The sequence below is a fragment of the Tasmannia lanceolata genome, unplaced genomic scaffold, assembly GCF_043159265.1.
Source record: "Tasmannia lanceolata isolate RefF3 unplaced genomic scaffold, GAP_Taslan_0.1 ptg000023l, whole genome shotgun sequence".
Taxonomy (NCBI): domain Eukaryota; kingdom Viridiplantae; phylum Streptophyta; class Magnoliopsida; order Canellales; family Winteraceae; genus Tasmannia; species Tasmannia lanceolata.
In genome coordinates, this window is record NW_027518700.1 from 2,807,749 (window position 1) to 2,951,030 (window position 143,282).

The 143,282-nt window shown below is 38.2% G+C and overlaps 7 protein-coding genes, 1 long non-coding RNA gene and 1 pseudogene across 10 annotated transcripts; 4 read left to right on the top strand and 5 right to left on the bottom strand.

The window, feature by feature from the left end:
* The first annotated feature begins 10,970 nt into the window (after positions 1-10,970).
* On the top strand, positions 10,971-14,133 carry LOC143856444 (putative alpha,alpha-trehalose-phosphate synthase [UDP-forming] 9). The gene is made up of 3 exons (XM_077366659.1): positions 10,971-12,943; positions 13,051-13,324; positions 13,810-14,133. Exons 1-3 carry the CDS (start codon positions 10,971-10,973, stop codon positions 14,131-14,133), a joined length of 2,571 nt encoding a protein of 856 aa, XP_077222774.1.
* Positions 14,134-22,575: 8,442 nt separating this feature from the next.
* LOC143856238 (NHL domain-containing protein) lies at positions 22,576-27,672 on the top strand. The gene is made up of 7 exons (XM_077366396.1): positions 22,576-22,843; positions 22,954-23,034; positions 23,133-23,309; positions 24,355-24,525; positions 25,910-26,122; positions 26,406-26,494; positions 26,829-27,672. Exons 1-7 carry the CDS (start codon positions 22,759-22,761, stop codon positions 27,468-27,470), a joined length of 1,458 nt encoding a protein of 485 aa, XP_077222511.1. The 5' UTR covers positions 22,576-22,758; the 3' UTR covers positions 27,471-27,672.
* Positions 27,673-28,182: 510 nt separating this feature from the next.
* Positions 28,183-34,942, bottom strand: LOC143856152 (uncharacterized). Of its 3 annotated transcripts, none has more exons than XM_077366248.1 (6): positions 34,795-34,942; positions 34,624-34,689; positions 34,244-34,405; positions 32,776-32,973; positions 28,903-28,997; positions 28,183-28,822 (listed from the first exon to the last, which is right to left on the bottom strand). In XM_077366248.1, the coding sequence occupies exons 1-6, from the start codon at positions 34,925-34,927 to the stop codon at positions 28,280-28,282; spliced, it is 1,197 nt and encodes a 398-aa protein (XP_077222363.1). In that variant the 5' UTR covers positions 34,928-34,942; the 3' UTR covers positions 28,183-28,279. The 3 variants fall into 3 exon arrangements, with proteins under 3 accessions (XP_077222363.1, XP_077222362.1, XP_077222364.1); XM_077366247.1 differs by having other exon boundaries at positions 34,513-34,689; XM_077366249.1 differs by having other exon boundaries at positions 28,490-28,826; positions 34,513-34,689.
* An 8,312-nt stretch (positions 34,943-43,254) lies between these two features.
* On the top strand, positions 43,255-84,932 carry LOC143856099 (AP-1 complex subunit gamma-2-like). The gene is made up of 18 exons (XM_077366154.1): positions 43,255-43,610; positions 47,728-48,030; positions 48,550-48,691; positions 54,280-54,453; positions 55,025-55,201; positions 59,655-59,809; positions 60,487-60,577; positions 64,981-65,144; positions 71,506-71,560; positions 73,723-73,845; positions 73,940-74,035; positions 76,165-76,292; positions 76,946-77,050; positions 77,170-77,450; positions 80,417-80,719; positions 80,822-80,997; positions 82,628-82,732; positions 84,445-84,932. Exons 1-18 carry the CDS (start codon positions 43,579-43,581, stop codon positions 84,538-84,540), a joined length of 2,706 nt encoding a protein of 901 aa, XP_077222269.1. The 5' UTR covers positions 43,255-43,578; the 3' UTR covers positions 84,541-84,932.
* Positions 84,933-86,434: 1,502 nt separating this feature from the next.
* On the top strand, positions 86,435-88,448 carry LOC143856696 (protein NUCLEAR FUSION DEFECTIVE 2-like). Its single transcript, XM_077366963.1, has 3 exons — positions 86,435-86,589; positions 86,690-86,772; positions 87,932-88,448. Exons 1-3 carry the CDS (start codon positions 86,527-86,529, stop codon positions 88,329-88,331), a joined length of 546 nt encoding a protein of 181 aa, XP_077223078.1. The 5' UTR covers positions 86,435-86,526; the 3' UTR covers positions 88,332-88,448.
* A 4,485-nt stretch (positions 88,449-92,933) lies between these two features.
* On the bottom strand, positions 92,934-94,745 carry LOC143856659 (RING-H2 finger protein ATL46 pseudogene; annotated as a pseudogene).
* Positions 94,746-101,535: 6,790 nt separating this feature from the next.
* LOC143856158 (uncharacterized) lies at positions 101,536-104,338 on the bottom strand. Its single transcript, XR_013238121.1, has 3 exons — positions 104,109-104,338; positions 103,894-103,983; positions 101,536-101,699 (listed from the first exon to the last, which is right to left on the bottom strand). It is a non-coding gene; the product is annotated as an uncharacterized LOC143856158 (long non-coding RNA).
* Positions 104,339-110,773: 6,435 nt separating this feature from the next.
* LOC143856517 (putative inactive receptor kinase At2g26730) lies at positions 110,774-113,578 on the bottom strand. Its single transcript, XM_077366759.1, has 2 exons — positions 112,106-113,578; positions 110,774-111,627 (listed from the first exon to the last, which is right to left on the bottom strand). The coding sequence occupies exons 1-2, from the start codon at positions 113,394-113,396 to the stop codon at positions 111,053-111,055; spliced, it is 1,866 nt and encodes a 621-aa protein (XP_077222874.1). The 5' UTR covers positions 113,397-113,578; the 3' UTR covers positions 110,774-111,052.
* Positions 113,579-114,407: 829 nt separating this feature from the next.
* Positions 114,408-119,583, bottom strand: LOC143856518 (ubiquitin-conjugating enzyme E2 4-like). Its single transcript, XM_077366760.1, has 4 exons — positions 118,835-119,583; positions 117,045-117,159; positions 116,784-116,836; positions 114,408-116,637 (listed from the first exon to the last, which is right to left on the bottom strand). Exons 1-4 carry the CDS (start codon positions 118,911-118,913, stop codon positions 116,471-116,473), a joined length of 414 nt encoding a protein of 137 aa, XP_077222875.1. The 5' UTR covers positions 118,914-119,583; the 3' UTR covers positions 114,408-116,470.
* Positions 119,584-143,282: the final 23,699 nt, after the last annotated feature.

The window sequence follows — 143,282 nt, forward strand, 5'->3', positions numbered from 1 at the left end:
TAGCTATTATAGTCTCCCAACAGTCTCCACCGACGACCCACGGACGGCTGTGGTAGTCGACTGTCCAGTGGACGGTCGTCTGCCTTATGCAGTTAACTTCGAAAAATCATCTCCCTCGTTTCTTATCGGATTTTGATGTTTTTGTGTATTCTAGAAAACTTAGAAAGTCTGTTCTCAGTTAAAAATTATTTCAAAATTATTTGAAACTTTCCTTATGCCATTTTTCATAAGTTACTATAAGGGATTAGTTTCACTCTAAGACTTGACACAATTCTTCAATTTTTTCAAGTCTTCAATCATCAAAGCTTGAGCATATCTTTTTTTTTTTCAATACTCTTTCAACTTTGGCTCCAAGCTCCCAAGCTCTTTGCTTTGATCCATGCGTCAAATGATCTTCAATTTCACCTTTAAAGTAACATTGGAGCATTGCTAAAACAATTAAAATACAATGTCATATTTATCTTTAGCAATTTCCTAATTTATTTAATCTTTATCTTTAGCTATTTCAATTTATTTAATCTTTATCTTTAGCTATTGGTTGGTTATAATTAGAGAATTTAGGTTATCTTAAGTAGTGCTGCTTTTATTAGGAGTCTTTTGTTAGTAGGTCGTTTGGCATGTAAACTTTTATGTAGACGATTGAGAATCGGAGGGCACGTTTAGGCCGTTTTTCAATAATTTTACTATTTCTCTTTCTTTGTGTTACAGGTTTTGCAAAAAACATAAATCAAAGTGGTGAATGTTATTTGGGTTTTGCAATTTCTTATTCTTCCGCCCCACTAATTTGGTATCAAAGCACGAGGTTAATCCTTGGCGTTGGTTGTGAAGGGGTGACTACCATGGCAAACAATAATCGTGGGCACGGTCGAGGTGTTCGTGTGGAAGCTCCTCATCCGGATTGTCTAATCGATGACGTCAAAGAATTAAGGATGCAAGTCCAATAACTTACGGAACATGTAGCGCGTTTCGAAAGGATTAACCCTTTTTTAGCATCGTGGTCCGTGGGGTTAGCTGGGTGAAAGGGATGTTCATGATCGGATGGGTCCTGATCAGCAGTACCATAATATTAATATGCACTTTAAGTATTTGGGTTTCGATTATGTAGTGGCAGAATGCCCAAACCAAAGGTACACAAATTTAGTCGAAGAATTTGAGGAGTTGGTCGAATTGAAGGTTCTAGTTGAGCAACCATATTTAAATTTGGTCGAAGAGATTGATAAGTTGGTTGAATCGAAGGTTCCAAATGAACAACTGCATTTTGAGAACTCCAATGATGATGAGGGTGACGAGATCACTTGGAATGATCGTGGAGAGGTGTTGGTTACTAGGCGTACTATGAATACAACCAAAGTGGACGAAAAGCGTGATGGGTTGCGGTATAATATTTTCCATACAGTATGTACGTCAAATAAAAATATTTACAATCTTATCATTGATAGTGGGGGTTGCGAGGATGTGGTGGCACATGAGATGGGTGACATGGGCTGTGAAATCATAAATAAAGAACCAAAAGAAATTAGCTTTAACAATAACAATAAATTAGATGAATCAATGGAGATTGGAAAGACAGGTGGGTGGAGATATATTACATCGATTTCTTCATCCATTTACATCGATCCATTTTTATTTGATCCTCCACTGAAGCCTATAGCAGATATTTTGGAGATTATATAGTGTGGTTTAATCCACAACAGTTTCAGTTGATGATCGTTCGTCTATCTTCAAAACTTGAGGACGAGTTTTTTTTTAACCAGGGGACAATTATGCTATTTATATTTAGCTGTTTACTAATTTATTTAATCTTTACGTTTAGCTAGTGGTTGGTTATAATTAGAGGTTTAGGTTATCTTCAGTAGTTTTATTTTTATTTGGAGTCTTTTGTTAGTAGGTATTTTGGCATGCAAACTTTTATATGGAGGATTGAGAATTAGAAGAGGGCACTATTACATATTTTTTCAATAATTTTACTATTTCTCTTTCTTTGTGTTACGAGTTTTGTAAAAACCGTAAATCAAAGTGGTGAATGTTATTTGGGTTTTGGTTTTGCAATTTCTTCTTCTTCCTCTCAACTAATTAATTAGTGGAGAATAAGAAATCGCAAAGCCAAACACAAACTTACAAAAAAGAACATATTCAAGAAGAAGCAACAAGCTTCTTGCACAAAAATGTAAGAAATTCTTTATTCCATCAGAAAGCTCCTTTCCAAAGTAAGATACAATTACTTAAAACACCAACCTAAGAGTCGTGAAACTTTCTAAAACTGTTATTCCTAAGAAATAAAAATATACTTCTTTTGGATTTCTAATAAAAGTAAGCTTTTCAGCTTTCTAAACCTCTAAATAGTAGTATCCTACTTTCTAAAGTAAAGCAAAGAGAGAAAATTTAGGAAACATAATATCCCAAATAGGTAGACTTTATAAGATCCATTTGTGGCTTAATTTTAGCAGGTACGGCTGCATCAGACTCCCCTGGTTGAGAAGGACTCGTCCTCAGTCCGAATGATCATCACCGCCATCTTCTTGATACACCCTGAAATCAGCTACATTAAAAGTTGCAGAAACTCATGTGTCGCCAGATTGATCAATCATATAAGCATTCTCATCAATACACTTGATCAAACAAAGTAGTCCATTAGCTCAGGCTTGCAACTTGCCATGTTTACCCCTTGAAAACCTATCTTTCTCCTTTAAATATCACATGCTTCCTAATCTTGTCGGCTGATCCTTTGTAATTTTTATTGCTCTCTTCAAGTTTCTTTCGAACCCTACCCATTCATGCAATTTTTGGATATATTCGGTTATATTATTAGCATCTCCACTTAAACGATCCAAAATAGGTAAAATAACTAAATCCAATGGACTATTTGGATTCCGATCATACACCACTTCACACCATTGATCATTTTGATATTGTTTACCACCAAAAAAGGAAACTAAACAATGTTGATTCATAAGTATCTCGTCTCCTTGCTCAAACCATGCAAGCTTGTAAGCCGTAGGCCTCCTCTCGATGTTGAGGTCGAGTTTGTCGACCATCTCTTAAGCCACCAGGGGTAGAGCCAAGAATTTACACTTGGGGAGGGGGGGGGGGGGGGACACACTAATTTACACTTTGCCAACACTGGTCATTGGGGGCCTTGGCCATCACTTGGAATTTACACTTGAATTTCTGCACATTGCGGAGCCAGGAATTTGCTCCAGGGGGCAAAAAAAATTATTTTTACGAGGGTTGTTCTGGCTGTAAGTTCACTAAATCATATAACGCATGTTTTGCTTCATTTTCTCACAATTTCAATGTTCTTGTTTATGGACATTTTACATTTTTCAAAAGCGCACTTCTATCGGCTAAGTATTGGACCCTTGTCATCAAACAACAATTGATAAAGGAACAATGATGAGATAATAATTGATAAAGAAACAAAGATGAGTTGGACATCCTGGTGGCTTAGTCCTAGCTTGATATTTAATGAATAGTGTCCATTCTATTGATTACTAGAAGTATTCACATTCACAAATAGAAATATTACTGATTCTAGAGTCCATTTGTAGGACACAAGTCACTGGTCATTAGCAATTGGGACTCATAAATTCACAACCGGTTCTGAGCACAAAACAAACTATCACTTATGCTCTGTTTGGTTGCTTGTTTTGCGCGGATTGTAGGAGTTTCAAATGCATGAGATCTCCCCAAAGCATGTTTGGTTGTCATTTACACCTTTGACCACTAGACAACTTCTAGACATCATTATTGGTTTTTATCCTAGGTGGCGCCTACGTGGCGGAGATGCCCCCCCCCCCATAATCTTCTCCCTTTTTTCACCAAAATGGAAAAATTTGTTGGGGGAATTAGGAGAAATTCTTGTCTAATTCTTTTTCTCTCTTTCTCTCTCTTTGTCTCTCTTCCACCTATATTTTGATAATGACACCCTACATCTTCTGCTAATTTCCTCGCGCAACCAAACACTACTCGCAAATCTCCCTCCTAATATTCTCCCCATCTTCCATTCTCTTCCATTCTTGTCTAATTCTCTTTGACTTATTTTTCTCCTATTCTCCCAGCCATCTACAAGCAACCAAACAGAGCATTACGCATTGGCACAAAGAAAAGGCACTACTCGTTTTGTATTTTGAGAACCGAATGAATCACAAACAAAATCGGTTCTCAAAATCACAAAGGACTTCTACTTTAAATAGGTTTTCAAAACTCAAAATAAACAAGGATGAAAGAGACAGAGAGAAAGTGAGAGAGCATGCCTAGAATGAAAGAAATCGCCCAGGGAAACTTCCATGAAAGTGGGCGATCGAGGTTGAGAGAGGAGGAGGAACACATAGAGATAGAGATGGAGATGGAGATGGAGATGGAGAGAGATGAATACCAGGAGACCTAAACCGTGAAAATAGAAAATTTTGGAAAATAAACCCTAAAAAATAGCATCATATCCTGCTTTGAAATGCAAGATTTTGTTTCGGAAACAAAAGGGTACAGCTATTTAAAGAAAGACCTTTGTCCCCCTTCATGGAAAATGGAGAAAATAAAAGAGGGAAAACGACAATTTTGGAAAAGTGGTAGCTTAGTAAAAAAATCTTGAGACTTTTCCCCTCCCTCCGTCTACTTATAAAAGGGATTTTGCAAATCCTTGGGGGGGGGGGGGGGGGGGGCGCTCCATGCTATACGTGCCTCCGCCCCTGTAAGCTACCACAATCAATGATGATATTCATACAACGCCGAATAACCACTGCCTCGCCTTGATCATTCCAAGTGATCTCGTCACCCTCATCATCACTGTAGTCTTCAAAACGCGTTTGCTATTCAGGACTTTCAATTCGACCAACTCATCAAACTCTTCAACCAAATTTAAATCTGGTTATTCATATAGAACATTCGATTCGACCAACCCGTCAAATTCTTCGACACTGTTTAAGTACCTTCGGTTTGGACACTCTGTCGCAATATGATCGAAACCCAAGCACTTGAAGCACATACCAAAATCACGGTAGGGCTTATTCGGACTTGTCCGATCATGAACTTCCCTTTCACCTGACTCATCCCGCGAAGCACGATGATAATAAAAGTTAACATCTTTTGAGACAAGATGATTGTCATGACCTTTCCGAATTTTGAAATGCACTATACGTTCAGTAAGTTGCTGGACTTGCCTCCTTAAATCTTCGACTTCACTGATTTGATGATCTTGATGAGAAGTCGCCATATGAACACTTCGATCACGCCCACGATTGCTAGCCGTGGTAGTTGTCTCTTCATGATAAAAGCCAGGCAACTACAGCTCTAATACCAAATTAATGGAGCGGAAGAAGAAGAAATCGCAATGCCAAACAGAAACTTACAAAAAGAAAATCCCCAAGAAGAAGCTCTTAGCCTCTTACACAAAAACATAAGAAATTTACTCCATCAAAAACTCCTTCCCAAAGGTTACTTAAATAACCAAACTAAGAGTCATGAAACTTTCTAAAATTACTCTTCCTTAAAAAAAATAGAACTATACTTCTTTTGGACTTCTGATAAAAGTAAGCTTTCCGACTTTATAAACCTCTAGATAGTAGTATCCTACTTGCTAAAGTAAAGCAAAGAAAGAAAATTTAGGGAACATAATATCCGAACTAGGTAGACTTTCTAAGAGCCATTTGTGGCTTAATTTTAGATGGTATGACTGCATCATATATTTGTTCCTTTATTTTAACTTGGGACAACCCCCCCAGTGTATTTGTGACTACTCTTTTATACTAGAGAGCATATCCCAAGTAAAAAAGGGGGTGAACATTAGGGGTGTTCATTATTCAGTTTTAACCGAATAACCGAACCGAATTGATTCGGTCGGTTTAGTTCGGTTTTTTCCTAATTCGGTTCGGTTTCGGTTTTTATTTTTGGTTAATTCGGTTATTCAGTTTCGGTTACCTCGGGGAAAAAATTCGGTTAACCGAATAACTGAAATTAACCAAAGATAAACATTATTTTTTCAAAATATGGTGTATGGACACTCCGTAGGATGATCCAAACCGTCCATTTGATTGATCACAACTTCAATAAATTGTGCCTAAAAAACCGTTTCGATAGATTGATTATAGCCCTCCGATCAAACCGTCCAAATAGATTTTTTTTGTCTTTTTCTATCACCATTCGGTTATTCGGTTATAGGTTAGGTTTTTGTGAAATTCGGTATCGGTTTCGGTTTCTGAAATTTGATAACCGAAATTATTTCGGTTATCAAATTTCGGTTATTTCGGTTCGGTTATAACCGATTGAACACCCTAGTGAACATACATTTCCCTTTAAATAAATTCCATTTCAACTAAAATTGTCATAAAGTGCCTCATGAGACAAACACGGGCCTTAGGGTGCAACTCAAGTCAGGTTCAATTCAAACATGTCGAGTTCAACCCGAATTGGGGTTAGGCTTGTTAGAAACGAAAGCAAGTTTGGAAAAACAAAACACGAACTGAGTTTTAGGCTAGAGTTGAGATTTTGAGCAACCCGACCTGGACAAAACTTTTATTTTTCAGTTTTTTGGCTAGATTTCATAATCACATTACAACCGAGGTTTTAAATTTCGGTTTCGGGCGTAATTTCAGCCGAAATTCGGTAGAAGCGCTTGAAATGTTGTTTTCTTGGGCTGAAATTTCGGCCGAAATTTTGTAAAGGAATAAAAAATATTAATATTTTATCAAGAATTTAGCCGAAATTTTCTAAATTTCCAAAATTTCGAGCGAAATATGGTAAATTTCGACAATTTTAGTTTCGGTCCTCACTGAAATCCGAAATTTCAGATTTCGGCTGAAATTTAAAACCTTGATTACAACATTTAATCAGTTCGGGTTAGGCTAGAGTTGAGACCTCGAGCAACCCGACCTGGACAAAACTTTTCTTTTTTCGGTTTTTTTACTAGATTTCATAATTACATTACAACTTTTAGTAAAAGATTTAGTGTACGCAATAAAAGCATGTAAATAATACTATCGATAAGAGCAAAAAAGGCAAATAAAGGTTAAGAACAGAAAATCATAATCTCTCTGTCATGATTCTCTGAATGTAACGCCCGAATCTCTTCCTTCCTATCCTCTCCCGTCCTATAATTACTCTCTTGACAACTTAACTACGAACAGCGATTCTCTCCCTGGTTCATTTACCCTCTCGACGTCAACCATCGACCTCTCATTCGAAGATCTTCGGACTCTTATAGCCCAAAACACACCAGAAGAGGAAAGTAAGGGCCACATTTTTCTTTCTATTTTTATGCCTGATTTATGTGTTTTTTATGCATGATTTATGTGTTTTTTATGCATGATTTACTCCCGATTTATATGGAGGTTCGAACTCTTATCGCCATTATTTACAAATGATATTATTTCTTTGTGGAACACTAGGGTCTCTACAACGATATATGTTCTTGGGGCCGTTTGTATACAAGGATTTTATAATCTAAGATTGTTAAATCATGGATTTTATAAGCTAAAACCTAGATTGTATATTTTCAGGATTGTAAAATCTAGGTTTTAGATTACAAAATCCAGATGAGTCCGTATGTCCACTATCATCGGTTTGCTGATAGACCTCCTAAACATTAGTGGTATCAAGTTCACTCAAGCTATCTGCCAAGATTGGCATTTCCATGCTAACTATAGCCATGTGGAAAAGGGGCGTAGCTAGCTCCTTTGGATCCAAAGACAATCCAATGGGCTTGAAATCAGTTACTTTGCCATCGATTTGCTCATTGGTCACTAGTATTTTTGGATCATTTGAGCCCTTTGTTTTTCCTTATCTAGTGATGGTTATAATACCTAAATATATCATCTTTCTTTTCATTTATAAACCGGTAGGGGTCCTCGCCAAACACCAGCTTACGTACCGAAAAAAATCAATTTTAGCTTATAAAATCCAGATTTTAACTTCTAAAAGTCGGGATTTAATAATCCTGGATTGTAAAATTTAGGAGAGTTTTACCATGTATTACAAAAAAGTCAGGGATTTTATGGCATTCTTGTTTGATTGTGAGCCATGGCTATTGTTGAGTTTTGAGAAATCGGGTTTTGAAAAATCAGGTTGAGAGCTAGGTTAGGGTTGAACAATTACTCCCTCGGATTGAGTTAGGTTTAGCCTTGATCCCACCCAACCCGCCCGAGTTCCACCCATAAGCGGACCAAGTCTCTTTGCTTCAAAGAATCCCTAATTTTAAAAAGGGAAGTGATATATCCACCCCTTTTGATTAGTTGGGACACCCAGCATCAGTATACGTGGCAATCATTCACATTGAATCCATCTGACGTGAAGTGCATCAGACCCTCTGCAGTCATTGATACGCTGCTGGTGGGTGTCCTAAGTAATCAAAAGGGGCGGATACATCACTTCCCTTTTAAAAATAGTATTTCACAGCATCCATCCCAAAAGGCATTTCACAGATGGTCTGTCGCACGTCAGACCAGCCACACAGGCTCACTTTTCAGCATATTTTGTCTTCATTCATGAGCTGGCTGCTCTGACATGCGACAGGCAATCTGGGAAATGCATTTTTGCATGGACTCTATCAAATCCCTTTAAAAATATCTAAATTCATCATTTACCATGTCGTCTTCAATGTCACTTGGCAATAGTAAACAAATTTTTGGAGGAGCATTTTAATTCCGCACATGGGGTGGGCCACACTCTATGGGCACATGCAAATATTAAAGTGGATGGCCCCACCATACAAGTTGGCATTGTTGATCTAGCACACTAAGACCGTTGATCTAGATCGCCACAATGAGATTGCAGATGATCCTAACCATCCAATCATGGGTATAAGTGTAAATAAATCTTTTTTACCTACTCACCATCTCCACTAGCGCTAGAAAAATGTGTCACACGGGTGCCTTCCCCAAACGCTCACTCATAGTTGGGTACTTTCGTAATAATCGACAAGGTGGAGGGCATTGAGTTAGGTTCCGGGCCCACATAATAAGGTCTGTAACAACCGTCCGATTAAAATTTAATTTCATCGAAACGGTAATATAAAAAATAAGAGATGATGAATTCAGTTAAGGATCGGATGGATGGATCAGGTATCAGAGAATTTTGAATAATTTAGAATGATATTTGCACTACCATGTTTTTGATAATAAGACGAACTCAACTTGTCTTTTATACTTTAATCAATTGTCAAAGGCTATTATTATACTCCTATTTGCACTACCATGTTTTGATAATAAGACGAAATCACCTTGTCTTTTATAATTTAATCAGCTGTTGAAAGACCACTACCATGTTTTGATATCAAGACGAACTCAACAGATTTTGGAAAATTAGGACAAAAATCCATGAGGATTTTTCTGTTTCTTTGAATGAGAATTTTATCGAAGATAGCAATCCCATGTTTGCATGATAACCCTTGATCACGTCGCGAATCTCCTCTATATCATCAGAAAATCTACAAGGATTTTTCAACAGATTTAAAACTCTAGAAAGATTTTTATCCATTAGCCTATTGAATGTTTCAGATAAACCCATTAGATTTTGGTGGGATTTATTCAAGCAAAATGATAAGGGGACACGCAGGGAGTCGAAGGACGTCCTCTATCTATTCTTTGCTCTTTACATTGAGAGAATTCTGGAATTCTCAAAGGTGATTTTTTATGCAAACTGATTAACATCCACACAACCTGTTATTAACAGGCATGGAAACTGGTGAAGCACGAGTTGACTGAAACTGAGTGAGTATTTGTAGCTCAGATCAAGTTTGAGTTTGGAAAATTTTATGATCTATTTTTTCTTCAGAGTTCTTCGAGTAGCAAAATCGACTTATCCTTTTTTCTTACATATAAATAATATGACTGTGGTCTTCATTATTCAGTTGGTTCAGCTACTTTTCTAAGTAACCATTCGAATTCTTAAACACTGGCAAAGACATCTACACGCAAAAAGTCATGTATTTGTATTTGTTGGAACTAGGTGGTCTTAGATCAACCCGGTGAGTATTGTATAAATGTGTGTGTGTGTGTGTGTGTGTGTGTGTGTGTGTGTGTGTGTGTGTGTGTGTGTGTGTGTGTTTCTGATAGGTAAGCTGGGGTTTGGCGGGGACCCCTACCGGTTTATTATAATGTGAATGGTATGTTACAATCAGCATACAAAATTCTAACCCTATCACAATAATAGGAGTACAGACCATGCGAACCAGGATAAGACCTATCCTTAGAGGCAATATCTAAGGAAAAGTGGAAGCACCAAGTATCTATAGCACCAATAGTAATTAAGGGCGTCTATTATCCTCTGACTCAACCTCCTAGCTATCTAGCTTTTCCGCAAATTCTGGTGGTTCTTTCTACTCACCTCCTGCCACACACTTCAATTTCATTGTCTTCAGTGGGAGATTTAGTCTTTTTGGGAGACTGGATCTCTTGGTTTCTGGTTCCTTTCAGTTGTACAGCCTCTGTATAAATGTGTTATTTATATTTAGTGTAATACTTTCCTATTAAGATTTGCAATCGTTATTGAAACATGGTTTTCGCTTTACAATATATTTATAGCTTTAGTGAGTCACATTTTAAGATACCTATTTTGCCATGTATTCTTATAAATAAGACCTGAAATCAAAAGAAAACAACAAAATTTTTTCCTAATATTATTGATGTGTAGCAATACATAGACTTGCATTCTAATAGATATTCATATTCGTATGGAAGTCTATCTGTACAAACATTCTTTTACATGCATATCTGTGTATACATATCTAACAGTTGCAAAGTGCATATATGATAATGTGCTAGAGAACATTCAGGGTGATACAGTGCTGAGTAATTTATCGATTGAAAGTTTTTTACAGGTTTAGAAGACATTGATACTCTGCAACAGGAAATTTGATTATTATTTGACTATTTTTTTTTATTGAACCTAAGAGGTTCAAATTTATCAAAATTAGACTAGCTGGTTGTTGATCATATCCAGTTTCATTTGATAAAAGATAGCGAAGCTATTGTGCGACATCCATGGCGTCAAGGTCAAGTGCAAACCTATTGGATTTGGCTTCTCTAGACATATCGGATATTCCAGAGATTAAAACAAGAACTCTTCAGATGGTATATGCTCCTGGAATTATCCCTGACTCAGATAATTGTAGCAGTAACAATGGGGATTCAGCTGCTCTTTCTCCTGTATATCAGGAACGAGTAATAATAGTGGCCAATCAGCTCCCTGTGCATGCTCAAAGAGAGCCTGTGAGTGGAGATTGGTGCTTTAACTTGGATAAGGATTCACTTTCGTTGCAACTTAAGGATGGTTTATCTTCTGATACAGAAGTTATTTATGTGGGTTGTCTGAATGTCGATATAGACACAAATGAGCAGGAACAAGTTGCTAAAAAACTGCTGGACGATTACAATTGTGTACCCACATTTTTTTCACCTGAACTTCAGAAAAATTTTTATCATGGGTTTTGTAAGAAGCACCTCTGGCCACTTTTTCATTACATGCTTCCCATTTCTCCCGATCATGGTGATCGATTCGACCGGTCTCTTTGGCAAGCCTATGTCTCCGCCAATAAGATATTTGCGGATAAGGTCATGGAGGTGATTAATTCTTACACTGATTATGTCTGGGTTCATGATTATCACCTTATGGTTCTTCCCACTTTTTTAAGAAAAAGATTCAATCAAATTAAGCTTGGTTTCTTCCTTCACAGCCCATTCCCCTCCTCAGAAATTTATAGGACTCTGCCCGTTAGAGATGAAATCCTGAAGTCATTGCTGAATTCTGATCTAATTGGTTTTCATACATTCGATTATGCTCGACATTTCCTGTCATGTTGCAGCAGAATGTTGGGCTTAGACTATGAGTCTAAGAGGGGTTACATTGGACTTGAATACTATGGTCGCACTGTAAGCATTAAGATTCTTCCTGTGGGTGTTCATATGGGTTGGCTCGAATCTGTATTAAATCTTCACTCTACATCCACCAAAGTTAGAGAGATACAGGAAAAATTCAAGGGGAAAAAATTGATTGTAGGTGTTGACGATATGGACATATTTAAAGGCATCACCCTAAAGTTACTCGCCATGGAGCATCTTTTGGAGGAGCACCCTGACTTGCAGGGCAAATTAGTCCTAGTTCAGATCACCAAACCTGCAAGGAGCATGGGGAAGGAGATCGAGGAAGCACAGAAGGAGGCATATTCAACTGTCGAAAGGATCAATCGGACTTATGGGAATCCAGGCTATGAGCCCGTGATCCTAATTGATCACCCTGTTCCACTTTATGAAAAAGTTGCCTTTTATGTGGTAGCAGAATGTTGTATTGTAAATGCTGTGAGGGATGGGATGAACTTAATTCCATATAAGTACATTGTCTGCAGGCAAGGAACTCAGCAGATGGATATTGGTGAGTCCCCTCGCACGAGCACGCTCATTGTGTCTGAATTCATAGGTTGCTCACCATCTTTAAGTGGAGCTATCAGGGTCAACCCTTGGAATATCGCTGATGTAGCTGGTGCTCTAAATTTGGCCATTAACATGCCCGATACTGAGAAGAAATTGCGCCATGAAAAGCATTATCGGTATGTTACTTCTCATGACATTGCTTATTGGGCTCGCAGCTTTGAGCAGGATCTGAAGAGATCGTGCAGAGATCAAGACAGTAGACAGTGCTGGAGCTTTGGGTTTGGTTTTAATTTTAGAGTAGTTTCCCTTTCCCCATGCTTCAGAAAGTTGCAGCTTGAGCACATTGTTACTCCCTATAAGGGAGCCAATAGAAGGGCGATATTTTTGGACTATGATGGTACTGTCATGCCTCAAACATCTATCAGTAAAACCCCCAGTGAAGAAGTCATTGCTGTTCTGAACAACTTGTGTGGTGACGCTAAGAACACTGTGTTTATTGTTAGTGGTAGAGGGCGGAGTTCTCTTAGCGAGTGGTTTGCCCGTAGTGAGATGCTGGGTATCGCCGCTGAGCACGGCTACTTCATAAGGTATTTTGATCTTACCTTTCAATCAATTTAGCCTGCCATTTCAAACTTGCACTACCTAAAGTGAGGAATTATGCTCTTGTTTTATACCTTTTTGTTTTCTTTTCTAGGTGGGATAAAACCTCTGAGTGGGAAACATGTTCCTTTGATGCTGACTTTGACTGGAAGAGAATTGTAGAACCTGTTATGAGATTATATACAGAGACAACTGATGGGTCTTTCATAGAATCAAAGGAGAGTGCACTGGTATGGCATCATCAAGAGGCGGATCCCGACTTTGGATCCTGCCAAGCCAAGGAACTATTAAATCATCTGGAGAGCGTGCTTGCAAATGAGCCAGTTGTAGTCAAAAGGGGTCAGCATATTGTTGAAGTTAAGCCTCAGGTATGATCATTCTGTTTTATATGTTTGTGAAACAACCAATTAGTCCAAAAGCTTAAGGCCCTGTTCGTTTAAGATTATGACAACCGATTGTGAGTGCCAAACCGATTATTGGACTCAAAATTAAGTTTCAATTTGAGTCCAATAATCGGTTTGGACTCACAATTGGTTTTCATAATCTTAAACAAACAAGGCCTAGACTATTAGAGTTGGTGTTATTTAATAATCATTCATACTGCTCCCCCCCCCAACACACACACACGAGTGGTCTCTCTTTTGGGATACCAAGGAGTTGTTGGGTTTTGAACCCAGGACCTGCCATGTGGCAATTGCTCTGATACCATGTGAAACAACCAATCACTCCAAAAGCTTAAGCTGTTAGATTTGGTGTTATTTAATCATTTATAATTCAACATATGTTATTTCCTTTCTTTTTTTATTTATGCATTTAATAATTGTCCCAACTTTGTTTGGATAATAATGCACAGGGAGTGACTAAAGGGTTGGTTGCTGAGAAGCTTCTTTCAACAATGGCTAATAGTGGGAAGCCACCAGATTTTGTGTTGTGCATTGGAGATGACAAATCTGATGAGGACATGTTTGAAACCATTTCCAACATAGTCTCCACTCCATCTGTCCCTATAGTTCCTGAAATTTATGCATGCACAATTGGGCAGAAGCCAAGCAAGGCTATGTATTATCTGGACGATACCGATGATGTCATAAAATTGCTTCAAGGCCTTTCTGCTTCTTCGGATCAGCAGCCAACACACACCAGTCATATTCAAGTTTCCTTTGAAAGTTCAGCTTGAGCTGAAAGAACATTTTGCTATTGGTTTGTGAAGCCTCTCTTTATATTTTGATTTGGTTTTCTAACCGATCTTCGTATAGTATGATTTTAAAAGATCCATCGAAGAAAGGGATAAATTTTGGCTATTATTATTGATTTTAATACATTTGCTTTTGTACTTACTGTTTTCTCTGAACTCTTGTGGAAGGAGATAATGTTGTTTTGTGTGGCCATTTTTATTTTTTATGTGTGGAAAGAGGTGCTGTTTTGTGGCCATTTTGATGTGGTAAAATTCATTTTCAGAGCAGATCATTTGAGAAATCTGTAGTTAGCAATGCTCAGAGTATGTTTGATTGATATTTAAGTAATTTGTACAGACTCTGGTATTAGCAGATGATTCAGTTGTACATCTGACATTCCTCATAGAATGAAAATGTTTTGCTGAACTTGAAATAAGCAGTTCTCCAGCTTCATTTGGTTCTTGTTTATGCATTTGTTTTGCAGATTGTACTTGATGCCTTCTGTTCTTCAACACTGATAACAGTCTTTGATTCAATTTGCAGATGATTGAATCAAATTGTGAAAAATATATATAATGCCATAAGGAGAGGGAGGACATGCTGTAATCCAGTATGAAATATCAGGACTTTCAAAAGATATCGAAAGTTCGAAACAGTTTCAGATTTCATCCACCCTGTTCATTTGATAGGACTAAAAATGAAAAGGTTGCCCAAAAAAAATCACATCCTTTCAACAATATTTCTCCATACATGGACTTTTGCTCATTTAGTGGAGATTATTGGCCATTTTCTTTCCAATGGGATGAATAATCAGTATCATCCGGGTGTGATTTTAGTAACGTGGGTCATCCATGTAGGGCCAGTGTCTCACTGAAATTATTCAATGTGGACTATTGGCCTTTCTAGTTCCAACTGTCCATTTCTAAGGCCATGAATGTAACAGCTAGAGTTACCTGATCCATGAGATTTTTAATGATTGGTGACTTATAGTGGGACCCATTCATTGATGGTGTCCCACCTGAACCAACATCAGTCATGTGTCCCATGGAAGGGCACTTTGCTTTGCATTTCTATTGGATATTAGTTTAGATTGAGTGGGCTAATTTTTCATGACAAAGTAAGAACTTGCATTTAGGGGTGCAATTTGGGTCAGGCTCAACCCGATTTCGGCTCAACTTAGGTTGGCATTTCCTCGGGGTGGGTTGGGAAAATCCAACCCTATTTAATTTTGGGTTGGGTTAGGATTGAGGCCTTGGGCAACTCAGCCCGAACCCTACTTCCATCTAATTTTATGGTGATTTTAAAAATCTTAAGATTATGCTTTTTTTTGTATTGTTTTTTCCACAGGGTAACTCGAACCCAACCCGACGCAATCTGCCTTGATTTGGAAAAAATTGGATTAGATGGATCTGGTTAGGGTAGTGAGAGGCAGGTTGGGTTGGGTTAGGGTTAAGGTAATGCTATGCTGGTTGGGCAAGGGTTGCCTCAACCCGACCCAACCTAGCCCGATTTGCACCTTGGATTTGAATGTCTATAAAAAATTTCCTGATTAAATAGATGTCTACTAAAACATTTTACTCACTTGATTAACCGATTTTTATGAAAAATGATTTGAGGGTGTAAGATACTTTATCAATTTTTAAGGGTAAGAGGATTCTACTTGTGAGTCTTGTTGGGACCCCGGTAGAATTCACCCTTAAAAGCTAGCCATGAAGGGGAGGGTGCCCAAGTCCTTAGAACTAATAAGCCCTTCTACTTTTCCATTCACTTTTCCTATGTGGAGCCCACAACAACTCTAAATTCGGCATCAGTGGAAATCTAATTTTAAAATACTCCCTTTTGGTGTATTTATTCTATCAGTCTTTAAAGGAAACTTGTGAGAGACTCTCACTATTAAAGTACTTTGAAAGTAGCTAATGGCAGTCTCTAAGTTGCCTCTTACTAATAAAATACTTTGAAAGGATCTTCATGTGCCTTTATTGAAGATAGTAAAGCATGGCTGAAAAGCCAAAGAAATAACACTAGTGCCAAATCTAGTGGTCAATTATTCTATCAGATATAAGCCTTTTTTTTAGGCATAGAGATCCAATCTAGAAATAAAAGGTACATATCCGTCAGGTCAATAATCACATGATAACTCCATGTGCACCAATTTCATTCTCTTAAACCTGTCTTTGAATTCAAAATCAGGGTTTGTTTTGTCTTAAACTGATCACTAAAGTAACAAATCTTCTTTAGACCCAGAGGGAAGAACAAGTTCCAAGGGACCCAAATTAAAATGCCATGACAACCTGGAAGAATCTCCCTTTTGGGTGGATAAAAACAAATAGAATAGTATGAATCTCATTAATCACCAACAACATTCTCTCAGTTTTCTACCTCCCATCCATTGCAGCCATATTTGTGTGGGAATCCATTCAAAGCATATTATGAGAGAAGTTGCACAATCCATAGAAAGCAAATGAAACACAGAGTAAACAGGAAATAGAAACCAAAAAAGGGCAAAAAGCAATAAAAACACCACCTTGAAATTTGTGAACAGATCGAGAGAATCCCCAACTTTTTTCTTTTTTTGGAACAAAATCAGCAATATCTGCTCATAAGGTGCTATTTTTAAGATTGTGAAAAGGACCTAGACAATGCGTTTTATTTTTTATAAGACCCTCCCCCCTGGGGGTAAATTTTTTATAAGACCCTCCCCAACTGTAAATGGCCTTTAAGGCAAATTTACCCTTTTCTTCCTCATTTCTCACATTAGGCTTACCGCTATGTGGGGTCGTCATAGTAAAAAGTGAGGTCAACTAAGTATAATGTGTTAGTGATTTTTCCTCCAAAATCAAAATATGGCGTGCCTGATTTCTGTTAAAAACAGAGAATAGATGAGCTAAATAAACTTTTTCGATGAGGCGAGATGAGGCCCGGACTATGTCGCTCTCTTTAAGGTGAATATGCGCTTCTGCGGAAACTGATTCCAATGCAGCAAATTACTGGCCACAATCACCCTCAGGATATAACAGCCGATGCACCGTCGATCTTTAAGAAATGCACAATCCAGGAGATTCGAACCACATGAACATTCCGATTGCCCAACAAAATACGTAAAATAGAAGAAGAAGAAGAAAAATAACCTTGTTTACAGTAAGATAACGAAGAACAAGAAAGAACAGAAAAACATCTGTGATTGTTTTTCGTAGTTATCAAAAATACATAGATCTTTCTCTTTTTTTTATAACCCAAACATGTCTGTTCAACATGCCCTTTAATGTAGATGCGAAGAGTCACATCCCGGTCACAGCACCTAGGAGCGGCAAAGTTATCCGCAGAATAATGGTGGCATTATCTACCCGGTAACAGCGGCGTTATTTACCCAGTAATTACGGGATACCAGTAAGCCGGCTTATCTAATAACGTTGATGTTCCAGTAAGCCGGCTTACCTAATAATGTCGGTGTTATTCTTTAAGAACGACAAGGTAGGGGTAATGTTTGACGGACAATATCAAAAGACAAAAAAATAAAATTTAGGGGAAGGGAAAACACTTCGGGTCACACGAGTCGGTCGCGCGTGTGTGTGGTATAACCAAAAGGCCACCGGGTCCACTTGGTGGCTTATGGTAGGCTCCCTTTCTTCTCTTCTCATTCACAAAGAGATAGAAGTGGAAAGCTACATAAGCCCTTGAACCTTTCATCAACTTTCCAATACGGGACTATTTGCTTTTGTGAAGAAAGTAGGTAAACTCATTTTCTAAACCAATGTGGCTTCTTTTTGTAAACAAAACAAACCTAGTAAAATACAGACAAAAGCCACTTTTGTTGTATTAAAATACCAACATAATATGAGGTCAGCTCGATCAAAAGTGACGTCACCTCACTAAAATGTGGGTGTGTCACCTTGGTAAAAGTGCATGTTGGGTGTGTCACTTCTTCCACTTCTTTTCCATTTTTTCCACCGTCTTCCATTTTTTCCGTCATCGTATTCTTCTTTTTTCCTTCTTTTTTTTTTTGGTTTTTCCGTCGTCTTCCTTTTTTTTTCTAGAATCGATTCTTCTTTTTTCCTTCTTCTTTTTTTTTCCAACGTCTTTCATTTTTTCGACGTCAATTCTTCTTCTTCTTCTTTTTCCTTATCTTTTCGTTCTCTTCCTCTCCCTCTCTTCTTCTTCTTCCTCTTCCTTCTTGTTGAGAAAATAACAAGAAAATCCGTCGGGAAAATCCAATCCGATTGTGCACAAGTAAACAGTAAAGTAAAAAATAAAAGCAAGCCACAAGATAAACACTGAGATTTACTTCGTTTAGCCAATATGCCTACGTTCACAGGTGAGAACATGATCTTCCACCATGAGAAAAATAATATACAAGGATTACAATGAATTAACCCAAGTCCACAACCCATTCCTTGTCCTCTCATCCAAGACCGTATCCAAGAGAAGACCCGAGAAAAACCCACAAGAAAAGCCTAACAGGAAAACACCGAGAAGAACACCTTTCTCTCTCCCATTTCCTCTCTCTTTCTCTCACTTGTTCTCACGATCTCACACCCAAGGCCAAGAGAGAAAACCCTTCCCTCTTATTTCCATTAAACCCCCACTTAGCATGCCAACTTGGCAACTTTCCCAAGTAAAAGAATAATGAGAAACAAGGCAGCTTTCAAAACACTTAAATTTATTTTATTCCAAGTTTCAAGTTTCAACTATGGTCACCGGCGGAGGTAGAGATGAAAAACACTTCAAAAAATTAAACAAGAGGAGGAACAAAGGGTATATTTGTCTTTTTCTCGTATGGCACAATTTCAACGTGAATTCAAAATAAGCACCAGTCTAGTGTCATATCATAAATAAAATGCATTTTCTATGTCATTCACCTATTAAGATCAAACATAAATTTTTTAGGGACAATTACCAATGGGGGACAAAAGTTTGGTGGAATTATCAACAGGACCCATGCTTTTCAGAAATTACCAACGAGGGACAAAAGTGGTCTTCTCAGTAAAAGCTGGACGAAAATGCCCTTTGGCATTTACAACACATTTTCATCTTGTTTTTTCCTTCTTCCCTCTTCTTTTACTTTTCCATTTTCACTTTTTGATTTTTTTACCCTACTAGTCATCTTCCTCCTTGCTCAGCCACATTGTTGCTGGCAAGTCTTGAAAACTTGAATGTTGAGTTCTTACCATCTATCACTCTGTATCTAGGGTTTGTTTTTCTTATTTTTAGAGTTTTGCACTATTTTTCATTCCTCTGTTTCTAATTTATCTTGTTTAGGGTTTAAGTGGTTTATCTTTTAGGGTGTGTTCTGGAGATAATGCATGGATGGCTTCACTCACTTTTTGGAAGACAAGTGGTTGTATAAGAAAATTTTGATGTAATACATGAATGGATGGCTACACATTTTTTGATATACCTAAATTTTTTTGTAATACACAAATTGGGATTTAATACACGAAGCACATTTAATGAAAACAACATTCATTTCTTTTGTTTTTTCTATCATGAGCAAAATTGTAATGCCATTAGAAGAGTTGCTATAGGCAGGGGGTTTTGTAGCAGAAGGGGTTTATCAATTCTCTGGAAGGGGGTTAGCAACTCTCAAAAGTAGGGTTACCAATTTTTGAATGGGCTTATCAAGTGCCTGAAAATTGGCCGAGGGAACTGGAGTTTTGGAAAGGGATTTTCAAGTCTCTGGGATTGGGGTTATCTAGTATAAAAATGGGGTTATCACCTTCCGAATTGGGTTATCAAGTCCCTGAAAATTGACCGAGGGTACTGGAGTTTTGGAAGGGGGTATTCAAGTCTCTGGGATTGGGGTTATCTAGTATAAAAAATGGGGTTACCAATTTCCGAATGGGCTTATCAAGTCCCTGAAAATTGGCCGAAGGTAGTGGAGTTTTGGAAGGGGATCTCAAGTCTCTGGGATTAGGGTTATCTAGTATCAAAATGGGGTTACCAATTTCCTAATGGGCTTATCAAGTCCCTGAAAATTGGCCAGGGTGCTGGAGTTTCTGAAGGGGGTTTTCAAGTCTTTGGGATTGGGGTTATCTAGTATCAAAATGGGGTTACCCATTTACGAATGGGCTTATCAAGTCCCTTAAAATTGGCCGAGGATACTGGAGTTTTGGAAGAGAGTTTTCAAGTCTCTGGGATTGTAGTTATCTAGTATCAAAATGGGGTTACCAATTTCTGAGTGGGCTTATCAAGTCCCTTATGAACACGTTTTTACTTTCTGTTTTTTTTTCACTCGCTCATTTTCATCGTTTTTTTTCTTTCTACCCTACGATTCATCTTCCTCATCCGCCATTGAAAGGGAGAAGGAGAAATGCAAAACCCTAAAACAAATGAAAAAGAAAACCTAGATACAGAGAGATAAATGGGAATGAACTCACGTTTCAAGTTTTCGAGCTTTCCCTCCTCCAATAGTGGCTAAACGATGAAGAAGATGACTGGTAGGGGAAAAAATAAAGTTCAAATGGAAAAGTGAAAAAAAAAAGAGAAAGAAGAGAGAAGAGGGAAAAGTGGAAGGAAAAATTACAAATGGTGGACAAAAATATGACGTAATTGTCAACATGACCCATGCTTTTCAGAAATTACCAACGAGGGACAAAAGATGTCTTGTCATTAAAAGCTGGACGAAAATACCCTTTTCTTAAGCAACAGTTTTTACTTTTCCACTTTTCCCTCCTCTCTCTCTTCTTTCCCTCTTTTTTTTACATTTTCATTTTCAACTTTGTTTTTTTACCCTACCAGTTATCTTCCTCATTGTTCAGCCACCATTGTCACTGGGAAGTCTCAAAAACTTGAAACGTGAGTTCATTACCATCTACCTCTTTGTATCTAGGTTTTGTTTTTAATTTGTTTTAGGGTTTTGCATTTCTCATTCTCCCTTTCAATGGCGGATGAGGAAGATGAATCGTAGGTAAAAAGAAAAAAACGGTGAAAATGAACTAGTGAAAAAAATAAGAAGTAAAAACATGCTCATAACGGACTTGATAAGCCCATTCGAAATTGGCAACCCCATTTTTTATACTGGATAACCCCAATCCCAGAGACTTGAAAATCCCTTCCAAAACTCCAGTACCCTCGGCCAATTTTCAAGGACTTGATAAGCCCATTTGGAAATTGGTAACCCTTTTTTTATACTAGGTAACCTCAATCCCAGAGACTTGAAAATCATCTTCCAAACTCCAATACCTTCGGCCAATTTTCAAGGACTTGATAAGCCCATTCGAAAATTGGTAACCACATTTTTTATACTAGATATCCCCAATTCCAAGGACTTGAAAACCCCCTTCCAAAACTCCATTACCCTCGTCCAATTTGCAGGGACTTGATAAGCCCATTCGGAAATTGGTAACCCCATTTTTGATACTAGATAACCCCAATCCTAGATACTTGAAAACCCCTTTACAAAACTCCAATACCCTCGGCCAATTTTCAGGGACTTGCCATTCGGAAATTGGTAACCTTACTTTTGAGAGTTTCTAACTCCCTTCCTGAGAGTTGATAAACCCCCTTTGCTACAAAAACCCCTGCCTATAGCAACTATTCTAATGGCATTACAAATTTTCTCATGATAGAAATAACAAAAGAAATGGATGTTGTATTCATTAAATGTGTTTCATGTATTACATCTCAATTTGTGTATTACAAAAAAAAAAATTAAGTACATCAAAAAATGTTGTAGTCATTAAATGTGCCTCATGTATTACATCCATTCATATATTACATCAAAATTTTCTTATACAACCACTTGTCTTCCAAAAAGTGAGTGAAGCCATCCATGCATTATCTCCAGAACACACCCTAAAATACAAACCGCTTAAACTCTACACAAGATAAATCATAAATAGAGAAATGAAAAATAGCACAAAATCCTAAAAAAAAGGCCAAAACCTAAATACAAATAGATAGATGGTAAGAACTCAACTTTCAAGTTTTCAAAACTTGCCTACAACAATGGTGGCTGAATGAGGAGGAAGATGACTAGTAGGGTAAAAAACCAAAAGAGTGAAAATGGAAAAGTAAAAGAAGAGGAAAGAAGAAAAAAACAAGGTATAAACGTGCTCTAAATGCCAAAGAGCATTTTCGTCCAGCTTTTTCTGACAAGACTTCTCTTGTCCCTCATTGATAATTTCATAAAAGCATGGTCCTCTTGACAATTACGTCATTTTTACGTCCCCCATTGGTAATTGTTCCAAAGTGGAAAAGCAAAACTTGTTGCTTAAGAATATGGCATTTTCGTCCAACTTTTACTGACGAGACCTCTTATGTCGCTCGGTGATCATTTCAGAAAAGCATGGGTCCTCTTGATAATTCCGCCTAATTTGTCTTCCCATTGGTAATTTGTTCCTTAATTTTAAAACCAATCAGACAAAGACTGTAAGAGCATGTGATTCCTTTCCGGTGTCTGTCTGACTGTCTTTTGTCCCTTTGCTTTCGCCCATATAAGCTATAACTGTATTACATAAAACACACTCTAACGAGACACTCTCCTTGTCTCTTTTTCCTCTCCCTTTGAAAAGGGCCAGCAGAAAATTGAGATGGGGTTTTTCTTATTTTTCAGCATCTGATGTTCAAATGGGCTCATGAGATTTGAGAGAAGAGAGAGAGATTGAAGTATTTGTTTTTCAGTTTCAGAAATGGGGAAGAAAGGATATACTTTTCTTTTCATTTTCATGATTTTGCTTGGAGGCTTTTCATCAGTTTCAGCTACTAGTCCAGCGAGTGAGTATTGAAAAATGAAAACCCACTATCTTTTATACCTTTTTGCCCCCTTCAATTTCAGGGTTTCTATTCTTATGCATTTTTAGCTGAAATCTCACATTTTTTTACAGGATTTCTTGATGGGTTTTTCTCAAATGCATTCTCTGCCCTTTTGAAGTGGCTCTGGTCATTAACAGCCACTACAAAAACAGGTAAAAATTTCCCATCAGAATGCCTTTTTTTGTGTCATTTTGTTTTAGCTATTGCTTATTCTTCTATACAATGGAGGGTTTGATGGGGTTTTTTTCAGCTATTTCTGGCCGTCCGATTATGAATTTTGAGATTGGATACAATGTGGAGACAATGTTTGACGGTAGCAAGCTTGGAATTGAGCCTTTTGCTGTTGAGATCTTGCCGGGCGGTGAGCTTTTGGTTTTGGACTCGGTTAATAGTAACATTTACAAGATCTCTCCACCACTGTCTCGTTGTAAGTGTGTTTTCTCTTCATCTCTTGGATTTTTTTTACTTATTTGTTGGTTATGTGTAAAACCCAACTGTATTTTGCTGGAATATATGTGAAACAACCAATTGCTCCAAAAGCTTAAGCTGTTAGAGTTGGTGTTATTTAATCATTTATACTTCAACACCTTGTTTGTTGTTTTGTTTCTGTGTAGGCCAGTGTTTATTTTTCTGCAATTTGTGGTTTTGATTTGTTGTTTTTCAGTTTCATCAAGCACCCAACCCCATTTATCTTCTGAAATTTGGGTTTTTGGTTAAGTGATTGGAAAACTGTAGCCCAACTCCATTTTCTTGAGACTTTTTTCCCTTATTAGTAACACACACCCATTGAAGAACCCAACTTCCATTTAGCTCAGAATTTTTTTTATGATTTTTAATTTATTTTTATTTATTTATTTACTTTAAGTTTCTGCAAAACCCCAGATCCAACTTTTTGGATTTGGGGGGTTGGGTTTAGTGAGCGCAAAACCCAACTCTAATTTTCTGATTTGGCCTTGTTTTGTCTGGATTTGCCTCTTCAATTTACCTCAGAATTTTTTTTTATTATTGTAATGTTTGGACATATCTAAAAGAAATATCTGGTTTTCTAACTATGTCTTTTGTTCCTAGTATGCAATGACTTAATTATATTTTATGCAAAAACTCTCAATTATGAGACTTTGGGGTTGTTAATTATTTTCAAGAATCCTACTCTATTCCTCTAGAATTCATTGCCTTTGGTTGAATTTCTGCAAAATCCTAAACCATTATGAAAAATTGGTTTGTATTATTGATTTGTTTCTGTCTAGCCCCAGTTCTATTTTATTCGAAGTTTATTGCCCTTGTCCCTTGCTAATTCAATTTACAAAGCATAACTTAGTTCTTTATCTTTCTGAAATTATGCTTTTCATTAATTTTAGTAAACACCCAACACTTTGATTTTAAAATTTGCTCTGATTTAACTTTTCTCTGTCTTTGTTTTGGGTCTCTCCTAAACCCAACTCGTTACACTGAAATGCATTGCAAAAATGCAGATAGCAGGCCGAAGCTGGTTGCTGGATCAATAGAAGGATACTCAGGCCATGTAGATGGGAAACCAAGAGAAGCAAGGATGAATCGCCCAAAGAGCTTTACAGTGGATGACAGAGGAAATATTTATGTTGCAGACACGATGAACATGGCAATCAGGAAGATTAGTGATGCAGGTAAAAGCGATGGCTAACTTAAACATCAAATGATAGATATGTTCACAGATTTCCGTTTGGTTGCCGGAATTTTTTTGGTTCTTGGGATTTCTGTTGAACAAAAAACTCCCTGGGAGATTGGTGGAAAAAAAAGCTCCCTGGAAGTATCCCGGTAAAATAAAAATCCCATGTTTGGTTGACTGGACTATGGTAGGGAAAAAATTCCTTGTTTGGTTGCTTGAACTGTTGGGAAGAAAAAAAATTCTTCTGCAAGCTTGTTTTTGGTTCCTGGGATTATTTTGGTTCCTAGGAGTATTTTTTATTTTTTTTTCAGGGTAGGGTTTCGTGCGGGGTCATTTTGGTTCCTGGGATTATTTTGGGCCCAGCAACCAAATGTGGGTTTCATGCGGAAATTCCACAAAAGTCCCAAGAACCAAAAAAATTCCGGCAACCAAACGGAGCAGGGATCACTGATTTTCATTTTTTGTTTGTTTGGTACTTTTTAGTTACAGAGAGGTATTATGAATATGAAAAAAATGGTTTTGCGTAAGGACTGACATGGGTGTACATAATGGTTCTTATTTGTACATAATGTGCTTATTTTCTATATCTTTTTCTTCCTTATTAATGTGTTCAGAGTATTTAATTGAGCTTGATTTTAGAAATGCTGAATGTGAAAAGGTTAACCTTCAATTTGATTTTCATGGAGTTATTTCAAATATTTGCTGGAAGACAATCATGTATGGAACTTCTAGCTGCGCTTTGAGGTCCATGTGATAGATTAATAACCCTTTTTCACATTTTGGTTAGTTCGGCTGCTTCATTCACTATGGTCATTGGAGGATTTCAAATTTGGAAACAAATTCCACCAAAGCTTTCCAAAGTTCACCCAATTGTAGTAAATTTCATTTCTAGCTGCTACATTTTTATCTTTAGTTTCCTCAACATATTAACTCCTACATCAAGTCGAGCTCACTGAACATTCCTGTTCAACTTTTACTGAAATATCATGTAAAGATTTGTGAGTTGGAAAAGTTTGATTTAGTCTCACATATGAAACTATGAATTTCTTATTTTCTTAACTTGTTGGTAGGTATAAATTTTCCAATTGTCACTTTGAAATACATCAGTTTGTACAAAGGAGTAAGAATTGAATTTCTAGACTATTAGTAGCATAGGAAGTTGACCTGTTCCCTTCTGTACAAATGCAAATGATTTTCAGGAGGTGGTCTGCTTTTTATTATTGTGATGTCTACATTGTTGCTGGACCATGCCATAGAAATTTATATTAATTGGGCAATGCCTTCAGCTTTGAAATTCTAACCAGAAGAACCAAATATAAACCATGAAGTAATATAAAGCAAGACAAATCTCAATCTTGGCATGGGTTGAAATTTTTCTGTAGGAGTTACAACAATTGCTGGAGGGAAGTGGAGCCGAGGAGGAGGGCATGTCGATGGACCAAGTGAAGATGCAAAGTTCTCTAATGATTTTGAGGTGGTTTACATTGGAAGCAGCTGTTCTCTTCTAGTTGTTGACAGAGGGAACCAGGCGATCCGAGAGATTCAGCTCCACTTTGATGACTGTGCCTACAACTATGGAACTGGATTTCCTCTAGGTTAATCATGATCCATTATTCTTATTAAAGGAATGCTAAACTAAAGGGAGCCCTTGCAAAAATCAGATGAAAGGGCACCCCATTGTGGTGCACGTCACCAAAGTTCATTTATAAAGTGTAAAAGTCAAACACCAATAAATGCACTTTGGTGACGTGCAACCAATGGGGGCACCCTTTCATCTGATTTTTGCAAGGGCGCCCTTGAGTTTAGCATTAGTTTCGTTTCATCTAATATGCTAAGATCTTGAGATAGCTAAATGGCAAATCTGAATCGCGGTTGCAGGGATTGCAGTGCTTGTCGCAGCTGGCTTCTTCGGTTACATGTTGGCTTTGCTGCAACGTAGAGTGGGCGCAATGGTTTCCTCCAAAAGTGTGAGTAGACTACTTTTCTTTCCATATCTTCTTTGTTCAAATTTATGTCTTTGTATCTTTTCCTTTAAAAAAGAAATGAAAGATGAAAAAAGAAACAAGCTTCTCTGAATCTTCCCAGTGACCACTGAAATTCCCTCTCTATTGTTGTCAATACCTATGTTCTTCATGTGACATAAATGGTCTTTTCTTTAAGGAACAGATTTCAGAATATGGCATAACATTTTATGTTATTCCTACTTGACTGAATCTTGAAGAAACCCTCCAGAAGGAATCAACAAAATATACAATTTTTGAATAATAGGATACATGAACTGTTTTTTTCTTTTTCTTCCAGGATTCTAAAACTCCTAGAGAAGCAAACTTCACATCAAGTCCATACCAGAAGTCTTGGAAATCATCGGCCAGACCACCATTAATTCCAGTGGATGATGAATTAGATAAGCAAGAAGGTCTGTTTGCATCTCTTGGGAAGCTTTTCGTCAATGCCGGTACATCTCTAACCGAAATCATGGGTGGATTATTTACAAGAAAGTCGCAGAACCATCAAAATCAGCACCAGTATCAGCAGCAGAGAAGACCAAATGCGTGGCCAATGCAAGAAAGCTTTGTAATCCCTGATGAAGATGAGCCACCTACTTTGGAAACAAGAACTCCAACCCCGCGAAAAACCTATGCATTCATGTCCAAGGACCCCACGAAAATCAACCAGTTCCGACTCGCCCAACCTTATTACAATGGGTGGGATACTGATTTGCAACAACAACAGTATCCACACCGCCATTATTCGTCGGGGCCACAAACTTACTATGAGCAGAGCTCTGAAACAACCAATGAGATTGTGTTTGGGGCAGTTCAAGAACAGGGTGATCGACGTGGAGCAATGGAGATAAAGCCAGTGGATTATGGAGATCCCATGCATGATCATCACAATATTCGCCCTCGAATCAATCATATGGGTTACACCCGCAACTATTGATTATTACATGGAAAAAAATTATGAAGTATTGTAGTTCATGATTAAAAAAAAGAGTATCAGAATTGTTTTGTAGGTGAAAAATGTGGCTTTGATGATGAAAATATATGTGGCAGGGAAGCAGCTACTAGCTGGTTTTTGTGGGAGGAACGCTAGCTCTCTGAGCTATGCTGTTCTGCTGGTTCAAAGGATGCTTCATTCCCTTCCTCACTCTTTTTTTTCTCTTGTACTAAATAAATTAGGCACTTAACACAAAAAATAGAGAACTAGAAATTATGGTCCTATAGATCGGATAGTTAGGATTATGGTACGGAGCTGGTTTGTTAGGTACACCCTATCTATGTGAGGTAGTATAAAATGAATAGGTTGGATGAGTCAAACTACTATTGGAGATGGTGTATTTTAAGCTCTAGCTCAGTTTGAGCTAAAGCTCAGAAACCACGCCCTCTATCGACATTCATCTCCGCATTTTAAAGTTCTCTTGTTGGGTGTTTACAGCTTCTTGGCAATCACAGTGAGAGAAGTTGAAAGTAGAGGGGCGTCAGTATCAATATCAATAATCAAGTTTTAGGACATGGGACTAGGTGGAACCTATCCTGGTGTGAGACAGATTTAAGAAGAAAAAAATTAAATTTTCTCTCTCTCATTCCTCTGAGATAGGGAGAGAAAAACGCAAAGCATTTCACCTAAAAAAATTAAATTGAGGTAAGGAAGATTAAGCTGTCACCCATTTGAAGATAATAGATTAATAGCATTTCAGTGTAAGATTCTAACATGAAAATGACCGTTTGAAATAAACATTTCAATAACCATCAACTATTCTTGACCTTCTCTTGAACTAAACCTGACTTATCAAGCGAAAACCCTGGTAATGAGCCTTCCCGTTTAGCCTGGTTATCAAATGCAGAAATGCTAGCTTGTATCATATCATCCACCTTTCCATGACTGTAAGTTGAAACATCATGCTTCTCTTCTCCCTGATCGATAGATTTGTTAACATCTAGAGCATTGAAACCCGCACCTAAACTCATCAAATCCTTCAAGGGGTCAGCAAAAATCTGCGACTTTGATGTACATTGGTTACTTGTAGAATCCAAATCAAGTAAAGAAATGGGTTCCCTCTTCAAACAATGGTAAATGGGTTCCCTCCTCAAACTATGGTTTTCTGGTCTATGAACTCTGAACATAAGGGAGAGATTGGATAGACTCAAGCAGACCAGCCTCCCCATGAGCATATAAGGAGTTGAGATAGCAATTGCGCTTTTGATGTCGGAGCAGATTGTCAGTAGTCGTTTCCCCAGAATGATTTGGCAATGCTTCCATATCTTGTCGAAAGAGTGTCTGTCCAAGGTGTCCTGTCTACAAAATTTGGTCAGAAAAGGAGTAAATTTTTTAGATTTTATCATATAATATCAGATAGAATAAGAGTACTTACATGAGATACGAGAAATGGACGAGCTACAAACCCAGCAAGTAAGCCAATGAGCAAATATAGGACTCCTATCACAGAAACCATGGGCATTCCTAGCTCTGAAAAATAAATAATATGCAAATAACATGTATTCATGAGTACAGTTCACAAAAATGAGATTAATAAAGATGGGGATTTGAGCACTCTTTTCTCTCTCTAAAACCAAGTGTGTACTTAACCATGCAAGCAATTAAGTGCTTGTAATGGAATCGGGCATGACTTTACGTAATTGCAACTAAATCCATATGAGGCAGAGCAAAAACATACAAAGGAGGATAACTTTATTTTTCAAGCTTGAGAAATCAGCCAATATCCTCAGTGTTCAAGTGGTAGAGGAATGCCCTCTTCATGACAGAAGTCACAGGCTTTTGCCTGGTTTCAATCTACCTGAACCGACTGATGTACCAAAAAGTTTGAGAAATCATAACCACCACTAATCAAAATTATAACCACTCAATATCTTTCCATCATTGTAAACACCTTCATTAAAATAGACTTTGGTGAGGCACATAAAATATTAGATCAATTTCACCACTCAGCTGAAGAAAATAAAGCTCTGAAAACAAGAAAGAGCAGATGTTTCATCAAGAATGATAGCAGCATTTCAAAGATGATGATCCATTATCATTTATGATGATTTTTAGTAATTTTTATCTAATTGTCGGATAAAGCTTTAAGTAGGTTTTAGTGGCCATGTGAAAAGAAAAAAAACAAATAGTATTTTTAGGTCATAACCTGGATTCTTTCCACTTTGGAAAGTTCTCTATTTGAAAAAGCAACATATTTGGGACGAGATAGTAACACGTAAAAGGGAAGGGTCCTAATTGAGCTTATTAAGTAGAAAGCCTACTTTTAGAAGTTTTATATTTTTAAAAGTTAGTGTTAGAGGTTTTCTTGGACAGCAACATGTAAACAACTAATATTTATATCTTGGGCTGCTAGAAATAGAAATTAAGATTTGTTTAGGTTGATCTAAGGGCTGAAATTGATCCTATACCAGCGGTTAGGATTAACCTAGGATTTTAAGGTGTTTTTGAGAAGGACTTTTAAGGGGTGGTGATTAATAGTTAAGAGTTTTCATTATTAGGTTTTGGATTTACACTACTTTGATCATGTTTTGCTCAGATCTTCATTTTTCTAAATATAACGATTAAATTTTAAAAAAAAATAGCCAACATAACATAGGGGGGCATAAGGTTGCCCCTCAAAAAACAACTCTCTGGCTCTCTGCGCACTCCCAATTTGGCCAAGCCATCTGCTAAATCATTAACGCTTCTAGGGATACAAAAAAAGAAGTAATGGAGATATATCTAACTTCTTCAATGTGTTTCGCTAGCCTCCAAGGCCCCGTGCTGTTCCTGTTTGCCAAAGAAATGGGCATTGGATGAATCTCCTTCAACGATAAGAAACCCTAGCATTTCCTAGGTGAAAATCTTTTAACCCAAGACAAGCAATCTAATCTGTGATTCATCCGAATCCGTTCTCCCTATCAGACCCAAAAAGGATCACAGCACGTTACCTTGATAGCCTCCAAAAATTCCCCAATTTTTCTTCTGAAATTTGGGTGTTTGGTTAAGTGATTAGAAAACTGTAGGCGCCCAACTTGTGTTCGCTACAATAGCCCAACTCTGAGACTGAAAAAAAAAAACCCTCCTGCTTTTTTCAAATTTGAGGTGATGGGTTCTTTTTGTTTATTTTTCTCAGAGCCAAAGTAATTTAAGTCATCTATGACTCTTCTTCAATTTTTCTGCAAAATCAAATTATTTGTTTTTGAAATATACGTGCCATAGAAGATAAGCATGACATCAGAGAACAAGATGAGATATAGAATCAATTCCAGCCATCCTCCCACCTTTTATGAGCTCTCATTCTCCCATCTTCAACACCATTATGTTGAAATCCACTCCGACCACTGTAAAGAGAAAGGGGGACAAAGGGTCTCCTTGCCTCAAACCCACTGAGCTCTCAAAGAACACTTTAGGATACCTATTCATAATAATGGAAAAAGAGGAGGAAGAAATACACCCATGACCTCCTTTACGATAAAAAAAACCCATCCTTCGAAGCAAAAAAATCTTCGAACTCCCATTCGACATGGGCGTAAGCCTTCTCCATATTGATCTTACAAACCACACATTTCTTCCCTTTTCTACATAAACCAATATACTCATTAGCAATCAAAACACCGTCTAAGATTTGTCTTCCTTCAACAAATGCACCCTGAAATGAAAAAATAACCCTCACATTACCTTCTTAGACCTTCCAGCCAAGGCTTTACACTTTTACCAATAATTTTATACAAACTGCTTACCATGCTATAGCTCCAATTTCTTTCTCCCCTCTTCTTATAATACCTTCTTTTTTGGTATCTATGCTTTCTGGATCTTTGTTTTGCTCAACCTTCTTCCCCGTGTGTTTGCTTCAAGGGATTATCCTCCCCTGTTCTTATGCTACAAGCGCCTTGCACACCTCCTTTTGAGTCTGGCCCTCTAAATGCAACCGCACCAATGATAAAACTTTCACCAATGAAAATTCAGGAAGCCACATTCCCGCATTCCCAATCACTAGTTCTTCTCTCGCTAGCTCTATTCTCGTCATCTTCGCTCTTGCCTGCTCTCACCAACTAAAATGCACACGCACTCCATTAGAGTTTTTTGAGAAATTGTTCTGCTCAAATATATTGTCATTTGATCTCTCTAGCATTGTTTGTGAAGATCAATTGGATTGTTTGTGCAATTATTCAATACTCTAGCTAGTTTTTACTTTTTCTTAGATTCCTAGTAGTTTAATGGCATCAATTGTCAGAGAGCGGTGCATGTTTTTCCTTCTACTATTTTGATATTTGCACACAATTAAATTACGAACACATTATGATGAAAGATTTATAATAAGTTGCAAATGTGAGTGTGCTATAGCTTTAAATCTTATCAGTGAAACCCGGGACTGACTAGCTAGCATCAGCAAAACATTAGGATGTTCATAGGGCCATTGCAAAACCAAAAATTGTGATTTGATGAACATTCTTCTTTCTTAGTCAATTTCAACAAATCATTATTATGGTTTTAGAAACAACACTCCTTGATCAGTGCCTTAAAGGGGTTTCCCTTGCTCAAACAATGAGCTAAATGGATATTTGTGGACACTTCACTCTTGTTGTTAGGTTGAGGACATTTGGAATGGGCAAATTTGCAAGTGATTAAATCCCAATTTGACAACAACAACAACAACTAGGGCAATCCAAAAGAAGATGAGATTGGGTGGATGTATTGTTTTTATTTTTATGTGGGATGGCTGGAATGGCAAACACTATCAGGATAGAGGTTTTGGTACAGGCGATAACAATCTTCATGTGGAAGTCGCGGGATGGACAATGGGTCAAACAAGATGCCATTAATCAGTGCAAACCAATGGCTAGCAAAATCCCCCTCGCCGTAATGCTTGGCACCCAAATTTCAGGACATTGAATAACTTCTCGTGCCAATTTTAAGGTCACAATCAACATATTAATAGAGAGGGAAATTCAGAGGACAAACTTGCAAAGTTTACAGAGTGAGGGACCATATACAAACTTTGTAATGTTGGTTATTGAGGACTCGTTAGAGATATTTCTTTTACTTCTTCCTTACCTATTAAAAATTGTCTCCCAACTAATAAAAGAAGAACAAGTTCTATGAATAATTAAATTGATCCCATTAATCGATACAAGAATAACAAAAATCTCGAGTGATGCAACACATCAATAAATGCCATTTTCAAGGAAAATAGATGTGCAACATTTGCTAATTGTTGATAGAACATTTTAAGTCAAAATTATTCAAGAAACATGTGGTTGCTTACCTAATTGCGACTCATGTGCACAATCCTCTGGTTTCAGATTCATTTGGCGAACCATTCTATTACCTCGGTCGGAAATTAACAAGGCACATGTTTTAGGTACAAATACCAGATCAAAATCATCCGAGAAAGATGCGTTCTGAGCAGGCCCATCAATACGTCCTGGCTTCTTGGAGTAGCCTCCAGCAATTGTGGTCACACCTAGATGCCATCAAGGAAAAGAAGAAATTGGTGCTTAAACCGAATCTCAACCAAATAAAGTGGTATAATCTCAACAGTAAAAAGACAGCTATTGTTTCTCAACCAAATAAAATCCCTCTCCATCTCCATATCTCACTTGTGGAAGGAACATGATTTTGGACCTCTTTCTTTAATGGAAAACACTTCCAAAACGGGATTTCGTTTGGAAAATAAAGACGAAAGTGGAATTGACCTACAATTTGATCAATTCTACAGCTTTTTTTGCATTTTGTGGGGATGCACGCTCACTTCCTTGTCTTTTGCGCATGTGTCATAACATGGGATTTCATCATTATCTTCCAAACGAAATCCTGTTTTGCTAGCAGCCCTCTTCTTTAATTTCTGGTTTGTATCCATGATTGTTTGTGCAGTGAACTCATAAATTTAAGCTATCACTTCTTAGTCTCTATTTTACCTCCTAAAAAAATTTATTCACACAACTTTTTTATTAATCATGGGTGCTTGCTTTCTTGTTTTTCGAAAAGCAAACAAGATAAAAGAAACATCTTCAGGTTAGCTATTGCAAGATAAAACAAACTGAAAACAGAGGAGCTTAGGTGTGAAGCCAATCAAAATTCTGTGCCTGAGCAAGTAGCGGCCCAACTTATCACCATCACTTGACGAGCGCATGCCCCTAACAACCGTTGTATGTTTTTACACGGATCATTCCCCTCGAGAAGAGTGTGTGTGTGTGTGTGTGTGTGTTTAGGAAGGGCGAGGGGGGTTGTTTGCTAGGGACCATCCCAGAAGGCATTTCACGGAACGGTTGTTGCATTAGAGTGAAGCCACGTAGGCTTAGATTTTGTCTTATTCATTAAAACATCATCTATATAAACAATAAAAAAATTTAGATGGTGCATTTTTTAAGTTGAAGCTCTGATAAGCTACAACTTAAAGAGGAGGACATGCCGCCTTGCCTCTAAACCCCATACTAACTACTAAAGAAACCACACCGCAGTAGGGATTTGCTAGGGACCATCACAGAAGGCATTTCGTGGAAACGACTGTTGCGTGAGAGTGCAGCCACATATGCTCAGATTTTGTCTTATTCCTTTAATTCATATGAAATGGCTGCACTCATGCAAAATCCGTTCCACGAAATGCCTTCTGCAATGGTCCCTAGCAAATCCCATAAACAGAGACCGTTACCAAAACTCTACTAACTATACAACAATGAAACATTCATCCATGGCAAATAAAAACAAAAGAGAGGAACAAGAAAGAGATAGACCTGAACCACTGATCTTCCTAATAGCACGATTATTCTTATCCGCAACATAAATCGTCCCCTTCGAATCCACAGCAAAGCTCCGCGGCCGATCGAACAGTGCACTCAACCGATCCCCGTCAGAAAATCCGGCAACATGGCCGGAAAATCGACTAATCTCACTATCTGCAGAAACCCTAAAAAACCCTAAAAACCCTAAACAAAACCAAAGTAAATAATAAAAGAACATAAAAAGCTGTCTTTTCTATCTTTTTTTTGTTTTTCTTTCATACCTTGAGAGATTGGAAATCCAACGGTGTAGAAAGCGCTATTAACAGAATCGAGAAGTATAAGATCTAGGGTTTGAGATTGAGAGAGAATTGAGAAAGGGTGTATATGATGCCCTAGCTTATCGCCTTCGAGTACGGTCTTTATAGTATATCCGTGTTCTAATATGAGCTCTGAATAAGCTGAAATTTTTTTAAGAAAAGGAGAATTGAAACTTGATTAAATTTCAGAGAGTAAATGGAAATTTCAGAAATGATTCTACTACTTCTTCTTTTTTAATCACTAACCTGGTTTTGGAGCCAAGTTGAGGAGGAGGAGGTGGAGGAGAAGAACGAGGATAGCGGAACGGGGAAACTCCATGTTTGTAGATAGAATAGAACTCACCTCTCGAAGTTCAGCAAAGAGGAGTATAGTCTTCATTTATTAGCTTGGTCGTGAAGCAAATTTGGGTTTTGTTTGATATGGACACCCTTTCTTTCTTGTCTTCTGTTTGGATTGTAGAAATTTTCTTCAAAAGGTTTGGAAAAGAATAACTTTTCCAGAATTTTTCCTGTCTTCCACTGGACAATCTGCTTTTTCTAAATGAACTATAACCATATAATTTCTCTCTAAATCACCGTAATGGAAAAAAAATCTGAGAAATAAATTTTCACAAGAAATATTTTCCCGGCAATCCAAACGGGGCTAAGGTATGGGTGCAAGTCGTGTTGATTTTGGGTTTCGGGTTGAGCTTTTACCTTAAAATGGGGTGCGGGGTTCGGGTTGATTCTCAACGAAGCCTTTGTCTCAAACTAGTTGGGGTCGGGTAAATGAATCCTGTGAAAGGAATCTACCTGGCTCTAATCCTAGCACTAGTTGGGTTCTTCTACGTGGCTCATTTTCTTCCATTCCATCCTATGAATCCAAGGTCTTGTTCTCTGTTATGTTCTTAGCTATCAAGTCTTTCTTCACTGTTTCTACCCAAGTTGTTTTCGGTCTACCCCTACCTCTTTTTACTCCATCAATTTGGTACAAGTCGCCTCTTCTCACTGGACCATCCAAAGGCCTACGTTGGATATGTCCAAACCATCTTAAGCGGTGCTCTCTCATCTTCTCCTCAATTGGTGTCACACCCACCTTTTACAAATGTCTTCATTTTTAATTATATCTAATCTTGTGTGGCCACACATCCATCTAAACATTCGCATCTCCGCTACACTCATCTTATGCACATGTTATTTCTTGGTGGCCCAACATTCTGAGCTGTACAACTTGGCTTGCCTCACAGCTATCTTATAAAATTTTCCCTTCAACTTGGTAGGGATTTTATGGTCACACAGAACTCTTGAGGCAAGCTTACACTTCAACCAACCTGCTCGTATTCCAATTCGTTTTTATCAGAAGGTCAAACTAACCTAACCCAGGTTGCACCTCTAGCCTAAGGGCAATTGACATATTAGTCATTTAAAACCAGTGTTTTAACACAGCACAATTGATAAAAAAAATGACCTTTTTCCTGCTCCAGTCCAACCCGTTGGATATTGGTTCAACTTTAACCCAAGTTGAACTGTAATATTGTTAATAGATCACCTTTTGTTTTCGTTGAAAAAAAAAATAGAGAAAAAATGAAATGAAAAATGAAAAAGGAGGAGGACAATTGGTTGGTTATGAGTTGTCATATTACCTGTTTGGATGCATGTTTTGATTCAAACTACCGGAGACTACTTGCCATGTCTAGTTTGAATCAAAACACGCTTCCAAACAGGTAATGTGGCACTCCATGAAGACAAGGGAGAGACATGGTAAGTAGTCTCCGATAGTTTGAATCAAAACATGCATCCAAACAGGTAATGTGGCACTCCATGGAGACAAGGGAGAGACATGGTAAGTAGTCTCCGATAGTTTGAATCAAAACATGCATCCAAACAGGTAATGTGGCACTCCATGGAGACAAGGGAGAGACATGGTAAGTAGTCTCCGATAGTTTGAATCAAAACATGCATCCATGTCTCTCCCTTGGATTCCAGAAGGCCCAATTATCTCTCAAAAAGCAATTAACATGGAGCAAAATCATATCCCCCATGATGCAAGATCAGCTCAAGATTGAAGGAAGATGGAGTATTGCGTTTGATAATACTATCTTTGCTGAAGTCAAAAAGATTCTTTCTACAATCATTGTTATTCCAGGGCAACCAAATGATCCAATATGGAAGCCAACAACTGATGGAAGCTTCTCTCTGAAATCGGTCTGGGATCAACTCTGCACAAAGTATCCTCATGTACCTTGGTACAAATCGGTGTGGTACAAGGGTCATATTCCAAAACACAGCTTTGTTGAGTGGATGGCTATGAACCAAAAGCTCCCTACCCGAGATAAACTGAATAAAATGGGAAAAACCCGGGAGACGAACTGTCCTCTATACAATTCTGACAGGGAAAGCTGTGATCATTTATTCTTCAATTGTGCTTATTCGGCGTGGGTCTGGCACTCAATCCTCTAGCTATTTACTTATAGAAGGAAAGCAAAGAGGACTAGAGCTGAAGAAGAAGATTGGATGAGAAATCAATTCAAGGGAATGGGGCAAAGTGCTATAACAATCAGGGTGGCTTTCGGGGCCACAATATACTGCCTGTGGCAGGGACATAATGCGAGCTGGCTGCACGAAAAAACCAGAGTACAGGAGCGAATTGTCCTTACTTCAATTCTGAGCGTCATAAAAACCCAGACCTTATTTTGAATCTCGATGAAAAGCCGATGGCCAAGAAGAAACAAATCGCCATCAACTTGGCCTTCCTATCCACTACGAAGGGAGACAACCAAGACATTGTAGCTGGGTGAAACCAAGGCCGGACCATATCAAGGTTAACACTGATGCATCATTATCAATGGACAAGGCGAGTATTGGAGGACTTACGAGAGATAGTGAAGGAAGAGTTGAAGGAATTTTCTTCATTGACGCTCAACCAGCCCCAATCCATGAGCTGGAAATGGAGGCAATTCTTCATGGGATAAACCTAGCAGCGCGGAAAGTGTACAAGAGAATTTGGATTGAATCGGACTCCGAAGTTTAGCGTAAAGGTTCGTTCTGAATCGGGAATATAAGTGCCTGTGGAGAAAAAATGCCACCATGAAAAGCATTTCTGCAGTCCTAAACTCACTTGAAGAATGGAAAATTACTCATATATGGCGGGACGCTAACAATGCTGCTGATTTCCTCTCCAAACCTGATTGCTCCATCAAAGGAGAAGACATTGACTTACCAAATATCCCCCCTCAACTTGATGAGATTGTATTGAAAGACGCTAATGGCGCTCTGTACCAAAGATTGTAATGTTCTTTTTTTGTTTAATATATCTGGTAGGGTCCCTGCCTAACCCTAGTTTGCCCATCAGAAAAAAAAAAGTCACTCCCCTGTCCATGCGACACGACTTTTGTTCCCTACCAAACAACTTGAAAAAATGGGATATTTTGCATGTGAAGTCTTGAGTTTTAGCACTCTCTCTATTTGTAATGATACCCCTTCTGCCCTGTTATTTTGGCAGTGCGGATTCCGCACTGGGAAACTACTTTAGTTGACAAACAAACATTGCTTACCACTACTTTAATTGGAGACTACTTGGCTAGTATTACACTTGTTGATTACATTTCTAATTTCAATACCTACAAGGAAATTGGATGCAACCAACCATAGCCTAAGAAGATAAAATAAGAGAGGAAGACATTTTCTTAATAAGTTAGAATAAAATTAAAAACTTTAATATTAAACTAGATTCTTTATTAATCGATAAAATATCTTAATAAATATAGGCGTTTAACTCAATATTTTAACCTTTTCTAATTCCAAAGATAATGATTTATTAGGCAATTTGGACAGCAACCAAGTAGTAAATAAGGTCGTGTAAGTCACATTTTTGACATGGTCGTGTTTCTAAAATACTGAATTAAACACTTAGGGCCCGTTTGGATGCCTATAATACATGAGCTGCCGGATCTATTCAATTTGTATTCAAAACTCAATTCCAAATCCAAATACAAAATGGGAGGTATCCAAACGAGCCCTTACATCATCCTGTTTGGATTGCAAGAATTTTCTGGAAAAAAAAAGTCTAGAAAGGAAAATTATTTCTAAAAGTTTATGCATTTTACCCATGAAAAAATATAAGCTTCGAAACTACTCTATTCCATTTTTACTTAGAGTGAGCTAACAATATCCCTCTAAATTAACCATAATCGTTTCATACTTCATCTGTCTCTAAATTTTGGAAACAAAAAAGAGAAAAAAATTTGCTACTAATATTGAGCATGTTTTAATAATTGCAGGGTTCATTTAAAAGGGCTAATTAAAAACATTAAGCCGGAGCTAATTTGCATTCAAGAGACAAAGTTAGAGGTGATCGATAGGAATACTATGAAAAGTCTCGGGGGTAGATCGGATTTGGGATTCTCATTTGTTGGAGCTATTGGTGCCTCGGGGGAGGGGGCATCTTAATAGCTTGGGATGAATCTAGGTGGGTAATGGAGGAGGAATGGAAGAGTATATTTTCAATTTCTATTGTTCTTCGGAGGGTGGATGATGCATCTTTGTTGTTATTCTCTGGTGTTTATGGTCCTTCTTTATGGCTGACAAGAGATTGTTATGGGAGGAACTTAATAGTGCTAGGAGCAGATGGGCCTATGCATGGTGTATTGGAGGAGACTTCAATTAAATTAGGTATGTCTGTGAGAGAATTGGATGTCGGAGATCTAAACTAAACATAGTTGCCTTTGCAGACTTCATTTCAAATCATAATTTAATTGATTTGCCTTTGTCTGGTGCTAGGTTTACTTGGAATAGAGGAGATGGTCATAGTAGAATTGATCATTTTCTCATTTGTCCTGGATGGATGAACTTGGCTCCTGAAGTTTACCAAAAGGGTCTTATTCACTCGGTTCTGATCATTGTCCCCTTCTCTTGGATCCCAGATTGGAATCATGGGGACCCCCTCCTTTTAGGTTTGAAACTGTTCACTAGTAGCCAATGAGGCTATTGATTCATATATTAAGCTTGGCATGGGAGGAATATCTTGCAAGCTGGATATGGAAAAGGCTTATGATGGGGTGGAATGGGGGTTTGGTAGTAGATGGAGAGGCAGGGTGAGGGGTTGTATCTCGTCGGCTTGGTTCTCAGTTCTGATTAATGGGTCCCCAGAAGGATTCTTCAAATCATCCCATGGTCTTAGGTAGGGGGATCCATTATTCCCTTTTTTGTTCCTCTTGGTGGTCAAGACTCTTAGTAGGTTGATGTCCAAAGGGGTTGGGATGGGATTATTTAGTGGACTCAATATTGGAAAGGGAGAAGGTAGAGGTGTCTCATCTCCAATTTGCTGATGACACTCTTTTGTTTTGCGAGCCGGATAGGATTCAAGTGTTGAATTTGAAATCCACCCTGAGATGTTACGAGCTAATTACTGGACAGAGATCCAATTTCCACAAGTCTTGAATGCATGCTTTAAACATTCCCCGGGGTGATGCCATTGGGTTGGCAAAAATTATGGGATGTCAGTTGGATCATTTACCGTCTTCATATTTGGGTCTTCCATAACCTATTGTTGAAAGAATTGAAAGGAGGTTGGACACGTGGAAAAGGAATCTCGTTTCTAGAGGGGGAAGGCTTGTGTTGGTCAAGGCAGTGTTGGCCAGTATCCCCATTTATTTTCTGTCCTTGTTCAAGTGCCCAATTAGTGTAGCATTGGGGATTGAACAATTCAACGAAGATTTTTATGGGGAGGGAATGATGAGAAAAAAGGTATTCCATTAGTGAGTTGGAATAAAGTTTGCCTACCCATTAAAAAAGGTGGTTTGGGCATTAGGAGAATCAAAGAATTTAATCATGCACTGTTGGGAAAATGGTTGTGGAGGTTTGGCGAGGAACACTCTCAAATGTGGGTTAGAGTTATTGGTAGTAAATATGGTTAGTTGCCTAGGCTTGAGTTATGGGAATTAGGTGATTGCTTTAAGAAACAGGGTTTGACCATGTGGCGGGATATTTTGAAAATGGCTCATTCATTTAATTTGAACATTAGGTTTAGAGTCTATACCGGGGACAGGATAAAATTTTGGAATGATGTGTGGTGTGCGGAGAAGCCTCTTATGGAATTGTTCTCGGACCTTTATAGAGTTGCTTCCGATAAAGAGGGTTTAGTTGGGGACTGTCTTGACTTTATTGGGGGTGTATCAGTATAGACATCAGTATTCAAGAGGAATCTCTTTGATTGGGAGTTGTCGGCATCCCGTTTTTTTGAGCTTCTTGATGGGTGTTACATTAAGAGGAACAGTTTGGATAAAAGAATATGGACTGCAAAATCTTCGGGCATCTTTTTGTCAAATCTTTCTATTTTATCTTAATGCCTAATGGTGTATCATCCACCTCAACCAAGGTATGAAAATTTCACTGTTCTCTTAGAGTTTGTTTCTTCGGGTGGGCAGTATGTTGTGATCGGATTCATATGGTTAACTTTCTTCGAAAGCGTGGTATGTTGCTTATTGACCATTGCCCTCTATGCTTGGAAGATGGGGAATCTGTTGCTCATCTTTTCATGCATTGCTCATTCACCCGTCAGATATGAGCTTACATATTTCCGAGGTTTGGTATTGCTTTGGTGTTTCCATTATCTATTCCAAGCTTGCTGCAATAATGGGAATTAGTGCCATGGAGCAAGAAAGGAAAAACTTTGTGGAATATATGCTTGCTTGCGACATGGTGGGTGATTTGGAAAGAGAGAAATTCTAGAGTTTTTTAGGGGATTGCCAAATCGCCTCATTGGCTTTATATGAAAATTATTGCAGTATTGATATCTTGGGTGAAATGTCTTCCGTCCTTCTGCTTTTTATCGGCATTTGATCTATGGGAGGGTTGGAGGGTAGTTTGCTTCAGTAGGGAAAATAGGCTTCGGATTACTCAGCGTTGGGAGGCTCCACCTTATGGGAAGTGGAAATTGAATTTTGATGGTTCGAGTTTTGGAATTCCGGGTTCGGCTGGGGTTGGCGGGTTGTTCCGTGATGACCTTGGTTAGACCCGGCAAAATGTGACCCATACCTACGGGTACACTCGCCCCGTATCAAAATTTGTTGGTACGGGTAGCATTTTTTTAACCCGTCAAAAAATGACCGGCACCCGTGACCGGCGGGTGGGTCTGGGTCTGGCGCTAGTGCCCGCGGGTTACCCGCAATACTAGGGTTAGGTTTTTTTCACTAAACAAATTGACAAGTTATCGATTCATTTTGTTTTCTTCTATTTTCTCTCCTTCCACTCGAGTTGAGCATCCATGAAACCCTAGCCCAACCTCCCGAGATAGCATTCCCTCTCCGATCGCCGACCCCTTGGTACGGGTAGCATTTTTTTAACCCGTCAAAAAATGACCGGCACCCGTGACCGGCGGGTGGGTCTGGGTCGGACACTAGTGCCCGCGGGTTACCCACAATACTAGGGTTAGGTTTTTTTCACTAAACAAATTGACAAGTTATTGATTCATTTTGTTTTCATCTATTTTCTCTCCTTCCACTCGAGTTGAGCATCCATGAAACCCTAGCCCAACCTCCCGAGATAGCATTCCCTCTCCGATCGCCGACCACCACCTCTCCCACCCTCGCCACCACCATCAGCCACCTCTACTTCTATCATTTCCACCACCAACACCATCATCTTCTTCTACCCACCACCATCTTCAACCTAATTCCAGCAACAACCATGAGATCCAGCCATTAAACCTGCAAAATCTTACCTACCCATCACCTTCTCTGTTTTGCTGAACCAAAACCCATCTTTACAGACCCATTTCACCATCATCTTCTTCGATTCAAGCCTCTGGTACGTAAATCTCATTTCTGAAGCTAATTTCATCATTGTGGTACGATCTTGCTGTTGGAGTCTAGGTAATATTTACATTAATTTTCATTCATGGTGAAAAGACCGGCATATTTGTTATCTTGTTTTGGGTTATCCGCAGGTTTACCCAACCCGCGCGGGTTGGGTATGGGTACATAAAAAACCTACCCGTAGAATCGAGGGTATTTTTTACCCGTACCCCCGCGGGTCGTACCCTTACCTACGCGGGTTACCCGTTTGCCGGGTCTAACCTTGGTGTAGTTGTGTGGGCCTATTCTGGTCATTTGGAGAGATGTGATGCTTCGGAGGTAGAAGTGAAGGCTGTGTATCATGGTATCAAGAGATTAGATAGAGAGGGCGATTCACCATTGTGGAGGGCGATTCACTCATTGTGATTCGTTGGTTGAAAAAGGATGGTGTTGCCTCCTTGGAGATTTTTATCATTTTTTGATGAAATTGAGGATCTAATCTCGGGACCGGCTATTGTCTTCGATCACGTGGAGTGCTAATGGGGAGGTGGATGTGTTGGCTAGAAGTGGGGTTCTTCGTATGGAGTTGGAGTTGTTTGATTTTCTCCCTCCGCAGTTTATTTTGTATTTTTCTTTCTTGTTTCTCTCTTGTACATCTGGGTGTGGCCCATCTCGGTCATCCTTTCTTTTAATGATATCTCTTTGCCATTTCAGAATTTTTTTTTTTTTTTTGCAGAAACCTAGCTCGTCTCTCTCTCTCTCTCCTTCTTTTTTAAATTGGCTTATGATAGCTTTTTGGGAACTGTATTACTCAGACTGCTGTTTAAATAATAAAAGACGGATGAGTTAGTGCCAATTATCAAAACTAGTAGTGCCAATATCCGTTTCATTTTTTGTCAAAAATAATTTTCTATTGCAAGTCTGCAACCCAAAAAGAACAAAAACAGACAAAATAGATCTGCTCGCAAATTCCTCTCTTCTCAGTCTCTCCCTTTCGCACTAGAAAAAAGAGAGAGAGAGGATTATAAAAGAAAAAGAGAAAGGATCCCAAATTCTTGCTCAGATCCAAACCCTCGTTATTTTTCTCTCTCTTCTTCTCTCTCTCTCATCAGATCCATCAATTTTTTCTCACCGGATCTCGAGCTTCGTTTATTCCATTTTCTACGCATCTTGATCTTGCGATCTCTTCTTTCATTTCGCTTCTCTTTGGATCTGAACGGAGCGGGCGATTTCACGACGATTCACAACGGATCTAACCATGAATCCTTTCTCATCCGGTACTCGATTGAGGTACGTTTCGATTTTGCTTTTGATTACTCTTTTTTTTTTTCAATTATTTTCACCAGTAGAGATTTTGTTGAATATAATTTCCTTAGTTGAAATAGGAATGCGATTGATCGCATGATTCATCCGAATTCTCTTAAATAAAATGAATTTTGTTGAAAACACGATGCCCTTGAGAGAGTGTAGAGATTTTAGGGTAATTTGGGAATTACCAGTAATTCTAATCCGAGTTAGATTGGGATTATTAGTTTCCTCTCTATATAAGTGAGCTTAAGGCTCATTCTCTACGGACAATGAAGATAGGTCAATTTATGGTTTTGATAGGATCCTAACCATTTTCTCCTTAAAAAATCTAGATTGTGATCATATTCATGTACAAGGTTCTTGTTTGAAACCGACATCATTGTGCTTTTTTCAATATTCTCCATTCAAAAGGGCTATTGGTTACTTCTAAGAGGCAAAAAGTATTGCATTGCACCGTGTCCATAAAATTTATCAACAAATGTTGCTGTGTCCATCCAATATCAACCATAACCCCCATGAATTTCCACTAGAATTTGACCTCAATCGACTACTCCAATTATTGCAAGGTGTTCTTCAAAATCTTCTCCCTTAAGCCGTGATAAGAGAATGACCTGTACCTCGGTCCAATGGAAAACACTACATCAATCATTGGCTGCCAATATTGGAACTTGGCAGCATTGAAATACCAAAATTTGCAAACTGCCATGTCAACCCCATTGACCCATTTCTTAATCGCCAAACCATTTCTTATGCTTGGCTTCTAGGGGTTGTCCATGGAGCAAAAAATTGTTTCAACCCCTTTCTTATCCACTCACTTCCGACACTTCGTTTCTTTTACTTCTACCCATAGTAGCCGGAAACTCCTTGGGCAATTGGGATACTCATTTCCCCTAAAACGCGTTTCGTAAAGGTGGGAAACTTGTTTACCATAAAAGGTGGGAAACTAGTTTCCAAAATGCATGAGAAACAAATAAGAAATTCATATGAAATACTTGAGAAACGTATGGAAAACCTGTAGAAAAAGTATGTGAAACGTTGGAAATATGTGTGAAACTCATGAAAATTATTTAAAAAAAAGCACACAAAAAAATTGTGGAATATATATTAAAAAGGAAAACAATGGCATATACTGAAATAAAAACTAAAAGTAAGAAATATCCAAATAGAAATTTGAACTTAACAAAATTTAAATCCACAAAACCATATTTTTCATGTTTTCCTTGTGTTTCACATGCATTTTCATGAACTTTTCTCTATCGTTTCTGAAACATTTCTAGTGTGTTTCCGAAGGCGTTTCTCGTACGATTTTTTATTGTTTTCCCGTTTCTCATTTCCCATCTATTTTTTCTTGCGTTTCCCGTTTCCGTTTCCCGTTTCGCTTCCCGAATCCATTTCCTGCCCTGGCAACTATGCTTCTACCTGATCTAGATGTCCAGGGGGCTAATAATGGAATACCTTCTTCTTCTTCCTCCTCTTCCACTTCTCCATAGGCAAACATTGTGGATTTTCGATTTCTGTCATAACCCTACTTTTTCTTGTCTTTTTCTTGTAATCTCTCCAAATCCTTTCCATTACTATTTGACATTTGGTGGTTCCTACAAGTCATTACATCATTGTTTTTACTTCTCCCTGATCTAGATGTCTGGGGGCTAGTAATGGAATATCTTCTTCTTCCTCCTCTTCCTCTTCACCATAGGCAAACCATGTGGATTTTCGGTCTATGTCATAACCCTACCTTTTCTTGTCCTTTCTTTTAATCTCTCCAAATCCTTTCCATTTAATATTTGGTGGTTCCTACAAGTCATTACATCCTTACCAACTCCCATTAGATGTCCTTTTAATCGGGCAGTGTCTCTAGTGGGTATTACTTTTTGCACTAACTACAAATTTTACATTTACCCGACAACAATGTAGCATTGCCCATGCCAGATCATCTTATCTACCGTTATTGGAACAAATGGGCAATGCCTCACTAGATGGTACCAAACCCATTTTGCGATATTATGTAAGAAAAATAGGGAATATGCAGTGGAAACTGAAAATATTGTAACATATTTAAAAAAATATGGTAACTCCTCCAAATTAAACCATGGGTGAAGGGAATTAGGTCGCCCATAGGTGTAAAATGCAGTGATAGAAACAATCTTGGGAGGGATTGCACGGAAATCTGACCAGAAATGGTCATCTTCACCCCCTGGATGAAACTTAGAAAAGCCCAAATCTAAGCGAAATAGGGGTTTTTGATGTGTTTTGACCTTCCCATTCATTGGGAGAAATAAATTACCCTGAAGGTCTCTCAACAATGTTAAAATTAGGTTTAAGGGGCAAACATTGAAAAAATACCTTCAACGTCCGATCTTTCGGAAGGTTCCTTTCGATTTTGTGTTCCAGATTCCATTTCTTAGGGAATTTTTCAAAAATCCCGTCCCGAACAGAACAGAGTTAAGAATGCAGGTAAGGTATTTTGATTCACTTGCCACATATGGATTTGGCAGGGTTTCCTATAGGTTTTATGTGATACTGCTTGGCCTCATGCATTGACTCTCTTTTGCCTCCCGTTTCTTCCAAGGCCAACATATTGAGTGTACACCCTTGCCTTAATCACGGGAACCTGCTGGTTTCTAGGTGACTCCCTCTTCTAGGTTTAGTTTGTTGACTCCCTCTTCTAGGTTTAGTTTGTTGCTTTTGTATTGTCTAGGGGATTGCCCCCCAACAAATGGGCGCCGGGCCTTCTTAGTCTATCAAAAGGGTCAAACCCTTAGTTCTCCTTTGCCTTCTATTTCCTACCTTCCAATTTTGCTTCAGGCATGCTTTGTTTGCATGTGTTGGAGCCATAATTTTAAAATCCCTTGTGTCATCGTGGACTCCCCTGAGTCGAATCCCTTTTACCTTGGCCGCGTTTCACGTTTTGCCCTATGGAGTCAATAAAAACTCCTTTGACTCTCCCGAATCATGACCGCGTCAACCGAGTACTCGGCCGCGTCGTGCCGAGTCGACTAGGATTTTCTTCAGCCGCGTCCCGTGCATCCGCATTTTTAAACACCGGTTGGAGCCACTTAGTGACTATAGGTTCAATACCTCAACTTGGCACCGACACGTTATTCTCTTTTGAAAATCCCAATTGTTAAACCCCACTCTTCCTGCAAGCAAACGGCCCGCTGTTAGAGTCTTATGGAGTCACAACGACATCATGTTTGTCCCTTGAAAAGCCTTTGCCCACCATTTCTTTGAACTCTCCTTCTAAGATTGTGGAATGTTCTCCCAACATTGGGCGTTTGGTTGGAGGTGCAATATTTGCAGGACTCGAGTGTCTAGATATCGTAACAACTAATGAGGTCTGTTTGTTGGCCTACGCCTCTCATCACTTCCATGAGAGGATGAGAGGTAAACGTATAAGTAAAAGTTACTTCATCACTGTGGACCACGTATGTACTTGCAAATATCACCATGGCCCATTCCATGGAAACCACATGGGACTAGATTGTCCAGTTTTGTTGACTTTACGGTCATTGGACATCAGGGGCTGATAACCTAAATTGCATTCTTGCACCACAACGACAATAATGAGATAATATATTGAAGCTGATGCCTAAAACCCGAAATTCTCACGGAGAGTGAACTTTCTGCAGTGATTTTGTTGAAGGACAAAATATGCAGTAGACAATGAAAAAAATTGTCTTTGTTCTACTGATCTACACACGCAGAAGTTATTTCATTTAAGAAACCATCAATATCGACTTTTCATGTGTCTTCATTGGGAAGAGCTTATTGAGATCCTACCAAAAATAAGAAACCTTCCCTAAAAGAGAATGATGACAATGAAATAAAGGTTTAACCTTTCTTATTGTCTCACAATCAATCAGTTTGAAGGACAATTTTCTTTCCGTGATTCTTCTATGAAATGCTATACTACTTTGGCTTCTAATGCAAGTGAAGACAATCAAAGCATGCGTGCCATAAATACTTATAGGTTCCGCTTTACTGTTGGCAGCTAGTTGTCCTAAAATTTTCAACTGAACTTTTGTAATCATTCAAGTAAGATATGCTTACTGTTTTTTTTTTTTGAATGGTATGATATATGCTTACTGTTTAATTGCAGGGATATGATTCGGGCTATACGTGCTTGCAAAACTGCAGCCGAGGAACGTGCTGTTGTAAGAAAAGAGTGTGCTTCTATACGTGCTTCTGTCAGTGACAATGACCAAGACTATAGGCATCGTAACCTAGCAAAACTCATGTTCATTCACATGCTCGGTTATCCCACGCATTTTGGTCAAATGGAATGCCTAAAGTTGATTGCGTCTGCTGGCTTTCCTGAAAAGCGAATAGGATATCTTGGCCTCATGCTGCTTCTTGATGAAAGACAAGAAGTTCTTATGCTGGTTACAAACTCTTTAAAACAGTATCCACGGACTTTTACGTGAATATTCTTACTAGTCTTCACCTAATATCTGCTATATTTTCAAAATATTGTTTTTTTTTTTTTCAAAATATCGATTTTTATCACGTCATTTTGATAAAACGACAAAATCCTGAAATAATCCTGAAATTTTAACAATATAGCGATATTTCCATTTTTATCATAAATATCGTGATAATATCCCGATATTATCCCGATATTTTTATTTTATATTTTTCTTAAAATTTTATATATTTATATATTTTTAAATATTTTTATTTTTATCATTTTTCCCGATATAAACCTGAAAAAATTAATATATCCCAGGATTTTCCCTTGCCGAGAAATTCCCGAGAATGATATTTGTGACATTGGTCTTCACCCAATTTTCTATCCATTATATATGCATTTTTTGAACGGTTATCCATTATATATACATTGCTAGACTGTTTTTTGATAACTTTTAAAACTTAAATTATCTTAGCTATGTATTATGGCAGGAATCCCTTAACATGTGTATAGAGATCTCAATCTCATAAATCAGTATATTGTGGGGCTTGCTCTCTGTGCATTAGGAAATATTTGTTCAGCAGAAATGGCACGTGATCTTGCACCAGAAGTGGAAAAACTGCTTCAGAGTAGAGACCAGAACATACGGAAAAAGGTTATTTCTTCCTCAGGTTATATCATTTCCTTCGATTTAGGAGTTCAAGCCATCCTGAAATTATTTTTTGTGTCTGTTAGGACTGCAATAAAATGGAGTAGTCATTTTTATAATTAGCAGATTATCTTTGTTGAAATGTAGTCACCTATTTAGATTCATCACATCATTGCTTGTTGAATTGGGAGTTTAACCTCATTTTCTTCCCTGCGTTCTTAGATTATAATGCATTCCCCCTTTACCAATAAATTTTTCGTAAATTGCCCGTTGATGCTACTTTTTATTTTTCCTAAAAGCTAAGTGCTTTTGTGGTTGAATATTTGTTCTTCACATAATCTGATTCTTCTTCGTGGAGTTCTTAATCAGGATCAGCTTAACGGATAGTATGCGAGGCTGTACTTTCGGTATATGTATAATCATGTGATATGACAGTTGTCAATCTAGAGTCTTTAGGTTGTAAATACTTTAGAACTTAGAATTATGTATGATGTGTGATAATTGTTGGCTTTATTTTTTTATGAACCAAAATTGTGATTTTCTTGTTCTTTAATTAGTTATGCTATAAAAAGTACCTTCTTTATTCTTAAAAATTACTCTGTTTAAGTATGTGGCTGGTGACACTATTTTGTATACAAGGTTTCAGGTTTCGGTATGTGTTTTGTTCGTGATGGAAATAGAAACATGTTGGTTTCAGATGGAAATTTCGGTGAAAATCCTGTACAATTATGGAAACGTACAAAACATATGCAAATGCACATTCGAGATGAAACATCAGCAAATTCCAGAATAAGGACAAATATAGAAAAACCATAATATAAGCAAAAAAAGTACCGATAATGGTTTAATAACATTGAACACTCAGTAATTTAGTGCGTACCACATTTCAAATGTAATTCATATAAATATTTGAGGAATGATAAATTGGAGGCAGCACTTTCAGGAGTCCAACCACGAGGGTGCCTTACGGATCCACGTCATTTATGGCAACCAAAACAACCTATTTCGCTGGTTCCTATTTTTTAATTTTATATTTATGGTGGGAAAGTTGCCTTATTTCCCACCATGCTGGTGGGAAGGCAGAATCCAAAACGAGAATTTTTTTTTTTTTTTTTAAAGAAAACCTGGAGTATAAAAGTTCCTTTCACCTACGGCAAGACATGTGGGAGGCTCTTGGGTGTGTTGGCTGCCCAAGAGAGGCTAGAGAAAGAGAGAGAAAAGGGAAAAAGAAAAGGGAGGAGAGAAAGAGAGAGAGAGAGAGAAAGAGAGAAGGAGAAAGTGGGTTTCTTCTTGGGATCCTCTTGGATTTCTTCTTGGGATCCTCTTGGATTTCTTCTTGGGGTTATTCTCTTGGGTTTTCTCTTGGGTTACTCTCTTGTACGGTCTTGGGTTGAGAAGCAAGGAAAGGGTTGCGGGTTGTGGATTTTGTGATTAATCCATTGTAATCCTTGTATATTGTTTTTTCTTATAGTGGAAGATCGTGTTTCTCGCCCATGGAGTAGGCTTGGCCGAACCACGTAAAATCTTGGTGTTCATCTTATGGTTGGTTTGTTTATTTTACTTTTCCGTTTAATTTGTGCATGATCAGATTGTTTTGCCCGGCAGATTTTCACAACAATTGGTATCAGAGCTGTGGTTGGAGCAATTTTGAGGTCGGGTGGAGTGATCATGGGTGTTGTGGTTGGATCATGGCTAGAGTGATCTTTGGGAGTAGGAAGATTGCCTAAGAAAAATTCTCGTTTGAGGTGGAGTGCTACACTGTGAAGTGCGGAGTAGTCTGAGATGGTGGTAAAATCAAGTTCTACTCAATTCAATATCGACAGATTTGACGGAAAGGGCAGTTTCACTCTATGGCAGATGAGGGTGAAGGACATTTTAGTTCAATAGGGATTAGCTAAGGTGTTGAAGGGAGATGATGGAAAGCCGGAGAAGATGATAGATGCCGAGTGGGAAGACATTGAGTCCAAGGTGGTCAGCACGATTCGACTATGTCTGGCAGATATCGTTATGTTTAATGTTATGGAAGAAGAAGATGCGCCTAAATTATGGGAGAAGTTGGAAAAGATTTACATGTCAAAAAGCTTGGCCAACCGGTTGTATCTGAAGCGGCAATTATACGGGTTGAAGATGCAAGAAGGCGGGAATCTTTTGGAACACATCAAGGTGTTCAATGGGCTTGTGGATTAGCTCCACAAGGTTGACGAAAAGTTGAAGGAAGATGACAAGGCCCTTTTGCTTCTTACTTCGCTTCCTGATTCGTATGACGACAACTTGGTGATGACTTTATTGCCTGGTAAGGATACGATAAAATTGGAGGAAGTCACGGCGTCGCTCTTATCGAATGAGATGCGGAAGAAACCTGTTCTTGGTGGAAGTGAAGAGCATGGGTTGGTTGTTCGTGGTGGGAATCAAAGAGGAAGGTCATCTGACAGGGGATTAGAAAAGGCAGGTCAAGATCTAAGGTCGGCGGAAAGGGCGTGCAATGTTACCGCTGCAAGGAATATGGCCATATCAAGCAGGATTGTCCGAAGAGAGCTGACTAGGCGGACAATGGTGCTATGAATACGGCGGTGACAGTAACAGATGAGCAGGGTGAAGAGTTTGGAAACGTTCTCACACTTTTCATGATGAGTGAATTTTAGATCTAGGGTGCTCTGTTCATGTATGCTCTAGGAGTAAATATTTTGATACGTTCCAAGAGACAAGGGCGGATGTAGTGTCCTTGGGTGACGGGTCTACTTGTGACCTTACCGGAGTTGGGACGGTGAAGATCAAGATGTTCGATGGAGTGGTCCGTACTTTGGGTAGTGTTGCGTATGTCCCAAATATGCGAAGGAATCTAGTATCGCTTGGCCGGTTGGACTCTAGGGGTTGCAGGTATTCAGCTGCAGGTGGAGCTATGAGAATCAGCTGCTGTATGGTTTTGATGGAAGAAGAGAAGTGTGGCGGATTATATCATCTGGTCGGGGACACAGTGACTAGTGTTCCTAAGATATCGATGGGTAGTTGGAAACATGAAAATTGTGTGCGCACATGTAGGGTCTCTTTCGCAGTTGGTGCAGAGACAGGTTTCCAGGTTGCAGACGATGGTGAGAGGATGACAGTACCTACGTTAGGGTGGATGGATCGAGATCCCTCTCCCAGGTTGACTGTGTGAGTCAACGGGTTGTCAGCTACACATGTGCATTGGTCGTGTCGATCGAATCGGGAGGAGTTAGAACCAGGATGATTCGAGGGTGTGTAGCTGGTACTTCAAAAGGCCAATGGTGGTTTGCGGCGATAGCGGATCGGTGGCGACATCAACGGAAAATGTTCATGTGGCTGGGAAATAAGCCAAGGTGGAGATTGTTGGGAAAGTTGCCTTATTTCCCACCATGCCGGTGGGAAGGCAGAATCCAAAACGAGGAAGTTTTTTTTTACTATTTTTTTCTTTTTTTGGTGTTTGTTAGAAAACCTAGAGTATAAAAGTTCCTTTCACCTACGGCAAGACGTGTGGGAGTCTCTTGGGTCAGGTGTGTCGGCTGCCCAAGAGAGGCTAGAGAGAGAGAGAGAAAAGGAGAAAAAGAAAAGAAAGGAGAGAAAGAAGGAAGGAGACAGTAGGTTTCTTCTTGGGATCCTCTTGGATTTCTTATTGGGGTTATTCTCTTGTGTTTCTTCTTTGGGTTTTCTCTTGGGTTACTCTCTTGTACGGTCTTGGGTTGAGAAGCAAGCAAAGGGTTGTGGGTTTTGTGATTAATCTTTTGTAATCCTTGTATATTGTTTTTTCTCATAGTGGAAGATCATGTTTCTCGCCCGTGGAGTAGGCTTGGCCGAACCACGTAAAATCTTGGTCTTCATCTTGTGGCTTGTTTGTTTATTTTACTTTTCAGTTTAATTTGTGCACGATCGGATTGTTTTGCCCGGTGGATTTTCTCAACAATTTGGTTTGTAAATTTGAATAAAAACCACAATAAATGAGTGCTTTCATTCCCGTGACAGCTAGCTTTTCTTGTTTCTGTTCGTTCTTCCCTTCCCGTATACATAGCCATCTTTTCCTGCATTCCTAGCCTTATGTTCTGCAATGATTTTTCCGGGGAATATGAAAAATTCAAGTAACCTCCTTCTGCATAGTAAAATGACTATGATGAAGAGGAAGATGATGAAAAGCAGCCCGATCCTAACAGAAAGAAGCTTCTATCCATCATAGGATATGTCCTTGTCTTTAATGGCTCAATTTTTATCGGCTGATATAACCAATAAAACTGTGACTTAATATTGTATATAATTATCAAATCATAAACGTCAACTGTCAAAATTTCCCGAGGTTATAATACCTTCGAACAGTCTCTTGCAATCAATACACTCATATTTTCCATTATTATTTTATTGCACAGGCATATTTGGAGGATGATGTGTTAAACAGCAATTGTTGCTTTCAAGATAATCTTGATGGCTATTTTAAAATTTGTGATACAATAGTTTCCAATGGTTAAATTTCAGAATATGGCCAATTTCAATTTCTTGACAAAACAAATAAAAATAAACAAAGTGATTGTTTCTTTTGGCTCGTCAAATCATATTGGCTGAAGCAGCTCTAATATTCCTTCATCCTCACCAGTGACAGGCTTGTTTGCATGTTCACCAACCCCTATACTTTGGATTTCATGGTGAAACACAAACTTTGGAACTTCATGGTCCAAATTTTGCTGTCTGTCACAATTGAGTTGAGGATTATTTCTGTTGAGCGCTCAGGGATGTGGACGCACGTAGTGCTTTGTTCTGAGGCTCTTGTTCCTTATGAGGGGTTGACACTTTTCTCTGCATTCCATTGTGCTGTCCACCATATGGAGTTTTGGTTTCTGGTTGACGATAATATTGTGGATTTGCAATCAAAATTCTAATGAGGATATCATAGCAGATGTACTTTGTGATCCCCAACCTTTCCTTGTGAAGTAAAGCGATAAAGAGTTAAAAGATCATTGGGACTAGAGAGTTGAATGGATCAAGAAAATGAAGTGGATCTAGAGTAGAGAATTTATCCTCCTGCAATTATGAGAAAATGAGCATTCCTGGAAGATGCTAACAGTGGACTTTGGTAAGCCTATTCTTAAGTTCGACTTCATTCTGCTGCTTTGCCAAACAAGGCGTTGTACTGGTCTGGACTGCATACATGAGTTTGCTTTTGTCTATCATTTCATCTGTAGTTTTGCCGTTGGGGGCTTTACCTAGATAGATCTGTGAAATTGAAGTTCCTCTATTTTTCCTCTCTGAGTGGTGGACATTGTTCTTGCTAGTTTTTTGGACCTTCTGCATTTGCCTTTTACTATATTCACTTGTAATAGTCACATTTAACTTGATAGAAAATACACTTGGAATTTGAATAGTATGTCAGAACCTTTTAGTTAGAAAAAGAATTTAATAACCCGTAGATTATCACTTAAATAGTTTCAATAGGAATCTTGGTATGATTTTTTTCTATTCTTTTTTTTTTTGAGACGGTAAAAATAGGAATCTTGGTATGATTTTTTCTATGCTTTTATATCATTCCATTTGCATTCCATTCTTCCTTTCATAGTTGTGGACTTTAGTTGATGATGCTTTCTTGTTCATTTTAGGCTGCACTATGCTCTATAAGGATTATTAGGAAAGTCCCAGACTTGGCAGAAAATTTTATGAGTCTTGCTGCTGGTTTACTTAAAGAAAAGCATCATGGGGTTCTGATAGCTGGAGTTCAGCTTTGTATAGAACTATGCAATGCAAGTGAAGAGGCTCTTGACTATTTAAGGAAGGTATATTTCGTATCATGACCCAATCCGTATCTTCCCTATACCGTGGTTGCGAATCAACTGTAGATTAATCAGCTTTGCTATAGAGCACATTGAATTGTATCCTTACTTTTTGTAATATTGTCGAGGAAAAACTATCCCCTGATGTTCTACTCCCCAGGGAACTTCTTTGCATGAATTTCATGTTGGAATTCATATTCTTTGGGTGTAGACTCAGATGTTATATTCTCACATAGGCACTCATCCTACCACACATATGACATAGCAACATGGGAATTCATAGCAATGATATTCTTATAGTTATTGGATTAATTGTTAACAAGTTTGATCGTGGTATGCTTATTCAGTGCCGGGGTTGAGCCTCTAGCTCATTGGTAAAAGGCTTTGTTCGTCAACCAAGAGGTTGGAGGTTCAGTTCCAGCTTACCTACCAAAAAAAATGTTTACTTAGTGCCTTTATAAACAAAAGACAAGTTAGTCTTGCTGCTTTTCTGGAGCTTTAATTTGCTGGGCAATTTGTTATATGTCTATCTTCTAATACTTGCAAACAATTATATTCTACATGATTATAAAAGCACACCGACGGCTTGGTTCGAGTTCTAAAGGATCTCATGGGCAGCCCATATACACCTGAGTATGACATTGCCGGGATTACAGACCCATTCCTACAGATTCGAATTCTTAGGCTATTACGCGTCTTGGGTCAAGGAGATGCAGATTCTAGTGATTGTATGAATGACATTCTTGCCCAGGTCAGTTGCCATGTCTCGTTTTCTATTTGCTGCTACTACATCCTGTCGCAGTGTATTTAAACTCAAATTTTAATTCGTGAAATATGGATCTGTTATTTACCAACTGTGCTTCAGTGTTTGTTTACTCAATCAATCAATGTGCTGCATGTAATAGAGAGGGCTTACTATTTTATGTTAATTATTTTTTCTTTAAGTTAGAGGGAGAGCCTTGGCACAACGGTAAGGTTGCTCCATTGTGACCTGGTGGTCGCGGGTACGAGTCACGGAAACAGCCTCTCTGCAAAGCAGGGGTAAGGCTGCGCACATCTAGCCCTCCCCAGACCCCGCAATGGCGGGAGCCTCGTGCACTGGGCCGCCCTTTCTATTTTTATTTTTAATTTTTTCTTTAAGTTCTTAATTTGTTTCTCTGTGCTGGGAGTGTGAGAAAGTGATTTGTTGAGCCGACCACGTTCTTGGCCATTTTGTTAGTTGCTTTTAAGTTGTGGTAGCAATTTACGCTAAGAAAACCAAAAAAATGGACACGGGAGATACTAATGACTTGAATGTTAAAATCTGTCAAGGAATAATGAAAGTTCAAAAAACTACTTGGAAAAGGCAAGCATTCCATGACTGGGCTAAGTAAAATTACTAACAGTCACTATGCATTCATATGATATGTCAATCTTAGACAAAAATGCCCTGTAAAATATTCATTTAACTCCTCAATACTCTCGTTCCATTTTTTTTGTACTAGGAAACATGTGGGGTCGGCATACCATGTGTTGTGGGTCACCATACCATGTGTCCATGCCAACATACCAGTTTTCTACATTGTACGGGCCAAAGCCTTTAGTAATTAGTGTCTGAGTTGATTATGTACCATATAAAAAAGTAGTACAATTATTTAGGGAAATGATACCAGCAGCACAACCATCTTTTAATAATTGCACAAACCTAGCTTGTCTTTTATTTTTTAACTGGTTTATGAGAGCTTTTTGGGAACTGTAATAACTAATAACCTTTGAAATCTCTTCAAATAACAAAGGACAAAATGGTTTAATGCAAATATCAAAACATTGTTATGCTGATATCATTTCCCTTTATTTATTGTACAATATGGTGCATAATTATACAGTTGGTTATATATTACAATGTGGATGTAAGTGTCATCTTTTAATACAATACTTTATTGATAAAGAAGAAGTTAAAGTTCCAAATAGTGAAGGCAAAAAAAGGTTATTACAGTGATGGAAGGAGGTCCCAATGCTTAACACCGGTCTGGAAATTCATTCCCTTGCCAAGTACAACCAATTTGTTTGCTTTGAAGAATATGATGTAAATAAAAATGTTTGAAAACATGTAGTAGTTTAAGAACTTTCCCAAGGCAAGCTGGGTCTTTTTGGTTGGGTTAATGATTGATCCAATGTGTGTTTTGGTTTACTCAGCTGAGTTGAAAAAGTTTTTGATTGACTTGGTATACCCAGAGTTTGGTCTACTTTGATATGTCAATGATTGACCTGATGTCTTTCCAAATATTGGGAAAGGAACATTCAACGATTAGGAAATATCGAGTGTTTCATCAAGGAAGTCTGTGAATCTCCATGGAAGTTCTTGATTGACATGGTAAAACCAGAGTTTGGTCTACTCGGATGTGCTAATGATTGAACTGATGTCTTTTCACATATTGGGAAAGTAGCATTCAACGTGCCAGAAATGTCTAGTGTTTCATCAAGAAAGTCCATGAAACCTTAGACTTATACTATGTAATTGTTTTTTTTTTTTGAAGGGCAAAGGTAGATTTCATTAAATAAGAACCAAGACCGAGGAGGACTTGGAACAAGCAAAATAAGTACAAGCAATAGAGTGTAGCCAATATACAAATAATGAAACTAGAGAAAGTCGAAAAGCTCCAGACTTTCTTTGGAAACCCTTCTCGTGCTAATTTATTCGCTTCACCATTGGATGTTCTCCTCACATTCCTAAAGGAGACCGATGCCACCCCAATTCTGTCCTGGATTTCATAAAAAAAGGCGGCAAATCTCCAAGGCATTGGCTTTGGACCTCGAAGCCATCTAATAACATTGAGGGAGTCCCCTTCCACCACCACCTTATTCAGATCCACATTCTGGAGCATCTTGATGCCTTGATAGACGGCTCTTACCTCTGCCTCGTTTGCATCTGCTACACCAATGGGGCCTCTAAAGGCCCATATCACCTCCCCCTCTTCGTTTCTCAATAGGCCTCCAATACCTGGTGGTCCAGGATTACCCAAACTTGATCCATCAAAGTTGAACTTTAGAAACCCGTGACGTGGAGGCGCCCAAGCTTCAACCACTTTGGGTTCATTAGCTGCTTCTCCACATATAACTCTCCACCCATGCTATAGATCATATTATGTAATTGTATACAAATTTATTGTTATAACACATCCATATGTAGCGTTATAATACTCTGCTATGGAATTTATACATGTTAATGTTATTTGGCATAATGTTAAAATCATTCTTATCATATTTGGCAAATTTGAACCTAAAAATCAAGGCATTATGATTGGCGACACTCTTGAAGTAAAATAAATGGTAAATGGTTTCCTTGGATAATTGATTCCAAATGGATAAACTGCGAGTACATGGTTTATTAACCAATTTGATGCTATCTCATTTTTCCTTAATGAAAAGTTATACTCAATATAATCATTTACAACTCTTTAAAGACTGGTGGACTAATAGGAGCTCAACTGTTCTTCAAAAAAAATAAAATACGAATAATGATATAATATGATGAGTCAAACTGTGTCATTACTCATTAATTACAAGGTAAACATCAGAAAATTAATGGAAATTCTTCTAAGTGTCAAATAACTAATCATTGATTGACGGATCCATCATGCTTGATATCCAATATAATATATTAATTCTCTAGTTTTGTTAGGGCTTTACTCATCTTAATAACCTTCTCTTCTAGGTTTTAAAAATAGTTCACATTGATTTCTTATTCTTGGCGTGTATTTAAAAAAAATATATCCATACAAATAGAATAAAGAGCAAAAATTTCTTTGATGAAGTAATTTTAACAACTTATGAACATGCTTGAAGTTACACTAGTATGACAACAAAGAATCACTGAGGATTGAAATTGGGAATTGTTGTGTATTTGATGGGTTTTGACTGCCATATTTGACTGAGTTGACCTTGGCAGTTCTCATGGTACTGCCAAGAAGTGTATGCCGGGTTTGCTTTCTACAAATGTCGGACAGAAAAGCTAGAGGTCAACAGTAACATTACAATTCATTGGAATAACTAATGCTGAGAGTATGATGCTTCATGATCCATGTGACACGAATTCTTTTGAATGGGCGAAGTACCCATGTCGGATTCTAATACTTTGGGATTCACTGCGACACTTCTAAATCTCTTTTATCTCTTTTTCTCTATCATTAACAAAAATCTACTTTTTCTCTAAATACTACTACCGCAACTTTACTATTACAGCATGCTTTGAGTTTTATCCATCTTAGCAATAAGTTTTAAAGGAAATAAAACAGTATATTTACTTAATCTATTAAATTTTTTAATATTTTACTTGGTTATAACCATATTATTATATAAAACATTAAAATTTGAGAATTGATTAAAATATTTGGCGAATCCACATATCTTTCTTTTGGAGGTTTTTTGAATCCGACACTACTTGTCTCGGATTCCACACTCGTACTTGTACTGATGCAACATAGTTCATGATGCTGTTAATTCAAATTGGTAGTTTGTATTTGAATGTCTTGGTTGAATTTATGATATATAGAAGTTCTAATGAACCATGGCCTTCTGATTTTCATTTACAAAAACACAGCTAAAGAATCCTGATCCACTGTTTAAAAACTTCCAGAGTCACTTGTCAACTCTCCCGAGTTGATTGGCTTCTCCTCTGAGTCCGAGTTTTGCCCTACCAAGTCAGTCAGAATTTATTTGACTCTCCCGAGCTAATGAATCATGGACTCGCTCAACTCGACTCTTTTTTGCCTTGACCGAGTTCTCATCTGAGTCCGAGTTTTGATACATTACCTCAACCCTTTACCTTTTGCTTTCCAAGCAGAATATATTTCAGCGGCTTATTTGCTAAACTATTTTTTAATTTAGTCCAGCATATTTTGCTGATTCTTATTTTCAATCTATGAAGTTTGAAGATGGGTGTGATAACATCAATGCGAAAGACGACTCTGGCAACTTTCAAAAAAAAAATTATCTTTAAAAAAAAAAAAATGACTATGGGCTCTTTATTATTGGTCTTTCCTTCAGATTTATGCATATTTAGCAATTATACGCACATGTTTAAGATCCTGTTTATAAGAATTTAACTATCAATGCTTATAGGAAACATTTTTTTTTTGATATATTTGACGACTTTTGCTTATTTGCAATATGGTTCTTTGATATACTTCTCTAGTTTTCTTTGACATGTTGGATTCTTGTTTTAGGTTGCAGCAAAAACCGAGTCAAACAAAAATGCAGGGAATGCCATACTTTATGAATGCGTTGCAACTATTATGGGCATTGAAGCAAATAGTGGGCTGCGTGTGCTTGCTATCAATATTTTGGGAAGATTCTTATCTAACCGCGACAACAACATTAGGTCAGATTTCTTTCAGCTACAGCTCATCCTGGGTTTGATTGTGTTTACACAACTAACTTTTGACATTCTGTTGCTTATTTTATTTGAGATGTGCTGTTAAAAGTATGTTATTGTGGGTTTAGGGTTTCAACAGTTTTGACTTTGATATCGACCCTTTGTGCAGACTTTCCCTTTCTCGTCGCTGAAGTTTGATTCTCGATAATATTTCCTGATTTTAGTAGTAAGGTTTTTATTTCCTAGTGGTTGTTATATCGATATCCTAGTGTCAATGAAACCCCTATGCCAACCAAGATGTATCTTTTTGTATGGATATTGCAACTCTTGTTTCCATTGGAGTGTTGCAGGTTGATCTGACATAGCACTGCATGTTATAATATTCTCATATTTGTTTTAGTTTAATGATCTTCACCACTTTCTGTTCTATGTTCCCACCCTTTGTCTTTTTTGAAATCATTAGCTACTACTTATTATTTCTCAAAGTTCATCATCTTCCTTCGAGTCCTTTGGGTAAGCCCAATTTCATCATGTGCTATAAGTGATGTTTTGTTGCAGTCCTAAAATGGCTCATGTATTTTTTCAATGAAGATGAGTTTTAAATAGTTACAAGCTTCAATTGTTGTGAATATTGGATATATAATCTTAGAATACGGAAATAATCAGCCTCGTCCTTTTGTTAGATATGTTGCGTTGAACATGCTTATGAAGGCTGTTGCTGTAGATGCTCAAGCGGTGCAGAGGCACCGAGCAACAATTTTGGAGTGCGTGAAGGTAGTGTACTGGATTTTCTCTCTTTCTTATGGTTTTGATGCTAAATAATTAGTTTAGAAATGAAGCGGAGTAGTGTTATTTTAGTTTGTATTCATGTTTTTTTTTTATTCTAACAAACTTTCCTGATCAGTAACAAGAGTTCAACTTAATTAGCTAAAACGGGAAACGACTAAGTAGAGTGATGCCACAACGGTTAAATCAACTTCTCTTCCACTATCAAAGGATTCTTTTCTACCAGATGCATTTAGTTGCAGTAGAATTCAGGTCTCTTTAGAATTCTTGACAAATAATTTAAAATGTGCATGGTACCCATAACAACTCTCTACAAGCAAGGAATTGAAGAAGACGTCTCACTGCATTCCTGTTTTTATTATTGCAATTTCTGGTGTTGGTGATGGTGATGGTGAGGGAGAAGGATACCCGAAATCTCCTGGGAAGTATGATTAAGTACAAAGGGGTTATAAATGCGATTGCTCAATCTAATGACATTGAGTCTCCTTCAACTTCAATGGGAGCCCCGCAATTGAACTTGCGTATTTCCTCTGGGTTGACAGGAGCCAGAAACTTCCAATGTCCTCACTTCTATGTACTTTATCGCTTCTATGTCATGATTATATCATTTACTTAAAGTTGAAAGAGTCAAATGCAGACAAAGGCCAATTCTGAAGCATTTAGATAAGGTACCCCATGATAGATTTTCAAGTATCGGTATAAACCATCTTACAAGAGCCAACCAAGGTTTTAAATTTCAATTTCGGTTTTGATCACCACAACATGGAAACGTTTTGGAAATTGTGGTGAAAATCTTGTAAAATCACAGAAGTGTATAGAAACACATGCAAATGATAGCCGTTCAAGGTGAAACTTCAGGATATGCTAACACGCCTAGAAACCATTACATAAGGAAGACAACCTTCCATAATGGTTTAACAACATCCAACACCTAGTGACATTCACTGTCGCATATTTTTGATAATTCAGTAGATGTCATTGTTTCACATGTAATTCATATAAATACTTATGCATAATACATAATTACATACACCACATTTTACATGCAATTGATGCAAACATAATTATGTAATATATATATATATATATATATATATATATATATATATATATATATCTGTGTGTGTACCACTAATACACTACGGTTTTGATTTCAATATGAATTTCGGTTTCGGTAATGCGTTTCGGTGGGCATGGAAATGGAAACATTTCGGCCATTTAGGAGCCGCTTGGATACGCGGATTTTAGAATCCAGGTTTTAGTTTGAAAACAGTGTAAAAGTGGGTTCATGATCAAGCTGCTGTCTGCTGTCTGCTGTCCTGACAGCGTTTCTTGGATTTTAAGTAAGAAATCCAGGTTTTAGAAATCTCTCCCGCATCGTGAGATTTCTAAAACCTGGGAACATGGGATGATCTGTTACGCTCTTGCTGACAGAAAGAAGGGCGAGAAATCAGAAAACGATGGCTGGTCCGCTTCTTCTCGTCTCTCATCTATAATTTTGAAGAAATCCTGGTTCTAAAATCCGCGTATCTAAACGGCCCTTTACTGTCGGTTTTGGTGGAAATTTAAAACCATGGAGCCAACTTGGTTTGCATTTCTCTTGCTACTTCCATTAAAATTCAACTTGTCTAGAAGAGGGGCAGGGTGCGAGATGGGAGGATAGTAGATTATACCAATATTTTTCTGAAGGTTTCCAGTTTCCACATAACCATAGAATTAAATCCAGATGTGACATTGTTAGATACATTGAACCCATCAAAACACAAGAAGAAGGCTCTTCTCTTCATTGCCTCACTATTTTTTCTCCATCACTCTTACTCTTCAGCTCCATCCTCTTGAAGATTGTACTATTTTAGGATTGTGAAAAGCAAGTCCGTATTTTTTTTCCATGCACTGTGTTTTGAAAACAGCTCTTCTAGTCCCTGAAAAGTGGGCAGTGGAAGAAGGGAAAAAGCACGACTTATCCACGCATCATCCTGACTAAGCAGAAAAGCCATCCACAAAAATATTCATCGAAAAAGCACGACTGATCCACCCATCACCTCGACTTAGCAGAAAAGCCACCTACAAAATATGCATCACTGACTCCATGTTCCCATAAAATACGTATCTTGTCTCCATAAAGGATCCTGTGTACTTGAGCTTTTTGAATGGATTTCCCACAAAATGTGTTACTTTTCTCCACATAGGAGCACTTGCTCAGGGTGAGGAGGTTTGTTTCTTGTTCAAGAATGGATCTCTAGAAATTATCGAATCATCCTTTAATGTATCACTTGGCTGATTGGAACATTCTTTTTTGACTCCTGTAGGAAATTATGGCCTGCAGATACAATCTTTTATGTTATGCACTATGGTCACGTGGGCCTGCTTTTAGCTCACGTTCCTATTTTAGTGGAAAAAAAAACTGAAAGTGGCCTACCCTTGATATCCCAGCACGAGTGTCCCCTTATGTAACCACCAGAATATAAGAAAGGATTCGCATCCATGTAGTCATGTAAGAATAAAAGCTGTTTCTATCATCTTCTCATGCATATAATTGCACCATCCTTCATTTGTCTGGGCTTTATTGTCTTTATCAGATAGATATATTTCCAACTAAAATATTTTTACTTGCACTATATATGTTTGGGGTACTTGTCTAACTTTCTCTGGATGACCACCATCCCAATTGTTTGGGGACTTATCTGCCCTTAACCTGTTATTGGAATATTTCTTCTGCATCTGGGTCTTTGCTGAACAGTTTAAACTTTATAGTTTTAAACTGTCTCCATGGTTCATAATATATAGTAAATATTCTTAACTAGTTTTGTTATTTGTGTCTCATCGATAAATGTTTTATTCGTTGTGTTTCTATTCTCATAGGTCCCATATCACTGAAGAAATCCATATTGCTTGTTGCTAATATTAGTGCCTGATGAGTGGCTAAGTTTCCTAGTTACTCCATATCGCTGAAGAAATCCATATTGCTTGTTGCTAATATTAGTGCTTGATGAGTGGCTAAGTTTCCTAGTTACTCAGTGTTATAATTTTTCCTCAAGAAAATAATTATGAAAGTTAATTAAGTGATGGTAGCATCTTCTTCGTTTTCTTTCTTCCTGCATGATGGTTTATTTGTCAACAGATCCAGAAGCATCTGAACAGTTAGGGGCTGCTTGGATACTCGGATTTTAGAATCCTGGATTTCCTCGAAATCCTGGATGGGAGACGAGATAGGGGAGACCGTCCGTAGTTTTCTGATTTCTCGCCCTTCTTTCCGTCGAGTGAGAGAGTAGGAGATCATCCTGTGTTTCCAGGTTTTAGAAATCTCAGGATGGGGGAGAGATTTCAAAAAACTGGATTTCTTACTTAAAATCCAGGATAATGGATTGTAAAATCCAGAATTTTACACCGCTTTCAAACTAAAACCTAGATTAAAAAATCCAGCTATCCAAATAGCCACTCAGGTTCCAATTTATACGTCAGTGTTTCTGATACTGCAAACACATTTCAGTTCTTCTCGATTCAGGGTGTGCACTATCATAGCTTTTTTCTCTATCATCACTAGAATGGACATTATTTCTGTATTTATATTCTATTGCTGGAATTTTCTTTTATCTGAAATGGAGTTTGCTACTTTTCCTTTGCTAATCACTGCATTAAAATAATGTATTTTACTAAGCTGTAATGGCTACCTTGATTTGGAGAAATATGGTCATCGTTTGCATTTGACTTATTATTGGTAGAAGTTTTTGTTATTTTTCATAAAAAAGAGAGAAATATCAAACATTGTCATAATTGATTTCTGCTGAAAATGCATGATTTGTATTACCATCTATAGAAAGTTCTGTTCATTGTAAATTGGCTGTGATGCTTTGTGTACCTTCTATACTAGTATCAAGGTTTTAAATTTTGGTTTCGGTGTCGGTTTCGGTCACCACCGAAATCGAAACGTTTCGGTTTCTTGCCGAAATTTCGGCCGAAATCATGTAAAAATATGACTATGGTTTCGTTTTTTTTTTTTAAAATTTCGACCGAAATGTCTAAAATTTCAGTGTAAATTTCGGCGATTGCAGTGAAAATTTTGGCTATTTCGGTGAATATTTCATAAATTTCGGTGGGAATTATAACATTTCGGTGGACTTTTTTAAAATTTTGGTGGATCTATTTAAAATTTCGCTGGAAATTTTGTAAAAATTTTTTTAGTGACATTTCAACGAAATTTTGGAATTTCTGTGAAATTTCGCCGAAATCTTGTAAAGAAACGACTTCATGTAAATTTCGTTTTGGTCGCGGCCGAAACCGAAATATTTTGTTTCGGCCGAAATTTAAAACCATGACTAGTATTAGGATCCTAGGGTCTAGTGACCCAGTTTGAGACTAAATGTTTGTTACTTTGCTTATGTGCTGGACAGGATTTGGATGCTTCAATTAAGAAAAGAGCTCTTGAGCTGGTCTTCCTTCTAGTGAATGACAGCAATGTCAAGCCTTTGACAAAAGAACTTGTGGAATATCTGGAAGTAAGTGATACAGAATTCAAGGGAGACCTTACTGCCAAAATTTGCTCAATTGTCGAAAAGTAAGTGAAGAGTCAGTTGTTATTTTAATTGGTATTTTCCTTTCTTGACATGTAAATTATGGCCACGTAGCTGCAATCTATAATGGTGTAAAGTTGTGTCTTATCTTTTTTTTTGTCTTGTTGTAAGAGTTCTTATGGATTACTGAATCATCACCCTTTGGCAGTAGCTACTTTAGCTCGAATCTCACCAAATAAACATCCAAACCGATGAAGATCTTCTTTGTTATTTGGAAATTTATAAAAAAATTAAAATGTAAAATATAAATCTAACAATAAATATAAGTACACCGAGATTCAAAGTTTTGACTATTGGCTCTTTTCCCTTCTCATCTCTTTCCTTTTCTTTTTTCTTCGTTCTCCTCTTACTGTTTTTCCTTATTTATCTCCTTTTCCTTCTTATTTTTTTCTCTTCGTCGGCCCCTTCTCTCTCTCTTTCGGATGTAATGCATTTCTTCTCCTTGGGTTTTATAAAAATATTAAGTTAACTTTATAAGTTGTAAATCATTTATTCTTAAAAATTAATGTTTATGCTGAGAAAGAAAAGTTAGAAGTTTAATGTCATTCTACTGAAAATTTGGAATCCTTTTAATTTTTGTTTGAGCTTGCGAGATGAGGATGTAGTAAATATGACTGGATAGGAGGTACCTAAGATGGATATCTTTCGCTCTCTTGGTTCAATTCTACATAAGGAAGGAGAGATTGAAGAGGATGTTAACCCTAGAATAAGAGCAGGTTGGTTGAAGTGGAAGCTTGCCTCAGGAGTTCTGTACGATCGTAAAATCCCTACCAAGTTGAAGGGAAAGTTTTATAAGACAGCTATGAGGCCAGCCATGCTGTACGGCTCAGAATGTTGGGCCACCAAGAAGCGGCATGTGCATAAGATGAGTGTAGCGGAGAGCCGGAGATGCAAATGCTTACGTGGATGTGCGGCCACACAAGGTTAGATAGAATTAAAAATGAAGACATTCGTAAAAAGGTGGGGGTGGCACCAATTGAGGAGAAGATGAGAGAGCACCGCTTTAGATGGTTTGGACATATCCAACTTAGGCTTTTGGATGCTCCAGTGAGAAGAGGTGACTCGTGCCAAGTTGATCGAGTAAAAAGAGGTAGGTGCAGACTGAAAACAAATTGGGTAGAAACAGTGAGGAAAGACTTGATAGCTAGGAACATAACAAAGAACATGTCATTGGATAGGATAGAATGGAAGAAAATGATCCACTTAGAAGAACCCAACTAGAGCCAGGATTAGAGCCGGGTAGATTCCTTTCACATTCTTTATGAATTTTTTCTAAAGGATTCATTTAGCCGATCCCAACTAGTTTGGGACAAAGGCTTTGTTGAGTTGAGTTGAGTTATATTTTAAAAAAGAGTAAGACAATAAAAGAATATTTTAGTTTCAGAATTATAAACATTTTTATAAAAAATAAAATTTAAAACTAAAAGAACAATGAAAAATATATCATGATATCTTAATAGCGCGATGATATTTTCACCCCCCTGCAGTACGCATTCGCCCCCCTTTTAACGTGATTTGACGTCAAAAAGCGTTAAAGTTGCCCACTGTTCACGTTACAAGGGGGGCGAATGCGTACTGTAGAGGGCCGTTCACGCAGAGTCTAGTTCATCGTGTAAATGGGGGACCGCTGATGGGGGCCCAATGAAGGTGGTGAAAATATCATCTCCCTCTTAATAGTATTTTCCTTTTGTGAAAATGCAACATGATACTAAAAAATGTCAATGATATTTGTCATTAGAAATCATCTAGCCTTTTGATCAAAATCACTTCTGTGCGAGGTTAAATGAAGTTAACAGATGGGTAAAGATAGCATTGGAAGGGGAGAGGCTTATCTGATTTCCAATTGAGATTGCTGCTTTGAACATAAAAGGGCTGGACACTAGGGAGGAGAAAGGGACAGGAAAGGGACTGTTCTCATAGAAGGGTAGACTTCATTGGTGCCAAATGGTAGTGAACAAGGAAGCATGGAAAAATACCTAGCACCGATGCGAAATGGTTTTCTAATCTGTTCTTGTCAAAGAGTTTTGGGATCTCCTTAAGGTGGAATTGATAGCAGCGATCAGGGAATTTAATGAGATTTTATGAGAAGGCTCTAATGCATCATTCTTTACGCTAGTACCAAATAAGGAAGGGACATTGAATGTCAAGGCTTTCCATCCCATAAGATTTGTAAATAACACGTACAGAGGTGTGATGAAGAAGTGCTATTGTGCATCACCTTTCCAAGGTCGCATTCATTAGCGAAGTCATGTACTTGAGGGGATTCTCATAACCAACAAAGTTCCTGTTCAAGAAACTATGATAAACTGTGTTTCATTTGCAAGTTAGATATGGAAAAGGTGTATGATTAAGTACATTAAATTGAAGATGCACTTGGGGAGAAATTGAGGTGATGGATTTTATTTGTCCCACCTTTCTCAGTTCTTTATAAGTGGAAGTCTAAAAGTGTGCTTTAAAAGGGGATCTGTTATCCAATCCTTTTCACGGTAGTTGTTGAAAACGGAAACCTTATGCTTAGTTAAACCGAAGTTTGTGGCTTTATGGAAGGTATCTAATAAGTGAGTTTCCACAGTTGATATCACACCTACAATTTGAACTACCTACGAGCAATATTACAATGATTTGAAGCAGTATCCGTATAAGAATGAACTTGCAAAAAAGTTCTGTTGTGGGAGTTAATGTAGAGGATAAAAGGATAAACAACATTATCTTGCTATCGGTTATCTTGATCTTCCTCTAGGTATTTGGCACGCCTTCCAAGAATTTGCGGGGTCGAATAATAGAAAGAGTTGAAAAGAAACTTGCAACATGTAAGAAAACTATCTATTTGTAGGCTGAAAGATCACTTATCAAAGCATATGTAGCTAACCTCCAGGTATACTATATCGTTATTCAAGTTGTGGCCAGAATAGCAAAGAGATTAGAAAGAAGCCTACATGATTACCTTTGGGAAGGAAGCGGAGCAGGGAAGAAGTTAGAGATTACCTTTCTCGATTTCTGTAAAAATAATACTTATTTTAGGAACAATTTCTATTTCACGGGAACTATTTTCAAAAGTAGTATTTGAAACTGAGTTGATAGCATTGCTTTTCAAAGTAGTATTTGAAAGTATCACTTTTTTGTCCTGATGAATTGCCATTAAAAAAGTAGTATTTGAAATCGAGTCGAGCTTCATTCTTTCGTTGGCATTGAGATTCCCTCTTCTATATTTTCTGTGAAACAACCAATTACTCCAAAAGCTTAAGCAGTTGGAGATGGCATTATTTTATCTTTAAGACTTTAACAATGTGAAACAACCAATTACTCCAAAAGCTTAAGCCGCTGGAGATGGCATTATTTTATCTTTTATACTTTAACATCCCCTTCACTTGTGGCCCCACTTTTAGGGTTGGCCTACACGTGGCCAGGGGCGGAGCCAGAAATTTACACTTGTGGTGGGGGGGGGGGGTGTCTAATTAACACTTGCCTGCATTGGTCATTGGGGGGCCATGGCTACTAAACTAGTTCAGCATGCATGTACAAGCATGCACCATAAAAGAGATTTTGCAAGTCATTGCCCCTCATGCAATATGTGCCTCCGCCCCTTCACATGGCACATGTGGCCCCTCTTTTTTAGGGTGGCCATTACATGTGGATTTTTAATATCAAGGAGTTTTGAACCTAGGACCTTTGCTTTGATACCATGTGAAACAATCATTTACTCCAAAAGCTTAAGCCTATGGAGATGGCGTTATTTAATCTTTTATAATTTAACTTTTTCTTCCTCATCACTATTATATATGGGATTACCTTTGATTTCATAGACCTCATCTCCTGTCCTTCATTGTTTTCTAGGACCAAATCTTCACATTTTTTTGAGGAATGACAATAGAGACTTAGGAGTGTGTATTGATTGGATATCATCCTTACCATCCAATGCATAATCAGTTCACGATTTAATATTTCTTTATTGAGTCCCCATCCACTCCATCCTACTCTTTGTTTTCCTTCTCTATATTCGTTGTGTTTCATGGTGTTTGTATTGTTCTTCAAGGCACACACCAAGTGTTTGGTGAAATGTCCGAGAGAGGTGTTGTGCCTTGAAGTGGTTCTTTCCGTTGCAAGTTGAAGGCCAACTTGAGGGAGAGTGTTGATGTAGGTTCCATGGATGGAGTGGTATATTGTTGTCTAGTGTTGTCTTATTGTTGTAGTCTTGTTGTTGTCTTGTTATCGTGTTGTATTGTTGTCGTTTCCGTGTGATGTAGTTTCGTCTTCTTTGTTGGTATGATTCCTTTTATGTTGTTCACCATTCTTCTGTTGGTAGTTCGTTGGTGTCTTATTTGTGCGTTGATGGTGGTTTGTTGTTGGTGGTGCTTTGGTGTTCGAGTATGTGGTTGTTATTGGTTGTTGGTGGCTTTTATAGTGGGTTTGTAGTTAGTATTGGTGGAAGTGTGCTGTTGGTGGATGATTCGTTGCGTTGTTGGTTGCCTCGTTGTTGTTGGTGCCATTTTGTAAGTTGTATCATTGGTGGATGGTTGGTGTTATCGTTATTGGACGTTATTGATTTCTTGATGATGTGTTGTTTGTTTGTTTGGTTTGTTGGTTGGATTGTTGGTTGGTTGATTGTGGTTGGTTGTTTGTGGACTTGCTTTGCGAGTCGTGTTTGTTGATGCTTCTACATGGTGAGTGTAGTTGCTTGCCGTAGTTTTACACCTTTGTTGTTGTAGTGATTTGCATTGCAATCCACCTTGTTGGTGCTTCTACACGTGTGTAGTTGCCTTACGTAGTTTTGCGCATTTGTTGTCGTTGTAGTGGTTTCCGTTGCAATCCACATTGTTGGTGGCTATATGCCCGGTTGTTAGCATTGCTTTTGGCCTCTTTGTTGTCCAGGCGACGTGCTGTTTGGCTGTCTTTGGTTGGTTGTCGTGCGCCCTTTTGTTCAGCGCTAGTTGTTGTTCGTTGTTGTGATGGGCTGATTCTCTATTGCCCTGTTTGTTGGTCGGTTGTTGGATCCTCTCATCTTTCTGGTGGTTGGAGTTCTTCTATTGGCGATGTGCTGTTTTGTTGATGTCTGCTCGTGGTGTTTCACCGTTGTTCGTTGTGCGCGCCTTTGGTGTGCCTATTTTTTGCTCGCTGGATAGTTGGTGGCGCCTCCATTGCTCGTTGGTATGCGGATTTGTTTGCTGTGCTTTCATTCAGGGGGATGTTCTCTTGTGATCGCTCTCGCTGTAGTGCTGCTTCAGGGGGGAGTTGTTATTTTTTTGGTGGCTGTTGCTCTCGGCGTTACACTCATTGTGTCCGTTGCTCTTTTTTGTTATGTATTTCACTATGTATTTACCACACCACCATGAGGGGGAGTGTTGTACCAAGTTGGCTGTGTGTATGAGATGAGTATCCTTTTCTGTTGTATGAGTGTTATAGTTGTTTGTATGGGTATTGTAGTTTCCTTGTACCAAGCTGGAGTTCCATAGTATATACACGCCAAGCTTGAGGGGGAGTGTTGATGTTGGTTCCATGGATGGAGTGGTGTGTTGTTGTCTAGTGTTGTCTTGTTCTTCAAGGCGCACACCGAGTGTTTGGTGACATGTTCGAGAGAGGTGTTGTGCATTGAAGTGGTTCTTTTCGTTTCAAGCTGAAGGCTGTCGGCCTGAACTTGAGGGGAGTGTTGATGTAGGTTCCATGGATGGAGTGGTGTATTGCTGTTTAGTGTTGTCATTGAATTCTTCATTGATAACGAGGTTAAATATTTGTCCTCCAACGGTTACCTTGTTCGGAAGATGTTTGATCATTATTATGACTCTATTATGAGTGTTGATTGTTGGAGTCATAAGTCTTTTGTACCAACTGTCGACATTTTTCTGGTTTATCTAATATCAGTAGATCATTGTTGCTACTTTGATTTTTGGTAAGAGAATCATCTCGTCTATGATTTCTGAGTGGAGAAACTTCTACACTCAATTTATAATGAAAGTTCAGGTATTCCTAGCTTTATTCGTAAGTTCAGCTATTCCTCATCATAACTTCATCCTTCACCTCGATTATCACGATCTCTCTAACTTTACATGCTGGTGTCTCACACCAATGAAAATGGTTGATGTCGGTGTGTCCATCATTCAACTCCCCTTAAACATGACAATGTATTTTTTGTTCTGCTGTTATATTTGGGCTATAAACTTCCCATAAATATCATGTTATACTTGGTTTCATGTTCTGGGACAGCTGCAATATACTTCCTCTCTATGCATGGCCTCTGAATCAACTAATGAGCATCTACCCCAATGCCTATACACTTCCACATAATTAATGTTTTGCATTTTGTAAGCATGTTTCATGATTGTTTTTTGAGGATTTCCCGTTGTTTTATAGGTTTTCCCCTGATAAATTATGGTATATCGATCAGATGCTCAAGGTTTTGTCAGAGGTATGCAGTGAATCCATAACTTGTCTCAGCTTAAATTTCATTTTGGAGTTGTGATTTTTATTTAGATAGTCTTTCTTTATTAATAAAATGCTCATCTTTAAAAAATATTAGATAACCTATTGTTTAATTTCTGCTTGTGGTCATGTCTTGTTTATTTCTTAGCTTTTTCTGAAATGTTGGACAGGGATGCGAGTATGGGTATCCTATGCCATGAGATAAAACACAAGACATTTATATGTGTGTGTGTGTGTGTGTCTATCTCTCTCTCTCTATATATATATATATATATATATATATATATATATAAATTACCATAAAACCTGATTAGATTTAACTCATATGATAATTTAATAATAAATGTATAATAGGATCTGTAAGATTCACATACTCAATTTTTTTTGAAAATGATTCACATACTCAATTATAATTACAAATATGCAATACTTACAACAAAAATGCATGGTGGTTACTTAAAAAAGAGTGATGGACATTTGAAACATGGCAATTATTTTGACCGAGATAAGTATCCATGGAGTATCTAGTACTAGTATTAGTATCGTTTTGTGTTGTGGACACAATAAGTTGGGCCTCTACAAGTATCCAACTATCATAGGTGTGAAGAAGAAAAGAGAGATAAGATGGAAAATGTGGGGAGAGATAGATTGTTTTCTTTAATTCAACTTGAATGGATCATTACAATTTGTTATAAACATAGAAACTCAAAAGATAAAAATACCCTTAGCGAAGGATATTTGACTCTTTCTAATACCTTTAGCGAAGGATACTTGACTCTTTCTAACACCCCCCCTCATGATGACATGTTCTTTGAAACATCCTTAGCTTGCAAATCAAAACAATATGATGATCTGCACTAAGCCCCAGAGATAGATTGTTTTCTTTCATTCAACTAGAATGGGTCATTACAATTTGTTTCATTACAATTTGTTATAAACATTGAAATTCTAAAGATAAAATTACCATTACTGTAGGATATTTGACTCTTTCTAACACTCTTCCTCAGGATGATATGTTCTTTGAAACATCCTTAGCTTGTCAATCAAAACAATATGATGATATGCACTATGCCCCGTTGTGAATTCGTCAACTCGTTGATTGTGACTATACGCATGAACTAGAAATACTTCACCGCTCTACATTTTCTTTAACAAAATAGAAATCAAACTCAATGTGCTTAGTTCTATCATGAATCACTAGATCTTGTGACATTTTAATAGCACCCTAATTATCAAAATGAGACTCTGTCTCGAATCTAAGGCATAGCTCCTGAAGTAAATGTCTAATCCACGTAAGCTTTGCTATGGTTGATTTTATAGTTTTGTACTCTGTCGTTGATGCCAGAGCCTTGTACTCTGCCTCTACACTAGATATTGACATAGTTCTTTTCGTTTCACTACTCCACGATAGTATACAACCATTTGCCAAAACGCAAGCCTCTCAATAATCTCCTAGTATCAGGATCACGTACGCGATCTTTTTTCAATGGCATTTCCATCCTTAAAATCTCCCCCCCTGTGTTTTCCACTAAACAGCATAATCATTAGTTCCCCGGACGTATCTCATTATTCCTTTTGCTGCTTGCAAAGTGCTCCTCTCTAGGGTCATGGAGGTGTTGATGGACATGATTTACTGTATGAAGTGAAATAAAGCACATACCATGCTGTGATATTTCATAGGCTGGAAATTATGTAATAGAGAAAGTACGGCCAGTTATTCCCTGAATGAATCTTTAGTGAAAGCGTTAGCAACCTTTCACTAGATAGAGACATAGGGAGGGTTTTAATGACTCGATTTGACTTTTTTCTTATAAGACGAAGATCTATCTTGATATCCTTTCATCCTATGCAGTATCGAATTGAACCCTGAAGTGAACTGTGCTTTGTTTTGACCTTATTGGTTGCTGAAGATTTCTTTGTTGAATCCACAGTTGTTCTATAATTGGAATTTGCAATTTATCTGGAAATTGCTTGCTGTACCTCCATGCTACATTATAAATCTTTCGGTTCTAGCCAGAAAAGTTTACCACTCTGGTATTCTATTTTTTGTGTATGATATCTCTTAAGTCTTGTTTTTTCCTGTACTCGTTTGATCTGGTGAGTGATATACTTTTCAATAGTGGTCATTTCGTCTATGTTGTTTCATAGGCTGGAAATTATGTAAAAGACGAAGTATGTCATGGCCTTATAGTTGTGATAAGCAATGCCTCTGACCTTCATGGCTATACTGTAAGGTCCCTTTACAGGGGATTACAAACTTCAGGTGAACAGGTACTTTACATTAAAATTTTTGATCATGATGAATTATGGATTTATATAATTTTTGTTTCACTTTCTAAAAGGATTGTTTACAATAATTATGCAGGAAAGTCTTGTTAGAGTGGCAGTTTGGTGCATTGGTGAATATGGTGAAATGCTGGTTAATAATATTGGGGTGATTGATGGAGAAGAACCAATGACTGTGAGTTCATTATTCTTGATAACTTATTTGTTTTTAGCTTCGTAATGACTTTCAAATCATGAGTGTGGGGTGTTGAGTCTTATATGAGTATTATTTAGATGGGAAAGCATCTGCAAATTGTTGTATTTATCTACGGTTAAGTTCCTATATATATATATATATATATATATTCTTTTGTCGGTCAAGCAAATGGAATATGTCAATTCCTTGAAAAGATCAAAGTGAAGAGTATAATCACATATATGTAAAGTTTTCAGGCAGAAATTATAGAAAGTATAACAATAGCATCTACAATTCAAATTATTCAGCCAATCTTACATGTTGGATGCAGTGTAAATCGATAATGATGTATTATAAAAGCATATGCTTATAGTCCATTAAAATGATTAATAGACATAAATTTTAAAATGTTACTTGTTGTCCAGAAATATAAAATGAAGCCTGGTGCGTGTTGTTGACTGTGTCTATTCACTAGAACCAGCTCTTGTAACTTCCCTTTTTGTAGACGGAACGAGATAGTAGAACCAACTTAGAATTATTTGAAGTTTTATATCACAAGGTTTTGTGAATCTCAAATTAAATTGATTCGCAATTGTAGTGAGTGGCTATCCATTTTAAGCTTGGTATGGCATGGGCAGGGTGTCTAGGAACTATCAGCTATCTAATGTGTAAGACAGAGCCACATGGGTGCCATATCCAAAATGACTTGTTTGGGTGGCATTGATTATAATGCATCTCACAAGTCTAAATTTTTTATTTTTTCTTTGAAGATATGTAGACTGAAGCTCCTGTTTGAAAAAAAATAATATGTAGGCTGAAGCTGAGCTGTTATAACTTTTATTTAGACAGCTTCTATTTTTTTCTTAAATCCCATTTTCATTTATTTTGTTTGCATGGTCACATATTCTTTTATGGTATACCTGTTGTTTATTTGCATATGTTTATGTGATGAGTACAATGGGGAGCAATCAGTTTGAATCTGAATCCCTGAGAAAGTTAGTGGGGCTTAATGTGGATGTTGCAACTTTATGGGTGTAAGATGGATCATTTGTTGATCTTCCTTGGGGTTAGACTATGCAAACAATGAAAATGGGATTTATGGAAAGAAAAAGAGAAAACTCCACTACAAAGGAAAAATTCTCCTACAAAGAGACCTTGTATGAAAGTAAGAAGATAAGAAAACCTTCCTTCTAATTAAATGAGAAATTTTTTCAAATGAATAATTGTTGAGTTGAGTTGAGTTGAGTTGAGTTGAATAATTGTTCAAAAAACTTTAAATTAAATAAGGGGATCTCCTGTGTAGGAAAGTTGAGATTGAAAAATATCTGTTGTGATGATGAGGTAGAAATTTTGGGAGTTTGCTAGAAGTGTAGGCTTGGGGTATGACGATTGATTTGCAAAGTCAAAGGAACGGATACACATCATGAGAGGGGTGGGGGTGCATGGCATGCTGCGAATGAATTGTATTAATATTTTCCAAATGGGATTTGCTAGGGACCATCGCAGAAGGCATTTTGCTGGCGGGCTGTTGCATGAGAGAGCAGCCACCTCAGATGAATTAAATGAATGAGACAAAATCTGTTGAAAAGTGAGCCTATGTGTCTCCTCTCTCATGCAACAGCCGGCGGGTTGTTGCATGAGAGAGAAGCCACCTCAGTTGAATTAAATGAATAAGACAAGATCTGTTGAAAAGTGAGCCTATGTGTCTGCTCTCTGATGCAACAGCCGGTCCACGAAATGCCTTCTGCTATGGTCTCTAGCAAATCCCTTTCCAAATAGGAAAGAATTGGTTGATTTTTATTAATAAACATATTTTATTTTTTCATACCATGATAAGATTTCTCGTTTGTCATAAAACGGAAAGTTTTGTTGTATTTGGTGCCGTTATGTGCACCTTTTTTGGACTGAAAATTTATTTCGGTTCTTAAAAGGTAAATGCTGATGCATTAATGTACTTTTGCCACTGGTTCAGGTTGGTGATGTTAATTTTTCATTGGAAAATAAGTCTACCAATTACCATGTGTAATAGCTCATACTCTTTTGTTTATTTACTTTAATTTCCATCATTCTCATTCAATGTGTTCCTTTACTTGCAAATGAGAACAACCAACACAAGTTTACTATGACAGGTAACAGAATCTGATGCTGTGGATGTCGTAGAGATTGCCTTGAAACGTCATACATCGGATATCACCACTCGGGCAATGTCTCTGGTGGCTCTTTTAAAGCTCTCTTCTCGTTTCCCACCTTGCTCACAGTAAGTTCGTCATTTACATCTGTTTACCTGCCTTCGAAATCTATCTTTTGCGTAACTTTTTGGATTCTTTATAGGAAAATTGAGTCCTATGAGACTCACGAAATTTATGAACAAGTCAGGTGTTTTTCTCTCTTTAGATACAGTTGACAAGAAAGAAAAGTAGATATATTTTTAGTGGAAGTTTCGTGTGATGTGGGGACCATATTTTTGCTTATATGAATATATTATGAAAACTGATATGGAGAATCATGGTGCTTCCGTGTCTTGGGGGAATTGCTGCCCCCCAGCACTAGGGTCCAAATTTATGCTTAACTGCCTTCGATTGGATGGGCCACCAAACATATTTATGCCTCCCATGACACCCATGCCGAAACAATCCTGCTCTCTCTTTCAATGCCTCTGCAAGCATCAATGGTCAAATTTCCCTCCTTTCAAATGAGGGGTTAATAATGACTGGCTGTGATGGTTGGGCTGTGATGACCCACAGTGGACCGCATATTATTGCAGAAAATTTGTGTTTTTCTTGGTTTTAACAGTGTTGTTCATCTGACTTTTTTACATTTAGTCAGTTATTTTCTTTTCTACCAAGTTCTGGTTACATGACATCTATTATGTCGTAAAGAATGTAATGAATTTTTTAATAATTTATGTAGGAGAATTGGAGAAATAATCACTCAGCAAAAAGGAAGCCTTGTTCTGGAGTTGCAGCAAAGATCCATCGAATTTAATTCTATTATTCAGAAGCATCAGAATATCAAGTGAGTATTTGATCTCCCCATTGCACTTGCAAGACTCCTAGTTCGGTTTTTTTTTTTGGAAATTCCTATTTTTTCATTCCATTTTTGTGCATAAAAAACTGCTGTGTGGCTTCATACAGGCCTGCTTTGGTTGAACGGATGCCAGTTCTTGATGAGTCAACTTATAGTGGAAAGAGGGCTGGTTCTACGCCAGCAACCCTTTCATCTGAAAAGACTAGCAAAGCAACCTCCTCAGGAGCTTCACTTAATCTTCCAAATGGAGTATCCAAGCCCCCCGCAGCTCCACTTGTAGATTTACTTGATTTGACTTCAGATGATGCCCCAGCACCTAGTTCTTCCACTGACAGTTTTCTGCAGGAGCTGCTTGGGGTAGATTTGACACCGAATCCATCATTGCCAGGTCTTTTTTTTTGCCTGTCTTTGTTTCCTGTTTTTTTTTGCCTGTTTTAAGACTCAGCAAACTGCATTTGAATTTTTAATTGTTTTGACCCTTTTTTTGAAAGGTGCATTTTAATGCTTTTGACCTTCATATCCCTTATTGTATGTTCTTTTTTTTGTTGGTTCTAAGCATAGCCTTTGCTCCCTACTTTACCCGCCCCTTACTTTACCCTGCTTCCTGGAGATAATTTTCTATAGCAAATGCAGTAAAACTCTTGATAGCTTTATTCTCTCTGCACGGCTTATTACTATTGATTTTTAGGGTTGCTTCTGCGGCTGAGTTATTTGGGGGTTATCTCGCTCATCAATTTAGGATTGTCCAGGGCTTTTTCTGTGCCATAGGAAAATTCTCTAGGTTCGTATATAAATGTGGTTCTAAACTTACTATCGTGTCTAAAAATGAGTACTTGAACTAGGGTATGGTACATCAAGCGTTGCTCGATAAGTGCTCTTTCATGGAGGAGGTACTTCAAGTTTGGTATTATTGGAGGTTGTTTTTGGGCAGTAGCTACTGCTATTCTTCGTATTCTCTTTTCAATGCTGGAGATACCAAGATTATTCTCGTCAAATGATTCCTTCCTTTCACAACACGTCTATGATGACTGGAATTGGCTCATATCCCTCCAGAATGACAAACTCATGGTTAAAAATTAGAATCACTTATGCAGCTAGGGGTGGTCCCCCAAGTCCAAAAACTGTCTCTATCTCTAAAAGTTTAGAGTCATAAGAATTAAAATGTCAAAAAGGGATTTTTTTGTGTGATGTCAGTCTGTCACAGTGGCATCATGCTGATATCAGCAGGAGGGACCATTCCAGGTCCAATCATCACAGAAATCTGGAGTCCAAGATCACTTGTAATTATTCATAATTTTTTAAATGGTTTTTAATTGTTCATAATTTAGATGATTTTTAACTAAATCTAGATTCCATCCAAGTAGGATTTCTAAAAGGTGTCAGATTGAAATTACATTTCACTGTTTTAGGAGTTTGTGCTCTAAGCCCTTATCTTTTTACACTAGTTATGGATGAGCTTACGGAGGGTATCCAAGGTGAGGTGCCGTGGTGTATGTTATTTGTAGAGGACATAGTATTAATTGACAAAACCAAAGCAGGAGTAAATGCTAAGTTAGAGTTATGGAGAATTACTTTGGAATCCAAAGGTCTTAGACTGAGTAGGACTAAGACAGAGTATATGAAGTGCAACTTTAGTAATGTAAGGAGGCGAGACGAGGATGTAGTAAATATGACTGGACAGGAGGTACCTAAGAGGGATATCTTTCGCTATCTTGGTTCAATTCTACATAAGGAAGGAGTGATTGAAGAGGATGTTAACCATAGAATAAGAGCAGGTTGGTTGAAGTGGAAGCTTGCCTTAGGAGTTCAGTGTGACCATAAAATCCCTACCAAGTTGACGGGAAAGTTTTATAAGACAGCTGTGCTGTACGGCTCAGAATGTTGGGCCACCAAGAAGCAGCATGTGCATAAGATGAGTGTTGCAGAGATGCGAATGCTTAGATGGATGTGCGGCCACACAAGGTTAGATAGAATTAAAAATGAAGACATTCGTAAAAAGGTGGGGGTGGCACCAATTGAGGAGAAGATGAGAGAGCACCGCTTAAGATGGTTTGGACATATCCAACGTAGGCCTTTGGATGCTCCGGTGAGAAGAGGCGTCTTGTGTCAAATGATGGAGTAAAAAGAGGCAGGGGCAGACTGAAAACAAATCGGGTGGAAACAATGAGGAAAGACTTGATAGCTAGGAACATAACAGGGAACATGACCTTGGATAGGATAGAATGGAAGAAAATGATCCACGTAGAAGAACCCAACTAGAGCCGGGATTAGGGCCGGGTAGATTCCTTCCTTCTTCATGAAATTTTTCTAAAGGATTCATTTAGCCGACCCCAACTAGTTTGGGACAAAGGCGTTGTTGAGTTGAGTTGAGGAGTTTGTGCTTTTTTGCAGCTATTGCTTTCATGTTAGGAGTTGATTTTGTTCTTGAATTATGGGTTTAGAGAAACTTTTGTTTATATGGCATGTTAGGGATGAATTTCATCAGTTAATTGAATAAGGATTCCTAGTTTTCTTAGATGTGTATTTGGATCCAACGTTTTTTCTTTCGGTGAAAGAGTATTCCACATTTTCTGCAGAATCTATCTTCAAGGGTGATGGATTTTCCATGAAATTCAATGAAAAGGCTATTACAATAGGGCTACCATCTCTCGACCTAAAAATTTTCTTGCACATCTCCCTTTCCACTTGCATCATCTCTTCCTTTCTACCTGCGCCATGTCTCCCTCTCCACTCTCACACCATTCTCTCGCTCTCTCTCTCAAGACAAATATAATTTCCAGGAAAACACAGGATGTTAACCAAATGGCGTAAAACTGCCTCCTTGGTAAATAGGGGATGTCAACCAAACAACATAAAATCTACTTCAGGGAAGGCTTGTCACTGTTTTAAGCTCTCAGTGAATTTGTAACTTCAACAAGAGATGGACTTTGCTGATAAAATAATTTTTCTTTCGGAGATGACTATATGTCATACTTGCATTTAATATTTAAGACTGCTAATTGCTATGTACTCGTTATATTTGGGTTCAGTCCTTGCTTCTGGACATTCGACTCCTAAGCTATTTTGCTTTATGCATTAGCGGCATTTTCTTTATGTTTGAAATGAGTAGAAAAGAAGTCCACTACTCTGAAGTTCTTCCTGTGATTTTCATTAAAGCTAATGACCATTAGCTGTGGATTTTCTGTTGCCATATGAAGTTATCAATTAAAAATATGTAGGGAATCGGATGGTCGGTTTTTATGCTTACCAAAAACTCTCATGATTTGTTTCTATACTACTTCTTTTTAACGAAGTTATTTTACCAGTAGAGCCATAATTTGTTGACGGGGGTGTGTTTCTCATGATTTTATCAAGGTATAAGCACGGTGCCGAATGGAGGTGCAGATATTCTACTGGATCTTTTATCTATTGGAACAATGCCTCCTGTGCAAAATGATTTATCATCACCTAATATAACTACCAGTCAAGATAATATGCCATCAGTTTCCCCATTGGAAAGTCTGTCATTACTTTCTTCTCCGGCTTCTTCCACACAATTCTCTCAGAGATCAACATTTGGCTCTGTGACGGAAACTGCAGAACATACAAAGTCTCCTGCAAGAACTGCTCCGGTAATGGATTTGCTCGATGGCTTATCCTCCAATCTTCCAATGCCTGGTAATTAAGCTTTTTTAAGGTCCCAACTTTTTCTGGTTGTTAGAATCTTGATTGATATTATTGACTTTGAGCGAAATAAATGTTTTTTTAATATGTTTCCAGGAGAAAAGAATCCAGTTTATCCCTCTATCACTGCATTTCAGAGCAACTCCTTGAAGATAATGTTCAGCTTCTCAAAGCAACCTGAAAAACCACAAACTACATTGATCCAGGCTACATTTACAAATATGACATCTAATACTTATTCAGATTTTATTTTTCAGGCAGCTGTTCCAAAGGTAAGTAATACCCATTTGCTGGAGTTTCCATTTTGTACAACATCAATTCCTTTCCTTGAAACATATAATGTATATGTAATTTGTTTTTGTTGAACTTATTGTTCTTTTAGTATATCAGTTGTATTCTTAGTCCAATTGATTTTTTGGCTTCTAAGCAAACCAAAATATATATTTTCTGGTACCTTGGTATCGATATGAATATGGACATGCACATGTGGAATGGGGATACATGTTGTCATTTTTTTTAAAAAGAAAAAGGGAATGGAGATACATGTTGTCATTTTAAATTTGAGTATCACAAATCAAAATAAATTACACACACACACACACACACACACAGTTGCGTGTAAATGACTCGCACAAGTAAAGAAGTAGAAAACTCAACCTGATTTTAACTCGTAAAAATAAATTGTTAATATATTGGTTATATCATGTACAAGAGTTATGTACTTGAAGTTTAAATTGCAAATTTGTAACACTAGCAAACAATAAGCATGATAGTTAATTGGACAAGAGTGCCGCATATTTGAAGCATGATGTTATATGATAGCGCGTATAAAACATTGGGCCTATACCAGGTATCATACACTATATTCTGTCATTTTTTGTTTTTGTTTGATTTGATAACCATGTTTAATATTGTGTTATGGTGTAAAGCATCTCATTTCATCTCATCAAATGGAAGTTTCGCTTGTAGCACATGGCATTTTTCTCTGATGTTATTTGGACACTCTAATCTAATGCTCGTTAGTATTTTAGTCAATTATTGGGTTTCTATCAAACTCATCATGAAATAGTAGGAAACAGCTACAAGGGCTCAAGCCTCAGCCTTGTTTGAATACTTAAAGCCACACGGACTCGGAAAATCATTCACCACTTCTTCCTTCTCATCTTCACCACCACTTCTCATCTTTTAAAACCCTCCCTACTCCACTGCCCTTTTAACTAAGATTCATTGGAGTTCAACTTAATCACATTTGGAGAGGGGAAGGGAGGGGCTGTGGATCATTCCCTCCCTAATACTCTCTTTCTATTTTCTGAAGATATCACATCCAACTAAAGATGTGACAAAAGATATTGAATCCCCAATTTTGACAAAGTTGAAGCTCTGTCTTTAAAAGTCTTGCATTCCTGTCTTTCCAAATAATCCATGGCACCATAAAAGGATTTACCATTTATTAAAGATTTGTGTATATGGATATAACATGGATATAATTTTTGTACACTCATTAATTTTTAAAAGCCTTCAATAATTCAATAATACTCGGCATTCTGACCAGTATCACTACCCAACCCCAAAGCACACATGCACACAATGCATTGGTGATCCTTAGTCATTAGATGTGCTCTTGAACTTTTGTTTCTTCATTAATTTTGTCTACTTCTGGATAAGGTTCCTTCTCCACCATTAGCTGATTCCTATGACAATTTCATTAATGCTCAACTTTTCAGACTATTTTCCTTGTTAACGGCATTTTGTTACATTTCCTTTTATTGGAATAGATGGGATGCTCGAATTTTTGTTACCGTACGTTCTTTAATATCTGTGTATATATATATTTTTCCAGTTTGTCTTCCATGTTTCACTGCAACTTGTCATTGTGACACTTATGGTGTGTTTATTTGGTAGTTTGTCCAATTACACTTGGATCCAGCTAGCAGTAATGTTCTTCCCGCCAGTGGTAATGGGTCAATCACGCAAAGTTTCAGTCTCAATAATGGCCAACATGGGCAGGTATACATCTCATTTTCTCTAATAATATTTAAGTTCATTTTATTTCTTGTGTGTGATAGATTTTCTGATGTTAATTCAGCTCTTAAGTTGCCCTCTGTATTATGCCGAGCTCTTGTTTACATGTAGCTGAAGACTTTATCTTCTTGCTTTTACAGCTGTGATTCTGGTCTGATGCACTGGTATTTCTTTTGAGGCATTTTTCTGCTTTCCATTTTTTTAGATATATTTCTATCTTTTCCATGATACACATGCTTCCATGATCACTTGTTCACAAACCTCTCCTAGTTTGGAACTGAATTCTTTGTATACATAATCTGATGATGTTGAGTCTACCAGTTCAGCCAACAAGATAATTGAAAGTAACATGCTTAGCCCGGAAGAGGATGATATACATGCATTGGTATTTTTATCTTTTTCTGCAAAATGAATGGTCCTGGTCTCCACGCACACACCCCATTTGTATAATGGGCATGCCAAGTGAGAATAGAAGAGGCGCTGGAAGTCTTTTTTACATATTCATCGTGAATATATGGTCCTCCAGCATTGTCAATTTATAGTGGAAGGACCCTACTTTTTTATTGGTTTGGGTTGTTTTTCTGAGGAAGACAGAATAAATTCATATATGAACTGTTCAATAAAAAGAAAAAGAAAAAGAAAAAACTTCATTAACTGGAAAAACATCAGGACGGAAAGAAGGGAAGAGGTGGCCTTATAAAAAGAAGAAGATAAACTTAAAAATTACATTAGGGGTAAGGAGGCTATTCACTCTGAAGCTCACCCTGGTCGACACCTCTGGCAAGTGGAGCTGCCACCTGTTTGATATGATAAATTAGTTTCACACGAAAACAACTCCCAACAATTTTATTTAGTAGTTATGAAGAAAAAAACATCTCCCGGCAATTTTATTTAGCAGTTATAAAGAATATGAGCTTGGATCAGTTAATATTCTAAAACACGACCAGAGTCAAGTATTGCCTCAATTCCAAGCCTACTTTGCCTCTCTATTTCTCTATGTAATATATGTTTACTGGGACCCTTTACATCATACCTCTAGTTACCTTGAATTTCTTTATACTTGGATCTTCAAATCATGGAAATGAATTGTACATCAGCTTATTCACACCAGAAGCACAACCATTAACTATAGGAGGAAAATGATTGTGAGCTTGAAGCTCATATAGCTTATATGAGCTTGAGGGGGCCCAAACACATGTGGGCCCACATTGTTAGGATGATCCAAAGCATTCATTTGAAAGGCCCTTACATAGATAGGATGTGTACAAAAAATCAGCTTCATAGGATCATCCTAACCCATCCAAATGTGGAGGGCAAAATGGACAAACACCGTTTGCCACAAATTTGCTCATTTTTGCCCTCGGCTTTTGGAAGGGTTAGGATGATCCAATGGATCTGATTTTTGGTACACACCCTATCTATGATGGGGCCTTGCAAATGAATGGTTTGGATCACAACAAAAAATGTGGGACCCATGTGTTTGGGCCCTCAAGCTCATACAAGCTATATGAGCTTCAAGCTCACAATCATTTTCCTCTAACTATAATTAACTATAATTATGGTACCAGTTGATGTGGTAAAATTATTGTGCTGCATATTTCTCTCATCCTTTATTATATAATGTGTCATGTTTATATGTGAATCATTCTCTACAAGTTGTGTGAGAATGTCTGGATTCTCATCTATTTGCATTTCAGAAAGCCCTTGCAATGCGTATTCGGGTCGCTTACAAAGTGAACAACCAAGATGTGCTTGAGCAAGGACAAATCAACAATTTTCCTCCGGGTTTGTAAGGGCGAAATACTCTTTTTTTTAAAAGTTAATTTGGGGAGAGGCACTTTTTGCTGCTCTGGAAGAGGCTCTTCTGTGCTGTTCACAATCCGAGGGCAAGCTCAGCGTCTTCATTTCTATCAGGTGCCATATGATTTCTAGTGATTGGATTTGACTCTTACAAGTCTACTTCAGCACCTGCCCATGGTCTCCTTTTTGTTTTGTTTTGTTTTGTTTGTGCATGTACATTATATTTTGCATAGAGAGTAGAGAGAGAACATCTTTTGGTGTCGAGGAAACCATGAGGTTGTTGTTAACTCTTTGTTTGCATCATTTGAATCTCACGACACAAATCAAAGGTGAGGATTTGGAGTGTGATTTTGATTTTTTAAAAGAAGAACTAGCCGTTGATTCATTCCTCATTTCTCTCTCATATGATAAAAGATCTCATATAATATAAAGGGAATTGATATATTCGCCTCCGTTTTGTACTTGGGACAGCCCCCTCTATTATATACAGTAAGGGAAGAATTTTGTCTAATTTGTTGATTTGAAGGCTATTTTTTTTTTTTTTTCACTGATATGATGACCCATTACAGGATGACCCTGAGTCCAGGCCTGAGGCCAAATAGAAATCTCAGTCGTAACTCGTAAGATTGAGGTGTGAAAATCAATGGCTGAAAGATTTAGAATGCCATATTCATCATGGTTTTATCAAAAGTAGAGAATTGTGGGAGGTTTAATCCCAGCCTTACCTATGAAAAAAAGGTCTATAAGGCCACGTCCGGACACCTCAGGTTATTTGGATTTGGATTTGAGTTTTGAGTTTTGGATGCAAAATACATCAATCATCCTCATGCTCATGTTGTACGAGAATTATAAGGATCTGATCCAGTTCCAAATCTGCATAATTTAGAAATCCAATTCCAAATCTTGTGGGTATCCAAATGTGGCCTAATTGTCCGATGAGCGTGGGTACAAGGTCAATTTGCCGTAAATGGGATGGCCGTTAACATTCATGGGCCAAATATATTAAAATAGGGATTTGCTAGGGTCCATCACAGAAGGGTTTTCATGGCTGGTCTGTCGCATGTCAGACAAGCCACCTTGTGAATGAAGACAAAAAGCTGTTGTCTTCATTCAAGATGTGGCTGGTCTGATGTGCAACAGACCAGCCACGAAATGCCTTTTGCGACGGACGCTAGCAGTTCCCATTAAAATAAAAACCTAGAAGTTGAGCCATACTAAGGCGTTTTTATATTTTTATAAGAAGAAATGATAGAATGAAGGGCGCCTTTGCAAAAATCAGCTACAAGGGCATCCTCATTGGTCATTTTCAGCCAAATCCATTTATTATGATGGCGCAGAAAAATATGCAAACGGCTTTGCCATCAATGCGCTTTGCCGAAACCTACCCATAGGAGCGCCCTTCACTCTATCATTCCTCTTCTATATGAAACCCCTCAAAAACTCTAGTCAAGTCCTCCCTCTGTTTGGATGCCGGGTTTTTTTTTTTCCTGGGATTTATGTGGGTAAAGGTAGGAGACAAAAGAGGGGACAAGCATTAATTAGAGAAAGATATTATAATGAGTAGAGAGAGAGGGTAGAGAGAGAAAGAGAGAACACCCTTTTCAAGACAAGATTTTGCTGATGTCAGCAAGAAAAAGCTGATGTGACCACTAAACCTTTACCCACATAAATCCTGGGAACAAAAAAAAAACCAGCAACCAAACAGAGCTTTGCACCAAAGGGAGAGTCTAGGCAATTTTGCAAAACACACTTGCACCAAAACATCTCTCTCTCTCTCTCACACACACACACACACTTCACTCACACAAACACACTTAACACACACCCATTAAAAGTGGGGCCTACCCAATTGTAGGAATCTAGTCAGGATAAATCTCTATGAGATAGCTTGCCCACTAAGAAAAGTCCCATTCCCTTTAAAAGGCCTGACACATATTTCTCTTAAGAGTTAAGACCTTCTCTTTTTCACCCTATCAAAAATGCATTTCAGTCTCTTCTTCTTCATCCTCTCCTCTCTTCTTCTACCCACTTCCCTTCCTCAGGTAAAAGAATAAGTGAAGCAAAAAAAATAAAATAAATCTAAACAGTTGTCATTCCATCCTTAAACCCTAACCCCCCAAAACCCTCTTTCCTTTTTTGCAGGCGTACGGGAATGAACTCAACGTAGCCAAAGTCAATGATTCACCGTTTTCAAACGCTCTACAAATCCTCCAGAAACAAATTGGGCAAGTTCTTTTAGCTTCTCCCTTCTCTAATTCTCTTCCATGTCTTTGCTTAGAAAAAAAAAAAAAAAACCCTAATCTCTCTTTCTCTAAATTTTCTTACTTTTTTACACACAGACACACAAAAAAACCAAAAGATGAGTTGACCCAGTTCAATTTTACTTAGAGGGACCTTCAATTTATGATAATATCCCACTAAGTTAACCATAATCATATCACTTCTCCCCAAATTGTAGATTTTAGGGGTAAAAACAAATTTTAGGCCCAATTTAACCTAAAAAAAGAGCATAAAATTTGTTTTACGTCTAATTTTTGTTGAAAGAAATGGAGCCTAGCAAAAAAAAAATCATCATAAATGTTTTTCTTGCAATCCAAACAATGCCTAAGATACAACTACTTAAATCTAAACACAATTAGGAACTAACACCCACAAATTTAAAATACATAATCCTATAAAGACTACTACTATGTAACTACATCATGTACACCATAACATGACTTCACACCCACAAATCTAAAATGCATAATCCTATAATAACTACTATGTAATTTTTTTGGAACTGGTTGGATCTCCCAAGAGACAGGAGCAGGGCTGTTAGATGTGATCAGCTCAGTATTCCCAATGATAGAGTTAGATAAGTATGTATGTTGTGGTGTTGTTTCTTTAGTATTTTGTTTGGGTTTTAGAGGAAAGGTGATATGTCCTCCTCTGGTACTTCTTTATTTCTATTGATAAAATTTCAGGTGCCGCCTCGGGTTCCTAGTTTAAAAAAAAAAAAAAAAACTACTATTCTGTAACTACATCATGTACACCATAATGATAGAATGCTGTTCTATCAGAAAAGAAAATAGAGAAAAAGATAGAGGGAAAGAGGGAAAGGGTGAGTTAATTCGAGGAAACTTAGGCCTCCAATGAGTTAATTCGAGGGAACTCAGCCGCCAATATGCTAACAGCTCTAAATTTGATTATTCCTTGCTGAATAGCTATATGGCATCTACATTATATAGAAATTAGGGGAAGCAAAATAAGGAAACAGAAATCAGCAGAATAGGAAAAAGGAAATAAGGAAACCCTACTCTAATATGGCAATAACTTAAATAAAGAAAACAATCTAAATTAGGAAAATTGATTCTAACACATAACGTGACTTCTGTTCTGCAGCTATGATTTCCAAACCGTGGATCTTCTTAGGCGTGCCATGACCCATTCCTCGTACTCCAGAGAGAACAACAGGGCATTGAGCATTTTGGGTCTCGATGCCATCCAAACATCCATCTCATTCCACTACCTTCAGCGAAATCTCGATGCCTCTGCGAAAGATCTCAGCCTTCGAATCTCAGAGATGTCCGGTGCGGATTCTTGCGCCGCAGATGGGTTTCGTTTAGGGTTGCAGAATGTGATTAGGGTTTCTACAAAGACGAATTCTTCTACGGACTCTGTCGTTTGTGGTGCCTTCCGTGCGGTCTTTGGCGCCGTTGCCATCGATTCGAGTAAGGCTGATGATGCAGGAAATCTCTTCTGGAAATTTCAAGGTGGTGATGTTTTGGTTTCTGCTCTCTAAGGGATGTTTTTTTTACGTTGTTTGAATTAGGGTTTTTCAGTGTTGTAGTTAGGGTCTTAATTTTGTGTTTTGATACTTGTTGCCTTATGCAGGGGAGTATGGTAGTGTTTTGATTGACTTGGGTTGTGTATGGTTCACATAACTGTTTATGCTAGTAATGTGCTAACATGAACTTTTAAAAACATCCTCTCTCAAGGGCGCAAAACAAAGGAAACCCCTCCATAGTATGACATAACTGCGTAATGGGTAAGTTTTCACAGAAATTTTAGCCCGCACTCTCTCTTTCTCCTCCGCAAGGTACCTAACCAATAAGCCAAAAACAAAAGTTCCAGAGCTGATGGAATGCATTAGGCTAGGCCCGGCTTTGACTTTGGTCTTTTTTCCAGGTAGCCCTTTCCACAGGTAGCCCTTTACACAGGTCGTGCCACTCTTTGGCAACTTATGACAGATTTCACTCTGACCATTTTATCTGGTAACCCTTTCTAAGTAGTCCTCTCTCCAGGTTGACCCTTCCATTTCGTGATTTGAACAGGGGATGTGGTGGTTATTTTGATACCAAATGTTAGGTACCTAACCAATACTAAAACAGCTATGTAGCTGATGGAACATGTTAGGCTAGGCCCTTTAAACCTATCTCATACCAAGGGTTTGTGTTTTCTTTTCGAAATAATTATAGGGAAGGAGCGAATTTGTTGTTTAGCTGCCTCATAAAGGGCTAGTAGAACGTAGGGAAAGTGGGAGATCTTGCATTTGCTTTCAAGTAAAAGAGTAGTAAACCTGGGTTGTAAATCGGATACCATAGTCAGGTTGAAATCTTCTTGCAATACTGTTAAAAAAAATACTGTTAAAACCCCTTTTCTAGATAAAATCTTCACCAATACTCATCTAAAGGAAAAAGTTCTTATCTCACCACAATGAAAGATAGAATCCTTGAACCTGAATTCATGTCCAAATTTTATGGGCTTTCAATGCTGGTCTCTCACAAGTCACTACAACGGATGACAAAATCCTTGAAATTGAATCCATGTCTTCTTTAAAAAAAAATTATGGGATTTCAATGCTGGTTTGAGGTTAAAAACTTACGAGAATCATACATACCGATAAAAATGGATTTCAAAAGACAGATTACAAAAATATAATAAATAACCACCATAAATTTTCTCAAGTACTCTTTAATTATCTTATTCTTAAGCAACTGAAATGCTGGTGGCAAATTTGTAAGACCAAACGACACCACCAAGAATTCAGTGTCATTGGTGGGTTTCGCACCCCCTGTAGGATTATTCGCACCCATTTTAATATGAATTGATGTTAAAAAAGTGTAAAAATCTGCCTCAAATCACGTTAAAAGGGGTGTGAATAATCATCCTACAGGTGGTGCGAATATGCGAATATATCATCGCCTTATCCAAATCGCATATCTTCTTGGCTATCAATCTCACACACACAAATAAAATAAAATCGCATATCTAGTTTGGAGAAATACTATGAACCCTATAACTCATCCCACAACTCATCAATCAAGGGGTAGGAAATTTGTCTTGGATCGCGATCTGATTAAGAGCATACTAATCAATGCATAATTTCATGAAGGGAAATGATATATCCGCCCCTTTTGATCACCAGGAATACCCCCCCCCCTTGTCAGTGTATCAGTAACTAAAGAGGGGCTGTTGTACTTATGTCAGAAGAAATCAATGCCCCTGATTGCCACACAAACACTGACATGGGGTGTTCCTGGTGATCAAAAGGTGCAGATATATCACTTCCCTTTCATGAATTGTCGTGTCAAGTAAAAGTTGTGAGGAATATGGGATAACACAGATAAGATGACACAAAGATTGGCCCACTCCCTTGAACCGAGGGAATTTTGTAATCATGGGGCATGTGGAGGAGGCAATCCCTTGGGTTCAGATAAGAATTCAGAACTCAGGGATTGAGCCTCTAGCTCAATGGCTGATTATATCTTTTCTTAATGGTTGGTGTATATGAAGATGAGAGGTTAGAAGCCTCACCACTTGAGACTGGAACTTAGTTTCATAAAGATGTTCCAACCGAAGAATTAATAGTTGAAAGAGATGGCTTGAACATCAACCCCAATGCTCTCTTTGGGCCCGTCTACAAAACAACCCACTTGCTGAGATTGAGACATCATCCTCAATATCTATAGGAAATTAATGGATTGAATCATTGAGAAAGTGGCACCACTTGTGCTTTTGTTCCCTCTAGACGTTTAACTTGAGGCCACTTCTTCAATAATCCAAACAATGTACAACCCTAGATATGTTTGAGCCTCAGGAATATATTTTCCATCTTACGAATTGATTTTGGGCCCAATAATCAGTTTTGGAGGCAGAATCAATTATCAGAATCCATAACGAACATGGCCTTAAGAGTTGTGCAACGGTGTAGATTTCGCTATGTGGCCCAAATGCAAAAGTCACCCGTTAAATGGCTGTGGGTGAAATTGCCTAGCAAGTCCCAAATGCAAAAGTTAAACGTTAAACGTTAGGACATGTCTCTCTCTCTCTCTCTCTCTCCACACACACAACAGGAACAGTTGGTGGGCCCAACAGAAACCGTTGGTGGAATGGTGGGCCCATCTTTAAACAACGTAGGCCCCGCCCATACCACCGTATGATAATCCAAACCTTCCATTTGATGGGCCATAAACGTAAATAGGTTGCGTCCCAAAATATCATTTCCATAGGCTGATCCTAGTCCTCCGATCTAAATAGAAACTACATCTTATGCAACCTCTATAGATTGTAGGGTTGTGATCATCCTATGGAAATGATTTTTGGGGCACAACCTATTTACATTGTGGCCCATCAAATGAATGGTTTGGATCATTCTATGGAGTTGGTCGTAAAGTAACATTAAGGCCCATCCACAACATAGGACGATCCAAGCCGTCCATGATTTGGATAATCCTATGGAGTTGGTCGTACAGAAACATTAAGGCCCAATCGTAGGCCCCACCGATTTTTTTCAAATTGAAGCGTAACGTCCACAACGTAGGATGATCCAAGCCGTCCATGGTTTGGATCATCCTATGGTGTGGTTCGTACAGTAACATTAAGGCCCAATTTAGGCCCCACCCATATTTTTGAAAATGAAGTGTACCGTCCAGACCATAGGATGATCCGAGCCGTCCATTTGATGAGCCATAACGCAAATGGGTTGTGCCCCCAAAAGGGTTGGCCCATCAAATGAATGGTTTGGATCATCATGTGGTCGTACAGTAACATTAAGGCCTGTCCACAACATAGGATGATCCAAGCCGTCCATGGTTTGGATAATCCTATGGAGTTGGTCGTACACTAACATTAAGGCCCAATCGTAGGCCCCACCGATATTTTTCAAATTGAAGCATACCGTCCACAACATAGGATGATCCAATCCGTCCATGGTTTGGATCATCCTATGGTGTGGTTCGTACCAATTTAGGCCCCACCCATATTTTTGAAAATGAAGTGTACCGTCCAGACCATAGGATGATCCGAGCCGTCCATTTGATGGGCCACAATGTAAATAGGTTGTGCCCCAAAAATCATTTCCGTAGGATGATCACAACCCTACAATCTATAGAGGTTGCATAAGATGTAGTTTCTATTTAGATCGGAGGGCTTCGATCCGCCTATGGAAAAATATTTTGGGACCCAACCTATTTACGTTTATGGCTCATCAAATGGACGGTTTGGATTATCCTATGGTGTGGTATGGGAGGGGCCTACGTTGTTCAAAGATGGGCCCACCATCCCACCAATGGTTTCTGTTGGGCCCACCAACTGTTCCTGTTGTTTATGTGTGTGGAGAGAGAGACCGGTCAAATGGTGGGAATACGTTAGCCAGCCGTCAAGGAGGGTAGGGGAATATCAGCGCCCTTATTTTAATTAATATCATTTGCAAATAAGACAAGGCCTCTTTGCAAGCAGTTACATATGTCATTTTTAACACTATTTTAACAAGGTCTCACTATTTTTAACAGGGCCTCTCTCTCTCTTTCATTCACACACACAGTGCAACAGGGGCGGGTTCATCTCGGGACAAATTTAAAAATACAAGGGAAAAAAGCATAATCCTAGAACAACATGAGAAAACTAGAGCAAAGAGGTCGGGTTGCCAAGGCCTCAACCCCAACCCAACCCAACCCGAAATTAAATCGGGTTGGCTTTTACCAACCCTAACCCAACCCGAGAAAATGCCAACCCAACCCGAGCCAAAATCGGGTTGAACCCGTTGGGTTCGGGTTGAGCTTGACCCAAGTTGCACCTGTATCACTCTCACACACACACAACGCCTACCTTGAGATCCCAACCAACGTCCAAAAGGATCATGTTATTGCCAGACTTGTGTTTGGTTTTATTTAGCATAATGTATGCCACTGACCATCGACCCATTTAGAAAAGCGACAAAAAAAAAAAAAGGAGAGAGAGAGAGAGAAGAAAAGAAAAATGGACTAATAAAATCAAAACCAATTGGGGGGAGAAAATGGCGTTTCAAAACCCAGCTCCAATCACTAGAATCCTCTAGAACCCTTTTCAAAGGTCCTTCTATCATTCCAAAAGGAAAAGAGGAAGAAAAGAGATAAAGGGAGTCTAGCAATAACACCAATAAAGTTTGGCTTATTTATTTAATAATATATAAAAGGCAAAGTTTAAAGAAAGACTGAAAGAATTCACTGATAAAACTGAAAAAAGCTTTAAGAAGCCATATTTAGACAACAATCAGACAGTTCCTTTCCCAAGGATCAGAGAGAAGATACTCAGAATTGATTGACAGAGGAAGAAATACATGAGAAATAGCATCATATATCTTGAGTTCTTTCAATCCATGGCAAATTCACATTAAAAGAAGAAATACCCATGTGGGTATCTGATGTATTTGGGAATGTCCCCTTCTTAGGCCATAGCCAAATCTTTGAAACAGAAAAGCTCTCACCTTTGCTAGATAGTTTTTTCCCCTTCACATCCACTTCAGCTGAGGAATTCTCATTAGTCCCTCTTTTATTCATATACTGTTCACAGTTCCCATCTCTATCTTGGCAAAAAACTACTTGCAAATTTGAATCACCAACAACATACTGATAAGAACCCATTGAATAACATCTCCTTGCATCCAAATTACTACTACTAGTACTAGTTTCCCCCTCTCCACCTTCATTATTCACACTCCTAAATTTCCCAAGTCTAACAGGCAAAACCCTCTTTTCCCCCACAATCTCTTCAATTTCCACTGCTTTCTGACTAGATGGAAAACCATTTTCCCCATCACCAGACAACCCATCTTCATCCCTTGAATCATTGAACTCAAAAATTGGGTTTTCAATAGCAAAGCCAGGGCCAAAAAGAGTCCCTCTACAAAGAGGACAAGTTGAATTTGAGAGAAGCCATGTGTCTATGCAATTTAAATGAAAGGCGTGACTACAAATAGGCAGCAATCTTAACTTATCTTCTTGTGAAAATTCACATAGACAAACAGCACAATCAAAAGGCTCTTTCAAACCCATGATTTCTTTATAGAGAAAAACAGGTAGAGCATCTATGAAGGCTTGATCTAGACCTGAGTCATGGAGATGGAAGAGATTTTGAAGCTGTCTTTGTAGAGAATCAGACCCAGAAATTTCTGGGTATCTGTTAGATTGAGATGATGAATTTGAAGATGATTGTTTTATGAGGAATCTAACAAGTAGGTGAAGCAAACCAGAGATGAAAAAGATCACTGCCAAAATGACTATGATAAAAAGAATAGATGGACTAATTTTACTTCCAGATTGAGATGAATCTTTCTGATAACTAGTACTGTAAGGAGGTGGAGGAAAAGGAGGAGGTGGGTGGGCTAAAAGGGCATCTTTTTTCTTCACTTGAGCCAAAACCCAATTCATCTTAGTAGGTGAGTGTGTTAAAAACAACATCTTTCTCTTCTTTCTCTTCACTTTGGTATCACATCAAGTGGTTTTAGGATATGGGTGGCCTGAAAAGACCATTTTTTTGGCCTTTGCTTTGACATCCAATCCAACTCATCTTTGAAAGTGAGCAAGGTACAAAATCAACATTTTCTTTCAGTGAGATGAAATAGAAAACCATTTTCTAAAATGGGTAGGCTGAAAAGGAAGATTTTTCTTCTATTTGAAAGACCCACCATTTTTAGAAGGTGGGTCTGCTAACTAAAACCTCTTTTCCCTTGTATTGAGAACAAACCAATCTCTCTGTTCTGCAAAAGTTAAGAAAATGTCAAGGTTACCTACCTCTGATTTGGAGAATCCGCCATTAATCAACCTTATTGTGTTTCTTTGGTGTCTCTAGCCTTGTACGGGTGTTGAAGGAGAAAAATCCTAAAAATAGGATTTTGAGGGATTTTCACTCTATAAAATATTAAAATAGAAGGGTGGGTGATAGAAGGCCACCCGTAACTTCCAAATATGGGAGGGAGAAAGGGTTGAAAAAAGAGGCGGGGGTAGTTCTGTCATCCTATAAAAATTGGGGGTGTATTTTGGTCAATTCAGCTTTTCCTTTGCCATTTGGGAATGGATATTTGTTAGGGTTGCAACTTGGGTCGGGTTTAGAAATCATGGGTCTTGGATTAGGTCCAGCTAAACGTTGAAAAACCCACGGGTTTGAAGGAAAAAAAACCCGAAACCCGACATATAGCTGTACAAAGACTTTCTTCTTAAATTTATATACTTGATGATATAAATTTAGAGATTTTTGGTGTGAAAATTTGTTGTTTTCTGCGATCTTTGAAATTAGTCACTACCTTACGCTAAAAAATAAAAAACCTGACCTAAGAGACTACCTTGGGCAGGGTCGGGTTTATGAATCTTGGGTTTTCCCATAAAAATCAGACCCGAGCCAACCCGACCCGAGATAATTTATTGAGTAGGGTAGGGTTAGGTTTTTGAAAACCCGACCCGCTCAACCGGAGTTGCAACCCTAACATCAGTATTCTAACACTTCAAAGTTAGGCGCTTCATCATCAATTGATATTTCCACTCTCAAAATTAAGCAGTTTAACACATCAATTAGGGGTGCAACTCGGGCCAGGTTGGGTTGGGTTGAGGCCAACCCCAAGCCAACCCGTGGACCCAAAACCTCAACCCTAACTGACTCAACCCATGCCTCGGTCATGGAGGTTCTACGCTACCCAAACCTACCTTTAAATCTCTCAACCCTAATCTAATCCGATTTCCCAAATCGGGTTGAGTAAGGCCTGTAAGCTCTTATGTGAGCAATCAATACTCTAAAATTGATGGACTAGATTGAAGAATGAGATCAAGGGTGATATTATTGGAATTAGTTGTTGACCAAAGTCATCAGTACAGGGTATCATGTCATCCATGTTAAGATATTGATGGTTAGTGTAAGCCAATTCAACCACATAAGGTAAGTCTGGGTCTCTATGAGGTATTTTTCTATAAATAAGGGGTTGGTCTTTGCTGTCATCTAACTTAAGAAGATCTTCCCCACGAGACAGCTGTAGAAGATCTAGCCCGATCAATCACCATCATGACAGTTCGAGGTAAGTTTTCTAATCCCTTTGTATTCTAGTGATCTTGCATTGTTTAACTTGCATTGTACTATTAATTCAAAGGCTTTTACGAGCCCGACTTGGATTGAATTGAGTTTGGATTGGTGAGGCAAAAATAGTCCTAAGATTTTGAAATTGCGATAAGATTCAGGGGCTGGGGCGGGCTTGCCCAAGGCCTCAACCCTAATCTAGCCCAGAATTAAATCAGGCTGGCTTTTCCTAACCCTAACCTAACCCAACCCAACCCAACCTGAGCCAAAATCGGGCTGAACTTGTCGGGTTCAGTTGAGTCCAGCCCAAGTTGCCCCCTAGTATCAATTGTCACTTAAAATACAACATATATCTGACAGATTGACATGGGTGGAAATGCCTGAATTCATGGTCTCAAACCACCTCCGATTCTTTATTAGTCTTGGGATACAATCATAGCCCTTCATTTTAACGGATGTGCCCCACCCAATCTGGCGGTGGCCCACTGGATCAACAGCCTCAATCAACACAATAAAGTGGGGCCTACATGCAAAAAAAAAAAAAAAAGAAGTAATAAGCAATGGGACTTATTCTAAAACATGATTGGGATCATCAAGTAAAATTGAATTAAATGGACAGTGTGGATCATCCTACTGTGGTGTGACATGAGTATAGAACGTCCTGGCACTCTACATGTACCCCTTCATGTCACCTTATGACTATGTTTCTAAATAAGTCAGAACCAAACTCAACCCGGATGCTCTTTTTACTTTTTACTCTTTCGGGAAATTACATATCAACATTCAAGAGTAGCCAGTGGGTGCTTTTAGTTTTACCCCTCTTGAGAGTTCGATATTTTCACCAGATGCAATGGTGCTAAAAAAATGAATATCATAATACAGCCAACGATGGAAGTTGACCATTGGACCCCACGATTGGTTGATCAGGACCGTCAGCCTAAGAATCACACAAACACGGGCCAGCCGAGTATTTTTCAAAGGGAGATGATATTTTCACTCCGCCTACATTACTTGCACGCTCCCCTTGTTAACCTGATTTGACGAGAAAAGTGGGCAACTTTATGTCAAATCACGTTATAAGGGGAGTGTGCAAGTAATGCCGGAGGTGGGGGTGAAAATATCATCAACCTTTTCAAATAGTACAGTAGGGCCCACTTCATAGGATGATCTTAGCCGTTCATTTGTTTAGCCACAATGTAAATAGGCTGTACCCTATAAATCATCTACATAGGATGAACTCAACCCTCTAATCTCTAGAGTTTCTTATAATGTGCAGTGGGTTGGGATCATCCCGTAGAGATGATTAATGGGGTAGAGCCTATTCATGTTGTGGCCAAAGAAATGAACGGTTTGGATCATCCTTTGACGTGGGACCCATTGGACATTTTGAAAAATAAAATCTCTCTAAAGATAATGCATATTTGGTCTTTGAATGTTGAAAAAAAAAAAAAGGGAAGTGATATTGACGCCCCTAGTGATCAAAAGGGGCGTAAATATCATTTCCCTAAAAAAATATGCATATTTGCATGTTAGGATTGCCCGAGTGAGACTTTTGGACCATTGGGCATGTCTCGTTGCGGCATTACTGTAAAACAAAAGCGATTTTCCATTAACAATAGCATGTGCTTATACAGAGCATTTAGAGAGAAACATATAATGGAATTTAAATAACTATAAAAAGAGATAAATCTAATCTAATCTAGTATCCTAATTTATTTAGGTTACCTTATCTAACCTCCTTTCCTAATCTACCACTAAGATGATCTAACAGTGAGATCTCTCACACCCTAACAACTAGAATGAGATTGCCCTACTAAAGCTCCCTTTTAACCTTTTCTTACATGAGAAGTGCATTAGAGCTTCATCCAGTAGGCCCCACATGACAAAAGCATGTTCCAAGACTTTTCCATTGAGGGCCCCATCCTTTAAATGAAATAGGTTGAAGTCATAAAGATGAATCAACTACTACCAAATCCACAATTAAGAGAAAAATTAAGCAGCATTTTATTTTGAATGTGTGGCCAAAATGGTCGTTAGGATACACCCGCGAAGACATTTCAAACAATAGGTTGTGTGTGTGTGTGTCCATCGTCCACACCACTTTTCTTCTACTCTCATTAAAGATGTCTATCGATGAATAGACACTTCATCGTCTATTTAAAGAAGGATAATCAAGACAAAAAAGATGTTGGTTTTGGATGTCTACAGGTCCTGCCATGTATTCATCGTTGTATTGACATTCAAGTATAGGATTGCTCTTTTGAAAAGTGGTGTCGACAATGGACCTGACCCAAGTTGGGTCTGGTTGGGGTTGGTTCCAATTCATTTTTTAGCAAAAGCTCAGCCTGACGTGACCCAAATTTCACCCCTAATTACTATAATTTGTGCCTGTGCCTATTGGTGTGAGAGTAAAGCTCCCAAATTCTATCATTAATGTTTCGGATCATTTGGATCCCAAACCATTCAATTAGCAAGATGAGTTGGATGTTGTAGAAGTGGTTTAGGGGCACAATGACAACACTGATAATACACTAGCATTCTTGGCTAACGTGACTTACCCATCAAAGCATAAGGTGTAAAATTGTGGGGCTGACCCTATTGATGGGTTCGGATGGAGATAGTGGGACCCACCTCATCGAGGTAAACTGGTGGGCCCCGCCCGATGCATGGGTTTGACTTGAGCTGGTAGGACCCACCCTATTTGAGCATGGTGTAAAATGATGGGCCCCTGCTGAGTATCAATTTGGGTAGAGATGGTGGGCCCACTCATGGGTGTAAAATGGTGGAAAAACATGGTGTGAAATGGTGGGCCACACCCTAAGTATCGATTTGCGTGGAGATGGTGGGCCAACTCATGGGTGTAAAATAGTGGGCCCTACCATATATAGAGGATGAGGTGTAAAATCACGGCTCCAACCATGTAAAAAAAAATTCACCGTTGAAAATATTATAGTAAAAATTTTGGGAAATATTATCAGCACTACTGTATTTTGATGAGGCACTCCTCACTTTTTTAAAAGTACTGTATGACCCTCACCATAGGATGATCCAAACCGTCCACTAGATGGGCCACATCCTAAATAGGTTATGGCCCAAAAATCAATCCCATAGGTTGATCCTAACCCTCCGATCTGAATGTTAAAGGGTTGATCCTAACCCTTCATAGATCAGAGGGTTAAGATCAACCTATGGAAATAGTTTTTGGGGCACAACCTATTTAGGCTGTGGCTCATCTAATGGACGGTTTGGATCATCCTATGGTGCGGGCCATAGCGTACTTTTAATAAAGAGAGGAGTGCCCTCATCAAGATACAGTAGTGCTGATAACATTTCCCAAAATTTTCCATGGAAGAAAAACGAATGACAAATGAAAGAAACAAATTCTGTGTCTATTGTAGATTAATTAAGGGCTAACCTCTTTGACGGCCTTAATAGTAGTAGTTAAGCCTATCACATCTTTCTTCTTTTTACTGAGATTTTGCTGCAGAGGGGACATGAGAGAGAGAGAGAGAGGGAGAGAGAGAGAGACGTCACATGCTAACTACAAATTCGTACCTATGACAAGTATATTAGCTGCATGGGGTGGAAATATCATTTTCTTAACGCTTTAATAACCACGAGATTTTATATGATGTAAGGCCTTACAACAATACAGTAGGGGTACCGCCCTTGATATTTGATCCAACAGCAGCTAACTTTTTGAGGAGCTACTGTTGGATAAAATGTCAAGCGTGGTACTTCCACCGGACAAAGGCCTTATTGTTGTAAGCAAGGTTTTAAATTTCGACCGAAATCTGAAATTTCGGTTTCGGCCAACCCCGAAATTGAAATTGGGTATCCTGGGAAGGATAGAAAATTTCGGTCTGAAATTTCAGGAAAATCTCCAAGAAGTCTGGGCTTTCATCTTTAATTAATATTTTTTCAGTAATTTCAGCCGAAATTACTGAAATTTCGTTCGAAATTTTGACGAAATAAAATGTTATCTTATTTTGATTTCGTTAGATTTCGTCCGAAATTTAGGCTGAAATTTCGGTTTCGGTGAGGGAAGAAACGCATTCTGAAACTGAAATTTGAAACCTTGGTTGTAACTCGTAAGGCCTTACACCATATAATTTCTCAGTAACCACTGTGATTGTTTATCATATTGTATCATATAAAAGCCACTTATCTTCTTAGGAAAAATTTAGATCTAGTGCTTTTGGAATGTTGCATTTATACATCCTGGAACAAATCCCTTATTATACTTTTCTGTAATCGAAACTCCACAAAGTAGCTTAATAAGAAATGTAGATTTGACTATCTACCTCAAACGAGGCAGAGGTCCGAGCCGTTCATAGCGGGCTTCTCTCGATGCCTCGTCTGGAGTGCGGCAACATTATCGTCGAAGGGGATTCCTTAAATGTTATTCGCTGGCTTTCGGGTAACGCTTCTCCCCCTTGGCGATTTTTGCCTCTCTTAGAGGAAATTGAGGATAGAGCTAAGGGCTCTTCAATAGTTTTTCGCCATGTCAGGAGATCAGCCAATGCGGAAGCAGACACCCTTGCCAAGAAAGGAGTCTTTCGGGCCGCGTTTGAGTGCTTTGACTATCTACCTCCTTGATTTATTGCACTGCTATCTTTGTATTATCTTTGTTCCTTCAGGACCACCTCGGTTCTGTTTTTACATATATATATATATATATATATATATATATATATATATATTCTGTTGCCCTTTTCAAAAAAAAAGAAATGTAGATTTCACACGGTGTCAGCCATACTGGGTACCAAATGAAGGTGCTGCAATTAGCTTGGATTGGTTTTCTATAATGCAACATGGTTTGGAGCCAGATAGGGGATCATTCAATAGAGATTTTATAGGTGCAACCCGTATGGTCCAATATTTTTCAAGAAGTACCGTGTACCACGTGCACTATAGGATGATCAAACTGTCCATTTGATGGGCTACAATACAAATAGGTTGTGCCCCAACAGTTATGGAAACCTCTATAGATAGGAGGGTTGGGATCATACTATGGAAATGATTTTTGGGGCACAATGTTTTTACATTGTGGCCCATCAAATGGACAGTTTGGATCATCCTATAATGTAAGATGTATGGTGATTTTTTAAAAAATACTGCACTTTTTTTTTTAAAAAATTGACATTTATTTTTTCAAAGAGTGCCAAATAAGGGACAAGTCGTCCGCTGACCGGCTAGTAGAATTGGCTTACATATCTGTTATACCATCCATCTCCATTCCCCGTTACATTACCCAATAGCCTAACTTGTATTGAATCCAATAAAAAGTGTCATATTTGTGGACCCCACCAAGCCATGATACGTGTTTGCCATGCCACACAGATTTCTCCACCTCGTCGATTTCAATTTTCAAAAGTCCCGCTTGAGCTAAGGCTATGGTGCGCACCTAACAGTGGCTATCACGATAGCCATCTTCATCCCCTGATCTCTTGTGGCCTCCACATCGCACCACCACCATGCTCCGGCGGACTCCATTAAATCCGGCAACAAGTTTGATTCTTCCACCACTACAAGAAAAGGGACATTCACCGACGGTCATGACCGTCGGTGTATTTTAACATGAATTGTGGGCAGACTTTAATTTGATCCTCCCCCCACCCCTCCCAAAAAAAAATAAAAATCTTTTAACATGAATTGTGAGCATACTTTAATTTGATCTAAAAGTAGTTGATCTAAAAGTATATAACAAATTGGTTGATCTAAAAGTAGTTGTCATGTACAAAAACGACCATGACTCGGTGCATCTCTACTACCATACTCCATTCATGTATAGGAGTGCTTGATGTCGAGGCTTTCCCAGTGCAAAGGCAGGTTGAACAACCTCTGCCTGTCAAAGAAATGCAGATAGTGGAGAGATTAGATTAGTGACAAACACAACAAATGATGGTGAAAACCTTTCTGTTAAATGTAAGTGAAATTTTTTTCTTTCTTTGAACTTTTACATCTATCAAATATGCAAGCATGATTAAGTCTTAGAAATTGGAATACAGAGTCTTCACATGCCCATTCATCCAAGTTAACAGAAAGGTATTTAACTATCTTTATCTATTTGTTAACAAAAAAGTACTTATAGAAATGGCTGAATTCCGCTGACAATTAAATTTCGGGAGCTGAACTAGCAGGTTCAATGGCTATATTGAGATAGGAAGCTGATTTTTCATTTGAATTTTTATACCATTATCATTATCAGTTAACTATGCTCAGGAACCCTTTCCAATCCGTGAACATGGTTGTATCAAGTTTAGAGGCTGATGACGATTTTCATTCATCTAAGAGGAGTGTTCTGGTATCATAGAGTTACAAGGCCGGTCACACAATTCAAAGAGGGATCCCATTTAGTATTCAATATGGCAAAATGATATAGCAACCACCTTGTTTAGTGTTCATCATGAGAAGCTAAAACTAAAAATGCAGAGAAAATACAAAAGTAGTTATTCCTAATCACAGATTACATGTCCTATAAAGACTGCTAATCACAACTCAATTAACTTGAAAGAGGGGCTGATCGATTGCCTCATGGCATCCAACACCAATTGGGTCAGTCAAAAGCTGGGCGACTTGGAGCCAAATTCCCATGTGTGGTGTGGAGCTCTATAATGTGATCCTTATGAGATATGTATAAGGGTTCAACTGCTTACTTAGGCAAATAAGAAGGTCTGAGTTTGAAATCACTTGCTACAGAAGCATGGATCCCATTTGGATCTAAGAAAGTACTGCAATGTGCAACTGGGAAACATGTATGATAGGGAGGCTCATTCCCCTAGTCACAAAAGGGAGTCTCATCTACATGTAAATTAATATCGCCACCCCCCATTACATATTGAGCTAAGCAAGCAGAGTTGGGAGATGTCAAAACAAAGAGTGTTTCTCTTTTAGTTGGAAGATAAAAATGCTTACACCTATGCTTGCAATGAACCACATTTTCCTCCTAAAGAATCTATTGTGTACTTTAGAGGTCTGCTTAGCATACTTGCTATCTTTTCCTGTTCTAATTGATCTTGAAACTTATCTCTTTGGAGAAAGCTCTAATTGGTCACTAATTATTCATTTTCTTTCCAGCATATGAAGCCTTAGTGATAGGAAAATACAGGGTACATACATGTTGCTATTTTAAGGGCAGACTCTCCATTCCCCAATTCTGGAATCTCATCTATGAATACGCATACAACTGTGTTATGGACATGCTTTGAATATCCATATGACTGCTACATTTTCTATTTTAAATAACAGAGAGCTCCTTCAAGGCTATTTTAATTTGTGGGAGTTCCCCCTTCACCATCACACATTCCCATTCTTCATCACTATGAAGAATTTGTAGGCTATGCAAATCACAAACAAACAGGGTGTCTAGCAACCATGCTAGATAATAACATACTAAAATCTTGAAATTGTGGTAGAAATAGCATGCTAAAATATGCTAAAATAACATCATACCAAGAACATGCTAAAGACAATACCACAAACAGAAGTTTTAGGATGCAAGCACAAAAGCCTTAAAATTACATTCAAACATCATAAATCAAAACAATATTCAAATTCAGAAAATACATTGACCTAATAGATTATCCCTTGCTTAAAGATGAGCATGAAATATGATTATAGCAATATTCTCAAAAGCTAAAAAAACTTGACTCTTAGAATAAAGAGGGGAAAATCTAAAACAATTAATACCTAAATGGTCTTAGTTGTCACTACATTGCATATCAATTTCAGATCATGGAACAGAGTTCCTAAAATCTATACAAATCCCATGATTTATTAAGATACTAAATACCTAAATGAGGGAGCCCTTGAAATTTGAAGCCTTGCTTTTCTTTTCATAACACATATCATTCTCTACAACATTAAACTAAAAGGGAACAAGACAAAATAGCACATGAAACCCCATCGACAAATCCCTAAAAAAATTGCAGAGATCAGCAAAAAAAACCCTAAATCGATATTAGCTTCACTGTTAATAGCCTTTTTAGATGGAAAAAATACAAGGTTTTAGCTTCTTCATCTAGCAGGGTTCAACATACCTCAAATAAAATCCCCAAATCTTCAATGACAGCAGCAAATACCATGAATAGGACTTCAATGGTCTTTTCCCTCCTTGCACGAACAGTGACCTAAATCAGGATATTTTGCATTTAAAATCCTTGCAAACAACAAGGTCCGGTATGGGGAAAACGAGGGAAAAATAAACCTCTATATATTTGTGAAGAAAATAGCAGAAACTAAAATTAAAGCCTACCTTTTTTCCTTCTCCTTCTGCTTCTTCCTCTTCTTCTTCCTCCGTTCTGAACAAAAACGGAGATTATAGGGTTCCTTTATGCTCTAAAGCAGCAAAAGGCAAAGTTATAGGGGTAGAAACTAAGCAACACCCAAATATTTAGAGAAGAAATTGGATTTTTAGAGCTCTTTTCGATCGGCTTTTTAGGGCAGAGACGATTTTTTTGGTCGAGGGTTTTATCTGTTCGTGGGTCGTCGAAGTGATTTTCGACTAATTAAGAAGCCCACTCACCGACGTTCTAAAAATAGCGCCATTGATTATTATAATCACCCACGCTCGTGAATGTCGGTAAAACCTAACCTTATTAACCCATTAGTTAGCGACGTTTTAACTGTAATACGTCGGTATATAAACACATTTACTGACGTTCTACAAACGTCGGTGCATAATTGAGGCAAATTTTTTGGGCGGGAGAAGTTAGTGGGGCGGGAATAACCATTCACCATCATTCTTTATATAGACATCGGTGTATGTCGACTATTAGGGACACTCTTTTGAAACGCCGGTAAGATAATGTCGCTAATAGCAACTTTTCTTGTAGTGCACCATCCTCTCCATTGCTATATCTGTTAAGCCACGATCTCCCACGGCCTCCACATTTGCAACCCACGGGCGTCCCATCAAAGACATCAGAGCAGCCTCCTCCCAACGTCCTCTCGACTGCTTCCTGTCCTCCCGTCAGCCTCCTCGTATACGACCAGCCTCCCAGCGACCTCCCCATCCAAATCCGGCCTCTCGACGGTCAGATCTGGCCCCCAATGGTTGAGCTCGAACATCTCTCTCCGTCCACATAGAAGGACTAGAGAAGAGTTGAAATCCTTCGGCCAGATCCGGCCTCTCAACGGCCTCTCGGCGGCCTCCTGTCTGGGAGTTTCTATTTCTAACCGTAGGCTTGTGAGAAAAAGGCAAGAGAGATCCGGCTACTCAACGGCCAGATCCAACATTTTGACAGCCTCTTGGCGGCCATCGTCTCCTTCATCCCTTCGCCTTCCGGGAATCTGTAGCTTGTTTAAAAATACCAATTTCAATCATGGAAAAAAATATTGCACTATATGTGCTTACGCCATATAAAATCTCCAATCAAGAAGCTATTTGAGGTGGAGTGTGATGCTTCTGGAGTTGGGATTGGAGTAGTTCTATTTTATGTGCTTATATGGGTCCCACTTTGGTGGAATAAATTACTTTAGATTTTAGTAATTTCTAGGATTTGCTTTCTAGTTGTTGATATGGATAGGAGCCTTATAGGGTTATCTAGATTGGTTTGATAGGAGTTTTAGAGAAAGCGGTAAGTGGGTTTTTTAATTATAAATAACATGTAACAGTCTTTTGGAAATGAACGTAGAATTTTAAGCACAGAAGAGGACCGACCCGTCCCTTGAAGCGGGTCAAGAGGTAAATCTTCCCTCTAAGAAGATCAATCACGTTGCGAACGGAATCGGGTTCGTAACAAGTGCTATCAGAGCAGCACAATCCAGCTTCGGATAAAAGAAAATAAGAGGAATAATGGATCAATCTACTGGTTTGTCACCATTTGAAGTTGTCTATGAACGACTTCAAAAGCATACTTTACATTTGGCGCCTTTACCAAGTTTCACGGGTAAGGGCAAGCATGTAGATGATATGGTTGAACATATGAAGCAAATACTTGAAGGTGTCAAAAGGAAGCTTGCTGAGTCAAATGCTAAGTAACAGGCGGAGAAGGACAAACATTGACTTATCAAGGTCTTTGAAGTTGGGGCAATATGATGGTTTTCTTGAGGAAGGAGCGCTTTCCGGTTAGTATGTATAACAAGCTCAAGTAGATGAAGATAGATCTTTATAGGATTATAAAGAAGATCAATGATAATGCATAGATCGTGGATTTACAAAATGAGTTAGGGATATCTAAAACTTCAATATTTCGGACCTTTTCATACACGCCTATTGGAAATGCTATGGCGACATCACCACTCGATGTTGAGTTCTCTTCAAGTGGAGGGGAGTGACATGGTTCATATCTCGTTGGCATATTAGGAAATTGAGGATTTCAAGTTAAACAACTCCATGTCTCCTTGGCATATTAGGAGAATGAGGATTTTCAGTTAAACAACTCCTTGAGAAGTTGAGTCCAAGAAGGGTTAGAAAGTTTATGTCTTAAGTAAAGATTTTAAGTTAAACTACTCCGTGAGAAGTTGGAGTCCAAGGATTTTAAGTTAAGCAACTCCAAGAGAAGTTTACTCCAAGTAGGGTTAGTAAGTCTGAGCCCGAGTAGACTGAGAAAGTTGAATCCAAGAAAGTTTAGGAGGTCAAGTCCAAGTATGATTAGGTAGTTGAAGTATGCTATGATTAGGAGTTAGGGATTAGGTAGCTGAGTCATAGTTAGAGGAAGGTTAAGAACTTATTATAAATACACCTACGTGCAAGTAGCCTTTGATCAATGAACTCTTTTTCTTTTTTTTTCTTGAAATATAAATTTTCTGTTTCTTAAAGTAGTGATTTTATCTCTCTTCATCGATTCGAAGAGCATCCTTCGTGGAATTGAAGGTCGATGGCAATCAACCCCTGACTTGTTCTTCGCGGTTCCAGCTATGCCATTGTTTAAGAAAAACTTTTCCTGGGCTTTGAAGTAGTCCAAAGAGAATATGTGACAGGGAAGATCAGATGGGAAATATGATGCCCGAAAGGCTAAGTGGTAAATTTTTCATAGCTTTTGATATTATTACAGGGTCGATCATATTCAAGTTGAAGAGGAGTATTACAAATTATATTGTTGTATGGCATTGTTATACTGCACAGGTGTAAGATGGCCTTGCAAATATTTTATCACTTGAGGTGTAGTTTAGTATATTTTTATCACTTCAGAGGTGGAGTTCAATCAAACCCCAATGGACATTTTGCATATCTAACACACTGGCGTCTTTTAATCAAACCCATGTTGAACATTTTGAATATACAACACACTACTATTAACAATTGGGTTTGACTGGACCTGGTAGGGCCCTATTAGAACATGGTGTAAAATGGTGGGCCCCACTCTAAGTATCGATTTGAGTGGAGATCGTGGACCCACTCATGGGTGTAAAATGGTGGAAGAACATGGTGTGAAATCGTGGGCTGCACCTTAAGTATCCATTCGGGTGGAGATGGTGGGCCAACTCATGGGTGTAAAGTAGTGGGCCCTACCATATATAAAGGATGAGGTGAAAAATCACGGCTTCGACCATGAAACAAAATTCACCGTAGAAAATATCATAGTAAAAATTTTCCAGGGAAGAAAAACGAATGACAAATGAAAGAAACACATTCTGTGTATATAATAGATTAATTAAGGGCTAACCTCTTTGAGGGCCTTAAAACTAGTTAAGCCTATCACATCTTTCTTCTTTTTACTGGAGATTTTGCTGCAGAGGGGCCATGTGTGTGTGTGTGTGTGAGAGAGAGAGAGAGAGAGAGAGAGAGAGAGAGAGAGAGAGAGAGGTCACATGCTAACTACAAGTTCGTACCTATGACAAGTCTTTTTACATCTTTTAGCTGTATGGGGTGGAAATATCATTTTCTTACCGCTTTAATAACCACTGTGATTGTTTATCATTCTTTATCATATAAAAACCACTTGATCTTCTTAGGAAAGATTTAGATCTACTGCTTAATTTTGGAATGTTGCATTTATACATCCTGGAAACAATATTTATTATACGGGATTTGGTAGCAAATCCCTTATTATACTCTTCTTTAATCGAAACTCCACAAAGTAGCTTAGTAAGATATGTAGATTTCACATGGTGTTAGCTACACTGGCTACCAAATAAAGGTGCTGCAATTAGCTTGGATTGGTTTTCTATAATGTAACACGGTTTGGAGCCAGATAGGGGATCGTTCAATCGAGATTTTATAGGTGTAATTAAGCTCGTATAGTCCAATATTTTTCAAAAAGTACTGTGTACCATGTACAACATAAGATGATCCAAACTGCCCATTTGATGGGCCACAACATAAATAGGTTGTGCCCCCAACAATTATGGAAGCCTCTATAGATCGGAGGGTTGGGATCATCATATGGAAATGATTTTTGGGACAGAACATACCATCAAATGGACAGTTTGGATCAACCTATGATGTATGATGTACAATGATTTTTAAAAAAATACTGGATTTTACGGGCTTATGCCAATTAAAATCTGCAATCGAGAAGCTATTTGAGATGGAGTGTGATGCTTCTAGAGTTGGTATTGGAGTAGTTCTACCTTACGTGCTTATATGGGTCCCACTTAGGTTGAATAAATTAGTTTAGATTTTAGCAATTTCTAGGATTTGTTTTCTAGTTTTTGATATGGATAGGAGTCTTAGAGGGTTATCTAGATAGGTTTGGTAGGAGTTTTAGAGAAAGTGGTAAGTGGATTTTCTAATTATAAATAACATATAACAGTCTTTTGGAAATGAACGTAGAATTTTATTCCAGAAATTGTGTTCTGAGCATAAAGGATGACCGGCCCTTCCTTTGAAGCAGGTCAAGAGGCTGATCTTCCCTCAAAGAAGATCAATCACATTGCGAATGGAATCGGGTTCGTAACAAGTGGTATCATAGCAGCATGATCCAGCTTCGGGTAGAAGAAAATCGGAGGAATGATAGGATCAATCTACTGGTTTGTCACCATTTGAAGTTGTCTATGAATGACATCAAAAGCGTACTTTATATTTGGTGCCGTTACCAAGTTTCACGGGTAAGGGTAAATATGTAGATGATATGGTTGAACATATGAAGCAAATACTTGAAGGTGTCAAAAGGAATCTAATTCTAAGTATAAGGCTGAGAATGATGGTTTTTGAAGTTGGGGACAATATGATGGTTTTCTTTAGGAGGGAGTGGTTTCCGATAAGTACGTAAAACAAGCTCAAGTAGATGAAGATAGATCTTTATAGGATTACAAAGAAGATCAATGATAATGCATAGATCGTGGATTCACCAAATGAGTTGGGGATATCTGAAACTTCATGACACACCTAATGGAAATGCTATGGCAACATCACCACTGAACTCGATGTTGAGTTTTATTCAACTGGAGGGGAGTGACATGGTTTATGTCTCCTTGGCATATTAGGAAATTGAGGATTTCAAGTTAAACAACTCCATGTCTCCTTGGCATATTAGGAGAATTAAGATTTTAAGTAAAACAACTCCATGAGAAGTTGAGTTCAAGAAGGGTTAGAAAGTTTGAGTCTAAGTAAGGATTTTATGTTGAGCAACTCCATGAGAAGTTTAGTCCAAGTAGTGTCAGCAAGCCTGAGTCCAAGTAGACTTAGAAAGTTGAGTCCAAGAAGGTTTAGAGGTCAAGTCCAAGTATGATTAGGTAGTCGAAATATGCTATGATTAGGAGTTAGGGATTAGGAAGTTGAGTCATATTTAGAGGAAGAGTTAAGAACTTGTTATAAATACACCTACATGCAAGGGGCCTTTGCTCAATGAACTCTTCCTTTTTTTTTCTTTTTTTTTTGAAATTGAAATTTTCTGTTTTCTTAAAGTAGTGATTTTATCTCTCTTCATCGATTTGAAGAGCATCCTTCATGGAATCGAAGGTCTATCGATCGAAGGTCGACAGTGATCAAACCCCGACTTTTTCTTCACGCTTCCAGCTATGCCATTGTTTAAGAAAAACTTTTGTTGGGCTTCGAAGTAGTCCAAAGAGAATATTTGACAGGGAAGATCAGATGGGCAACATGATGCCCAAAAGGCTAAGTGGTAATTAATGGAAAATTTTCATCATCAAGCTTTTGATATTATTACGGGGTCATATTCAAGTTGAAGAGGAGTATTACAAATTATATTGTTGTAGGCATTGTTATACTGCACAGGTGTAAGATGGCCTTGCAAATATTTTATCACTTGAGGTGTAGTTTAGTATATTTTTATCACTTCAGAGGTGTAGTTCAATCAAACCCCAATGGACATTTTGCATATATAACACACTGGCGTCTTTTAATCAATCCCCTGTTGAACAATTTGCATATATAACACACTACTATTAACAGTTGAATCGACATTGGTCATTTTAACAGAATACAATGAAAAGTTTCTAAAGCAGTAACATAATCTTCTTTTGAAACAAACAAAGTTAGGTCACATTGAGCATTTGTTCAACTTACATTACAGGATTTTTTCCTGTGTCATACTTTATTTATCTTGATACGTATTAATTTTCTATTCACAGGTGCTTCAAAATGAGGAATTTGTGCAAGCATTAATCTCCTCAACTCTTCTTAGACGCCTTGGAGAAGCTAAGGGGATTTGATATTTGGTGACATATCTTTGCCCACTATTTCTTCATCCATCAATGGCTAAGTTGTTTCAGTGAGAAGAAACTGGTTTCTACCCAACTAACTAACAAATATTAGCCACCAATGGCGAATATGACTGCTGATCACACGGACAAATGATAATTGATCTTTTATCTGATTCCTTTGAGCAAGCTATGTAATCATCCTTGTTAAGATAAAGATAGGAAGTGTTGAACTATTCTTGGGGTAAACTGTTGGGGTCATTTAGGCCTGCATAAGAAACTTGTAATGCCTGAGAAAGGGAGTGTGTGTGCACCTAAGAGCTTCAATAACTGAAGTCTTTGACTGGTAAATTTTAAATGGAATGCTTCAATAATGACTAATAAATCAGAAAAACTGTACAAAAGAGGAACACAGACAATACAGATTAGTCAGCAACAATCACTATTGTTTTTGAAGAAGGTTACGAACATATGCACATCATAATGTATCACTATCGTTACATAAGCCACATTTGAGTAGAAATTTGCAGGCCTCAAAGGCTTGTCAATATAGAAATTGATTAGGAAAGAAAAATTAAACAAAAATGGTCTCCTATCAAGATCTCTTGCCAGTTGCTAATCTTCATGCTAAGTGTTGAAATGTTGTTTTCATCATGGTTCAGAGACAATGGATGGCATTTCCTCTTCCTCTTTGATGGTGTTGATCATGGTAACAACTTGATTTAAATTTGGCCTAGACTCTGGGGAAGGATTTAGGCACTTAAGAGCCACCTGTAGCAAGCTCACCATTCTTTCTTCACTTGCACCTTCTGTGACTAGAGCCTTGTCAAATACTTCAACTGTCCATTCTTCTCTAACCGCAGAATGTACCCAATTTGCCAAGTTTAACCCGTTGTTTTGTGCCAGCTTCCCTGTCAGCAGCTCAAGAAGAATGACACCGAAATTAAATATGTCTGCCTTAAAGGGATAATCGGGACGACCTCGCCTTTGATTCATGGATTTATTAGCATGACCAACAGGGGAGGGCGCTGGGCTGTCGACTGCCATTAGACCATATTCACTAATGCATGGATCCATGTTCTTGTTCATCAAAATGTTAGAGGATTTTAAGTTCCCATGAGAAATCCCATCTTCATAGAGCTCTTTGTGCATGAATGCCAACCCCTCAGCGATGCTACTTGCAACACTTAGTCTGCTATCCCAATAAAATTTACCACTTTCGCCTCCTGGGATTCAAAATCAAAAGCATCAATAACATGTTGCAGAAGAAAAAGAAATGTATTGTGAAACTACGAATTACTCCAAAAGCTTAAGCTGTTACAGGTGGTGTTAATTAATCATGTATATTTCAACGCCCCCCCACCCCCCTCTCTCATGTGTGGCCCCACTTTTTTCAGTTGGCCATACACGTGGTACATGTGACCTCTCTTTTGGGTTGGCCATACACGTGTGTTGTTAATATCAAGGAGTTATTGGGTTGTACATATCTTCTTATTAATGAAGTTTGGTTACCTTTCAAATAAAAAAAAAAGAGTTATTGGGTTTGGAACCCAAGACCTGCCGTGAGGCAATTGCTCGATGTAACAACCAATTACTCCAAAAGCTTAAGCTGTTAGAATTGGTGTTATTTAATCATTTATACTTCAACAATGTTGCAGAAGAAAAAGAAATGTATATAATTGTATGAAGTGGAGATGAACCTACCCTGTAGAATCTGGAAGAGGCTTCCATTCTTCTGGTATTCATAGACTACAAGCTTCTCTTGTTTAGCACAATAAAAGGCCACCACGGGCAATACATTTGGATGCTTTGCTTGATCTATCGTTCTCATTCTCTTCTGAAAATCTTCGGGGGAAATTGTCCAATCTTTAATCCTCTTCACAGCAAGATTAATACCATCATCAAACATCACCTTATAGAGACAACCATACCTTCCTCTACCCAACAACTCCGCCGGAGCCCTAAGCAGATCCTCAAACTTCAACTCCTTCATTGCTGGATTGGTAAGAACAACCAGTGATGATGACATCATATCACTTTCATTTGATGAAGCCATCGAGTACTCAGATTTACTCATGGGCGTCTTACTGTCATTAGTTTCACTACTATGGTTTATTGGACTATCCATTACCGCCTTTTTCTTTTTGTGTTCGACCTCCTTTCCCTTAGTCTTCTTTCGAAAGATTATCTTAAAAGTGAAGAACATGATGAAAACCAGAGCCAGTAGACTATATCCTAAAAACATGAGAACCCGTTCCACATCACGTTTTTTCGGTGAGACTTTTTCGCTAACAGGTGGCGGACATAATTTCTCCACCAGTTTCCCACACAACCCAGAATTACCAATAAGGCTGTTCGTACCAAACCGACCGCCAAGTTCAGGAACAGGCCCACTGAAATTGTTAAAAGAGACATTGAAAGCTACTAAATTCTCAAAATTGAATTGCGGTATTTCCCCAGTGAGCTGATTGTTTTGAGCGAGGAACGATAATAGCCCCGAAATCTTGGGCAAATCTGGCAAATTACCAGAGAAATTATTGTTGAAGACAAATAGCCTTTTCAAATTATTTAAGCGGGAGAGCGATTCGGGGAGATTACCAGAAAACTGATTGTTATTGAGATACAAATGGGTCAGTCTCTTACAGTTTAAAATCTCTGAAGGGATCCCTCCATGGATACTGTTATTTTGAGCACTCAAAACAGTGAGTGATGAAACTGAACAGATGGAATTGGTGTCAAGAATCCCACTAAGTTCTAAATTTTCAAGCACAACTCGCTTAACGGACAATTGGGTATCACAATTTATACCTTGCCAAGAACATGGGTCTGAAGAGGAATTCCAACCAAAAAATTTGGGGTCTTTTGGAATGTTACCATTGGAGAGGTTTTTAAAAAAGTTGAGAAGGGTTTGTTTTACTACATCATCTGCTGAATTTGATGGGTTGAAAAGGAGGAGGAGAGAAATGGGAAGGACCCATAAAGGGATTGGTTTCATGGTTGGGTGTGGAATGAGAGATTTGGTGTGGGAAAGAGGGGGGTTGTTGATTTTTTTTGATGAATTAAAGGCAGTAATATGTAATGGGTTTTCTTAGAACAAGAAGAAAGGTACAATGGATGATTTTTGGAAAGATTGAAGGCCATTTGGCTGATTTTTCCAATGAAGCTTGTAGTCTTGTCGATGGAATATGGCCTTAGAAGTTTTAAGTCAAGGCCAAGAAATGATTTGAAAATTTAAATGCCGGCGGGTAGAAACGGTCAAAAGTGAGATAGGGAGATGCTTTCTGGCACTTCTCAATTGGACGGATTCGGATCAGGGCCAACCCTGTCCACGCAATCGGATCCTAATCGAACCCATCTTTAAATAAAGAACTTGAAAAACACTACTAAAATGGGATCCGATCCAAAAATATAGACGGGAGTGAAAATGACAGATGATTTCATCGTTTTCACATGGTTTTTTCTAGGGATTCATGCAATTTGTTATGGTCCTAAGTGAGGGGCAGTCTAGGTATGGATTGGGTGGGACCCAGCCTGGAATGGGACAGGTTTAAAGGGCCTAGCCTAACACGTCCCATCAGTTGGAGCTTTTAGCGTATTGGTAAGGTACCTAACACAATTCATCCGACGTGGCGGTTCTCTAGTGTCTTATTCATTAAATTTATCTGAGGTGGCATTTGTAGGGATTCATGCTCTCTTTTGATTCATTCATCTTAAAACCCTATTTCTTTACAAATAAGTGGCCTTCCTCCACAGGTTGAATTGGTAATCTCCCTTATTACAAGCTATTTGGGTATAAAAATCTTTTACCATTGATCGTAAAAGTGACTTTCTGCCATCGTGTGTAATATATAATCCATTGCAAAAGAAACCAAGGTATGTGTTCTTTTTTTCTTTCCTTCCTTCCATTATCCCATGTATCTGAGCAAATATACGCAGATTTCCAACTACAATTTTACAAAACAAATAAATATCTACTACTATACAGCAGAAGAGAAAAGGAGAGAATTTTGTCCAGTTAACACGTCAATGTGGATGATTTGTACCGTTTTTTGCCCTCGCCACATATCTGTACATACTATCTTTGTGAGGGTAAAAAAGGTATGAATGTTCGGAATTATTTGCAAAATCTGTGGCATTAACAGCTCTCTGGTAATTTCGAATCTTGATTTGCTAGCCACCTTCTCCAAACGCTATGTCTCGCCCATCATTTGCAATTGTATGTATTCAGAGATTTGTCTTATTTGATGTGATGAAAAACTGCACTGAAATACTATTTCTTGAAAGGTTGATGGAAATTACGGACAACGGGTACCTGGATATGACAATTACGGAAAAAACTACAAAGAAGAGGTATCAAAATATGACAATTACGAAAAAACTATGTCTCCCTATTAATTTTTTGAGGATATTATGAATTCCGCAAACCTGTAAAAATATTTACAAATTCTGGGCACCTTCAGATGAACAACAGATTATGGAAACCTCTATAGATTGGAGGGCTAGGATCAGCCTATGGAAATGATTTTACCGGCACAACATATTGATGTTGTGTTCCATCACATGGACGGTTTGGATCAACCTATGATGTGGTCCGTACAATTCTTTGTCGGTCCGTGCATCGCACGGGGTTTTTTACTAGTATAGTTATATAACTAAAACAAAGGCAATTCAGTAAACAAATTTTGTGGTTATAAATGAAGATATTCTGTTCCAGAGAACTTTTGTCAGGGATCCGCATGTCCGACAACATCGTCACTTGACGTTGTGCTTCGGCCATCACTGATATCTTCATCGCTACTATCTTCGGCAGCAGTCTTCGCAATGTCCTCTTTCTTTGCATAATGCTCGCAATACTCAGTTTTTATGAGGAAAAGGGAAATAACTCATTAATAGAAACAATGGTGAAAAAGGAAAGAATTTGATGACAGATAAGAGATTGATAACATATAAGAGATACAATGTACTATAGCGTGAGGTTAGTAACTACCGCATAAGCACAAACCAACTCCTGTGAAAGTATTTATAGAGTTTTTAAGAAAAGAATTTCCAAATACTTTGAATTTATCATTTGGCTCGCCATCGGCGAGGTTCCAACACTTTTGTTGGTCAAGGAAAACCCAGCCCATATGCCTCAAGGAGTCATAACCCCAAATGCTCGATATACTGCCTTTCTGCTACAGAATGATAGATTCATAGGAGCCCAACTCAAATTACAAATGGAGATAGTAATTTCAAGATACTGAAATGCCCTTCTTAAATAACATATTATTAAAGGATTGTTTGAAGGATTCAAGGAGTATATTCTACAAACTTTTGAAAATTTTGGAGTTCTATCCAGTAATTTTCTGCAGGGGGGGTGGGGTGGGTTTAGGGACTAACAGATTCCTGCCTGTCATTATCACGACAAATGCTTTTCCTACAACATATCCATGTCTTGAGAAGATCTTTTCCACTATAGAAAATGGAGTTGTAATTGGAAATGGCTGTTTTTCACATTTTCAAAACAGTTCTTAATTTTTATTCACTCAAAGGTGACAAATTCCAATTAAAAAAAGCAACCATTGTTGCTCAGAGCCCAGGTAGAAAGTAGTAACCAACTAAATCACCTACTTGAATTTGTGCTAAAAATAAAAGGCCACAACTAGTGTTAGCACAGACAGCCAGCTAATTAATCACCATTTCTAGGGACAAAAGATACAGTGGCCATATTCCCATTATCAAAAAGTATGTTTTGTTGATTTTCATAACGCTGTTTTTAACCAATTTATGGTGTGGACTAGTAACAAGGCACCAGGACCGTGGAATCTAGCAAATATAATTTCAGAAATAAGTGGTCTTTGCCAGATTTTACATCCCGAAAATTTCGCAGACATATAATTACTATAGGTCAGTTTTTTTTATAGAGCTTTCAATATCGAGGCAGCTGGTGCTGCTTTACTTGCATTTGTATCCAGTGGGGTGCCTTGTCCCCTTTTCTGTAGTTGGACTCTTTCTATCAATAAATTTCTGTTACTTTAAAAAAAAAAATCATGAGAAAGGCAGCAAACATCTTTTGAAATCCGCCCTGTTCTAGGTGAGAGAATAAAGAATTGTTAAGATGCTCGTACCTTTTACTTTTTGTCCATATTGTTTCTGGTCCTTCATCATCAACGATGCCGCATTACCATTCAATGGATCTGCAGGATTTGGATAAAGTAATAATTGTGGAAGGAAAACTTCAAACACATTCAAAAGATCTGCAGCCCAAAGCAGCCATAGTAAGTTTTCTGAAACTCCCAATACAAAATGAGGAATGAATTAGTACACATGCTTAAATATCAGTGAAAAAATCCATTAGTTCACCCATGCACCCATGTTTTGAAGGCATGACTTTTGGTTTTACCAAACATTGGGCTCCAGGATTGGTTGATAACATCCAAGCATACAGAACCAGATCTGCAATCCATAATAAAATCAGAGAAGGAAACAAGAAATGAACAGGAAATATGAACATCAAGTCCATATAGCAAGCAAAGACGATCCTAAGTTTCCCAAGAAATGCTTCAAATATAGTCTGGGGGAAATCATTAAAGCAAAATGCCAGAAACAAAGGAGAGAAATGAATTTTTTTTCCTTTCGGCTATAGGAGTGCGTGTATGCTCACAGCTCATCAACATTGGGGTGGAATATTTTGTTCAGAAAACCAATGGAAGGGGACTTGTATGGATAAGCATCTGGTAGCTCCACACGGATTTTCCATACTCCACCCTCATAAAGGCCTGTAAGCACCATGATCCAAAGATGAGCAGATGCAATTTCTGGATAGACAACAATAAAAACTCAGATCGGCATAAAGCCTTTACAATGTATGCATGAATTCATGTTTAAAAATTGACTGGCAAAGGTATAGAAAGGATAAGCAAATATGTAGTGTATGACCAGTTTTACACTATCAATTGAAGTATCGGACATGAAACATAACTTATTTGAGAATCTCAATATCACAGCTTTATGGATATTTTCAATCTTCAAAATAAGATTCCCAGATAATAAAATGGCCATCTAAATTTCATTTTTTTGAACCATTAAGAAATGGTCATCTAAACTTCATGAAGAGCTAGAATTTCAAGTTGTTTTTTTAATGCTAAAAGGTTTTATTGATAGAAGGCTACTTCAATCCACATGGCACAAGCAGCTCTTCACTGGGAGAGAGAACATATAGTGACAGACTTCGACGGACACATTTGATGAGGAGAGATCTAATACACTTTCAGTGATATGCATTATGCCCATTCGTGAACCTCCAGAGACTTATCACAGGAGATGAAAAGCTGCAAACTTATAGCTGAAACATGGCCTGTAATAGTTCAAATATCAGCACAATCAACCTTGCTGGTCAAAAACTTCCAGGCCTAACTGATCTTATTTCTGAAAAGTTGTGCATAAACTATACAATTTTATTGACATTTTATACTCACAATATTGACATGCATCATTTTTAATTTTATTTTTCTTCGGTTTTATCTAAGCAACATCTAAGCAATGCCTCCCACCCAACCATTTACAGGTAAGGGTTGTCGGCATGTCCTTCACATATAAAAAGATGTGTGAGGGACTGCCAATACGTCAGTGTTTTGTCAAAGAAGCCGATAATCACTCGTTTTAACAAGTCCGCACAATGAAGAAGAAAAGATTATAAAGTGAAGGACTGCCAATACATCAGGTTTGGTCAAAAGAAGTCGATAATCACTCGTTTTAACAAATCCATGCAATGGAGAAGAAAATATTATGAATTACATCATTGATCCACATCGAGATTCCTAAATTTAGAGCATTGGAGCCTTATCCAAGGTTTTTGAGCTAGAAGTACTTAAGACGCTCCTTGGACAAGGCACTTTGAATAAAACAGGTTTAGTTACAAACGATATAAAATATAAATCTTCGCAATATAACAAAGACATAGGCAAAACGGGAAAAATTGTAACGAATAGAGAAGCAAAGAGAACGGATAACAACCCTAGTTAGAAGGAAATTTCCATTTTAAATCTATGATGGTATTATCATGTTAGATTTAAAAACCCACATAAGCATCCATTTCTGAATCTCACGAAACACGGTATACTCATAACTAGGCATCATGGATTGTCACTAAATCCAGACAAAAGAAGGCACTAAAACATGCTGATCGGAAATCATATGCAACTCCATATCTGAACAAATACTCTATAAATCAGGAAACTTCTTTCAGTTAAAGAGGATGAATTTCAAACCATATGGAGTTCTATCATATAAACTGCAAAACTAGAACCAGCCACCAACCCCACAAAATACTTTCTCATGCACCCTGATTTAGGATGTAAATAACCAGGGAGGTTGCATTCATCAGGAAAACCTACAAACACACAACAGGGACAACATTTATAGAAAAGAACAGAAGGACAGAAAATAATATACTTTCTTTTGGGCCATGAAACTCCACATTGAATTCGTTAATTCCATCATTGATTGTCTCCACTGTATAGTCACTCATCATCCTAAATAAGACAACACAATATCGCAAAAGTTAGCTACATAGAATAAAAGATCAACCATTCCGATCGAACAAGCCTGTAGGGGAATTCAAGTGCAGAATCTAAGCAACCTTCCGTGTGCATTCATATATTCAGAAAACCAATAACATGTGACAAAACTTGAAAAGTGCCAAGGTGATTCTAATAGAGCGACCAAAATCAGATTGGAATCAGGCCAGCCAATTATCACAGTATCTTTTCTTTTCTTTTTTTTTCTTTTTTTGAATGGCAATTATCACAACATCTTGTTCAGTTTCAACCAAAACCATAAATCCATCGTTTCTCAGTACTAATTTTAGCCCCAATTTGTTTTCCCTTCTAATATTTCTTCTAGATTTCCAACTAAATAAGACTAATGACCACAGTCAATAAATACACCAACATAATGAAGCTTTATTTATCCATGCAGTTCATAAAGATGGGATTATGTCCTTCAGAACCGTTCTTTCTTATAGGCAGGTCAGGTAAACTCAGCTTCTTTGGTGGAGGTTCTACAACTATCGTTAGCCATTTCTTCTCAAACACATTTCTTGGAAGGGCCCTAATTAAATTTTATTTGCTCAAGGTTTAGACCAAGGATTTGTGGCATTATCCCACCAAGGGTCCACGTAAGGAGATACACATACTGAGAGAGAGGGAGAGTTATTAAGGGATATTCTCATTTTAGGTATGTAACCCTCTTTATAACTTTAGCATCAAACTTTTTTACTTTTAACTAACTTAAAGAGTTCAAAATGGTTCAGGATTTAGGGTTTGGTGGAAGTGAAGAGGAAGAATGTTAGCGTGAACAATGATGGTTTCTAGGGTTAGGTGGAAGGAAGGGTAAGGTTGGGGATTTAGGTTTCTGGTGGAGGTGAAGAGGAAGAAATTAGGGTGAATAATGGTGGTCTCTAGGGTTAGACTTGGGTTTTTTGGATTGGTGGTTTAATGGGGATCCCCCGGAACAGGCGGAGGCTGCTGAAGATCGGATTCAATGGGTTGGCCATCGTGCACGGTTAGGGGCGCACAATAGCTTTAGGTCTTTGAGCGAAATTTTTAAAAATCGAATTCGCCAGCTAGAAAGTGGTGGAGAAGTCTGTGTGACATGGCGGGTCACACATATGACTTGATGTGGCCCACAAAAATGGTACTTGTTGGATTCGAATCAATTGAGACCATTGGGCAGTTTGAAGGAAAGGAAGGGGGAATGGTGAAGGTACTCTAGGCTTGTTTAATAGATGAAGAGTTTGAAAGGGAAGTGAAATAGTTATTCGGCATGGTGGCAGTGTATGGAAGTATGGACCTACCTGTAGCGGTTGACCCAGAAGATCTTTTCCTTTGGTTTTTACTGGCCTAGGAGTATGCTCCTGGCCAATCTTAATTGATTATATGTAATGCAAGTAGGGACCCCTGGTCCCCAATGTAATCTTCATAGTATCAATGAAATTGTCAATTTTTTTTATTTTATTTTAAAAAAGAGTTCAAAATGGGGACCAACCATGCCACAAATTAAAGCTAAATTTAAAATAATAAACCAAAATCCCGCTAAATAACTTAAAACTCCCTCAAACTAGAAATGTTTTACCAAGAGATCGATCAATCAAACAGAGATTCAGCAACTAAAAGAAAGATTGATTCTTTGGGATCCTTCATTTCTTCAAACGGAACAAAGAAAGGAAGGATCTTAAAGAATCGATTTTTGGGAGGATCCCAAAGAATAGATATTTTTAATCGATCTTTGATTAAAAATATAGGTTAAAACACAATTTTACTAAATTAGTATGCTGTCATGAGAGAATCACTAAATAATTTCTCTAGAGTTATCCTCGACCTTCTCTTATCAAATTCATTTCTTTGAAAAGGCTCCAAAATGAATATATTTTGCTTAATGGTTTGATCAAGGATCTCTAGCATCATCATCCCATTGGGGAAGCATTTGTGAAAATTCACACATGGAAATCAGAGGATCAACCAAATTGTAAGCTACAGGTTCCTTCTCCAAAATGATTGTGGGCTCCCCAAACTGGCCAGTGAAGAGTTCTACAATTCATGTTTGGCTACTTCCAATTGAATTTCGGAGATGGGAATCCCTAATTTCAATACCAAAAGCACTGCATATTAATGCATGGGAATTGCCTGCATGTTCATCTGCTACAGTGTCCCGATACAATACATCTGTAATGTAATTCACCAGTTTCATCTACATGGTACCTTTCAGAATACTTGTAATTTTAATTGCAACCACTGGAATGAGTTGCCAACTCATAGCTTCTCGACAAATGCAAGTCATAATTTGTTTTTTTGCAACACAAAAAGTAACTAAGGGTATCTCGAGACAGGATTTGTGAAATTAAGTGTCTTTTTTTTTGTTTCCGTATTGCAATAATTTTTTTAATCAACCCTTTTTTGTAGAGCTAGCTTTCTTCCATTCCTCTACCAGTCTTGAACCCTACACCTAATGGCAACAGAGCATCTTTGGGCTCAAACCACTAGAGCAAGTAGGAGATTGGTTTTGTTTAATCATCCCTATTGCAATGATTTATTTACTTAATACTCTTCTGTTTCACAAAATTCAATTTGGTTATAATATGCATAGATTTCTTATTTCAAACAAAACCATCAGTTTGATCAGTGATCTAAATTCAATGACATTGTCTTGATAATAATCGATGTCAATTGTAACTTTTGTCCTCTTAACAAAAATTGTCAAAAAAAGATAGAAGACATGGTCATGAGTCATGAGTCATGACAGGGTAATAGAAAAATAAAGGATCAAACAACTCTAAAACTGATGCAGTGCCAACATGGCAGCCATGACATGCTTAGGTGGCTTTGGTGGAGTTCCAAGGTGAATTCCCGCGTTAAAGCTTCTGACCGATTTTCAATCAAGCTTTTGGGCTATTCAATGGTAGAATCATGAAAAACAGTAAACTACAAAGTTGTAGGTCTCTTTGAGATCTTTCCAACAAGTATTTGTGCTCGAAAATTAGCCCAGTGATTAGATAGTTATGGCCGTTTTAGTGGACTATGTCTGTGGGTTCCAAAACAGTCAAAATTAGTGAGTTCCAATGCAATTAATGTTATGTAAGTCCCTAAGTTAGCTAGTGGAGAAGGTTGAACGAATTTTCTTTGGTTTCTTTTATTTAAAGGGTTAAAAACCATATTTTGAGGGGATTTTGGATGTTGATTAACTTATGTAATTGATAGAATATCAATTGGGTTGAGCTTTGCTCTCATTTTCTTCTTATTCTCTTGTTGTGTTCTTGAGTTCTATTTTTCTTCTTCTTCCCACTTAAGCACCCGCATTATCTGGTATCAGAGCGAATGTTACTCTCTTGAGTTAGCCTCGATTTGATTTTCATGGCGGCACGAAGAGGTAGATCAGGAAGGCGTGGTAACCAAATGATGGAAGATTTGAGAGATGATGAACTTCAAGCACTTCGAAGACAACTTGAGCAACTTACCATGCGACTTGAACGCCAAGAGGCTCGTAGTGAGCGTGGTGGATCAAGCCGTGGAGGTTCTAGTGATGAATCCGATGTGAATCCCTTCGCCAATACTCATGAGGAGGCTAGGTTGGAAAGGTTCTATTGTGATTTCGACACTGTCTAGATTGACTTGCCGAAGTTTCATGGTCATCTACAACCCGAAGAGTTTCTTGAATGGCTTAGTGTCATTGAGAAATTCTTTGATTACAAGGAGACACCTGAAAGCCAACGTGTGAAGCTTGTGGCTAAGCTTCAACATGGTGGGATAAAGTTCAAGAAATGAGAATCCGCAAAAGAAAGCGTAAGATTTCTTCTTGGGACAAAATGAAGTCAAGGCTTAAGGAGAAATTTCTTCCTTTGGATTTTTTTCAAATTATCTTTTCTCAATTCAACAACCTACGCCAAGAGTCCAAGAGTGTGTTGGACTACACCGAAGAGTTCTACAAACTCATGGCTCGTAATGATATTCACGAGAGTGAAGATCAACTTGTGGCAATGTATGTTGATGGTTTGAAGTTTTCTATTCGTGATAAAGTGAAAATGCACTGATCATTGAGTGTCAATGATGCATATCAACTAGCCTTGAAGGTGGAGGCTAAGCTTGCTCGTCATGGTGCTAAGAAGTACGTGGATGTTTGTAGTCATTATCATTCTTCTAAAGGTGAATCTTCACATGGTGGAGGTGCAAAATTAAAGCCCAACATTTCAATAAAAATTCTACAAAATCAGCTCTTACACATCAAGTTGGAAATCGGCCCAATCGTCCCAACAATCTAAATGCTTGTTTCAAATGTGGTCAAGTTGGCCATCTGATGCAGCACCGTGAAGAGAAATTGAGGAAATGAGAGAGAATTAGACGAAAGGGGATAGAATTAGAAGAATATGGGAAGAAGAGACGAAAATAACCTGAAGATGATATGAATTTAGGGAGAGAAGAGAATAGACGAAGAGAGAAAAGAAGAGACAAAATTAGAGGGAGGAGAAGAAACCTTTAGGGGGAGAAGCCAATCAATCTTTATTAATCATCAAAAGTTAATAATAAAGTTGTAAAGAGGCCTATATATAGGCAAATAAGCAACCTAAGAAATAGAAACATTCTAAAATAAGAATTCCCTAAAAGACTAAACTTCCTAATTCTAAATAACATGAAAATAAAAATACTAGAAACTAAATAATATGAAAATAAATCCTAATATCTCTTCAAAAGAACTCGCCCTCGAGTACTAATCCGCCTGGATCTAATACGTAGACGACCCACTCAAGTAGCATGAGTCGCAATCATCCGAACTCTGGAATGCTGGACAATGCTTGTAATGACTGGGAAAGTGGTAGGGAACGCAAGCGTAGTAATACAGAAGAAATCATCCATGCAGAATCATAAAGACGCAAACCTCGCTTGACAATCAAATAAGTTGGGAAGATGGCAACATACTCTTCTTGGATCGGTGGGATCGGCATAACAGCTAGGGGCAGTACCAATCTATGACTAGCCACAATAAAGATATCACCTGCTGGTATCAAATCTGGCTCAATGGAATCAGCAGTAAAATCATCAGCTAAAATCGTATCTGGCATAGTGATATCAGGCGGGCAATCCTCCTGATCAAAATGCGTAACAAGCGCCTCTTTGTCAGCACAAATCTCGACAATCTGCTCGACCGGCTCAAAAATAGTGCAATCCTCAACAATATGCTCTCAAACATCCATCTCAAGTAATGCCTCAACAGTTAGGTCACTCGGCTCGGACTCAGGCAATGGATCAGTCTCACGTGGATCTGCAACAATATCTGCCACAGAAGAGTGAAGCTCACTCTCTAGATGATCGGCAATCGGTGCTGTAGAAATCTCAGAAGCATCATGCTCAACGATGTCGATATCAGCAATCAATTGAGTCTCTACCTCTGGATCGTCCATCTCAGAGTCTGAATCTGATGAAATTAAAGGGTCAACATCAAGGATCTCATCAATACTAACATCTGGACCCGTAAGAATATCAGCAATGGGTAAGACAGATGAAGTAGTGGAGCGGCTCTGCAAATTTGACTCACGCATGCGACGATTGAAATATCGATTTTCGGCTGCAATTTCATCGTCTCGTGCACGACGTGCTGCGGCTTGTAGTTCACGGCGAGCTGCTTCTCGTCGAGCGGCTTCTTCACGCATCAATCTTTGGTCATACGCTACTCGCTCACGTTTCAATTTCTGTTGATTCTGATAGTGGTATGTAAAGTCATAATGAACATCCTCCCATCAACGAAACAGAGGCTTACAAAACTCACTACGCTCGTTAACAAAGAAATTTCATTTCAACTTGGCTTCGCGGCACACTGTATCCGTGACTTTGCGAATTGTTATTTGATGATCATAACCACAATACCTATGGTATGCATTAAGTGGATGGATCCAATCTAAACACGTATCCTCGACATCTCCATAGGGATAGGTGCAGTCATCGTAACCATAGAAATATGGAACCTGTGGTGCAGAAGAATATCGAGGATCATATCTATCACAATATGGAGCAGCTGGCGGAGCCATAGGGGTCTGTGGTGAAAACTAAAATCAACCGTCTGATCTGTATGGCATGTCGAAAGAAGCACACTATCTATTGTGGATATGAAATCGGATGAGTGAAAGCTGATGATCGAAAAAGGGGCGTGATCAACGGCTGAGATGGCTTCTGAAATTGTGTTGAAGACTGCTGTCTGCTGCTAAAATTATGCTGAATGTGCTCTAAAAGTTGTCACGAACAACTTTCGTGTTGATGGTGAAACCCAATTTTGAGCAAAAATTGCCCGAGTGAAGAGAGAAAATAGTTGGAAAGAGGAGAGAGACACTAAAGAGGGAAGAAAAGATTTTCTTTTTCTCTGTTTTTTTTCTTTTGATTTTTTTTTTGGGTGCCTAGAGGTAAAAAGAGGGGTATAATTTCAATAACTAATGAAGGGGGTGTCTGGGAATAAAATGGGTTAAATATGACTTAAAGAGGTGGGGGGGTGCACTAAGGTAAATCAAGGGGGCTGATATACCTTAAGTGATAAGGTATTTAATACTTATAAAGGGGGGTGCCCAAGGGGAAAGTGGGGGGAATATTCCCTTTCTTGTTCTACCTAAGAGAGAAGATTCTAGTTCCGTAACAGTAACACAAAGAATACTTTCTTTACTTTATGAAAAATAGAAAGCAAGGTGGAGGGGTACTTGGCAAGTTACTTTTGAGGACAAGCAAGTTAGTATTCACAACAGTTGATGTGACATGTAAGTATGTAACTTTCTTTGTTTATGAGTACTGCAGCCAAAACAAGTAACCTTTACTTTTCTAAAAAGTAACTTTTCTTTAAAACAATGGCCAACGGTTTACCTAGAAAGCAAACTTGTCTTTCTTTCTAAAATTACCAATGACAGGTAGCTTTTCTTGAAAATGCCCAAAAAAAAACCTTTCCTTGCCAAGTTACCAAGTAACGAGGTAACTTATGTTCAAGTTACCAGCAACTACAACCATTTATTTTTCCGACGTAACTCAGTGCAGTACCTTGTTGTGCAAGCATCCTCCTTTAACTTGTCGTTTCTTCCTTTTGAATGACACGTGTACAGATAAAGCCTTACCTCAAATAAAGTAGTTGTCCTTTCTAAAACCTTTATTTCTCTCCTTTTAGTCTGAGATAGGAAAACTTATCTTGCAAGTAAGCAACACCCACACGTTATGTGCTTCTTCCTTAGGGTACAAAAAGTTCTCTGATATTTAGGTTTCATAAGAAGCGCAGAAGACACAGGAAAGTTATCATGCGTCTATTTTGTTGGAGTTATTGGGCGATAATTTAGGAGGAAAACAACAGGGTTTTAATGGTTGAGGGAGTATTCAAATGGGTAAAAAGATGGTGGTATTAGGTTCTTGAAGGTGGGCTAGAAAAAACAAAAAAGGGCTTGAAATTGTGGTTAAAGTTTCCTGTAGGTTTGGGGCTGAGATTAAGAGAAAAAAGGTACCTTGATTCGCAATTCGGTCTTCGGAGACTTGGATCTTTTGCTTTGATACTAAATTGATGCAGCACCGTGAAGAGAAATTAAGGAAATGTGAGAGAAATAGACGAAAGGGGATAGAATTAGACGAATAGGAGAAGAAGAGACGAAAATAACTTGAAGAAAAGACGAATTTAGGGAGGGGAGAGAAGAGAATAGACGAAGAGAGAAAAGAAGAGACGAAATTAGAGGGAGGAAAAGAAACCTTTAGGGGGAGAAGCCAATCAATCTTTATAAATCATCAAAAGTTAATAATAGAGCTGTAAAGAGGCCTATATATAGGTAAATAAGCAACCTAAGAAATAGAAACCTTCTAAAATAAGAATTCCCTAAAAGACTAAACTTCATAATTCTAAATAACATAGAAAATAAAATCCTAGAAACTAATAACATGGAAATAAAAATACTAGAAACTAAATAATACGAAAATAAATCCTAATATCTGCATCACCATCATTATAAAGATTATCAAGAAAATGATGAGAATTTTGTTGATAATTCAAATCAGCCTATATATGAGGAAGAAGATGACATACAACATGAAGAAATCGAATCTGAAGAAGGAGAAAGTTTGATGATCCAAAGAGCACTTGCTACACAAAATGTTGAATTTGATGATGATTGGCTCCGTTCTAATATTTTCGAGACTCGATGCAAATCTCATGACAAGGTTTGCGCCATTGTTATCGATGGTGGGAGTTGTGAGAACATCGTGTCTTATGAAATGGTGAACAAATACAAGTTCCAAACCAAGCCTCATCTAAAGCCCCATCGGATTGCATGGTTCAAGGAGAGTAACTCCTTTCTTTTCAAGAATGAATTTGGTCAAGAGACCAAGGACAATGGTACATCCGATGCTCTACTTGTTGTTAAAGCTAATGAGGAGCATGAGGAACTTCAACGGCAATTTCATGAAATTGGATTCGATTGCATATTAGGTGAACCCATGAATGTTGAAGTAATGGGTGAATTGGAAAATATTACATCGATTTTTTCATCCAATTACATGGATCAATTTTTATTCGATCCAACATTGAAGCTCACAGTGGATATTTACATATTCAAACATGTTCAAAATCTAGACAAATTATCATTTTTTCATGGAGATTATGAAGCGGAGCTGGATCTTCGGAAGTTTCAATTGATGAACATCCTTCGATACTTCAAAATTCGAGGGCGAGTTTTCTTGAACCAAGGAAGTTTGGCAAATTTCAAGATTGTGTGGATGGCTCTTTTCAAGTGCTTAAGAAAATTGGAGATAATGCATTCAAGGTTGAGCTCCCTCCAAATATCAATACTCACCCAACTTCAATTTTAAAGACTTGACAACTTATCCTGGAGAGCTTGATGAGAACTCATGGGCGAGTTCTTTCTCACCCTGAGATAATGATGCAGTGCCAACATGGCAGCCACGTCATGCTTAGGTGGCTTTGGTGGAGTTTGAAGACGAAATCCCGCATTAAAGCTTCTGACCGATATTCAACTAAGCTTTTGGGCTATTAAATGGCAGAACAATGAAAAATAGTAAACTACAAAGTTGTAGGTCTCTTTGAGATCTTTCCAACAAGTATTTGTGCTCGACAATTGGCTAAGTGGTTAGAAAGTTATGGCAGTTTTAGTGGACTGTGTGTGGATTCCTAAAACAGTCAAAGTTAGTGAGTTCCAATGCAATTAATATTATGTTAGTCCCTAACTTAGCTAATGGAGGAGGTTGAACGAATTTTCTTTGGTTTTCTTTTATTTAAAGGGTTAGAAACCATCTTTTGAGGGGATTTTGGATGTTAATACTTATGTAATTGATAGAATATCAATTGGGTTGAGCTTTGCTCCAATTTTCTTCTCTTGTTGTGTTCTTGAGTTCTAAATTTCTTCTTCTTCCCTCTTAAGCACCTGCATTAAAAACACAGAACTTCATCCCATTCACTTCTTTCATTTTGCTAGATAGATGCACATAATAACATTGAAATGTTGGTAGAAACTAAAAACATATATTTACCAAAAAACAAAATCCAAGGCATGGTTATAAAATTCGGCCGAAATTTTGGATTTCGGCTAGGGTCGACACCGAAAATACATGAATCCGAAATTGGCGAAATTTTCATCCAAATCCAAGATTTCCACCGAAATTTTAAAAATGTCCACCGAAATTTCCACAGAAATCTAGTAAAATACCGAAATTGTTTTCCGAAATTTTACATGATTTCGGCAGAGACCGAAAAGTTTTGGTTTTAGTTGTGGCCGAAACCGACAACGAAACCTACATTTAAAACCTTGAGCCAAGGTCACCAATGATATCTAAAATGCCACATCATGACACTTCTGCTATAATCACTATATTATAGACGACAGTGATAAATGAACCCCCATCTCTCACTCTCTCTCCACTCTCTCCTCTCTCTCTCTCTAGGCACTGCCCTATACGGGGGTCGATTTAAGATATATGGGGGTCGATTTATCACTGCCATATTATAAATTTCACTCTTGTTTCCATCCAAAAGTAAGAATAGCACAAGCAATTGTTGCAAGTTACTTGAAAGGAAGATGAATCAACATAAAAAACAATACTCTTACAACTTCATGACATCCATCTCCCTTCTCTTGCTTGGAGAAGACATCTTCCTTCAACTAGGATTAAGACCCAATTCCAAAACTTTTACAAGATCACAAAAAATCAACTTTCAATGCAAAAAAAAAAAAAAAAAAAAAAAAACATGATGTAAAAAATACTCGGAATTTAACAGTAAGAACAATGTCAAGAAACAAAAATCTATAAACGCGTACTCTTAGCTAATATCTGCAGGACAAGATGTAATAATATGAAAAAACAAATAATTCAACTTTGGTTGCACAAACTCAACTCTTTTTAATCCCCAAAAATAGTAGTAAAGGGCAAGCACATCTGCAATATCAACAATCAAAATTGGCAATTAGGACTCAATTCAAGATCCATATCCAAAGATTTTGGAACTTGAAGGAACTCTGTAACAGATTCGCACAAAATCACATACCGACAGCCATATCCAAGTAACACTGACCTTATTAGTAGAGAAAGTAAAATACTAATTAAATTGACCTCAGCAATGAAAGATGAAACACAAAATGAACAGAAAAATATAGAATAAGAAATATTAAACAATACCTCAAATATTTTAGAGAAAAACTTCTATATCCAAATATTTTGAGTGTTCAAATAGACCATAAAACATTGGTAGGATTTTGTTATGCCTGCAATATTGTAGAAAGACCCAGATCAGTGATCAAAATAGATAAAATCCTCAAAAATAACATTCTATGTTTATTAAAAAATAATGCAAAAAAAAGGACATGGTAAATTGGCACACTTTGTTTACCATTGACACCCTGTTTTAGAGGATTTTACAACTATGACTAACTAAAGGGCAAAAAAATGTGTATGGAACCCCTCAAAAAAAGTGAAAAGGGGTAAAAAAAAATGAAAAAATAAAAGGGTCGATAAAGAAAAAATAACAACTCCTTCGAAAATCAAAGCAAAAGGCGGGATTAATAAACCAAGGTCATAAACCACGTGATAAAAAAAAAATAACTGGAAGACCGAGAAAAAAGGGAGAGATTAATTAAATAAATAATGGTAGAAGTAAAAAAAAACCAAAAAAGATATAGAGGACCTGCTCTTTTCTTACGTTATCAAGGTAGCATGTAGAGGCCCCAATAATTTATATTTACGCCCCTCATGAGCCCCCTCTTTTTTAATTTATGTAAACTCCAATTCTCTCTTTTCTTAGTAGTTTATTCCCTTTTTTGTTGCTTTCTTTTGGCCCAATTTTTAAGGCCCCGTTTCATTTCCTCGCTTTTTCAATTGGCCTTTAATTTGTCTTTCATTTTCGTCGCCTTTCTTTTCTTTCAACTCAATTTAGGGCAACACAATTCACAATCTCCCTAGTTGGAACTTTTTTACATGGGTATCAATATATATATATATATATATATATATATATGGTTGTCAATTTATAACAATATCTTATATATACAGTTGGTGCTCTAATAATAAATATTGCTGGTGACCGCATTTAATATAAGCTATAGAAGAGTATTAATTATCAGGTATATGTTGTCCATCACCCCCTTCTCATACCCCTTAGCCATGTGACTCTTCTTTCATCGAACTAATTATACTTTTCATGCGTATGTTTTTCATGCATTAGGTTTTATCTATGTATGTCGAGCGAGAAGAATACTAAAAAACTTCATATTAACACTGACGAGAGGGAGTCTGATTCGACTACCCTACTTAGATCTCTCATTGTTGTCAATGCCACTATCATGTCAAACTTTTTGATTGCTTGAACTCCACAGTTGATTCCATTGAAGAAACTGAAAAATGTTACCCACATACAACATATACTTACATATGGAATGATTAAACACGTATACTGTAGTCTGGATTTAGGAGTTTCAAAACAGGAAATGATGCGAACCCCAACCAGAAAAATGAGTCTTAAAGGATCCACTCCCTGCTCATGTGCCAATTGCCAACTTCTATAGTACGGGTCCAAAGAAAAGATCTTATATCCATCTAAAAGAAAAGGGATTTGCTACCGTCTATCACAAAAGGCATTTCGCAGATGATCAGTTGCAGGTTAGAGCAGCCACATCGGCTCACGTTTCAACAGATTTTGTCTTCATTCACGAGGTGGTTGCTCTAACATGGAACAAACCATCTGCGAAATGACATTTCAAGTTTTAAGTGGGAGTCAAATCATAACTCCGTTCTATCCGTGTTGCTTACCGATGGAAGTGATAGAGAGTTACTTTGGGGTCATCTTAGCTTGGGAGTCTTTTCAACTTTTCAACATTCATTTAGGGCTAGTGATATTGACACTATCATATTATAATAATTGCACTAACTCACCTTGTCTTTTCATTTTTATTGGTTTTTAAGAGCTTTCTAGGAATTGTAATAACCTTTGACAGCTGGGTTATATAATGAAAGAAATGTAGTTAATGGAATTATCAAAACATGGTAGTGCTAATATCAGTGGCCTTCTTTTAGTGGCCACAAATTGGAGGGGTTAGGTCATGCCTAATCGGGCGAATATTGGTCCATGACCCATCCATGGGCTGAGTTAATGCCAAACACCGAACCAGCATTCATTGGCATTTGAAATTCCAATGAATGCTGAGCATTTGTGCAACCAAACGGGGCCGACCAGGCTTTTCAACCAAATAGATATTTGCTAGGGAATTTTGCAGGATTTTTTCATGAGAGAACAGCCACCTCAGATGAAAAAATGAATACAAAATCTGTTAAGAAGTGAGCCTATGTGGCTGCTCTCTCATGCAAAAGTCAGACGAGAAATGGCTTTCCACGGAATTCCCTAACAAATCCGAATACTGTGTTTTGATAATAAGACGAACTCATCTTGTCTTTTCTTTTTTAAACTGCCTACGAGAGGTGTTAAATTATAAGAGACGAGTTCCTATGCATATCGAAGCAAGTAAAAACCCTAAAAATTCTTGTGCCGTAAGTAAGATTAACCTTAAACCATAGCTCGATCTTTTGCACATAGTCACCTATCTGGTATCACTCTGTTTCTTTCTTTATCTTTTTCTCTCTTTTCCCATGATACTATTTTGTTATTAAATTGGAATAAGAATGAGATATTTGGTATGTTCATGTATTCATGCTAATGTTGTTCTTCTTAGTTCAAGTAGGTTTCCAAAGATTTTTATTAAGTTTGCTTCATTGTAATTCTTTTGGGTCAAAAAGGTAAATAATATTGGAATTCTAAGCTTGACCACTTCACCATACCCTCTCTTGTAACTTGCTATGTGCTTGGAGCTTGCCACCACTGAGACTTGCTACAATGACTTTGCTATATTGGGACCCACTTGTTATGAACCCGAATCGGTTCGCAACGTGATTAGGAAGATCAGCCTCTTGATCCACATCTAGGGAAGGATCAATCCTCATTTGTGCAAAAAGACACAACTTCCAAGATGATTTCTTCATTGATTTCCATTAACGGTAACACGTGCTTATATAAAGCAGCCAAAGATAAACATAGAAAGATTTGATATAATCTAAATTCAAACTAATTTACTCTACTCCGTGGGACCAATCTAGGTACGTAATATTCCACCCTCCACCCGCCTTGAAATCAACCTTGTCCTCAAGGTTGGAGATTATGCGATGACCGTTCGAGAAGATGATCGTGTGCAAGATTTTCCAAAATTCTTCTCTCCTCTTTTCCCTTTCTTTTGTCCTCCTTTTCTTCTTCCCTTCATCTTGCGAGTAGTCACCATTTCGTATGTTGTCATCAAATGCTGAGGCAACTCCAACTCCATTTTCAAATCGATCTCATTGTACCGTTCATCAAAGCTCATTCGTTGCGTTTTTTAGAATGATTTAGATGTTGATGCACGGATGACTGTGGGTGATAATCTTTTCGATAGCGTTGGACAATTTGAGATGAACGATAGACTCTTCAACGATGCCTTTTCTTTTTTGGCTTTTTCACATTCTTTTCTATCTGATTTTTTTTTTCACCCTTCTTCTTTTCTCCCCTTTTCTTGTTTCTTCTTTTCTTTTTCGTCACACAAGCCTTCTCGATGATGCTCTCATTGAACTCTTCATTCAACTTCTTCAAACATGGGGGCTCTTCTATCTTCACGCCAAGCGATAATGCCAACTTGTTGAAATTCGCATTCAGAGAAGCTAGATGCCTTTTGACCTCTCTTATATCTTTATCCCATCGATCCATTATTTCTTCATTTTCTTCGACATGATGACGGATTGTGCCGCTCTGATACCAAATGTTACGAACCCGTATCGGTTCGCAACGTGAAATTGGGGTTCAATGCTTTTTATTGCCTCAAGTTTCAATGGATTTTTTCATAAATGAATATATAATACATAATATATACTCTGTAGCACATACCAATAATTGTTGTTTTTGTGGTGGCTTTCCGTTCTTTCTTTTCTCCTTTCTTCTGCCCCTTCCTCTCACTTTGAAGGTTCATAGTTGCTCACTATCTTCTATTTTGCAAGAGAAACGACCTGTTGAGCGTGTTTGCCAAAAAGAGCACAAGATCTTAAATGTTTGCCGAAAATGCTTTTTCAAAGGCAAGTCCTGCTGAATATTATATTGTTATTTGAACTGTGTTGGGGTTTTTGAAGTGATGTCTGGGGTTTTTGAAGTGATGTCAATGTTGAGAGTTAGTGTGGTGAAATTTTTTATTTTTGGCCACTCTTGAATCACTGTTGTACTCTTTGTTTTCTGTTGTTTCTTTTTCTTTCCTTTGTTCTGTTTTATTTGACCATCTTGGTCTTTTTTAATGAATTCTATTGTCACTCAAAAAGAAGAAGAAGAATTAGTGTGATGAAGAGCGTCTTGGCATGTGTTAATGTGACGGAGGAGAGGATGCTCAAGCTAGTTGGAGTTTTGGTTGTAGAATGGTAAGTTTACCAATAAGCTATTTTGGATTTACTCTTGGGTTTGGCATGCCGTGAAAAGCCTTGTGGGGGACCCGTGGTGATGAAGATTGACGATTTGGTAAGAAGTAACCTAAGAAACATCCTTAGATGGAAAGTGATGTCAGGGTTGAGAGTTAGTTTTACGAAAGAGGCAAAGAGCATCTTAGCAGGTGTTAATGTGATGGGAGAGGATGGCCGAGCTAGTCGGATTTTTTGGTTGTGTAAATGGTAAGTTTACCAATGGCCTAACCTTTGAGGAGTGGATGGCCGAGCTGGTTGGAGTTTTTGGTTGTAGAATGGTAAGTTTACCAATGACCTACCTTGGATTACCTCTTTGGCACAGCTTGAGTCCCTGTTTAAGTAGAAAGAGGCTCAGGAGCAGAGGAGTGAAGGGAGTTTACTTATCCAGTACGGAGTAATAAGAACACTTGGAATTTAGTTGTCAAGTGGTTTGACATGAATTGGGTGTTTTCTGATTCTTTTCTTCGCCTTTTGTTGGCATCTAGGGAGAGGAGGCGTATACTGTTGGATGATTATTCCTCTTGTTGTGGACGATCAAAACAAGGAACTATGGATATTTGAGCATAATGTATCTTTGATGGACAAAATTACTTAGTATATTAATGGCCTTACTTCAGCAAAGTTCTCGGCTAGTAGAATTTTTTGTATACTCAACTCAGCATCTCTTCAGAAAATTAAAAGTGGTCCTAAAAGGAAAATGTCCACAGGAGAAGAATGGACACACACCCACAGCATAGGTTAAACTTTGACACATCATTGGAAATCCAGGGCCTCCAGGACTAGGCACTTTGGCAGCGTGTTGAGAAATGATGGAAGGTGGGATGGTGAGAGGGAACTGACAAGAAATAAAATTATTTTCAGTGGTACTTGTAAGCATGGTTTAAAATTTCGGTTTCGGTACCGGTTTCAGACCCCTGAAATTTCGAAATTTCAGTCGAAATCCTATACAACAAAGAAAAGACTATTTTATTCAATATTAAATTTCGGCCGAAATTACCGAAATTTCGGTGAAATATTAAATTAATTAAAAAAACAGGTTTTTTGGGTGAAATTTCGGAAATATCGAAATTTCGAGTTTTCGTCATTTCGGTGTCGGTGATTTCGGTCGAAATTTAAAACCATGCTTGTAAGTCAACTGTCATCTTTGGGTATTATGCAATTTATCCTGTCCACTACTAAATGGGAGGTGTAAGGAAAGATTTACGGGTAGTTTGGATGGTAAGTTTGGTTCAAGTAGAGGGTGGGGAATTCCATCTATCTTGGATTATTACTCCAACGTGCAATCCTTAAGATCCTGGTGTATCCCCTGTCGTAAGTTTTTTGATGTTTTCCTCTTAATAAAATCTCAAGGCTACAAAAGAGAAAAGCTAAACCTTCATTTCTGTGTATGTTATCCCCTCATCTGATTGGTATTATATGCTGGCTTTAATGTCATGGCGATGGTGACAAATTCTGAATAGAGTTCCAATTTGCATTTTGCTTGATATTGATAAAAGTAATTTGTGCTGCAACATAATGAAAATCAAGCAAGGACTTGTGAATATTAATTCTATTATATCACTCTTCTTTGTAGTATTCTCTATTGTAGTCCGTTAATGCAATTTTTTTATGTTTATTGAGCATCTTTTACCTGCAGCTCATGCAACCATACTTGGTTGTTCTGCAAATATGAGAGCCTCAATTGGCTCAGTACGATTACATTATAGTAGTTGGTGAGGAAGGAGCAAATAGTGGACAGTCTCTTTGAGATCTTTCCAACAAGTATTTGTGCTTGAAAATTGGATAAGAGGGTAGAAAGTTATGGCAGTTTTGGTGGACTGTGTCTGTGGGTTCCCAAAACAGTCAAAGTTAGTGAGTTCCAATGCAATTAATGTTATGTTAGTCCCTAAGCTAGCTAGTGGATGATCTTGAACGAATTTGCTTTGGTTTTCTTTTATTTAAAGAGTTAGAAACCATCTTTAGAGGGGATTTTGAATGTTGATTAACTTATGTAATTGATGGAATATCAATTGGGTTGAGCATTGCTCCCATTTTCTTCTTCTTCTCTTGTTGTGTTCTTGATTTATATTTTTCTTCTTCTTCCCTCTTAAGCACCCGCATTATCTGGTATCAAAGCCAACGTTACTCTCTTGGGCTAGCTTCGATTTGATTTTCATGGCTGCACGAAGAGGTAGAGGAAGGCGTGGTAACCAAATGATGGAAGATTTGAGAGATGAAAGAGATGATGAACTTCAAGCACTTCGAAGACAAGTTGAGCAACTTACCATGCTACTTGAACGCCAAGAGGCTCGTAGTGAGCATGGTAGTGTAGACACCCCATTTTGACCGTGCCCTGCACCTCCATGTTTTGTGCTTAACTTTCCCAAATCAGTGCGTTAGGGTCCCAAATTGCACCCTGAGCTAGCTTAGGGTCCCACCAAGGTCCCTGTGAAATTTCGTCAAGATCCGACCACGTTTGCCTAGCGAACGAGCTAAGTGTAGACACCCCATTTTGACAGGACCCTAAACCCGCGTATTCGAATGAAATCCCGAGGTCAGGCGGAAAATGAATGAATGTGGGGCCCGCTGATATGGGACCCGATTGTGTGGGGCCCGCTTGTGTGGAACCCGCTTGTGTGGGGCCCGCTGATGTGGGATCCGCTCGTGTGGGGCCCGCTCGTGTGGGACCCGCTTGTGTGGGGCCCGCTTGCGTGGGGCCCGCTTGTGTGGGGCCCGCTGTTTTGGGACCCGCTTATGTGGTCAAAGAGAGAATAAGGACAGTCATCATTTTCTTGGTTTTAAAAATGGGCGTAATGAGTAATTTTGGTTTTCGTATGGCATCCGATGCCATTTGAAAATTGTTTTTTATTTTTTTATTTATTTTTTTGCAAAATTTAAGGGAATTTGGGGGGGACAAGAGGGGGACAAAAAATTCTCATTTTCTCCCATCATGATGACTCATGATGGGTCTTCTGATCTCTCTCGCGAAGAAAACCAGGGAGAAGAAACCAAAAAAAAGAAAAAGAAAAGAAGGGAGAACGAGAGAGAGGACAGTGAAAAAAACCAGAGAAAGACCAAGGAAAAGAAAAAAAAGAAAAAAAAGAAAGAGGGAGAGAAAGAGAGAATTGCAGAGGGAGAGAGCTCATCATCTCCGGCAAATCCGCCGGAGATCCAACCTTCATCTCCTCTTCCCTCAACGGCCGCCACCACCGCCTTCTCCGGCAACCTCTACACCTCCAATCCTACGGCTTCCATTTTCTCCGGCCGTGTTCTGATCGTCTTCCCCCATTTTCCTCCGGCCTTTTCTGCAAATCTGAGATTCATTTTTTCCGATCTAAGCTCCGATCTGAGATCCTTCTCTGATACTTCTCCGATCCATCTCCGATTCATTTCCGATCCAAACCTTAGCTCCGATCGTCTTCTCCGATCTTTGTAAAAGAAGGTATTTCCCTTCATAATTCTTCTCATTTTATTTTTATATACTTTCAATGCTTATGCTTAGAACTGGAAATTTAAATCATGTTTTCTCTGGATGTTAGCTTTTCCTGTGTGATTTTTTTATTTTTTTATTTTTTTTTATATACAAAGTTTATGTTTCAGTTGATTGTATTTGAGTAGATTTGAATAGGAATCTGCTTTCGTTGTTTTAATGGATGTTCCTAACAATTTGGTTAAAAAAAAATAATAATAATAATAAGAGAAAAAAACTACTGTGAAAGGAAGTCTTCGCTGGATTTTCTGAGATTTTGATATTTCTAGTTATGAGGGCCCGTTTGTGTGGGACCCGTTTACGCTGATGTGGGACCCGCTGTGTGTGGGACCCGTTTGTGTGGGACCTGTTTATGTAGGGCCCGCTGATGTGGGACCCGCTGTGTGTGGGACCCGTTTATGTGGGACCCGCTTGCGTGGGGCCCGCTGATGTGGGACCCATTTGTGTGGGGTCCGCTGGTGTGGGACCCGCTCGTGTGGGACCCGCTAATGTGGGGCCCGCTTGTATTCAAAGAGATAAAAAGGACATCATCATTTTCTTTAGATTTTTGCATGATTTTTAAGCATTTAAATGATTTTAATTCATTATTAAATGTGTATGCTTAAAATCACGATCTGCATGAGTGTTTCAAAATCCGTTTCGTCCCAAAATTTAATACGATGTTCTACTTGAATAGAGTAAAATAACTGTCAGATCGGATCGGACATTGGATCAAAGGTTTTCAAAAATTTGAGTGAAGAGTGGTATTTTATTTAAAATAAGGGTGAGTCTTAGCCTTGCTTCCCCCTTTGCAAGGGCAATGATAAGGTTACTTGGAGCCCATTTTTGTGTGTGTTTGGGAGACCCGCCCGGTCTCATTCTCTCGTTAGTCCTCTTTGTGTGCCGTTTGGTTTTGGGGAACACCCTACTCGGCTTGGCTTCATACCCCTACCCTTATGGGTATTGGGTTGCACATTTGTTGCACCCTACGGCTAGGTAGCTGTCCGGCCCGGCTGGGTGTTTCACCTTTGCTAAATATGCACAAGGTCTCTTATTCCTTTTAGACCCGCCCGGTCTCATTCTCTTGTTAAACCTCCTCTTTGTGCGCCGTTTGGTTTTGGGAGAACATCCTACTCGGCTTGGCTTCATACCCCTACCCTTATGGGTATTGGGTTGCACATTTGTTGCACCCTAGGGCTAGGTAGCTGTCCGGCCCGGCTGGGTGTTTTACCTTTGCCAAATATGCACAGGGTCTCTTATTCATTTTTACGTCATTTGTGTCTCGGAGACAAGCCTCGTCTCATATAGAGAGTTTCCCCTTTATGAGGCTTACCTAGCCTCATGTTAGAGTGGCCTCTCCTTTTAGAGTTGAGTCTTTAACTCGGTAGTGTTATTAGAGAGTCTCTGACTCATTTGTTCCCCCCCTTTAGTGTTGTTAGTTCGGAGTTTCTCCTTTAGAGTTGTTGATTACTTCGCTCTTATTGGAGACTAACTCAGTCTTATTAGAGCTTTGCTTGCTTGGGATCTTGGATCGTTTTCTCTCTTTTTGGGACACTATCTTTCTTGTTGTGGTTCGTCTCTTTGAGGCGTTAGTTGCTTATTCGGGGTTTCCCCTTTTGGATTTAGGGCTTTGCCCTAGTTTATGGTTGTTCTTGCGTGTTCCCTTTAAGATTGAAAACATTTAAAGATTCTGAGCATTGGAAAAGCTTTAAAATCCAAAAAAACATTTGAAAACTTTAAAAATATCAAAAAAACATTTGAAAATATAAAAAACCTTAAAAAAAATCTAAAGTGTTGAGTGTTTCTTTTAGAAGCGTAGTTTGAGAGTTCGTTTCGAACTACGTTGGCTTGATCCTCTCTCACGAGGCACGTAGTGCAGCTTGGGATCCATATCCCAAGTCCAGCCAAACTTTTTTGTAAATAAATGTTTTAAACCTTCTTCAAAAACCTTTAAAATCTTGTTTTCAAAAGATCTTCCTCTAGAGTTAGGAGTTTCTCCTAGATAGAGAGTTTTAGAGTTAGGATTTTTCTTTTGATAGGTTGTTTGATTGTTTGTTTGTTGTGTGCTTGTTTTAGAGTTAGGGGTTTGTCCTAGAGTTATAGGAGCGCCTCCGTCCGGTCAGTTGGCGATTCACATCGCCGACCGATGACTAGGTCTTGGATACGTTAGCAATCCTATTGTTTTCCTTAGGGCATACAGCCTAGTTACACGTAGGTTGTAGGAACCACCTGTATTAGCCTAGGGCTAATCTGCATTTAGTTAGGGCATATAGGGTGTCCTAAAATTCACAATTCACTGGAATTTAAATAATCGTACAATAAACTTTAATAACTAGTCCGGTCTTTTAGATCGAGTCTAGGATAGAGGTCTAGGTGTCTTAGGCATCCTAGCTTAGAATAGGCGTGAAGAACTACGTTGCCTTGATTCTCGTGGAGGCGGGGATACGTAGGCTTCTTTGGATGAATACCAGACCATCCGAGGACTCGGGCTAATAATTTAGAGTCTTAGGATTTGTTGTATTGTTATTGTGTGTTTTGATGTGTTTTTCTTATTTTCTAGTACTGATCATATACCTTTTAGCTATAGCTTGCATGTGATTGCACATCAGAACTTAGACACCCATTAGGCATGTCACTCATAACCTAGCTATGCTTAGGTGCCACATCTTTCATTTTATTTTATGTGTGCTTATTATTTTATCCTCAGGAAATGCATGCTTAGGTAGACGAATCCTGAGGATTGTTCCCATTTCACATGATTTTTACCCAAACTTCTTTGGAGTTAATAATAAATGGCATAAGAGACCAGGTGCTTGCACTTGGGCGAATTGGGGGCGCCTAACCCCTTCCCCATTCGTCATCAGGCACGGACCTTTTGTATCTCTGGTTATCCATTGCAAACAGAGCATTTGTTTTGGTTCCATGGCATGTCCATGGATGGCGACTCTGAGTTATTTTTAGGTACATCTTGGTCTCGAGCCCTGGCTCCTGATCAGGATGTATCTCATTCGTTTTGTATCGCCACTCATGCTATGCTGTGAGGGTGGCACCGGTTTCGAGAGTTCCTTGGCAGAGCTCTCCTTCACATTGTGGAGATCTTAGAGGATTGCTGTGGGGACCTCGCGTCCCTCGCCGCACTCGTCCTCTCGGATCGGGGTCCACAGGCTGGCGACTCTGCTGGGGACTTCTTGGAACATTGCCTAACTCTATAAAATGCCATTTTTACTAACTTTGGAGAAATTTGAGCTAAAATTATTTTAAATGGGAACTCTATCGCTTAGAATTCAGGGGCACCAGACAGGTGCGTAATTAAAACAAGGGATTCACACACTACACATCATGCATTATCATATTTTTTATTTCTTTCATTGTTTTTTATTGTTTTTCATTATTGGCTCCACGGGATAGATTTAATGCGTGCCCGACTGGGATGTTATTACACCCTGATGGTACTGTTGAATCTATTTCCAAGCTATGCGCCGGTGCTGCAGCCGTAAACACTGGGCGTACTTGTGTTTACAGCAGCCGATGAGCAATGAAGCATACTATGTATAACATTGGGCGTACTTTTGTTATACATATTAAGTATGTTTCATACGCATAGTACCCATTAGATTGAGTCCGGAGCCCTATTTTGTTTTATATATTATGTATATACGTACTGACTTAGTGAAACCCAACTAGGAGGTACCCGTGTTTATATAAGTATATTGCATTCATATGGGGTTGAACATGTGTTGCTCACACATGTGAAGCTTAGAGTTAGGAGCCTTGTCCCATTTGTAGACTAGGATAGCTCATTTTACATAGCTACAGCGCGGTCCTGGTACACTCACTAGTCTGTCGCAAGTCGAGATTTTCTCGACTCCGTTAGATTAGATTAGGGCTGGTGCCCCTGGTTAGGGTGTGTATATATATATATATATGTGTGTACATATATGTGTGTATAGTGTATTATTCTTAGATTATGGCTTATCCTTTCGAATAAGGTTTCCTTATCTATTTCAGTCATACCATCCTTTCAGACTCGGTCGATGATTCTTGCTCTTGCTTGGTCATCATCCAGATCGCGGTCTACCCTGTCATCTTTATCATATGATTATTCCTGTATCTTGGATTTATATCTGTTTTGTCAGCTGTCTGATCAGGGCCTACTTTCCACTGAGGTTTTCTGGTCTATTATCCCCGATTAGAGTTTGTTCACTATTTCTTTCTTGGATCAGGCTGATGATTCTTGTTCACCACCTTTTATAGCCTGTGTTCATTTCTTGATTCTTTGTTATCCATTCTTCTTGCTAGCTGTTAGACCAGGGCCTGTCTATTAATGAAGTTTTCTGGTTTATCCATTAGCCACATTGTTTCATTCCCCAGCCTTCGGACCTGGTCAGTAATTTTCCTCTATCATTATTCTGACTATGGTCTGCCTTTTGTCTCTCAAGTGTTTAGTTGTGTCGTTCCTTTGTACATAACTTATTTGCTGAGTCGATTTCTAGTTACCTTCTTGTACCTACACCATTTGTTGAGTTGATTGTCTAGATTAGGACCCATTTTCGGTGGGTATTCCTGGTCTAATTCATCATATCTATATTCTCTTGATTTGGTTGGTGTCATTTCCCTTGCCATTGTTGAAACCATAATCTGTCATTTCGTCCTCAGATTGTACATATCTCTTGTGTGTATACGATTATGTCGGTTGATTAGATTAGGACCCATTTCTAGTGGGGATTCCTGGTTTAATCAATTATATGTGCATTCTTTCGGATTCACCTGACGGGTGGCCCGTACTTGTCACTATCATGGCCACAGTCTACTTGCTGCCATTTTGATTGTATATCCATTCTTTGTTGTGTCTTAGATCTGGTCGATGGCTTGTCCGATGTCTCTATAGCCATGATATATCTTTGGTCGCAAATCCAACCCATGACCAAGCGTCGTCATTCATTGTCAATCCTTCATGTGATTATATCTCCGTGGTGACCATATTCTGCTTGTTGATTGTGTGCTTATCTTGTCATCATTATTTGAGTGCAAGTATCCTTGCTGAGAGTCCTACATTACTGAGTTTCTATTCATTTACCCTTATGTTGAGTTGTGGGAATCACCCTATATAGCCGTCATGCTGCCGAATTTTGTATAAACACCTTGAGCGTGATCGCTATCTTTTCAGAGTTATCGATAAGCCGTGAGTTTACTCTACCACGATCCTTTTAGGGCCGTCATGCTGCCGGATTTTACTCAACTCATTTTCAGTATGATCGCTATCCTTTAGGATTATTGATAAGTCATGTGCTTACCCTACCATGATCCTTCTTACAGTTCTGCTGTTAGTTTTATTCAAGGGAGAGATGTGTTTGTATTATCTCTTGTTTCAACTTGTGTATATCATTTTCATGAGATTGCCTCATACTAAAATCAGTTTTTGTCAATTCTATGACAGGAGTCTGACCTAATTGATCTCACCCATTGGTTAAACCAGTTTCCTTTCATTTCACCTAATCAAGTCAACAGGACTTATATCAGAGTTGAACCCCAAGTCATTGACATCATGGAAGAAGGTGTACTACTCATATACTTTCAGTTCCAGTTCGTCATTATCGAAAAAAAAAAAAAAAAAAAAAAAAAATGTCCTGTGTTGTTAAGGTTTGTCTTTCATTAAGTTTGTACCAACTTTCTTCTCTCAAAGTTGGTAAGTCTTACTATGTTAATGTCAAAAAAAAAAAAAAAAAAAAAAAAAAGTGTGTCATGTTTGTCAGTCGTGTTCATTCATAGTCTGTTGTTTTCATCCTTTGTCAAGTTCAATGTAGAGCCCATTGAGGCACGTCGAAAAAAAAGGAGAGTTACTGATGTACTTAAGAGTCTTCGATTCAATAAAGTTTTTGGTTTGGTTTCAAGTCTTCGATGTTCTGTGATTCACTCTTTAGATCTAATGTTT

What these genes read in the sequence shown, in the direction of transcription:
- LOC143856517 (XM_077366759.1), bottom strand. Translation starts at nt 113,396, where the DNA reads ATGAAACCAATCCCTTTATGGGTCCTTCCCATTTCTCTCCTCCTCCTT. An exon ending in CCTCTTCCAGATTCTACAGG is followed by an intron (nt 111,628 to 112,105) that starts GTAGGTTCATCT and finishes TTTGAATCCCAG; the next exon opens with GAGGCGAAAGTGGTAAATTT.
- LOC143856152 (XM_077366247.1), bottom strand. Translation starts at nt 34,927, where the DNA reads ATGAAGACTATACTCCTCTTTGCTGAACTTCGAGAGGTGAGTTCTATT. An exon ending in TAGGAAGATCAGTGGTTCAG is followed by an intron (nt 32,974 to 34,243) that starts GTCTATCTCTTT and finishes GATGGCATCTAG; the next exon opens with GTGTGACCACAATTGCTGGA. An exon ending in GTCCATTTCTCGTATCTCAT is followed by an intron (nt 28,823 to 28,902) that starts GTAAGTACTCTT and finishes TTTTGTAGACAG; the next exon opens with GACACCTTGGACAGACACTC.
- LOC143856099 (XM_077366154.1), top strand. Translation starts at nt 43,579, where the DNA reads ATGAATCCTTTCTCATCCGGTACTCGATTGAG. An exon ending in CAATTTTGGAGTGCGTGAAG is followed by an intron (nt 60,578 to 64,980) that starts GTAGTGTACTGG and finishes TGTGCTGGACAG; the next exon opens with GATTTGGATGCTTCAATTAA. An exon ending in CAGAAGCATCAGAATATCAA is followed by an intron (nt 77,051 to 77,169) that starts GTGAGTATTTGA and finishes GGCTTCATACAG; the next exon opens with GCCTGCTTTGGTTGAACGGA.
- LOC143856444 (XM_077366659.1), top strand. Translation starts at nt 10,971, where the DNA reads ATGGCGTCAAGGTCAAGTGCAAACCTATTGGATTTGGCTTCTCTAGAC. An exon ending in GAGCACGGCTACTTCATAAG is followed by an intron (nt 12,944 to 13,050) that starts GTATTTTGATCT and finishes TTTCTTTTCTAG; the next exon opens with GTGGGATAAAACCTCTGAGT. An exon ending in TTGTTGAAGTTAAGCCTCAG is followed by an intron (nt 13,325 to 13,809) that starts GTATGATCATTC and finishes AATAATGCACAG; the next exon opens with GGAGTGACTAAAGGGTTGGT.
- LOC143856696 (XM_077366963.1), top strand. Translation starts at nt 86,527, where the DNA reads ATGCATTTCAGTCTCTTCTTCTTCATCCTCTCCTCTCTTCTTCTACCC. An exon ending in TACCCACTTCCCTTCCTCAG is followed by an intron (nt 86,590 to 86,689) that starts GTAAAAGAATAA and finishes CCTTTTTTGCAG; the next exon opens with GCGTACGGGAATGAACTCAA. An exon ending in ATCCTCCAGAAACAAATTGG is followed by an intron (nt 86,773 to 87,931) that starts GCAAGTTCTTTT and finishes TCTGTTCTGCAG; the next exon opens with CTATGATTTCCAAACCGTGG.
- LOC143856518 (XM_077366760.1), bottom strand. Translation starts at nt 118,913, where the DNA reads ATGATGAGTGACTATACAGTGGAGACAATCAATGATGGAATTAACGAA. An exon ending in GTTTCATGGCCCAAAAGAAA is followed by an intron (nt 117,160 to 118,834) that starts GTATATTATTTT and finishes TGGTGCTTACAG; the next exon opens with GCCTTTATGAGGGTGGAGTA. An exon ending in ATCCTGGAGCCCAATGTTTG is followed by an intron (nt 116,638 to 116,783) that starts GTAAAACCAAAA and finishes TTTGGGCTGCAG; the next exon opens with ATCTTTTGAATGTGTTTGAA.
- LOC143856238 (XM_077366396.1), top strand. Translation starts at nt 22,759, where the DNA reads ATGGGGAAGAAAGGATATACTTTTCTTTTCATTTTCATGATTTTGCTT. An exon ending in AACAGCCACTACAAAAACAG is followed by an intron (nt 23,035 to 23,132) that starts GTAAAAATTTCC and finishes GGTTTTTTTCAG; the next exon opens with CTATTTCTGGCCGTCCGATT. An exon ending in CAATGGTTTCCTCCAAAAGT is followed by an intron (nt 26,495 to 26,828) that starts GTGAGTAGACTA and finishes TTTTTCTTCCAG; the next exon opens with GATTCTAAAACTCCTAGAGA.